The sequence below is a fragment of the Xenopus laevis genome, chromosome 4S (assembly GCF_017654675.1).
Source record: "Xenopus laevis strain J_2021 chromosome 4S, Xenopus_laevis_v10.1, whole genome shotgun sequence".
Classification (NCBI taxonomy): domain Eukaryota; kingdom Metazoa; phylum Chordata; class Amphibia; order Anura; family Pipidae; genus Xenopus; species Xenopus laevis.
The window spans coordinates 3,874,737-4,018,915 of NC_054378.1; the positions used below are offsets into that span (position 1 = coordinate 3,874,737).

General features: G+C 41.1%; 1 protein-coding gene across 1 annotated transcript; it reads left to right on the top strand.

Moving 5' to 3' along the window:
• The first annotated feature begins 2,225 nt into the window (after positions 1 to 2,225).
• LOC121393157 (tetraspanin-4-like) lies at positions 2,226 to 112,736 on the top strand. Its single transcript, XM_041560798.1, has 7 exons — positions 2,226 to 3,322; positions 81,371 to 81,562; positions 84,455 to 84,529; positions 108,948 to 109,049; positions 109,988 to 110,119; positions 111,069 to 111,152; positions 111,936 to 112,736. Exons 1-7 carry the CDS (start codon positions 2,984 to 2,986, stop codon positions 112,002 to 112,004), a joined length of 993 nt encoding a protein of 330 aa, XP_041416732.1. The 5' UTR covers positions 2,226 to 2,983; the 3' UTR covers positions 112,005 to 112,736.
• Positions 112,737 to 144,179: the final 31,443 nt, after the last annotated feature.

Consider the following 144,179-nt stretch of genomic DNA (forward strand, 5'->3'; position numbering starts at 1 on the left):
TTGGTCAATACATTGTTATCTATCCTCTTTTATACTAAAGGGCAGACGAGGTTTGTCTAAGGCAGTGATCCCCAACCAGTAGCTCGTGAGTAACATGTTGCTCTCCAACCCCTTGGATGTCTCTCCCAGTGGCCTCAAAGCATGTGCTGATTTTTTAATTCCTGACTTGGAGGCAAGTTTTGGTTGTATAAAAACCAGGTGTACTGCCAAACAGAGCCTCAATGTAGGTTGACAAACCACATAGGGGTGACCAAATGGCCAATCACAACAATTATTTGGCACCCCAAGAACATTTTTCATGCTAGTGTTGCTCCCCAACTCCTTTTACTTCTGAATGTTGCTCACGGGTTCAAAAGGTTGGGGATCCCTGGTCTAAGGTCATAAGAAGATGATGTGGGACCACCATGGTTTAATGAGCCCTCCATCTCCCTTAAGGTGCCCATACACTGAGAAATCTGCTCATTTGGGGCTCCACGATATGCCCACCTTGAGGTGGGCGATATCGGGCTGATCCGATGGTGGGTCCTAGGGCCCAACAATCGGATCATAATGAAGGGAAAAAGGGCGGTCGGATCACGGGACTGCATCAATGAACATGTGTGGCTGCGATCCGATGGGATTTTTAGTCCTGCCCGACTTTCGGCCAGATATCGATCGGGGAAGCCAGTCCGTCAGCAGCTTTTATCGGCCCATGTATGGCCAGCTTTACTGGCTTCTCACTATGGTTAATTATATATTTTATTGACTGATATTTTATATTATTTTGCTTTAATGGCTAATAACCGATGTTACCTAGCCCTGCATAATTCCACAGTGACATTAGACTGTTTTGTAAAGGTGCTCCACATTATAATCCAGAAAATCTTCAGTGCAATGAACTCACAATCACATGAAATTTATCATTATTAGGGATGCACCGAATCCAGGATTCAGTTCGGGATTCGGCCTTTTTCAGCAGGATTCTGATTAGGCCAAATCCTTCTGCCCGGCCAAACCAAATCCGAATCCTAATTTGCATATGCAAATTAGGGGTGAGGAGGGAAATCTTTGATCACAAAACAAGGAAGTAAATGTTTTCCCCCTTCCCACCCCTAATTTGCATATGCATATGCAAATTAGGGTTCGGATTCGATTTGGTATTCGGCCTAATCTTTCACAAAGGATTCGGGGGTTCGGCCGAATCCAAAATAGTGGATTCGGTGCATCCCTAATCATTATACTAAGTAGGGATACACCGAATCCACTATTTTGGATTCGGCCAAACCCCCGAATCCTTCATGAAAGATTAGGCCAAATACCGAACTGAATCCGAATTTGCATATGCAAATTAGGGATGGGAAGGGGAAAACATTTTTCACTTCCTTGTTTTGTGACAAAAAGTCACGTGATTTCCTTCCCCACCCCTAATTTGCATATGCAAATTAGGATTCAGTTCGGCCATGCAGAAGGATTCGGCCAAATCTGAATCCTGCTGAAAAAGGCGGATTCGGTGCATCCCTAATACTCCGTTACATAGTTACATAGTTAAATCGGGTCGAAAAAAGAAAAAGTCCATCGAGTTCAACCCCTCCAAATAAAAACCCAGCCCCATACATACTAGTGATGTGCGGGCCGGCCCGAAACCCGCGGGTCGTGCACAAAATCCAACGCCGGAATTTATAGACTTCCACCAGCCCCTTTTGTGACGTCACTGCGGGGCGCAGGTCTATAAATAGAGGGCAGCAGCGGGCCCGATTGGGTGCAGATTGGAAGGGGCCAGGGTTAGGGTCCGGTGTGGGTCGAGAAATTCTAGGCCCGCACATCACTAATACACACACCCTCCATACCTTCACATAAATGATATATACCCATATCTATACTAACTATAGAGTTTAGTATCACAATAGCCTTGGAGAGATACTCTTTGCGGTTATACAATGCAGCATTTCTATGATCAGGAATTGGTAATGTATTGGTTGCCTGTCAATACTCTGCAACGCTGCCGTTAATTAGACAAAGCTAATAGAGTTGTAGAGAGCTGTAGGCTCATTATTGGGATTTATTAGTGATTTCATTACCATAAAGTGCCCTGTATAATGGCCCGGGCATCGTTATCCTATGCGATACATTGGCAAATAGGTTGATGAACAGACGTAGAGGCTTATCATTGAGAACAGGTTACTGAAAGAGTTAATAATCAGCCAGGGAGGGGGTGGGGTTACTGATCGATTAACCACTTCAGTGATGGGATAAGGGGGCCACATTATTGTCTTGTCTTCGCTCACTGAGCTGGAAACTGTGATGATGGACCGAGATAGTTTTGTGATTGGTTAGGAGGAGGGAAGCTGCCTTAGCGAGTGCGAGAGTGCTGAGCATGCATAAATAAGCCACAAGGAGAAGTCTCTGTCTCCCCCTCTCACTCTCTGTTCAGATACAGGAGTTGACCACAGAGGAACTGCTTCCCTGCATGAAGAAAAGAGAGAGCCAGGGAGAGGGAGGGAAGGAGCTTTGGAAAGAGAGAGAGAGTGTGTATGTGAGTGTGTGTGTGCCGGTATATGGACTAGAGGAGAACAGTGTGAATGAAGCTCATTCCCGTGTGTGTGAGATTACAGAGAGCACGAGAGAGAAGTGAGTGAGAGAAGCTGCTGCAGCAGGAGAGACAGAGACATGCCCCCTGCACCTCTGAGACATGTAGGAGCCCATGTGTCCTGCACACAGACATGTCGAGGAGGCGAGAGGGGACCTTCCTAACTCAACGTCTTAGGGGTTTCCTCTGCTTGGGGCAGCTGATGGCACGGGCACTTGTAGGAGAGGGATCACTACTCTGAATTATAACTCTGACTAAGAAGTGCTTGCCTTCTGCATCACTTACATTCGGATAATGGGACTGTGATTTTTCTCCATGGATTAACATTACAAATTAAGTTTAGGGGGGAAACCCTATCAAGTTAACAGCTCCAGCTCCCCCTACCCTGCCCAACAGGACAGTGCACCCAGCTGAGCCATGAGACGGTCGAGCACTGATGAATCCACTTACCATCGCAGTCCATCCCTGGATAGCAAGGACTACTCTTTGCCCAAGGGAGGTGCCTTTCGCCGTTACAGCAGCCTCTACGGAGGCCAGTTTGGGGCATCAGCAGGTGGTTCCTTTTTTGGGTTCCACACCAATCCAGGTCCCAAAGCCACCAAATCCAAGTACACTTCCCCGAAGGGAAACAAATACGTGGTGTTTTACTTGGATCTCTCCTTCATTTTCCTCCTAGAGCTGAAGAGGTGCAGGATGGCTCAGAACTGCCTACACTGTATGAAATATCTCATGTTCGTCTTCAACCTCCTCTTTTGGGTAAGTTCCTGGGGAGAAGGAGGGAGATGGGACTTGTTAACGTCAGGAGGTTAGCTCCTCTCTTTCTAATGATATGCTTACAGTTTGTGCCATGTGTTATTACAGTACATATGCCAGTCAGTGGCTTACATGATCATTTACAGGGTCAGTTTAGAGCAGTGATCCCCAACCAGAAGCTTGTGAGTAACATGTTGCTCTCCAACCCCTTGGATGTTGCTCTCAGGGTCCTCAAAGCAGGTGTTTATTTTTGAATTCCTGGCTTTAAAGTAGGGATGCACAGAATCCACTATTTTGGATTCGCCCGAACCCCCGAATCCTTCACAAGATATTCGGCCGAATACCGAACCAAAGCCTAATTTACATATGCAAATTAGGGGTGGGAAGAGGAGACTTTTTTTACTTCCTTGTTTTGTAACAAAAAGTCATGCGATTTCCCTCCTGCCCCTAATTTGCATATGCAAATTAGGATCCGGTTCGGCCGGGCAGAAGGATTCGGCCGAATCCTGCTGAAAAAGGCAGAATCCCGAACTGAATCCTGGATTTGGTGCATCCCTACTTAAAAGCAAGAACTAAGTATATTGCCAAGTGGAGTTTCTTGTAGGCTGCCAGTCCACATAGGGGCTGCCAAATAGCCAATCACAGCCCTTATTTGGTACCCCAAGGGACTTTTTCATTCTTATGTTGCCCCCAACTCTGTTTACCCTTTTTTTTTTTATTTAGGATGGAACTGCTTTCTGGCAGGCTGTTGTTTCTCCTACTCAATGTAACTGAATGTGTCTCAGTGGGACCTGGATTTTACTATGTGTTGTTCTTAGATCTACCAGGCAGCTGTTATCTTGTGTTAGGGAGCTGCTATCTGGTTACCTTCCCATTGTTCTGTTATTAGGCTGCTGGGGGGGGAAGGGAGGGGAATGATATCACTCCAACTTGCAGTACAGCAGTAAAGAGTGATTGAAGTTTATCAGAGCACAAGTCACATGACATGGGGCAGCTGGGAAACTGACAATATGTCTAGCCCCATGTCAGATTTCAAAATTAAATATAGAACAATCCATTTGCTCTTTTGAGATACACATTTCAGTGCAGAATTCTGCTAGAGCAGCTCTATTAACTGACGCGTTTTGAAAAAAACATTTTTTTTCCATGACTGTATCCCTTTAATGACTTTGTGTCCCGGTATGATCTGATTTCTCAAGTTATTTCCCCTTTTTGTGTTAAACTACATGGGCTGAAGTGCTGACCATGCAGCCCTGGTTCTGTGATGTATATTATATACCTGCTATTTCTTTATAGTCTCTTCCCAGCCCAATCCAACCATCCAAATGATTATCTTCATTATTTTAAGGGATGCACCATATCCACTATTTCGGATTCGGCCGAATCCTTCATGAAAGATTCGGCCGAATACCGAACCGAATCCTAATTTGCTCCATGCGGGGTTGTTTTAATATGATGCAATACAATAATTTTTATCGAAAAGCATGCATATGGAATTTTTTTGAGTATCACATGACTGGGGGCAGCTGGGAAAATGTCAATATGTCTAGCCCCAGATTTCAAAATGAAATGTAAAAAAATCTGTTTGTTCTTTTGAGAAACGGATTTCAGTGCAGAATTCTGCTGGAGCAGCTCTATTAACTGATACGTTTTGGAAAACAGTCTCCCTTTAAGAAGCAGTGAAGAAAAGCCCTGATGAGACTGACTGGCTTAATCATTTAAGTAATAAGTCACAAGTAAAATGATATAGTATTTCCCATAACGAGTAATGCGCATGATTAACTGCTGAATCCATGTAGTAAAGGAGAGGAGTAAGATATGTCGAATGATTGAATAATGAAAATGCATTTTGTGTCAATGACTTTAAGAAATGCTCCAGGTCGGTCCCATGTTGGAGCTTTATAATGAAACGATTAATGAATTCTCAGACCACAACGCTTTTTCCATCTCGGTTCTTGCTCCCGCCGGGAGAGATTCTTTATTAAGCACTAATTCTGCCAATTAACAGTCGTCTGTCTCAAGGTAATATCCGCTGAAGTCCAGCCAGAAAGTGAGATTGAGAGATGCCTCCTCGCTCCTGCCGACAGCAATAGCCTCCAATCTCTGGCAAACAAAACGTGTATTTCCCTGGTTTCCGTAGAGCGGTTACGGTTCAAGGGGAAGAGGCTCCACCATATAAGGCTCAATGTGTTACTGAAAGATTATACAGAATAATGGTTTATTGTGGCTTGAGATAACCTTTTCCACTTATATACATTGTGCGTGATCTCAAGCAGGGGGTCAAGCACTTTGCTCCTACGAATTGAATCATATACTTTGTTGTATTGGCCGGGAACTGGTTTTCATAAAGCAAATCTATTTATAATATACAGGTATGGGACCTGTTATCCAGAATGGTCGAGACCTGGGGTTTCCAGATAACGGATCTTTCTGTAATTTGGATCTTCAAACCTAAAGTCGACTAGAAAATCATTTAGGCATGAAAGTGGTTGTTCACATTCCAAACACTTTTTTCAGTTCAGTTGTTTTCAGATTGTTCCCCAGAAATACAGACTTTTTTCAATTATTTTCCATTATTTATTTTTTACCGTTTTTCCAAAATCCAAGATTAAAGTTGAATGTTCGTGTCTCTGGTGTTTGAGTCTGGCAGCTCAGTAATTCAGGTGCAGACTAATCTCCCCGAACTGCCTTCCCCTGCCTACTGCCGGCTAGAATGTAAATCGCCAGTTGGATGGCACTCGATTTTCCGAAATCCTCCGAAGGTGCTTTCTCTTCGGAAAATGAATCGCTCCAAGTGCAATCCTGCCGGCGATTTACATTCTAGCCTACAGTAGGCAGGGGAAGGCAGTTCGGGGAGATTAGTTGCCCCAAAGAAGAGGAGATTTGTCACCGGGCGACTAATCTCCCCGTGTCTCTGCCCTAAACTGTTAAAATTTTGCAACATTTAGTTGATACATTTCTCTCATACTCAGAATAATAGCACTGAGAGTGGGCCTCGGGTCTACGGTTTTTTGGTGGGCTTCTGGTCTTCAGGCTTGTGGATGGACCCCTGGTGTCCACAGTTGCCTTTCAATATTTTGCAAAGATTGTGTTAGCAAGAGACAAAGGGAATAGAGTACAGAATGCTATAGAGAGCTCTATGCCCTGAACTCTTTAGAGTTCAGATTGGATTTGGTATTGTGGGTTTAGTGCACCCTTGATTAATACATTTAATGTCGTTAAAGGACATGTAAACCTCCCCAACAAAAATGTAATCAGTAAAATCTTTAGATACCTGCCACGGTTAATAGTAAGGCTGCAGCATCCCCTTAATCACTTAGGATTCCTTCTACTCCTCTAACCCACTCTGCCCCCCTCCCTCGGGAATTTACTTTGGCTGTTTGCTCATGAGCATGCTCAGTTCTTCTCAGATTACCAAACATACCCTCCATTCTAACAGCCAATGAAGAGATAGCATTGCTGGTTCCCATAGAAACTGTCTGATCCTATGTCTCCTGAGCTCAGCTTAACCATTACAGTGCTCAACCCCAGCAGAACTTGTTCTTATCAAAGGATGCTGTGCCTGTATAAAACTGCATTCTGCATTGCATGAACTTTACAGCCTACATGTCTCAATGTTACCGATGATGTATCAGATGGAAAATGGCCGCCGGCTGAAAGCTGCTATTTGTTTACGGAAAATGTTATGGCGCTGGCAAATGGAGGGGGTATATGCAGTACAAATGATGTGGTTTGGGTGGGGAAGATATGGCCAACTTATATACATGTAGGAAAATGTAGGCTTTACATGTCCTTTAAGGCAAATACATTCCAAATGTAAGGGGTTTAACTCTAATGAAGCAGAACCTGTAGGGTGTAGCATCATCTCAGTACAAAACTGGAATTGTGGGATATAACCATCTGTTCTTCATGAGTGGCCTGAGCATTGTCCTGCTGGTGGAGTAAAAACATGAAAATCTGGTGCGGCTGGCTAGTGGCCAGGTGGAGTCCTTTCATATCCACCATCAAAGATGACCAACTGTTGCCTAAACTCTAATCACAGCATTACCAGAGAGAGAATAACATGATGCTGCTGACCCAGTAAAAGATCACTACAAAGCATAAGGGTGATCTTCTCCTTCAGATCTTAATACGGGAATCTGTTGATACAGGAACGATTTATCTCCCATGCATTACACTCTCCAGTGAATGTTGTGGGATTAACCAAAAATAACTTCACAGGTATTTCTGCAGGTTTCGGAAATGAGAATAACAAATAATTAGCCCATCTGGCCTCCCACCAGGGGTTTGTAGAGAGCAGTTGGCTTTCCTGCGGACTCTTCTCCTTGTACTGCTTTACCTCAAGGTTCCTTTATTTGGGAGGAAATGGGCAAAACAAGCAGTGTGGGCACGTAAACCCATATAATGAACGCTCAGATGGATTCCTCAAGTGCTACCGGTTCTGTTGGAATTCATAAACACCTATAAATTATTCATATAGATGAGAAAGAATTGGAAATGAGACAATATTATTTTGAAGACCATTTCTAGCAATATTTTGTAATGAGCCTGTCGTCACAGGGAGCCATGCAGCTGCTGTCCACCTACCGAGTGCCATATGAGATTGGGTATGAAAAAAAGGAATGTTTGTTCTTCTTCTTAATGGATCTATTAACCATAGAGCATTGAGGAATATGGAGTGTTGACTAGTTGAGAACTGTCTCTTATTACATTGTTTTGGTGGAAGTAGCCGAAGTCCTGAAAAGCCAAAGTCCCGAATAGCTGAAGTTCTAAATAGCCAATGTCCCGAATTGCCGAGGTCCCGAATAGCCAAAGTCCAGAATAGCTGAAGTTCCAAATAGCCGAGGTCCCGAATAGCTGAAGACCCAAGGTCGCGAACAGAGCCAAAGCTGTGAAAAGACCCAAAGCCACAGAAGGAGCCGAAGTAAAAGACCTGAAGCCACAAAAAGACCCAATCCATGAAAGAAGCTGAAGTCCTAAAGCCATCAAAGGAGCCAAAGCTAAAGACCTGAAGCCACGAGTTCTACTGAACACCAATGTGTTTTTATTTTATTAAACCCCTGGCCACCAATATAATATTTTAATACTCTATAGGCCCCTGCCACCAATGTTTTTTTTTTAAATATTCTCTGGGGCCCCAATGTTTTTTTTTTAACTTGTAAAGGGGGACCATGGCCACCAATGGTTTTTTAAAAAAACTTTTATGGGGTGCCCTGGTCACCAGTTATTTTTTTTTGAATTTGTCGGGGGGCCCTGACCACCAATATTTTTTTGTGGGGTGGGCGGGATCTGGGGTGGGGCTTGGAGGCTGGTGTGGACTGGGTCCAGGGGACGAAGCAAATTTTGTTGATTTCTAATGGCGGCCCTGCCCAAACACATAGTTCTAGTTTAATTTCCATGCTCCCTGCAGTGATTAATATATATAATATAATATTAATATATTCTCAATGCAGTTGGAATAGGGATCTGCTTATTATGAGACGTCTCTATTTGGATCTGCTTTGCTGCTATTCAGTGGCATTTCCCTTGATCCCAATACAAACAGAGCAGCAGAGTTTTATATGAGATTTGTCTCTGTACAAACTGCTGCTCTCAGAGGATCTCCATGTCCGTGTATTGGTAAAATCACCGTATATCAAGTCGCATTAAATATAAATCTATACGGCAGGGCTTGCACTTTGGTCACGGCTTTTGCATGGATAGAGGAGAAAGTGGGGAAGGTGAATAAGGCTGAGAACATAACTGTGTGGATTTATGTCTGTTGGTGAATACGTAAATCAGTTTGACTGCTCGGCACTTATTATTATATAAAGGGGAAGTGGAATCTATTCATTGAACGCTTTCAGGTGAATCCCCGTGTAATGTCACATCTAATGTCACAGCATATCAGTCAGCCGTGTGTTCTTTCGCTAGAAACCTGTCTGCGGCCGTTACGAAGATTGCATTCGACTCCCCTGTTTCGGATATAATCGTGCGGTTTTATTAAACTGTATAGTAAAGGTGACATAGAGACAGAGAGCAGACAACTTCTTGTCGATATTCGACCCTTAATACATCTGCCCCTAAAAGTGAACAAATTCGAATGGGAGGTTATTTATGAAAAACGAATAACTATTCAATTGAATAGTCTCGACCCAAATATTCGAATCAAATTTGAATCGAGTTTTCCTCCAGAAAAAAACTCGAATGCCAGGGAGGCAATACACATATTCAAATGGGTCAACGGATCTCTGCAAAAAAAATCTAAACATTAAGGGGGTTATTTATCAACGGTGGAAATTGGAATTTGTGTGAACTCTTAACAAATTCAAATGTACTCAACCCTGGAGAGTTTTAAAGGGAGAAGATAAGGCAGTTTAATCACTGATAACTGCTCAAATCCTATTACAGGTTCTCCCTCCTCCATCATTCCTGCAGACCTGCATTGAATTAGGGGTCAAGACGTCGCATTTAATTCGCAAACTCATTTTCCTCGGAGCCCCAAAGAGATCACTTTTCTGAAAAACCTCTCTCTGTCACAGAGAGCCGGTGCCTGGTTGTCCTTAATGTTTGTATAATAAGGTGGAAGGATTGTCAGCAGGAGGCCCAGGAGACAGGTGGCCTGTAAAGAGTGTGATGTTGTTTTAAATCACCTTTCTCGCCCCAAAACAGCAATATTTCACGTATTCTTTCTCCGCTTTACGTTAGCCGTTACGCTCACATTACAGTCGATGCTTAGTACAGAGCAGGCAATGCGTTAGGCTCTACATATTTTACATTCTTGTGGTTTTCATGTTATCAAATATTATTTCCTATTATTGAGGGGCAGATTTACATATGGTCCCTCGATATTCGACTGCCGAATGTAAATCCTTCGAATATCAAAGTCAAAGGATTTACCGCAAATAGTACGATCGAACGAAAAACCGTTCGATTAAATCCTTCGAATCGTTCAATTTGAAGGATTTTAATCCATCGATCGAACGATTTTTCTTCGACCAAAAAATTGCTAGGAAGCCTATGGGGACCTTCCCTAAAAGCTAACATGGCACCTCGGTAGGTTTTAGGCGGCAAAGTAGGGGGTCGAAGTATTTTTTAAAGAGATTATCGAATGGTCAAATAGTCGAACGATTTTTAGTTTGAAACGTTTGATTCGAAGTCGTAGTCGAAGTAGCCAATTCGATGGTCGAAGCAGCCAAAAAAACATTAGAAATTCGAAAAAAAATTTATTCTATTGCTTCACTTGAACTAAGTAAATGGGCCCCTTAGTATTTTGCTAACGGCTTGGGAGGCTCAATGATGAATTCAAGAATAAAAGATGCCTCAAAAGCAAAGTAAGGTATAAAAAAAACATAATTTCAGTGAACGTATAGATTAAAAATCCGCCTCCGACCCCAGAAATAAGATAGCGGGCTTAATCTTACAGCAGAACAGGAAGGCAAATACCGAAGAGAAGAAGATGGCGCCCGTGAACTCCGATGACCTGAATCTGCACCGAGGGGTAAGTAAAGAGTTAGGGGCATTTACCCGGGGTAACAGCTAGGCTGGGGGGGAGCAGGGAGGGGGGTCTATGTAGGGCTAGTGTTGGACTGGCCCACCGGGATACCAGGAAAACTCCCGGTGGGCCAAAGTGTTAGTGGCTGCTAAACTTTTGGCCTATTTCATGGCCATTCCCTATTATATGAGAACAAAGAGGCTAAATAGATGGAATAATAGATTATAGTATATAAAGAAACAAACTAGGAGAATAGAGGTTGATTGAGGAGATTAATATTAGTACTGAGAGTGGGCCCCTGGTCTAAGGTTTTATGGTGGGCCCCTGGTGTCCCAGTCTGACACTGATGTAGGGTAGGGGGTAGGTTTTTTTTAATTAGAGGAGAAGGAAAGGATAACATTAAGTAAGCTTTATCAGAAAGGTCTATATAAATACACCAGTAAACCCTCAAAGTAATGCTGCTCTGAGTCCTCTGTCAAAAGAAACATCACATTTCTTTCCTTCTATTGTGTACTCATGGGCTTCTGTATCAGACTTCCTGTTTTCAGCTTAAACCTCCAGGGCTAGGGCTTGAGCATGCTCAGTTCGCTCCTCTCTCCCTCCTCCCCTCCCTGCTGTAATCTGAGCCCAGAGCTATAAGTGAGCAGGGAGAGATTCAGGCAGGAAGTGATGTCAAACCAAGCTAATATGGCAGCTGCTATCCTAAACAAACAGAGAGCTTCTACAGCTGTTTACTCAGGTATGGTAAAGCATTCTGCAGAATAAATATATTGTTATAGCTTGCACTATTGTGGTTAATCTATTGGCAATAAACTGGTTTAAGTCCTAGCCAAAGACCGTCAAGGGATACTCCGTGTTTCTGTGTATAATGGTTCAAGGTCTGTGGGCACCTTATATTCATGCCAAGCTGAGTAAGTGTTTATGTGTAAATGTGGCCTCTATCCAACCGGGACGTTTGTGTGTAAATAAACACATTTCTCTTTAACCCATTTCATAACATCACTCATCGCCAGCGCATGAGCGCGATATTTTGCTTAAAAACAGGAATTTCCTCCTTCTCTATTAGATAAAAGGAAGGAATATTCACTACAGGAAAAAAAAATCCCATATGTCCTTTCATTGGCAAGAGGGTAGAGCAAAGATCGCGGAGCCAATGATTTCGCATGTGGAACGTAGCATATTAATTACCATTTTCTGGAGTTTATTAGCAAAGTCCCCCTTCGTCAGGGTAATCACAGGAGGCATTTGTAAAAGGTAGAAATGTTCCGCTAGATTATTCCGTAACTACAGAAAGCTTTCAGAGCCCTTGAAGTCCACATCTTGTTTCTCTCTGTGGTCCTCTTCTTTAACCTTCCACCTCGTTGTGCCCGGAGGAGCATTATGATTATTACACAAATATAACAGTTACAGACCCAAGGATAATCATAATAGCACTGAAGGATTTCAGTCTAATGGGTGTATGCGCCGGTGCTCGGCTCACTCATTATCTCGGTAATGTGAAAACACCGCTAAAATATAAATTGCTTGTGTACGAGGGAACAGCGTTGGCCGTTTGATATTGCGTGCCGATGCATTTTCCCAAGCTATTTCAGAACTTCCTCTTCTCATTCACGGATAAAGGGATGAGACATTGTAAACTTAAAATATTTTCGATGTTAAAGGGATACTGTCATGGAAAACATGTTTTTTCCAAAACACATCAGCTAATAGAGCTGCTCCAGCAGAATTCTGCACTGAAATCCATTTCTCAAAAGAGCAAACTGATTTTTTTATATTCAATTTTGAAATCTGACATGGGGCTAGACATATTGTCAGTTTCCCAGCTGCGCCTGGTCATGTGACTTGTGCCTGCACTTTAGGAGAGAAATGCTTTCTGGCAGGCTGCTGTTTTTCCTTCTCAATGTAACTGAATGTGTCTCAGTGGGACATGGGTTTTTACTATTGAGTGTTGTTCTTAGACAGGGATCCCCAACCTTTTGAACCCGTGAGCAACATTCAGAAGTATAAGGAGTTGGGGAGCAACACAAGCATGAAAAATGTTCTTGGGGTGCCAAATAAGTGCTGTGATTGGCCATTTGGTAGCCCCTGTGTGGATTGTGAACCTACATTGAGGCTCTGTTTGGCACTACATCTGGTTTTTATGAAACCTAATATAGTCTCCAAGACAGGAATTCAAAAATAATCATCTGCTTTGAGGCCACTGAGAGCAACATCCAAGGGGTTGGAGAGCAACATGTAGCTCACGAGCTACTGGTTGGGGATCACTGTTCTTAGATCTACCAGGCAGCTGTTATCTTGTGTTAGGGAGCTGCTATCTGGTTACCTTCCCATTGTTCTGTTGTTAGGCTGCTGGGGGGAAAGGGAGGGGGTGATATCACTCCAACTTGCAGTACAACAGTAAAGAGTGTTTGAAGTTTATCAGAGCACAAGTCACATGACTTGGGGCAGCTGGGAAATTGACAATATGTCTAGCCCCATGTCAGATTTCAAAATTGAAGATAAAAAAAAATGTTTGCTCTTTTGAAAAATGGATTTCAGTGCAGAATTCTGCTGGAACAGCACTATTAACCGATTCATTTTGAAAAAATTTTTTTTTCCCCATGACAGTATCCCTTTAAGGTTCGTTTGACTGATATCTGTGTAAAATTAGCCAGATATCTGATCAGGCACGTTTGAAAATTGACAGGTTGATGGAGTTCTCGCAGATGCATTTGATTGTTGGCCCACAGGGCAGTGAGTTTTGTCAATCGGGCCCAGTCAGTGGGCCAATCAGAACATGTTTCCTGATCCACTATGGTGGCTTCTTGTGTAAGATGATCACACTCTAGGAGGGCTATGACATATGATGGGGAAGATAGGGTGGATTGGGTCGATTCTTCAAGTTGTATTTGGTAAAATTTTATTCAAAGAAACTATAAGATAAAAAAGAAGGTATAGTGGTTCCTTATGGATAATTGCTGTGATGGCACCTGCTTGTCCTGATGAGAGGAAAAGGGAGAGGAATTGTAATGCACAGCCATATGTGAGGACATTCATTGGTTTAGTGAAAGGCCCAGCAGAAGACACGTAGAAGTGATCTGTGCTGCCTGATTAGACAACTGATGCATCTTGCCAATAGTCTGAGCAATTTACTGCTAGAGATAAAAGCTTGATTTGTCTGCTGGATAGAACTTGCTCAAAGAGAACACCCTGGTTACAGAGCAGAAGAGCCAATTATACCATGCGAGGTATAGGGAACAACTTGACATGGCAGTAGGCTGTGTGTTTTGTTTTAATTACATTATCAAATCATCCTTTGTCATAAACGTATAGTTCTTAAAGATTACGACTGTCAGAATGGTGGCACAGTATATCCGACTGCTCCCTGTATGAGATTTATATCGATGGACCAAATGAGATCCAATCATCATATCATAAAATTAAGAAAAACATTCTCCCTTTGCAATTGGAATAGCTTCCCATACAGATATTTATTTCTTTGCACACGGCCCTTTGTTTTTTTCAGTATTTCATGGTATAAGTGCTTGCATGAACCTAACAAATGAACAAATGAATATAGTGTTCTGCGCATTGAGATGGAAAGGAACTGTTTCAGTTGTTTATATTCGGCCAGGTCTTTGGCACAGTTCAGGGTCACACAAGGAGATTGTAACTCGGTCTCTTTCATCAGATAGTTGCTTCCTTACTGCATTCTCCCATACACTTGAGAAGAGTAGAGACCTAAAAGAAGCTTGAGACAAGCAAACTCACTAGTATGAAAGGACATACCCTGGAGCTCTACTGTAGGAAACAGAAAAGGGTCAGAAGGAACTATAAACAGGTGCTGTTGTCACAAACGCCGCAGTTCCAGGAGCTCCGGGCGGTGCATCCGTTCCTTCCGGTGTCGCTCCCGAAATGGCGGGCCGCCACGTGGGTAGCGGCGCCGGCGCAAACACGCCAGCGCATCGAAGCCGGCGTCAGGACGCCAATGACGTCACTATGGCGCCAAATTCAAACTTAAAAGCGCAACCCAGACGCCAGAATGGCGCCCAAGTATAGGAAACATTTCCTGTGTGTATCCTGGGTTCCCTGTGAGCTGTTATTGTTGAATCTTGTTCCTGATTATTATCCTGACCTTTGCTTCGACTTTGGATCTTGCTTCTATCTGCCTGCCTTTGAACTCTCGCCTGAACTAGAGTATCCGTTGGATTAACCCCTTGGACACCGCGACTTTGATTCCTCCAGAGGGCTTCCTCCTCGATCCTGACTACCTCCCTGGTGGGAGCTCCCGGCTCCCTGACAGCTGTAAAGGGTGGTATCAGGGATTGTAAAATATATTGAAAGGATGGGATGCCAAATTGGGTTGGAGGTCTAAAGTAATTCACTGGCAGGTGTGGTTCAGATAATTTAAACTGTCATTCTGTTTTATAGATACCAGAAAGCAAGCACAGACACTGTTATCATAAGCGTTTCCATAATTCTGCTCACAAGAACCTCAAATGTGGCCCCATAAATGCACACATTGCTGTCAGTTAGCAAGTATCAGATTCTAGGGACCAATCACTATGCATAAAGGAAGAGTATTCTTGAGGAATAATGCTGTAAGAAGCAACATGACATGTCAGGATGCAGAGTAGTATTGATAGGAACTATAGTCCAAAGAGGAGAGATGTTTACAGTGGTTTCTATACTGTTCTATAATGAGAATAACCAAGTGTAAACACAGGGTGCTTAAAGGGAATAACAGGGAACTGCAGTATTTCTGGTCAGGCGATCTCTTCCTGTTACAGTTAGAGCTGCAGTATTTCTGGTCAGGTGATCTCTTCCTGTTACAGTTAGAGCTGCAGTATTTCTGGTCAGGTGATCTCTTCCTGTTACAGTTAGAGCTGCAGTATTTCTGGTCAGGTGATCTCTTCCTGTTACAGTTAGAGCTGCAGTATTTCTGGTCAGGTGATTTCTTCCTGTTACAGTTAGAGCTGCAGTATTTCTGGTCATGTGATCTCTTTCTGTTACAGTTAGAGCTGAAGTATTTCTGGTCAGGTGATCTCTTCCTGTTACAGTTAGAGCTGCAGTATTTCTGGTCCGGTGATCTCTTCCTGTTACAGTTAGAGCTGCAGTATTTCTGGTCAGGTGATCTCTTCCTGTTACAGTTAGAGCTGAAGTATTTCTGGTCAGGTGATCTCTTCCTGTTACAGTTAGAGCTGAAGTATTTCTGGTCAGGTGATCTCTGAGGCTGCACAGAGAATATGACAGATGTAAAAGGGTAACATTTACTTAAATATATATTCCAGTTTGGTGAGAATCTTTAATATGCCACTTAACATGATATAAACTACTATCTCAAAGGGGAACTATCGTGAAAATTAAAAATTAATATAAGCTTCCTCATATTGAAATAAGAAATTTTCCAAATGCAATCAAATAAAAATTCTTCATTGTTTCTGAAATAATCAAGTTTATATTCACTTTTCCTCTCTCAGCATCTGTTTCTCTTCATTTTCTCTTCATGGAGCAGTTGGGTGTCAAATGAATGATCCAATATATCTTATAGGGGGCTCCCTTTCCTAGCAGATGAATTAGAGCTCACTCAAACTCCAGTAGTAATGAAAGGCAGTTACAAAATAACTGCCTTTTGCACAAATTCTGCATGTAGAGAGACACGATGTCTGGTGAGTTTAATAGAGTGACCTCTAATACATCTTCAAGGCAAAAGGAGCCCCCCTATAAGATATATTGGATCTAACTGTCAATAAATATCTGACACCCAACTGCTGCATGAAGACTGAATGAAGATAAACAGATGCTGAAAGAGGAATAGTGAATATAAACTTGATTATTTCAGACTAGGCTGCAAGGTTTTGAGATGTGCACTTGATAAAGGGCCTATCCTGAAACATGTAGTGTGCTTCCTATCTACTGAATAGAAACATTGCAGTCTAGTCTACTGCATTGGTCTTTTCCTGCACTTTTGCTACAATATTAATGGATTCATTTTGGAGATCGGCACAGGATACTCTCCACAGTATTTTTACAGGTTGCTCAGTAAATGGTTGACACTGGGGAAATGTGCTAAGGCCAGCATCCCTTTAAGCCCCCAAAGTATTTGTCTTAGATGTAAAGCAAATATCATGTTGCACAGGTGCCCAGTACAGACAAACCCACTTGTGTATCAGGGCCTTAACTCTGCCGTTAGAAACACAACGGCTTTTTGATATCGTCTTGTTTCTGAGGTTTATCCATAAAACCACCCCCCATACCATTAAAATTCAGCCATCTACATTGGTGCACAGATCAGTGGATGGCCTCTAGGCATTTACAAGGAATTACTGCAGGTTTAGAATTTGGTTTTAGGTTGCGATTGGACCGTAATGGATATTGATCGCTCCCGATGACAGCGAGACACTCAGGGTAATGGAGCTTGAAGCTGCTGAAATGGGGGCATGATATAAAAATAAACAGAGTCAGAGAAGGGAGCGATGTCTATTTTTTATCTCCCTTTGTTTGGTATCTCATAGAAGACTATAAAGTAACTAAATTCCATGGATGCAGGGCATTCACTGGCTTTGTGACCCAACTGCCAGAACAGAGGGATTTATCCCAATCTAATTTGAAGCAAAGTTGAAGTTGCAGATTTTCTAAACAATTTCCAATTATTCCATTGAATTGTTTTTTTTTATCTATTACTCTGTGTAACCAGCTGAGGAGGATTCTGTATTACATGTACCTACATTCAGTCCTCCCATTGCAGACCGGTGCAGAGCCAACAGCCTGTCTCTCAATGTAGACAAAACAAAGGAGATGGTTGTTGATTTTAGGAAGACTAGGAGTGACCACCTGCCACTGTACATCGAAGGCTCTAATGTGGAGATCGTCAAAAGCACCAAATTCATTGGTGTCCACCTGGCAGAGAACCTCACCTGGTCCCACAACACCAGCTACTTAGCCAAGAAAGCCCAACAGCACCTCTACTTCTTGCGCAAGCTGAAGAAATCCCATCTCCCACCATCCATACTCAAAACCTTCTACAGAGGGACTATCGAGAGCATCCTGAGCAGCTGTATCACTGTCTGGGCTGGAACTGCACTGTCATGGAGCGCAAGACCCTACAGAGGATAGTGAAGACAGCAGAGAAGATCATAGGTGTCTCTCTTCCTTCCATCACGGACATTTACACCATTCGCTGCATCCCTAAAGCCACCAACATTGTGACTGATCCAACACACCCCTCACACTCACTGTTCACACTCCTGCCATCTGGAAAAAGGTACCGAAGCATTAGGGCCCTCGCTACCAGACTGTGTAACAGTTTCTTCCCCCAAGCCATAAGGCTCCTGAATACTCAGAGACCGGACAGATCTCTCTCACACAAACACTCCATCTGACCTTACTATATACCACAACGTTACACAGCCACTGTACGCCATTGTATAAATAAATAGCTATTGGATACAATTGTTCCCTATGAGCACATCTGCACTTTGTCATGTTCTTTATCATGTTCTTACTACTGTCATGTCACAATGATACACCATCATGTCTGACGTTTAGCATTATTTACTTAACATATTACATCTGCTGGGTCTTGTCCTGTCCCTGCACTATGCTGGCCTGTCTTGCACGAGTTGCCTATTTTTGCACTTTTTGTCTGTTGTCCGGTACATCTATGTTGTGTTGTGTAGCACCATGGTCCTAGAGGAACGTTGTTTCGTTTCACTGTGTACTCTACAAACGTATATGGATGAAATGACAATAAACTCACTCTTGACTCTTGACTTGACTCCATTACTGTTAAATCGCTCACTAATCTTCAAGCATGCCCTGCACTTTACACCCACCAATGACCATGTGTAGGGCTTCCAGATTTACTTTTTTAATGGGATCGTCCACTTTATAATACCACCAAAGAGTCTGCGAATTATCTTGCTTTTGCTTCATTCAGTAATGTGTCCAATTCCTACAACTACAGTATCACTAGTAATTTGTTTTAGTCTTAAAAACAAAGTGTGTATTGTTCCCAAAAAAATGCTTTGACACCAATTAACCAACTGTCAGTTAAGAAAACCTGGAAATTCTAACCAGGTCCAGGGTTCACTTTATGCACTGAGTACTCTTTGTTTGCTCCTGTGTAACTGTATGGAATTAAATATCTGTAGAAATAAGTCAAATCAACTGGACTTGATGTGTTTTTTTTTACTTGAAGACGTTTTACCTGGAAGGTTTAATAACACCTCAAAGCTCCAGTCTTGCTAAAACAATCAACTTCATGACATTCTTGCGGATTATGATAAACACATTATGCTGATTGGAGCAACATTCCAGAGGATATATCCCTGAAGAAAGATTCAAGTTATTCTAGCCAGTTGGATGACTGGTGAAACGCCTTCAAGGATCAAACATGGCAAGTCCAGTTGATTTGACTTATTTCTACAGATATACCATGACCTGGATGAATGAGAATCTTCACAAATGTATGGAATTAAAGACAATGGTGAAAATACCCATCGCAGCACTTCGCCAGACGAAAATTCGCTGGGACAATGCTAATTTACTAAAATGCGAAATTACGTCCTTGCCGACGGGCGGTGGCGAATTTTCGCTAGCGTTACTTCGCCAATGCGAGCAAATTAAAGCGAAGAAGCGGTAGAGTTCAATTATGCCTAGCCTTGCACTCAGGCTAATTTGCATACGAAAAGTCGTTTGGCATTAGAGTGTGAATCACCGCTACCGTCTATCTGATACTAAGCTCTATAGTTAGTGTAGATATGGGTATATAGAATTTAATTAAAACTAGGGAGGGGTGTGTGTATGGGGCTGGGTTTTCATTTGAAGGGGTTGAACTTGATGGACTTTGTCTTTTTTCAACCCAATTTAACTATGTAACTATGTAACTATCTCCTTCGCTAGCGAAGTGATGCCTGTGCCTGTTAGTAAATCGATGAAGTCTCTGAAAAGTGGTAACGCTGGTGGATCGTCGCCAGCAATAGTCACTTCGCCCTTGATTAAATCCGCCCCAATGTGAGGGACTGCCCATACCCTGCCTGTAACCCCTGTACTGAAGCAGATACAGATTGCATGTCGTTTACATATATACACTAATAGCTACTAATATGTACAAAATGGTGCACAAATTAAATTTTGGGAGGGCTTTTTACTGTGACATTGGGCTGTAATTGCGGAATTAAATGCTGCACTCTGGTATAAATGCACAGTGAACTTTTTATTACCTTCCCATTGTGCACGAGGCAACTCACTTTTTCTAGACTTAAAATCTGAAACCTAATTTTACATTTGCTTCAGTGTGCTTTTTTTAAAAGATTGGTTTTATCATCGGTCTCCTATAATCTGTCCCTGCATGTCCCAGGTGAGGGCTGACCCCAAAACAGCGCATCCCTGTCTCTCTCTGGGGACGGTTATGGCCGTGTATTTTCTGCACATCAGCACTGTCAGCTTTCCCCTTGAATTGCTCCTTATCTAGAGGTGATAAGGGCAGCCACGCTCCAAAGGCACAATAATCCTCTTCACTTGCCAATCTACTGAGCAAATAGATTCTTAATACCTAAGGGGTGGAAGAGTCAGGCTGTGTCACTGAATGAGAGGCTGCTCTATTCACTATTTAACTGCCATGCAATGGAATCCTACATTATGCATCAGTGCAAGACAGGCAAAACGAATTAGTGGAAAAAAACAGAAGTGAATGGAGATGGATTTTATTGGGAAAATGGTAATTGTCCTTGTACATCTAGGTGTTTCCATTCAGTATACCGTATATACTCGAGAATAAGCCGTCCCAAGTATAAGCCGAGGTACCTAATTTTACCTCCAAAAACTGGGAAAGCTTATTGACTCGAGTATAAGCCTAGGGTGAGAAATGCAGCAGCTTCTGGTAAGTTTCAATCAAAAAATTGACGGTTTCTGCTCCCATTGGAGGTGCCGGCGTCTCGTTTTTGGATGCTGGCGACCATTCTTGGATGCCGGCGACCATTCTTGGAGACTATTCTTGGACGCCGGCGACTATTCTTGGACGCCAGCGACTATACTTAGGCGCCGGTGATTATTCTTAGACGCCGGCGAACGTTTTTGCGCTTGAGCTGAGTATAAGCATATTTTGGGGGCTGAAAAACTCGGCTTATACTCGAGTATATACGGCAAGCCTCATACACAGTGGAGGCATTTATAAAGCTTTGGGGAAGCCAATGGCCACAATGCAGTGATTTCACCACATCTGTTTATCTTGAAACCTAAAACAGTATAAATTGTTGTCTGGTCCTTTTTTTTTAGTGACCAGAGAAATAACTGTTTATATTAACTAACTACAAAACAGAATTCCATAGAGCGTTATCTATTGTGGGTTCAGTAGGAGGTGGAGTTAGATGAGAAAAACCAGTGAATGGACAGAATGGAGCAGAAGTTCATATTAGCCCTCTAACCAACTGTGACTGTAATGGAGATTGGTAAGTGAAGTCCTTAATTTAATGTCATTTTCTAATGGTTATTTAATAAAGAGTCTTAAGGTGGCAATACACCTTTAGACTGATTCGCCAGCTTATCTGCCTGTGTATGGGGCGTTCCGATGGCCTCCTCGATCGATCTCTGACCAAAAATCAGACGGTTATCGATTTGGCAGGTTTGATTTTCTCGTGTGATCGAGGGCTGCATCGGTTAGTTGATGTGGTCCTTGTCGCGGCGGCGCCATTGGCCCAAGGACAGAAAAGATCAGATTAGCCCGATATCACCCTACCTTGGGGGGGGGTGAACTTTGGCAGGAAAGATCTGCTTGTTTGGTGGCCTCACCAAAACAGCGGATCTCATAGTGTATGGCCTCCTTTAAGTTTGCCCATATCTAGTAAACTATAGTATCTAATTAGATGTTTGTTTTCAAGCAGCTGGACAGTTAGTTAATGCTACCTACTGTGGGTTACTAGTATTTATTACCTTACTTTCTAGCCCAGTCATCTCCAATCAGTGGCTCATGAGCAACATGTTAATCACCAACCCCTTGGCTGTTGCTCCCAGTGGCTTCAAAACAGGTGATTATTTTTTTTTTGAATTCCTGGCTTTGAGGCAAGTTTTGGTTGCATAAAGACCAGGTGTACTGCCAAACAGAGCCTCCTGTAGACTGATAGTCCACATATGTGTTACCAAATGGATGCACAAGTTAAGAAACAGGGGCAGGATGGGGGATGCCCGTGTGCCTTCCCTGTCCCTCGTGAATACAGTGCTGCAGAACACAGGCAGTGTTGTATTCATGTGGGATTCCCTGCTTGGAAGGCTGGCTGCAAAGTACAAAAACAGTGGAGACTTGAGGCATTTTATACACTTTGCGCCCTGCCTTTTAAGTCGTAATTTACTCCTATAACTTTTTTCCGTGACCTACATATGTGGAAGCACTAGATCCCACCCCACTAATGTTAATTTGTATCCCAAACTGGTAATTGTCATGTACTTCCTCCGGGAGATGGTCCCTCATTGAATTAAACTATTTAACATTCATCTTGCACAAATGAGCCTGGATACAAGACAGTGGCCCGTTCCTGTTCTGTTTTTATTAACTCATAAAGCAAACGTGCGCGGGCCTTTTGTCTGCTCTGATGTTACAGCCCTCAGATCCACTCTCAGCTCATTATCTATTTACAATTAGGCATCGGGCCTTGCTGAGACTTCTTATCGAGCGCATAATAAAAGCGTTTGGCCTGCAGTGCAACAGTCTCCGCATGCCGAGGGAAATCCAGGATAAAAACATGTCGATGTTGTACCTTTTGTCGCAATACAAAAGACCGCTTTCGAATTTCTTTCGTGCCAACAACTGCCGAGTGGATGGAAGAATTTGCCTGTAATTTGATACAATAAAGGGCTATACGCCTACATGTGCGTGGCAGATTAAATACATTATGTTGGTTTATATTGACACATTTTCATACGCAAAAGGGACTCCGGGCCCTTGGATTGCCAAGGGTTAATTGCTATTTAAAGAGACAGTAACCCAATTAGGGTTACCGTTATTTTAAGAAAAAGACTGGGAAGCAAAATGACACCTTTTGATTTATCTAAGCGCTTGGCCTTACTGGCAATGTACTTTTTTTCCTTATTGTGCATCAAGCATAAATAAGGGTGAGGTGGGGATTTAGTTTCCCGATGAAACAAGAAGGTAAGTCCTTAACTAACATGTCCATTACGAAAACAAATTTGTAAAAAAAGGCACCTGTGCGCATAAATTGGGAGTATTGATATGCTAATGTCACTTTTATTCTTCTGGCCCTAGAGCTTTTATGCCAATCAGACTACAATTAGTACAGGAAAGATTCTGACTCGGTACAGTGACATAATTCCCACTGTCTCTCATTACTGTGACATACGGATTTGGCTTCTGCAGTTTAATGTATGGGAATACTCACCATAGCCTGTATATACCATTCTCTTTTCATTCCGCATGGAGTTTAAAGGGATACTGTCATGGGGAAAAATTTTTTTTTTCAAAATGAATCAGTTAATAGTACTGCTTCAGCAGAATTCTGCACTGAAATCCATTTCTCAAAAGAGCAAACACATTTTTTTATATTCAATTTTGAAATCGGACATGGGGCTAGACATATTATCAATTTCCCACCTGCCCCCAGTGATGTGACTTGTGCCTGCACTTTAGGAGAGAAATGCTTTCTGGCAGCAGGGCCGGATTTACATAGTGGGCGCCCCTAGGCCAGCTGCCGTTCATCTCCCCTGTCCCCTCCCCTTTATTTGCGCTATTTTTCATCATCGGGATCGGAACAATGGGGATTTATGCACTGGAAATTTAAAAAACTATTGTATCTTTTGTGCATCCCAAGTGTTTCTGAACCAATGTGGGTGTGGTTGGGCAGCATGCCGCCCCCTAAAACAATGCTGCCCTAGGCCCGGGCCTTGGTGGCCTTTCCACAAATCCGGGCCTGTCTGGCATGCTGCTGTTTCTCCTTCTCAATGTAACTGAATGTGTCTCAGTGGGACCTGGATTTTACTATTGAGTGCTGTTCTTAGATCTACCAGGCAGCTGTTATCTTGTGTTAGGGAGCTGTTATCTGGTTACCTTCCCATTGTTCTTTTGTTTGGCTGCTGGGGGGAAAAGGGAGGGGGGCGATATCACTCCAACTTGCAGTACAGCAGTAAAGAGTGATTGAAGTTTATCAGAGCACAAGTCACATGACCAGGGGCAGCTGGGAAACTGACAATATGTCTAGCCCCATGTCAGATTTCAAAATTGAATATAAAAAAATCTGTTTGCTCTTTTGAGAAATGGATTTCAGTGCAGAATTCTGCTGGAGCAGCGCTATTAACTGATTCATTTTGAAAAAAAATTTTTTTCCCATGACAATATTCCTTTAAGTTTAGCCCATCTAATGAACAGAGTCCTTTCATACTACCAAACATAAACATTGTGGGAAATTTGTAGAGTACTAAAAATTTGAGATTTACATCCCCTGACATTCCTAGATTGGCTCCTGGGGTTTAGCAGATTCCCCCAACGGGGTGATTTCCTTCTGTTATTGGTTATAACGCCAGCATTCTACATTGCTCAGCAAGACACAAACTGCCCGTCATTAGATGACTATCATTAGACGTTTCCGGCTTGAGATCCTGTCCTTACTCAATATCAATCAATAGAGCACACAGTTCTGTTCCTTGGAAGCTTTGTTATTATACAGAATTGCAGACTCTGTGACATGAATAGAAATGACCAGGTCTTGCAGAAGAATCTTTTCCTGCCACCATCAATCAGTGAAACATTGGTCTGGGTGTATCTTATCTTTTTTTAACCATCTGTTATTTATATTCTGCACATATGTCCTGCTGGCATAACTACAAGTTGCCAATGTCTCAAAGCTTTGCTGCTAATGGTCATAGAGCTACTGTTAGGTCTACAGCCAATAATATGTCGTCAATGGTGCCCCAACATAAGGTTCAATTTGTTCCCTGCAGTTGATAAGACTGGCCCTGCCCAATAATCTTTAGGGCTCAGTGTGTTGGTGAACAGTGGTGTAATTAAATGTTATTCAGCCGCACAAAAAATCATTTTAAACCCCCTTAATTGTTAAAGGGATACTGTCATGGGAAAAAAAAATTCAAAATGAATCAGTTAATAGTGCTTCTCCAGCAGAATTCTGCACTGAAATCCATTTCTCAAAAGAGCAAACAGATTTTTTTATATTCAATTTTGAAATCTGACATGGGGCTAGACATATTGTCAATTTCCCAGCTGCCTCCAGTCATGTGACTTGTGCTCTGATAAACTTCAGTCACTCTTTACTGCTGTACTGCAGGTTGAAGTGATATCACCCCCCTCCCTTTCCCCCCCAGCAGCCAAACAACAGAACAATGGGAAGGTAACCAGATAACAGCTCTTCGCAACACTTCGCCAGTCGTAAATTCGCCTGGACAACTCTAATTCACGAAGATCCGAAGTTGCGCACAGGGTACCGAACGCTGGCGAAATTACTAGGGATGCACCGAATCCACTATTTTGGGTTCGGCCGAACCCCCGAATCCTTTGCAAGGGTTCAGCTGAATACCGAACCGAATCCGAATTAGCATATGCAAATTAGGGGTGGAAAGGGGAAGACATTTATAACTGTCTTGTTTTGTGACAAAAAGTCACACGATTTCCGTCCGCAACCCTAATTTGCACATGCTGAAAAAGGCCGAATCCCGAACCGAATCCGGGATTCGGTGCATCCCTAGAAATTACGCCAGCGAAATTACGCTCAGCAGTTTCAAAGTTACGATAACGTTGGTTAATTTGCATACGGCGTGCAGTTAAAGTACAATGGCTGTATATGCTGCAGTAAATACATTACACTACACAAGGCCAGGGAACCTTAATATAATTGTTATATTGCCCTACACATGTGCCCACATTATAGTTTAGGTGCCATATGTTAGCAAATGTAGGGGGGAAGGAGGGTACCCCCAAAAAAATGTACAATCTTTTTCAGTCTATCACCCTTTAAATAGGAAAAAACGCCAGCGTTTTTTGGGACTTAGAAACATTTTCAGCTTTTTTTTGAGGAACTCCTATCTACTCTATTGCACTTTGCCTGGTCTGAAGTGGCAAAGGCAAGTCTGGAGATGGAGGTAACGTTCAGTAAAATCAAAAACGTCGTGAATTTGCGTAGTAACGCTCTTTCGCCAGACTGAAAATTAGAGTGCGAAGTTGCTCCAGAGTCTATCTCCTTGGAGAAATTACACCAGCGAATTTACGCCAGCTACCGTTAGTAAATCGCTGGACAGGTAGCCACTTCGCCCTTAAGTAAATTTCCCCCTTGGGCTTTGGTGGGAATGGACCAATGACAAATTGAGGCAGCAAAATATAAGGTCGATAGTCGGCCAGTTTTATGCGTGAAACAAACCTATTTCATTGGTAGTATCTTTAAGTAGAATTATTAACAGCTGGAACCAAAGTCTGGTACGTGTAGGGTACTCCTTGGGTTTTACAATAAGTTCTTCTGAGCAATAGATGGAGTCATTTGAGAGGTATATATCACCCACCATAGAGGTAAATTGAGGAAAATTCCTTTTAAAGAGCAAACTTTTGTTTGACATCAGAAAAAAACGTAGAATAATATTCTATTTAATAGAAGTGATATGATGGGCAAAGAGCATTATCTCAGCCAAATAGGCAGTAGGCAATTGACAGCTGCTATCATTATATATATATATATATTGCTTTATACTTGACTACATGTTAGATGTATAGACTATTGATGCACATACCCTGCTGGCTCTGCATTCACAGGAGAGTCCTGCTGGGTAACTGTCTCAGCGGGGGCAACAGCATTTGCAGTACCTGATGGAAAACGATAGTATGTTTCAATGGAAACTGTAATCTATGGGCAATTTATAGTGTAATGATACACACTGCTCACGAGTGACAGAGGATTTCATAACATTTATAAATATGTAGCTTTTCTTTGCAGAATGTACAATTTTCTTTACCGTAGCACAGGCATGGGATCCGCTATCCGGAAACCTGTTATCCAGGAAGCTACGAATTACAGGAAGGCCATCGGCCATTTTAATGAAAGAATGACACATTTTTAAAACGATTTCCTTTTTCTCTGTACAGGTATTGGACCTATTATCCGGAATCAGTGGGACCTGGGGCTTTCCGGATAACGGGTCTTTTTCCGTAATTTGGATCTCCATACCTTTAGACTACTAGAAAATCATATAAACATTAAATAAACACAATGGGCTGGTTCTTCCAATGAGGATTAATTATATCTTAGTTGGGATCAAGTACAAGCGACCGTTTTCTTACTACAGAGAAAAAGGAAATCATTTTTAAAATTTTGGATTACTGATTATAATGGAGTCTATGGCAGACAGCCTTTCCGTAATTCTGAACTTTCTGGATAACGGATCCCATACCTGTAATAATAAACGAGTGCATTGCACTTGATCCAAACTAAGATGTAATTAATCGTTTGGAGGCAAAAACAGTGCTATTAATTAATGTCTAGCAGACTTAGGGTAAGGTCACACTGGCAGATTCGGGGAGATTTAGTTCAGTGTCGGACTGGGATGCCAGGGGCCCACCAGAAAACCTTAGACCATGGCCCACTTTCCGAACTTTTATTCCTCCTCTCCTCACTCAAATTGTTTATTCATGTAACTAGTCTTTTATATCTACTTACTATATTCTTCCATTATTACACATTTTTCCCCATATAGAAATAGGGAATGACCATGAAATAGGCCAAATTGTTAGAAGCAAAAGGCCCACTGACACCTGGGCCCACCGGGAGTTTTCCTGGGATCCCAGTGGGCCAGTCTGACACTGATTTAGTTGCCCAGTTTTTGTGCAAAATCCTTAGACTTCGATATTCGACGTTGTAGGATTTTAATTCCCAGTCGAATATCGAGGGTTAATTAACCCTCAATATTCGACTCATGGTGAATCGGCCCCTAGGTGTCATAAATATTCTACCAGCACAGTGTTCTTACTCCCATTCTTAGCTCAGGACCTAAGACTTTCCAGATAAGGTTCCATCTCCATACCTTAAGGGTAAAGTCACGCTGGAAGATTTGGAGAGATTTAGTCGCCCGACAACTAATCGCCTTTTCTTTGAGGCGACTAATCTCCCTGAACTGCTTCCCCGTGTCTTCGGCAGCTAGAATGAAAAGTCGCTTACGGCATGGCACTCGCGGCATTTCATTTTCCAAAGTTGCCCGAAGATGCCTCATGAGGAAAACTTCGGGCGACTTTGGAAAAGGAAGTGCCGCGAGTGCCATTCCGCAGGCGATTTTTAATTCTAGCAGGCTGAAGACAGGGGGAAGCAGTTCGGGGAGATTAGTCGCCCCAAAGAAGAGGCGATTAGTCGCCGGGCGACTAAATCTCTCCGAATCTTCCAGCGTGACCTTGCCCTTAAGGTATGGAGATGGAACTCTTATCTGGAAAGTCTTAGGTCCTGAGCTAAGAATGGGAGTAAGAACACTGTGCTGGTAGAATATTTATGACACCTACGGGCCGATACACCAAGGGTCGAATATCGAGGGTTAATTAACCCTCGATATTCGACTGGGAATTAAAATCCTGGATTTTGCACAAAAACTGCGATCGAACGATCGAAGGAATAATCCATCGATCGAACGATTAAATCCTTAGAATCGAACGATTCGAAGGATTTAAATCCAACGATCAAAGGAATATCCTTCGATCAAAAAACCTTAGGAAAGCCTATGGGGACCTTCCACAGCAAAGAAATCAGGTCTTGGCCAGAAAGCAAGATCTTCATTTGCTTTTTATCTAGTAGTACAGTGTGACGGCTGGCAAGATCCTGCAAGTCCTTCCATTCTACCCACTCCCCATTGAGAAAATAACATGCTTTGGTAATCCTTGATCTTGATCCTGTGCTGAGGAGATCTTACCATCCAGCTCAAGTATTCTTGAGTTTCTTCTGTCTAAAGCCCTATAAGATGCACTGAGCCTCCCTGTTGAGACTGCTCTGCTCAATGTCATTGCAGGGTGCTGAGTATACTTATGGACCTTTCAGACATGTAAGCAAGATAATGGCTTTACAACAGCATTGACATGAACATCTAATTGTGTTGCTTCCTCTAACAAGATCTTCAAGATACTTTCCCTGCTGGATATGAATGTATTTTCTCTATCTTATATAATATATATAAACTGTATATTCTTGGAGAAGGCCATAAGCTGAAGGTAATTCACGGTTTTGCTATTAGAGTAGTTGCCATGGGTTTTTCATTATTCCTCTGCCTTTATTTGCAGGATGTAGTCATTGTTTATATGTCCCAATGCCGACCCCCTCCTGCTCCGCTCTTCTAACTTGCAGCGTCGGAATAGGTGTAGGAGGGGCCGCATCGCTAGTGCAGTGAGCGCTATTGAGCTCGCTGTTCTAGAAGAGCAGAATTTCAGTTTTAAAAAACGACTCGACACTAACTTCGAGTGAAGGATTCGAAGTAAAAAAACTTTGAATTTCGAAGTTTTTTTTGGGCTATTTCGACCATCGAATGGGCTACTACGACCTTCGACTACGACTTTGAATCGAACTATTCGAACTAAAAATCGTTCGACTATTCGACCATTCGATCGTCTAAGTACTGTCTCTTTAAGAAAAAACTTCGACCCCCTAGTTCGCCATCTAAAAGCTACCGAACTCAATGTTAGCCTATGGGGAAGGTCCCCATAGGCTTTCCTAAGTTTTTTTGATCGAAGGATATTTCATTCGATCGTTGGATTAAAATCCTTCGAATCGTTCGATTCGAAGGATTTTATCGTTCGATCGCACTATTTGCGCTAATTTAATTCCCAGTCGAATATCGATATTCGACCCTTTGTGAATCGGCCCCTTAATGTTACCAGAGGCGGCTTTTTGCCGCCCTTGGTAACTGGCCGCCCACGTGCCGCAAGATTCTCACCTTGGCTCATGGCCGGAGCGGCCCTGATGTTTATGAACAGGCAAACTTTTTTTTGCATTTTGAGCTCAAGTTCGTTGCACCAATTGATGCAACAGATTAGGCTCTAGCTCACCCTAACAAAATGAATGGTAAAAATACCTGGTGCTCAAAAGGTAGAGGTTCGGCCGCCTCACAAGAACAGTTCCATGGAAGAAAAATCACACGGGTGTGCTCTCCGCATTAAAACATGCAAGGCAGTCTTGCTTGCATCAATCCTGTGTGTCATTGGATTTTTTTCTATGGAACCAATTAATGCAATCCACTGTGGGTCATCTTTGTGTGATGGCAACTTCAGTATCACTTCATAATATTATGGGGCCAATTTACCAAGCTCGAGTGAAGGATTGAAGTAAAAAAACTTCGAATTTCGAAGTGTTTTTTGGGCTACCTCGACCATCGAATGGGCTACTTCGACCTTCGACTTCGAATCGAAGGATTCGAACTAAAAATCATTCGACTATTCGACCATTCGATAGTCGAAGTACTGTCTCTTTAAGAAAAAACTTCGACTCCCTAGTTCGCCATCTAAAACCTACCGAACCCAATGTTAGCCTATGGGGAAGGTCCCCATAGGCTTGCCTAAGTTTTTTTTGGTCGAAGGATTATTCCTTCGATCGTTCGATCAAACTATTTGCGCTAAAATCCTTCGACTTCCCCATAGGCTTGCCTAAGTTTTTTTGGTCGAAGGATATTCCTTCGATCGTTGGATTAAAATCCTTCGAATTGTTAGATTCGAAGGATTTAATCGTTTGATCAAACTATTTGCGCTAAAATCCTTTGACTTCGATATTTGAAGTCGAAGGATTTTAATTCCCAGTCGAATATCGAGGGTTAATTAACCCTCGATATTCGACCCTTGGTGAATCATCCCCTATGTTTTAGTGTTCATGTTTACTAATGATGGACGAATTCGTCCTGTTTCGATTCGCCATGAAATTGGAAAATTTCCTGCGAAATTCGTGAAACGGGAGAAACGAGAATTTTAACGCCGGCCACAATTCGCACATTAAAGTCAGTGGGCGTCTGTTTAATTGTCGCCACGTCTAAACTGACGCCAGTGTCGGAATTGTCGCCAGCGTCAAAAAACCTTTGATGCCGGTGACTTTTCGCTGCAATTTCGTGAATTTGTTCGCTGGCGACGAAACACGGATATTCACAGTGAATTCGCACCTGGCGAATACATTCGCCCATCACTAATGTCTACTCCTTGTAGAGACATGGGTCAGTAGGTTAAACTCATGAAAGAAGATATTTTTGGCCCACTGCCGCGTATCAGAATGTGAAGAGACGGCTCCGTATCAAAATGACTGGCTGCCCTTTGCTCGAGTTTCGCTTCCAGTTCCTTTAATCCTCTCTCGTTTTACATATCTGCTTCCAGCCATGCCTTTAGAAACTCCGACATTGCATCTGACACTTCTCAGACTGAGCAACTAGTCCATGCTCACTGAATTGCTCTACTACCCCAACTAATTGGATAAGACAACTCCATCAACGTCAAGCTGAAGGCAGCTGCTTTATCAGGGTAAGATCTAACACGTCCCTGAAGTCTGTCTCGCACGTTAAAATACAAGAGCGTATTTCACATGGAGCTGCAGTATTCCTACGCACTAATACTGTGAAAAAAGTCCAGGCTGAACAGATTTACTACTGACATTAAAGACTGTTAAAGACTATTAAACATTATCCGGGTGAATGGTTCACAGGTTATTATACGGCTCGGATGCTGGAGACGCCGGTCCATATTTCACAGTCTCTGTGTATCGGCGTTCAGCGCTGGCCCAATCACCCCTCAGGAGTCGATACACAAATCTTTAAAAAAGCGGCTTTTATTCAGCTCAATAAGTGATTACATTGGCAGTGGGAAAGTGGTACAAACTAACGCGTTTCGTGCCAATGCGTTGCGGCCGACGCGCTACACTACAGGAAGGGTGAGCTCCGCTTGTTTTTCACTACCTGTTTTTCACTCTGGGATCCATGTTTCACAGTCTAAATTATTGAACAAGTCTTTTTAGTGTCCTCGAATACACAGTAATCCGGTGTTCCACTAAATGGGAGTCCAAGATTATTATGGGAAGTGAACAGTCTGTTAGTGAGTTCACTAGAACATAGTGCTGCCACCTTATCTGGAAAAAAAAATACTGACTTCTTATATTTTTATGGTTTTTACCTATAAATAACATTGGCATCAAGCAACATTTTTACCAGCCAGGTGGCAACCCTACTAGAACAATAGCATCTTGTCACCACTAGAGGTGCTGTTTGCTGACATCTGAGGACAAGGAAAGCAAAATAGAAGCTTTGCTCACCAAAGAGGGAATGGTTTGGAAAACCGGGCAGGAAGTTTTGACCCGGACGGCCCTTCAAAATACCGGGCTGTCCGGGTCAAAACCGGACAGGTGGCAATCCTAGTGTATAGTCAGTAGGGAACCCGTGTGGCACAAAATCGCACTCAATTTATGGTGCAGAAGGATTGCCATGTTTATTTTACAAAATTTGGAAGATTATGAAAGTATGAACACATTTCTGTGGTTTTTACGTGTTATTAATGTTTCGCTAATGACAGAGCATTGCCCTTTAAGTCACAGTTTCCCCAAGAGACCGGCTTATCTTAAATTGTTACAATTGCTTCTTTGCTTATCTGAAATTGTTGCAAAAGTATCTAAGTGCACCTGCCACGTATTCTGGGCTCTCCGCCAAAAGCCAATTAGGTTTTAGAAACTTTGTATCTTTTTCTGGCTGTTCAGTGCAGGAGATCAAAGAGAAAGTCGGGACATTTCAGTAACAATACGGGACTGTGGGTTGGGACTGTCCCGCAATAAACAGGACAGTTGGGAGGTATGTAATATTTGTGTGGAGGAGCCATCTCAGTACATTATGCCTGATTCAGAGCTTTGAGAAGGAGCCAGCACTTCAGGCTGGAACTGCTTTGAGACAGCTATTGTTTCTCCCCTTCCCAATGTATTTACCACGACCTAGGTTGTGCTAAATACAATGGGGTTTTCCTGCTTTGTTGCTATTCTAATGTCTACCACTAAGTGGTACGGAGCACCTTTAGCAATGCAAACAGGGAGCTGCACTTTGGTTAGCTGCCCATTGTTCTGTTGTAGTAGGGATGCATCCAATCCATGATTTGGACAGGATTTGGCACTTTTCAGCAGGATTCGGATTTGAATTCGGCTTAATCCTTCTGCCAGGCCAAACCGAATCCTACTTTGCATATTCAGCTGAATCTTTCGCTAAGGATTTGGGGGTTTGGTCGAATCCAAAATAGTGGATTCAGTGCATCCCTACTTGATAGGCTGCTGATGGGCTGCTAGGGAGGGGGGTGATATCACTCCAACTTGCAATGTAGCATGGAAGTCACATAAACTGAGGGCACCTGGGAAACTGACAATATGTCTAGCCTCATGTCAGATTTCAAAATTAAATATTACTCTTTTAAGCACTATTAACTAATGCGTTTTGAAAAAGAAACCTGTTTTCCCGTGACAGTATCCCTTTAAATACCAAGATACAGAGGACTTTTACGTTACACAGTATAATGAGCTTTTATCAGGTGAGGTTTTTCTGTACACAAACTGGGAACATACACTAACACAGGAGATTATGGTTACCATGGCAGCCTAGTAACTATGAAAGCGAGCAGATGAAGGCATTGTGACCTTACATGTTTCTGGGAAAGTATAGAAATGGAGAAGCTGAATAAAACGATGGCATTGCTAAGACATAAAGGAAAGGCGTAAAACACATCCTGCAGTTGGATGGAAAATAGGTCAAATATGTCAGAGTGCAGATGTTCCGCTGTTTGATTTTGTATGTATATATATATATGTGGGTGGGGGGATGGCAGTGCAAACGAGTGCCAGATGATCACATAATGTAGGGACGGGTCTGGTTGTTGGTTTATGGTCAGGAAGCATTTGTTTGTCAGGAATTTTTATTCCACGTTCTACTTTAAGTTTAAAGGGATCCTGTCATCGGAAAACATGTTTCTGGCAGGCTACTGTTTTTCCTTCTCAATGTAACTGAAGGAGTCTCAGTGGGACCTGGATTTTACTATTGAGTGTTGTTCTTAGATCTACCAGGCAGCGGTTATCTTGTGTTAGGGAGCTGCTATCTGGTTACCTTCCCATTGTTCATTTGTTTGGCTGCTGGGGGGGGGAAGGGAGGGGGTGATATCACTCCAACTTGCAGTAAAGAGTGATTGAAGATTATCAGAGCACAAGTCACATGACCAGGGGCAGCTGGGAAATTGACAATATGTCTAGCCCCATGTCAGATTTCAAAATTTAATATAAAAAAATCAGTTTGCTCTTTTGAGAAATGGATTTCAGTGCAGAATTCTGCTGGAGCAGCACTATTAACTGATGTGTTCAGTTAATAGTATCCCTTGACAGTATCCCTTTAAAGATTATGATTATGCCCGAAACGCGTCCAGCAACCATGCTACGTTTCTTTTAAATATGGATGAATAAAGATTTACGATTCCCAGTGTGCGGAACTCCACCTTTTGTTCTCCTACTTTAAGTTTATTGGTTATTTGCAAATGGCCACTTGAACTACAGTTTATGGGTCACTCCAACCCCCAAGTGAGGCCCAGTTGCCTGACCCATTCATTTATTGAACTGTTTTGTTATCCATAATGGCTTCCAAAAACAACTTCCTTTGCAGAGGGTTAGGCGAGAATATAGAATAGAATGGGTCAGACATATATAGAATATATCATTGGCTACATACTGTCCGGCTCCATATTCAGTTTGCTCACCCCTATTCTTTTGCATCTTTGCATCACTGGTGACTTTCAGGTATGACTACGAGGGCTTTTGTACTGGGACTTATTTTTCCTTCATTCCCTATTGGTGTTTTTATTCATGCATTGTAAGGGTTAACTCAGCCCATTGTTTTCTATAGTGTTGGTACATACTGCACAGCCTGGAACCAGAGGAATGCAATAAAATGCATAAGGATTATGGGGCAAATTTACTAACCTCCAAAAATGTGCCAGCGACGACTTCGCTCACATCGCAACACTTCGCCAGGAGTAGATTCGCCAGCACAACACTAATTCACTAAAATCCGAAGTTGCGTCCAGGGCGCGGAGCGCTGGCGAAGTTTCACTAATGTTACTGCGGCAAACAAATCAACGCTACGCTAGCGTTGGCTAATTTGCATATGGCGGGAAGTTAAAGTACAATGGACGTATATGTTGCAGCAAATACATTACATTACACAAGCCCGGGAAACCTTAATAGAATAAAGTTGTTATATTGCCCTACACATGAGCCCAGTGTATAGTTTATGTGCCATATGTTAGGAAATGTAGGGGGGAAGCCGATTACCCCCAAAAACATTTTACGATCTTTTGCAGCCTGTCACCCTGAAAAAAGGAAAAGTCACCAGCGTTTTTTGGGACTTAGAAAAATTTTCAACTATCTACTCTATTGCTCTCCGCCTGGTCTGAGGTGGTGAAGGCAAGTCTGTCGCAAGAGGTAACGTTCAGTAAAATCCGCATCTTAATGAATTTGCGTAGTTACGTCCATTCGCCAGAGCGAAAATTTGTCTGGCGTTAGGGAGCGCAGTATCGCTAGTCTATCTCCTTTGCTATTAAATTATTTAATTAATAAAATATTAAATTACGCCACTTAGTCACTTCGCCCATTAGTAAATTTGCCCCTATGTGGCTAGTGAACTGGACCATCACTAGCGGTCATTCGCATTCTATCACCAGGGGACTTTTTGCTCTGGCGAACGGACGTTACTCCGCGAATTCACTAAAATGTGGATTTTACTGAACGTTAGCTCTTTCGCCAGAGTTGACTTTGCCACCTCAGACCAGGCGAAGTGCAATAAATCAGATAAATCTTCCTCAATCTTCTGGCACTTACATCATATCCTGTCTGCCGAAAATGCATTGAAGTTCCAGAAACGCTGGCCATTTTTGCTTTCTTGAAAAAGACATGTGTAATAAAAAGTAGTAACTTCAAGCATTTGCACCAACATTTATAATAAAGACTCACATACAACTTTTAATTACTCGCCGTTTGCAAATTGACCTAAGCGTAAGTTCAATAGCGAATTTTCACTAGGCACAAATGAACGCTAGCGCATCTTCACTATGAAATCCTCGCACTGCCGAAGTAATGCTAGCAAAAAGTCGCCAGCGTTCGGCGCACAGTGCGCAACATCACATATTAGTGAATTAACGTAGTGGTAGCAAATTTGCGCCTGGCGAAGTGATGTGTGCGAAGCGGTCGCTGGCGATAATTCGCCTTTTAGTGAATCTGCCCCTATGTTTTTTCCTGCTGCAACATGCAGTATTTGCCATTTTACAATTTGATTCACACTTTTTTTCTGTTGAAGATCTAATTATTTTTATTCATGGACCCCTGTGTGCCTTCCCGACCCCTGTAGCTAGGCCCTTACAGTCGCTGTGAAAATCTTATTGCTGGATCTTATCCAAGAAACTCTCATTGTTTCCTAGGTCTAAATTGTCAAAATGAATGCAGAGGTAGAACAGCCGCTAATAAAATCAGTATTCAGCCCACAGAGCCAAGTGCTAGTTTGGAAGGAGGGACTGAGAGATCAGAAAAGCCTTGGCTGAAAAGTAGAATTTGGAGGAGATTAGGGAAGTATTATGTAAGAAGGGCAGGAGTGCTGAGCTGTGTCTCTAAGTGCCTTCATTTCAAATGTAATTATAGTTCTGATAGAGTGAGAGGATTATTAGTAGAACAACAGATGAATATCAACGAGTGAGGCAAATGTGTGTGCAGCAGTGTTGCCTTGGACTTCTATCCGAAACATGTTTTAAGGGATACTGTCATCGGAAAGCATGTTGTTTTCAAAACGCATCAGTTAATAGTGCTGCTGCAGCAGAATTCTGCACTGAAATCCATTTCTCAAAAGAGAAAACAGATTTTTTTATATTCAATTTTGAAATCTGACATGGGGCTAGACATTTTGTCATTTTCCCAGCTGCTCCCAGTCATGTGACTTGTGCCTGCACTTTAAGAGAGAAATGCTTTCTGGCAGGCTGCTGTTTTTCCTTCTCAATATAATAACTGAATGCGTCTCAGTGGGACATGGATTTTACTATTGAGTGTTGTTCTTAGATCTACCAGGCAGCTGTTATCTTGTGTTAGGGAGCTGCTATCTGGTTACCTTCCCATTGTTATTTTGTTTGGCTGCTGGGGAGGAAAATGGGAGGGGTGATATCACTCTAACTTGCAGTACAGCAGTAAAGAGTGATCAAAGTGATCGAAGATCAGAGCACAAGCCTAAGGGGCAGATTTACTAAAGGGCGAAGTGATCTTTAGCGAAAATTCGCCAGCATGACATCATTTCATTACTTCGCAGATTTACTAAATGGCGAAGTGACTTACATTAGCGAAAATTCTCCAACATGACATTTTGTTACTTCGGCGATTTACTAACGGACGCAGACATAACATCGCTAGCGAAGGAAATAGACTCTAGCAGTAGTTTGCTCCCTTACGCCTGGTGACGTTGCGCTCTGGCAAAGAGACGTAACTACGCAAATTCACTAAGATGTGGATTTTACTGAACGTTACCTCTTGCGCCTGACTTGCCTTCGCCACCTCAGACCAGGGGAAGTGCAATAGAGTAGATAGGGCTTCCTCAAAAAATAGTTGAACATTTTTCCCAAAAAACGCTGGCGTCTTTTCATTTTTCAGGGTGATAGGCTGCAAAAGAGCGTACATTTTTTTCTGGGGTACCCGGCTTCCCCAATACATGGCACATAAACTATACACTGGGCTCATGTGTAGGGCAATATAACTATTTTATTTTATTAAGGTTTCCCGGGCTTGTGTAATGTATTTCCTGCAACATGTACGTCCATTCAACTTCCCACCATATGCAAATTAGCCAACGTTAGCGCAACTTCGCTTTGCTTGCCGCAGTAATGCTAGCTCTACTTCGCCAGTGTTCAGCGCCCTGGACGCAACTTCAGATTTTAGTGAATTAGTGTTGTCTTGGTGAATTTACGCCTGCCGATGTTTTGCGCTGTGAGTGAAGCCGTCGCTGGTGAATTTTCGGAGGTTAGTGAGTTTGCCTCTAAGATTCTTACTGGAGTGATGAGTGAATCTGTCCCATTCGCGAAACTGCATAAAAATTTGTATTGAACTCAATGGCCGTCAAAAAAATCTTCTTGCTCCGAAAGCATTTTTTTCTTATGGCGACTTTTTTGTTGAAATGCATTTAAATCAATGGGTGTTTTTTCTCATGGACTTTTTCTCTGTGACTTTTCATCATGGCCAATTTTTCTGCTGCTAAATTTTGCCATGGTTTCGTGTAAAAAAAATTGCAGATGGTGAAATGTGGAATTTCGCCGCAGTATAATTTTATTCTGTACAGTGGTCACAGATCCTATATGAAAACCATTATTTGTATCATCTCCCACTGTCAACTCAGTAATGTCACATTACAATGACTTTTATTATTTATGTGCAGCTTAAGTTGCTTTCTCTTGATCAGTAACATCTGTATCCAGCCCTTAAAGTGGTCATACACGCACCCATACAATCTGTCAGCTTGGCTGCTCCAGACTGAGTGGGCAGGTTATTGGCCAATGTGTAGGGCTCTCCGAACAGCATGCCCCAACAATATCTGCTCAAACATTGGCTAGATAACTAACGGGGAGGTTCTTTTTGGGTGAAGACCACACGTCGATATAGTCCTCTCGCAACAGGTCTTTTAGTTGGCCTAGCGCATTGGTGGCCAAATCAAATATATATTCCCTTGTTTCTCACCAATCCAATGTATGCCAAGCTTTAGTAGCATGTTAAAACGAGCAACAGACCACAAACCATCATGGCCGGCTTACATCCAAATTGGGACATTGCGACTGCAGCCGATTTGCAGACCCTGCATTAAGGAAACTTTGCATAAATTATTACGGAGCTTCAGGATGATGTTGTGTGTATGTTTCTACATTGCACAGCCTCGGTAATAAAACTCTCTGTGTTGGCTGTAAAATAAATGGTGTGTTATTTTATTTATTCAATAATCTTTCAGAAGCAGTGCGGGTTATTTAAGAATTAAGTTGCTGCGTGTTTCATGCATTTCATGACGCTAATGCATTTTGTTCATTTTATGGTTGTTTTGCAGAGAAAGACGGGAGAGCTTTCTTCTTACATTTATAGGACTTCGGTAGTTTTTATTTATTTAAAAAAAAAAAAAAAAAAGCCTTCAGCTAGTTTGAAAGCAGAATTGAGCTGATATAGGTACTTGCACCAAAACTTTGCAGCTTGCAGGGAACACCTGTGCACCCCTATGTACAAATTCACACAAGAGAACCCTGGAATTACTAACAGCCTGAACCTTATTGGATAGTGGATGATTTGTGCCAAGTGAATCGGACATAAATATAACCGCAGAAGTGACACCATTCCAACACAAATACAGGGGGGAAATTACCCGAAATGTACCAAAACCGGACAATAATAGCCAGGCCCAGACTGGCAATCTGTGGGTTCTGGAAAATGTCAGAGGGACTGCTTTAAGTTGCCATAGACACTATATGGACTGGCGGGAGGCTGTTTGGGCTGCTGTGTGGCCTGTTTGGGCCTCTGTGTACCTGAAATGCCAGGGCCTGTTTTAAATCTCAGTCCAGGCCTGATAATAGCCTAATTGTTTGCTTCTAAAAGGCATTGCAAATGGTCAAAATCAGTAATGTAACTATCTATAAAGCAGACCTGTCTGCTGTACTGTAGTCCCACCTCCCCAGCCTCTCTCCTACCTTAAATATAGAGGAAGGGGTCCGGCTTTTCCCAACCCGGACTTCCGGGTCTCTTTTATAGACCCGCCGATGATGTCACAAAAGGGGTGGGGCCCGCGTCTATAAAAACTCAACCCGGAAGTCGGCATTTGGAAGGTCGCTGGCAGGGAGAGCAGTAAGTAGAGCTCAACCCGCTAGCACCCGCGACCCGGAAAGGAGCGTGCGAGGTTGGCCCGAATCCACCCAATCCGCGGGTCCCGCAAATCACTAGCGCCCTATGTGTTCTAGGAGGTGCAACGTGAGTTACATGTTACAAAGTTATGCCACTGGTTAAAATCAGGGCAAAGTAACAGTTTGATTCATAAACACGGCCTGTTACATCACATAATTATCCCAGCAACAAAATGCAAAGCCTGAATATTTTATTCTCTGTTTAATTTGCTTTTCTGAGCAGGCATTACGCTCACGCATGTTCCCTGGCTTGTGAGGATTACAATCCCAGATGCTTGGTGGTGTAATATAATTATTTACAGGATCCTGCATCTCCTATACATGGCTGCCTTCAGATCTCTAAGCCGGCCTGTAATGAAAGCAGCGTGGGGTGCACACGTCGTGGGGTTTTTGCCTTTGTGCTGTTTGCAGGCTGAATGTTTGGAGGAACATTAAAGCAATGATAAAAGAGAACATTAAACAGGTTGTCCCGTGGCTAATAACTTAACCTCACTCCTTTTTCTTATAAATAAATTCTTGTTACTTTTTTCTCTCCCAAATTTCTCTCTCTCTCTCCATCTTCCTTTACCGGCATCAGTCACATCACACACTCAGGATTTTTTCTGTTCTTTGTTTGTAGTTTATATGAATTGCCTGCTGATATCAAATGTATGCATGCTATTAACTTCCTTCCAGCTTCTTTCTTCTCCCCGACTGTAGCTGCAAATTAATTCCCCTCGTTCCCCCACGATCGTTCCTCAAACGAACCTGCACCTGCAGTCTTTTCCATTTCAGATTCTTAGAATTGCTTTGGGTTGTTATTAAGGTCAGAGAATTCAGCGAGTTTGTTGTTGTTCCCCTCTCTTTCATGCATGTTAGATATGCCACAGTACTGTCCTGCATTGCTTGCAATCTTAAAATAGCTGTACGCATTTGGCTAGTTTGGCAAGGGAGCCTAACCTGAACAATTTTCAGCTTGATTTCAGGCAGACAGGCTGTCGTTCATTAAGCTGCTGACTTGTTTTGGAGGAGCTGAATTAGCAGCTTTTATTGGCCACCTTTACTGTCCACTGCTTTTTTGCAAAACCTCCCATGACTGAGGGTACTGGGAAACTTAAAGGGATACTGTCATGGGAAAAAAAATTTTTTCAAAATGAATCAGTTAATAGTGCTGCTCCAGCAGAATTCTGCACTGAAATCCATTTCTCAAAAGAGCAAACAGATTTTTTTTTATTCAATTTTGAACTCTGACATGGGGCTAGACATATTGTTAATTTCCCAGGTGCCCCAAGTCATGTGACTTGTGCTCTGATAAACTTCAATCACTCTTTACTGCTGTACTGCAAGTTGGAGTGATATCACCCCCCTCCCTTCCCCCCCCAGCAGCCAAACAAAAGAACAATGGGAAGGTAACCAGATAACAGCTCCCTAACACAAGATAACAGCTGCCTGGTAGATCTAAGAACAGCACTCAATAGTAAAATCCAGGTCCCACTGAGACACATTCAGTTACATTGAGAAGGAAAAACAGCAGCCTGCCAGAAAGCATTTCTCTCCTAAAGTGCAGGCACAAGTCACATGACCAGGGGCAGCTGGGAAATTGACAAAATGTCTAGCCCCATGTCAGATTTCAAAATTGAATATAAAAAAATCTGTTTGCTCTTTTGAAAAATGGATTTCAGTGCAGAATTCTGCTGGAGTAGCGCTATTAACTGATGTGTTTTGAAAAAAACATGTTTTCCGATGACAGGATCCCTTTAACAACATGAAGTGAATTTAGATTCAGGTGTCAGTGTACAGGGTCAGACTGGAACCCATCGGGTTCCAAACCTCGGGGGCCCCGTGCGTATGCAAAAAAAACATTGCGGTGTGCACATGCGCAAGAAACGGTGAGCAGCGCGCACATCACACTGCACCACACATTTTGTTTTGTTTCGCCCGATTGGGGAGCAGGTCTGGGCCGGCAGCCCAGTCTGAAAGTGTCAGTGAATCACCTTGAAGTCCTTGCCCTGCCCGAAAAATGTAGAGGCCCAGTTGTCACAGGTCGAATTTCGAATTCATGTGAATTTTTTTAAATTCGAATATACTTTATATATATATATAAAATATACAATTTGACTGGGAGGTTATTTAAGAAAAAAATTGAATGGTTAATGTTTCGATTGAATGGTTCCGACCGAAAATTCTAATCATATTTGATTCGTACAAATCAAATTTTTCTCCCGAAAAAAAACCCTTGAATGTCAGAAAGGCTATTAACATCTCCAAATGGCTCAACGGACCTCTGCCATTGACTTGTACACGAACTCAGCAGGTTTTAGGGGGCGAATATTCAAATTAGGACGGTGTCCGCGGTCGACCGGGGCTTCAGACTCAGGGCCCCCCGCCACTGTAGCCTGCTGCCCTTCTGCCCGTGCGAAAGTATGTGCACGCACTGTGTTCTTCGGGCCTTTTGGTGGCGTGAACGTGTCTGGCTGCTGCAGAAGTGTAGCGAGTTACAACATTGCTCCCTAAGGAGCTCCCTAAGTAACCCTTTCGACACCCCTTTGTCTGTGTTACACTCCACGTGTGGCGCTTACCTGATGACACGGGAAAAACCTGAGCCACTCGGCAGTGGTATTGGGAGAGACTGGGTACCTGGTACTTACTAGCGCAGTGCCTCCGCCTAGTGGGATCCAGGAATCATACCTCCCAACTGTCCTTTTTTCGGAGGGACAGTCCCTCTTTTGACAGCTCAACCTGCAGTCCCTCATTTGTACTGGAAAGTCCCTCTTTTCTCTGCACTGAACAGCCAGAAAAAGCAACAAAGTTTCTCACTTAATTGGCTTTTAGCAGAGAGCCCAGAACAGCTAACAGGTGCAAATAAGATACTTTGTAACAATTTTGAGACACAAAAACACAGTTTAGATAAGGAGAAATATTTTCAAACTTTCATAACCTGCCAAATTTTGTAAAACAAACATGGTAATTAGGGGGTGTGGCCACAGAAAGGGGTGTGGTCAAAAAATTGCTGCGCTACGTGCGGAAAAAAATTTTTGGCCCTCTTTTTACTTCCAAAATGTTGGGAGGTATGAGTAATAACACACACACACACACTATTGGTTAAACTAAATAACAGTTTATATAAAAATAAATGGGCACCTAATACACGCAGCACTCCTAACCCGTGGCAATAGGGCGCCACTGACTAACTTGCTAGCGCAATCTGTCTAGCTAACTAAGAAAAAAGGTAAAGTCCTTTAATACACAGCCTGTTTATCTTCAGCGCTCTTTAGGGTACTGTCCCTTTAAACAGGATACTCACAAATCCTCTTTGGATACTTCAGAGCTCTCTTTAGGTGAGTCCAGCACAGTCAGACATACAGTGCGATTACCAGCCCCTTTGGATGCTCAGATAGGAATCTCCTGCTGGTTGTTCCTCCAGTCTGGATTCCTCTCACACTCTCTGTCTCTCCAGGCACAGTATGTGGCTTCCCTGTGCAGCCTGATCCAAATGAATGTGGTGCAGCCTCTCAGCTCTCTGGGCCCACCAGCTTCCTTCTCTGTCCACCATGCGGCTCTCTATGCCAGGCTTTCTTCTTTTGCCAGTCTCTGTGACTTCCTCTTCCTGCCTGCCACTCCTTAGCTGCTGTGTCACTTCCTGTTGCACTGAATAGCTGGTTGCTAGGTAACACCTTACAGCACACAGACACACAGGCTCTCTGCCCTTACAGGGATAAGTGCAATGATTTTGCACAGATTCCCTACATTTCATTGCCATAAATAAATCTTGGTGTCTGACAAATGATTGATAACCTCATTTCCAGAAATCCTCCCAAGCAGCCGCAGCTTTTCTTTTGTAGGCTTTGCATACCTCCCAACAGTGGCGTAACTAGATGTTGCTGGGCCGCACAGCAAATTAATTTTAGGGCCCCCAACATATCCAGTGTTTGTCCTGTTTTACCAATATATGTTCAAATTGCTCATCAATGAGAGCCTCATGGGGTCCCCTGTACCTCCTGGGCCCCCCTGCAGCCGCAGGGTCTGCTTCCTCTGTAGTTACGCCCCTGCCTCCCAACTGTCCCTTTTTTGAAGGGACAGTCCCTCTTTTGACAGCTCAACCCGCAGTCCCTCATTTGTACTGAAATGTCCCTATTTTCTCTGCACTGAACAACCAGAAAAAGAAACAAAGTTTCTCACTTAATTGTCTTTTAGCAGAGAGCCCAGAACAGCTCACAAGTGCAAATAAGATACTTTGTAACAATTTTGAGACACAAAAAAACAGTTTAGATAAGGAGAAATATTTTCAAACTTCCATAACCTGCCAAATTTTGTAAAATGAACATGGTAATTAGGGGGTGTGGTGACAGAAAGGGGCGTGGTCAAACCATTTAGTTGTGATACGTGTGAAAAAAAACATTTTGTCCCTCTTTTTACTTCCAAAATGTTGGGAGGTATGGCTTTGTGGTCGGTGCTTGTAAGACTTTTGGCTTCTCCAGTTGTGAGGCGCCATTGTGCATACAGTGCAACGGGTTTATTGGAAATAAAATAAGAGTGTTTTAGGCCTAACTCTCATTGGAAAGTGCATTTATCAATCAGCTTTGGGATTTGTAGATCGTAGGTTCAGAACCTTGGCCAGAAGCCCCATGCTGCCATACATATACAGTCAGATGAAAAAGTTTGGGAACCCCTCTTAATGCTTTGCAGTTTTGTTTATCATTGGCTGAGCTTTCAAAATAGCACCTTCCTTTTAATATATAACTTGCCTTATGGAAACAGTAGTATTTCAGCAGTGAAATTAACAGAAAATATACAATATGCATCATAACAAAGTTAGACAGGTGCATAAATTTGGGCACCCCAACAGAGATATTACATCAATACTTAGTTACAAATGTAACAGCCTCTAGACGCCTCCTATAGCCTTTCATGAGTGTCTGGATTCTGACAGTATTTTGGCGGTATTTTTGACCATTCGTCCATACAAAATGTGTAACATACTGCGTAATTTCAACTTTGTGACTGATGCTTGAACATTATCCTGAAGAATTTGTTGATATTGGGTTGAATTTATCCGACCTTTGACTTTAACAAGGGCCCCAGTAGTCCCTGAACTAGCCCCACAGCCCCACAGCATGATGGGACCTCCACCAAACAGTCGGTAGCAGGTGTTTTTCTTGGAATGTGTTGTTCTTCTTCCACCATGCAAAGCGCTTTTTGTTATGACCAAAAAATTACAAAATGACTGTGGCTTGTCTAAATAAGCTTTTGCATAAAACAAGCGACTCTGTTTGTGTGAGTTTGTGTGTTTTTAAAAACAGTTGAATTCTCCTTTAAAGCCAGTTGAGCTGGTTATACATTTAAAGATCCTTAAAGGGTCAGACTGGGCCGGCAGAAGCTTGTGACTGTTGAGGGTGGCACCAACCAAAGGTTAAAGGGGTGGTTCACCTGTAAAGGGGAAGTAAGGTCTAAAATAGAATATTTTCCGGTCTCTTGATCAAATCAATGCATTGTCGCTAGGGTAACGAACCGTAGCAACCAAACCACACCTATAAACCATTCAGACAATAAATAAGGGGGGGCCTGTGTGGAGAATGTGAATGTAAGAATGAGTTGTAATTATTTAAGGCTCTAATAATGAACCATAAAAATAACTTCTGACTTGTTCTGCACCCAGCGATAAACTGAAAGCTCATGCTTAGAAAACATAAAGATTTTTAAATTACTATTTGCTTAGTTCGTGAATAATTATGGGGAGGGGGGGAGCATCGCCTTTCCGCTGTCTTAATTTACTCTCACTGCAGCCACTTGCAGAGAATTCATTTCATCCAAATCCAGAAGGGAATGAAATCTCAGCATTAGATGCAGACGGGAACACCATCCGCTCTCGCTGATATGCGAGGAATTAATGAGAGACGCTTGCAGGGATACAGTGACAATCTTCTACTCCCATCACACATCACCCTAATAATAACTTTTTAAACTATGCAAATAGTTATGGGAGGGAAAAATAACAGCGGCTGAGATTTAATTCCCATTATGATTTAATTTGTTTATACGAGGGATTAAATGAGCAATGCGATGCCCTTTATTGTGTATTATATTGTGTATTATATTGTGTATTATTGCATCGCCTGACTGGTTCCAGCATTAATGCATGTTTGTACAGTTTTGTTCCAAATAATAGCAGTCTGACAGTCAAACCTAATGGGTTTGTGGTCCCACCTATGGGGCAAATTTACTAAGCGGCGAAAATTCACCAGCGACGGCTTTCGCAGGCAGCGCAACACTTCGCCAGGCAAAAATTTCGCTCAGACAATGCCAATTCATTAACATGCGAAGTTGCGTCCAGGCAGTGCCATAACTAAAGGGGGCGGGCCCTGGTGCGTGACGCGCATCCGGGCCCCCCCCCTCCGTACACGCCGGATTTCAGTGGCGAGCACCCCCTGCTCCCCCGGTAGTTCCGCCACTGCGTCCAGGGCACCGAATGCTGGCGAAGTTGCGCAAGCATTAATTCGGCAAGCAGAGCGAAGTTGCGCTACCATTGGCTAATTTGCATACGGCGGGAAGTTAAAGTTGAATGGACGTATATGTTGCAGCAAATACATTACAATACACAAGTCCAGGGAAACCTTAATAAAATTAAATAAAGTTGTTATATTGCCCTACACATGAGCCCAGTGTATAGTTTATGTGCCATATGTTAGAAAATGTAGGGGAAGCCGGGTACCCCAAAAAAAATTGACGCTCTTTTGCAGCCTGAAAAAAAGGAAAAGACACCAGCGGTTTTTAGGAAAAAATTTCAACTCGATTTTTAGGAACTCCCATCTACTCTATTGCATTTTGCCTGGTTTGAGGTGACGAAGGCAAGTCTGGCGCAAGGGGTTACGTTTAGTAAAATCTCAATCTTAGTAAATTTGAGTAGTTACGTCCATTCGCCAGAGCGCAACTTCGCCTGCCGATTGAGTGCGACAGTCTCTCGAGCGAAGTTACACCTGTACTCATTAGTAAATCGGCGAAGTACCGAAATTACGTCACCCTGGCGAATTATTAGGCTCTTCACCCTTAGTAAATTTGCCCCTATATATTATGCATAATCCATTTCCCTGAATTTACATTTTCCTGGATTTTACACCATTTTTTTCTGGTCCCCTGTAAAATGGGGGTCCTACTGTATATATTAGTGATGCACCGAATCGACTATTTGGCATTCGGCCGAATCCATTAATCATTTGTGAAAGATTCGGCCAAATACCGAACCGAATCCTAATTTGCATGTTCTAATTAGGGGCGGGGAAGGAAAAAGTGTGAACATTTTTTTCAGTTCCTTGTTTTGTGATGAAAAGTCATGTGATTATCCTTCCCACCCCCAATTTACATATGCAGATTAGGATTTGGTTTCAGTTTCCAACGGTCAAGGATTCGGCCGATCCCCAAACAGAATCCTGGATTCGGTGTATTTCTAGTCTATATTTGTACATGGCATGCATGCTGCTGATTCAGTGTCATTGCATGGCTGCAATCTCTCTTCGGCACACCCCATCCATTTCCATAGCCAAACCTCTTCTCAGTTCTGCCCAAAAACAAATAGGATTTGGTACAATTAACCCAGTTGGGGTAGATTTACCATTAGCCTTTGAAACAGCCCCGATCAGATGCATCCTTGTAACCCTTTCCTTATGGCGCCATGTATGTAAATACAACTTACTTTTAAAAAAATGCAATTAAATTAAAAAATAAAACTTTTAAAATAAGATACACGCATGATCTGGGTTATTAACATGATATTATATAGATACAAAATAAAGGAAATGAAGATGATTATTATAATATATGAGCATCATATTAGAATAATAAGATCCTTATCCCAAGGTCATAAATAGTTTAAAAAAAAAACAAAACACACAAACACAATCTGCGTTATTTAAATTTTTATTCATTAAATGTATTATAATTATTTACATAATATAAAGCTGTTCAAATAGAGTTTTTGGTTTCCGGGTCTTTTCCTCATACTTCTTCTTCATACTTCCTCACTACTTCTAAATCTAGTTGATCTAATGTTTATCTATAGTATCTGAAGACCTGCCTCAGATCGAATATGGATGAAGTAAGGAATTCCCGCCTGATGGTGCGGTGAAGGACCTTAGCCAGGATCTTCCATAGTGGAGACTCATCAATTGTGCGGCACCATGTTTTCTGCATAGAGTTAATCTGGGATTTCTGAGCGGCCAATTCTTGCCTAATGTTGTGCATCTCCCTATCAATGTTGTTCACAATGGCTTTGAGTTCATTATAATTCTGCTGCTGTTCTGTTACTATGTCCACAAGGCTCTTAATCAACTCTGCAGTTGGTCTGAGTTTTACATCTTCTTGGATTTGACTATTTTGTGTCGGGGCCTCCTCTAACTCTTTGGCCTTGTTCATTACAGTATTCTCTTTCTGGTGACTCTCAGGTATCAGTGTGGTGGATCTTTCATCAGATCTTTCATTCTCATTGTTTCCTTTAACAAACAAAATGTTTGGGGCAAGAGGTCCATGGCTGTTGATAACTCCCCAGAGCAATATTGGCAGGAAACAAAGTGACGCAACAATCAGCATTGTTGTTATGGGGTGCATTCTTCTGATTACTAGGTTATTTGTGTTTTTCTGATTAAAATTTTTTTTTCTTATTTTCAAATGTGATATGCTATTTAATAATTGTGGTCTGTTTAAAGTAATAGAAAAAAGTGTTAATCTGGTGGTTTAGGTGCGATAAACAGAGCAATGATCTGCTGCTGCTTACCGTGACTAAACACTCTCACAGAATGAAGATACTGTTGGCAGTGCTCTACAAGTAACCTCTGTTGAGTGACATCACAATGAAGTTGTCATGACAACTAAAGTAAACAAGAACTAAGATGTGGCATAACATTGAGGTTGCCATGACAACACTTATGTAAATAACAACTAAGGAGTGACATCACTATGTGGTTGCTATGACAACATCAAAATCAGTAAACAAACAAAATACTTTAAAGGAACAGTAACTCACACAAATGAAAGTGTTTTAAAGTAAAGGAGAGAAAAGGCACATGATAACACAGCAGATAATGGATAAGCTATGTGAATGGCTGCCCCCATGGCTACACAGCAGCTTGTTTATATAAACTATAGTAGTAATTATCTGTTATCTACTGTGTATCCTGTGCTTGAATGGCTGTCCCCCTTATTGGGGGCCCTGGCATCAATGTTTTTTTTTAACTTATCGGTGGCCTTGACCACCAATTTTTTTAAAAACATTGTTTTTTTTTGGTGTGGGCGGGATCTGGGGTGGATAGGGCCCAGGGGGCCCCGTGATTTCTAATGGCGGCCCTGGCTATACATATCTGGCTGGCGCATGTTTGAAAGACATAGGGCTGGTTTTGCTCATAAAATATGATTCTGATACATATCCCTATATAATAAAATATAGCAGGAAATGCCCCTAAATTTAGTGCCATCTGGCACCGAATGATATTATATAGATACAAAATAAAGGAAATGAAGATGATTATTATAATATATTAGCATAATATTAGAATAATAACATCCTTATCCCAAGGTCATAAATAGTTTAAAAAAAACACACAAACATGATCTTCGTTATTTACGTTTTTATTCATTAAATGTATTATAATTATTTACATATTATAAAGCTGTTCAAATAGAGTTTTTGGTTTCCGGGTCTTTTCCTCATACTTCTCATACATACTTCCTCACTACTTCTACTTCTAAATCTAGTTGATCTAAGGTTTATCAATAGTATCTGAAGACCTGCCTCAGATTGAATATGGATGAAGTAAGGAATTCCCGCCTGATGGTGCGGTGAAGGACCTTAGCCAGGATCTTCCATAGTGGAGACTCATCAATTGTGCGGCACCATGTTTTCTGCATAGAGTTAATCTGGGATTTCTGAGCGGCCAATTCTTGCCTAATGTTGTGCATCTCCCTATCAATGTTATTCACAGTGGCTTTGAGTTCATTATAATTCTGCTGCTGTTCTGTTACTATGTCCACAAGGCTCTTAATCAACTCTGCAGTTGGTCTGAGTTTTACATCTTCTTGGATTTGACTATTTTGTGTCGGGGCCTCTAACTCTTTGGCCTTGTTCATTACAGTATTCTCTTTCTGGTGACTCTCAGGTATCAGTGTGGTGGATCTTTCATCAGATCTCTCATTCTCATTGTTTCCTTTAACCAACAAAATGTTTGGGGCAAGAGGTCCATGGCTGTTGATAACTCCCCAGAGCAATATTGGCAGGAAACAAAGTGACGCAACAATCAGCATTGTTGTTATGGGGTGCATTCTTCTGATTACTAGGTTATTCGTGTTCTTCTGATTAAAATGTTTCTTTCTTATTTTCAAATGGGATATGGTATTATTTAATAATTGTGGTCTGTTTAAAGTAATAGAAAAAAGTGTTAATCTGGTGGTTTAGGTGCGATAAACAGAGCAATGATCTGCTGCTGCTTACCGTGACTAAACTCTCACAGAATGAAGATACTGTTGGCAGTGCTCTACAAGTAACCTCTGTTGAGTGACATCACAATGAAGTTGTCATGACAACTAAAGTAAACAAGAACTAAGATGTGGCATAACATTGAGGTTGCCATGACAACACTCATGTAAATAAGAACTAAGGAGTGACATCACTATGTGGTTGCTATGACAACATCAAAATCAGTAAACAAACAAAATACTTTAAAGGAACAGTAACTCACACAAATGAAAGTGTTTTAAAGTAAAGGAGAGAAAAGGCACATGATAACACAGCAGATAACGGATACCCTATGTGAATGGCTGCCCCCAGTCTACACAGCAGCTTGTTTATATAAACTATAGTAGTACTTATCTGTTATCTGCTGTGTATCCTGTGCTTGAATGGCTGTCCCCCTTATTGGGGGCCCTGGCATCAATGTTTTTTTTTAACTTATCGGGGGCCTTGGTCACCAATTATTTTTTTTAACAAGTAGGGGGCCTTGACCACCAATTTTTTTAAAAAACATTTTTATGTTTTTTTTTTGGTGTGGGGGCGGGATCTGGGGTGGGTAGGGCCCAAGGGGGCCCCGTGATTTCTAATGGCGGCCCTGGCTATACATATCTGGCTGGCGCATGTTTGAAAGGCATAGGGCTGGTTTTGCTCATAAAATATGATTCTGATACATATCCCTATATAATAAAATATAGCAGGAAATACCCCTAAATTTAGTGCCATCTGGCAGCGAATGATATTATATAGATACAAAATAAAGGAAATGAAGATGATTATTATAATATATTAGCATAATATGAGAATAATAACATCCTTATCCCAAGGTCATAAATAGTTAAAAAAAACACAATCTGCTTTGTTTAAATTTTTATTCATTAAATGTATTATAATTATTTACATATTATAAAGCTGTTCAAATAGAGTTTTTTGGTTTCTGGGTCTTTTCCTCATACTTCTCCTACATACTTCCTCACTACTTCTACTTCTAAATCTAATTGATCTAATGTTTATCAATAGTATCTGAAGACCTGCCTCAGATTGAATATGGATGAAGTAAGGAATTCCCGCCTGATGGTGCGGTGAAGGACCTTAGCCAGGATCTTCCATAGTGGAGACTCATCAATTGTGCGGCACCATGTTTTCTGCATAGAGTTAATCTGGGATTTCTGAGCGGCCAATTCTTGCCTAATGTTGTGCATCTCCCTATCAATGTTATTCACAATGGCTTTGAGTTCATTATAATTCTGCTGCTGTTCTGTTACTATGTCCACAAGGCTCTTAATCAACTCTGCAGTTGGTCTGAGTTTTACATCTTCTTGGATTTGACTATTTTGTGTCGGGGCCTCTAACTCTTTGGCCTTGTTCATTACAGTATTCTCTTTCTGGTGACTCTCAGGTATCAGTGTGGTGGATCTTTCATCAGATCTCTCATTCTCATTGTTTCCTTTAACCAACAAAATGTTTGGGGCAAGAGGTCCATGGCTGTTGATAACTCCCCAGAGCAATATTGGCAGGAAACAAAGTGACGCAACAATCAGCATTGTTGTTATGGGGTGCATTCTTCTGATTACTAGGTTATTTGTGTTCTTCTGATTAAAATGTTTTTTTCTTATTTTCAAATGGGATATGGTATTATTTAATAATTGTGGTCTGTTTAAAGTAATAGAAAAAAGTGTTAATCTGGTGGTTTAGGTGCGATAAACAGAGCAATGATCTGCTGCTGCTTACCGTGACTAAACTCTCACAGAATGAAGATACTGTTGGCAGTGCTCTACAAGTAACCTCTGTTGAGTGACATCACAATGAAGTTGTCATTAAAGTAACTAAGATGTGGCATAACATTGAGGTTGTGTGTAAATCTAAGGAGTGGTGGTTGCTATGGTTCAGTGAGCAATGATCTAAACATGGCTCAGGTAGTACTTATCTGTTATCTACTGTGTACTTGAATGTTCAAATAGAGTTCTTGGTTTCCGGGTCTTTTCCTCATACTTCTCCTACATACTTCCTCACTACTTCTACTTCTAATTGATCGAAGGTTTATCAATAGTATCTGAAGACCTGCCTCAGATTGAATATGGATGAAGTAAGGAATTCCCGCCTGATGGTGCGGTGAAGGACCTTAGCCAGGATCTTCCATAGTGGAGACTCATCAATTGTGCGGCACCATGTTTTCTGCATAGAGTTAATCTGGGATTTCTGAGCGGCCAATTCTTGCCTAATGTTGTGCATCTCCCTATCAATGTTGTTCACAATGGCTTTGAGTTCATTATAATTCTGCTGCTGTTCTGTTACTATGTCCACAAGGCTCTTAATCAACTCTGCAGTTGGTCTGAGTTTTACATCTTCTTGGATTTGACTATTTTGTGTCGGGGCCTCTAACTCTTTGGCCTTGTTCATTACAGTATTCTCTTTCTGGTGACTCTCAGGTATCAGTGTGGTGGATCTTTCATCAGATCTCTCATTCTCATTGTTTCCTTTAACAAACAAAATGTTTGGGGCAAGAGGTCCATGGCTGTTGATAACTCCCCAGAGCAATATTGGCAGGAAACAAAGTGACGCAACAATCAGCATTGTTGTTATGGGGTGCATTCTTCTGATTTCTAGGTTATTTGTGTTTTTCTGATTAAAATGTTTTTTTCTTATTTTCAAATGGGATATGGTATTATTTAATAATTGTGGTCTGTTTAAAGTAATAGAAAAAAGTGTTAATCTGGTGGTTTAGGTGCGATAAACAGAGCAATGATCTGCTGCTGCTTACCGTGACTAAACTCTCACAGAATGAAGATACTGTTGGCAGTGCTCTACAAGTAACCTCTGTTGAGTGACATCACAATGAAGTTGTCATGACAACTAAAGTAAACAAGAACTAAGATGTGGCATAACATTGAGGTTGCCATGACAACACTTATGTAAATAACAACTAAGGAGTGACATCACTATGTGGTTGCTATGACAACAACAAAATCAGTAAACAAACAAAATACTTTAAAGGAACAGTAACTCACACAAATGAAAGTGTTTTAAAGTAAAGGAGAGAAAAGGCACATGATAACACAGCAGATAACGGATAAGCTATGTGAATGGCTGCCCCCAGTCTACACAGCAGCTTGTTTATATAAACTATAGTAGTAATTATCTGTTATCTACTGTGTATCCTGTGCTTGAATGGCTGTCCCCCTTATTGGGGGCCCTGGCATCAATGTTTTTTTTTAACTTATCGGGGGCCCTGGTCACCAATTATTTTTTTTAACAAGTAGGGGGCCTTAACCACCGATTATTTTAAAAACATTTTTGTTTTTTTTGGTGTGGGCGGGATCTGGGGTGGGTAGGGCCCAAGGGGCCCCGTGATTTCTAATGGCGGCCCTGGCTATACATATCTGGCTGGCGCATGTTTGAAAGACATAGGGCTGGTTTTGCTCATAAAATATGATTCTGATACATATCCCTATATAATAAAATATAGCAGGAAATGCCCCTAAATTTAGTGCCATCTGGCACCGAATGATATTATATAGATACAAAATAAAGGAAATGAAGATGATTATTATAATATATTAGCATAATATTAGAATAATAACATCCTTATCCCAAGGTCATAAATAGTTTAAAAAAAACACACAAACATGATCTTCGTTATTTACGTTTTTATTCATTAAATGTATTATAATTATTTACATATTATAAAGCTGTTCAAATAGAGTTTTTGGTTTCCGGGTCTTTTCCTCATACTTCTCCTACATACTTCCTCACTACTTCTACTTCTAAATCTAGTTGATCTAAGGTTTATCAATAGTATCTGAAGACCTGCCTCAGATTGAATATGGATGAAGTAAGGAATTCCCGCCTGATGGTGCGGTGAAGGACCTTAGCCAGGATCTTCCATAGTGGAGACTCATCAATTGTGCGGCACCATGTTTTCTGCATAGAGTTAATCTGGGATTTCTGAGCGGCCAATTCTTGCCTAATGTTGTGCATCTCCCTATCAATGTTGTTCACAATGGCTTTGAGTTCATTATAATTCTGCTGCTGTTCTGTTACTATGTCCACAAGGCTCTTAATCAACTCTGCAGTTGGTCTGAGTTTTACATCTTCTTGGATTTGACTATTTTGTGTCGGGGCCTCTAACTCTTTGGCCTTGTTCATTACAGTATTCTCTTTCTGGTGACTCTCAGGTATCAGTGTGGTGGATCTTTCATCAGATCTCTCATTCTCATTGTTTCCTTTAACAAACAAAATGTTTGGGGCAAGAGGTCCATGGCTGTTGATAACTCCCCAGAGCAATATTGGCAGGAAACAAAGTGACGCAACAATCAGCATTGTTGTTATGGGGTGCATTCTTCTGCTTACTAGGTTATTTGTGTTTTTCTGATTAAAATTTTTTTTTCTTATTTTCAAATGTGATATGGTATTTAATAATTGTGGTCTGTTTAAAGTAATAGAAAAAAGTGTTTATCTGGTGGTTTAGGTGCGATAAACAGAGCAATGATCTGCTGCTGCTTACCGTGACTAAACTCTCACAGAATGAAGATACTGTTGGCAGTGCTCTACAAGTAACCTCTGTTGAGTGACATCACAATGAAGTTGTCATGACAACTAAAGTAAACAAGAACTAAGATGTGGCATAACATTGAGGTTGCCATGACAACACTTATGTAAATAAGAACTAAGGAGTGACATCACTATGTGGTTGCTATGACAACATCAAAATCAGTAAACAAACAAAATACTTTAAAGGAACAGTAACTCACACAAATGAAAGTGTTTTAAAGTAAAGGAGAGAAAAGGCACATGATAACACAGCAGATAACGGATACCCTATGTGAATGGCTGCCCCCAGTCTACACAGCAGCTTGTTTATATAAACTATAGTAGTAATTATATGTTATCTACTATGTATCCTGTGCTTGAATGGCTGTCCCCCTTATTGGGGGCCCTGGCATCAATGTTTTTTTTTAACTTATCGGGGGCCTTGGTCACCAATTATTTTTTTTAACAAGTAGGGGGCCTTGACCACCAATTTTTTTAAAAACATATGTTTTTTTTTTGGTGTGGGCGGGATCTGGGGTGGGTAGGGCCCAAGGGGGCCCCGTGATTTCTAATGGCGGCCCTGGCTATACATATCTGGCTGGCGCATGTTTGAAAGACATAGGGCTGGTTTTGCTCATAAAATATGATTCTGATACATATCCCTATATAATAAAATATAGCAGGAAATACCCCTAAATTTAGTGCCATCTGGCAGCGAATGATATTATATAGATACAAAATAAAGGAAATGAAGATGATTATTATAATATATTAGCATAATATGAGAATAATAACATCCTTATCCCAAGGTCATAAATAGTTTAAAAAAAAACACAAACATGATCTTCGTTGTTTACGTTTTTATTCATTAAATGTATTATAATTATTTACATATTATAAAGCTGTTCAAATAGAGTTTTTGGTTTCCGGGTCTTTTCCTCATACTTCTCCTACATACTTCCTCACTACTTCTACTTCTAAATCTAGTTGATCTAAGGTTTATCAATAGTATCTGAAGACCTGCCTCAGATTGAATATGGATGAAGTAAGGAATTCCCGCCTGATGGTGCGGTGAAGGACCTTAGCCAGGATCTTCCATAGTGGAGACTCATCAATTGTGCGGCACCATGTTTTCTGCATAGAGTTAATCTGGGATTTCTGAGCGGCCAATTCTTGCCTAATGTTGTGCATCTCCCTATCAATGTTGTTCACAATGGCTTTGAGTTCATTATAATTCTGCTGCTGTTCTGTTACTATGTCCACAAGGCTCTTAATCAACTCTGCAGTTGGTCTGAGTTTTACATCTTCTTGGATTTGACTATTTTGTGTCGGGGCCTCTAACTCTTTGGCCTTGTTCATTACAGTATTCTCTTTCTGGTGACTCTCAGGTATCAGTGTGGTGGATCTTTCATCAGATCTCTCATTCTCATTGTTTCCTTTAACAAACAAAATGTTTGGGGCAAGAGGTCCATGGCTGTTGATAACTCCCCAGAGCAATATTGGCAGGAAACAAAGTGACGCAACAATCAGCATTGTTGTTATGGGGTGCATTCTTCTGATTACTAGGTTATTTGTGTTCTTCTGATTAAAATGTTTTTTTCTTATTTTCAAATGGGATATGGTATTATTTAATAATTGTGGTCTGTTTAAAGTAATAGAAAAAAGTGTTAATCTGGTGGTTTAGGTGCGATAAACAGAGCAATGATCTGCTGCTGCTTACCGTGACTAAACTCTCACAGAATGAAGATACTGTTGGCAGTGCTCTACAAGTAACCTCTGTTGAGTGACATCACAATGAAGTTGTCATGACAACTAAAGTAAACAAGAACTAAGATGTGGCATAACATTGAGGTTGCCATGACAACACTTATGTAAATAACAACTAAGGAGTGACATCACTACGTGGTTGCTATGACAACATCAAAATCAGTAAACAAACAAAATACTTTAAAGGAACAGTAACACACAAATGTTTTAAAGTAAAGGAAAGAAAAGGCACATGATAACACAGCAGATAACGGATAAGCTATGTGAATGGCTGCTGCCATGGCTACACAGCAGCTTGTTTATATAAACTATAGTAGTACTTATCTGTTATCTACTGTGTATCCTGTGCTTGAATGGCTGCCCCCGTGTTCAAATAGAGTTCTTGGTTTCCGGGTCTTTTCCTCATACTTCTCCTACATACTTCCTCACTACTTCTACTTCTAATTGATCGAAGGTTTATCTATAGTATCTGAAGACCTGCCTCAGATTGAATATGGATGAAGTAAGGAATTCCCGCCTGATGGTGCGGTGAAGGACCTTAGCCAGGATCTTCCATAGTGGAGACTCATCAATTGTGCGGCACCATGTTTTCTGCATAGAGTTAATCTGGGATTTCTGAGCGGCCAATTCTTGCCTAATGTTGTGCATCTCCCTATCAATGTTGTTCACAATGGCTTTGAGTTCATTATAATTCTGCTGCTGTTCTGTTACTATGTCCACAAGGCTCTTAATCAACTCTGCAGTTGGTCTGAGTTTTACATCTTCTTGGATTTGACTATTTTGTGTCGGGGCCTCCTCTAACTCTTTGGCCTTGTTCATTACAGTATTCTCTTTCTGGTGACTCTCAGGTATCAGTGTGGTGGATCTTTCATCAGATCTCTCATTCTCATTGTTTCCTTTAACAAACAAAATGTTTGGGGCAAGAGGTCCATGGCTGTTGATAACTCCCCAGAGCAATATTGGCAGGAAACAAAGTGACGCAACAATCAGCATTGTTGTTATGGGGTGCATTCTTCTGATTTCTAGGTTATTTGTGTTTTTCTGATTAAAATGTTTTTTTCTTATTTTCAAATGGGATATGGTATTATTTAATAATTCTGGTCTGTTTAAAGTAATAGAAAAAAGTGTTAATCTGGTGGTTTAGGTGCGATAAACAGAGCAATGATCTGCTGCTGCTTACCGTGACTAAACTCTCACAGAATGAAGATACTGTTGGCAGTGCTCTACAAGTAACCTCTGTTGAGTGACATCACAATGAAGTTGTCATGACAACTAAAGTAAACAAGAACTAAGATGTGGCATAACATTGAGGTTGCCATAACAACACTTATGTAAATAACAACTAAGGAGTGACATCACTATGTGGTTGCTATGACAACAACAAAATCAGTAAACAAACAAAATACTTTAAAGGAACAGTAACTCACACAAATGAAAGTGTTTTAAAGTAAAGGAGAGAAAAGGCACATGATAACACAGCAGATAACGGATACCCTATGTGAATGGCTGCCCCCAGTCTACACAGCAGCTTGTTTATATAAACTATAGTAGTACTTATCTGTTATCTACTGTGTATCCTGTGCTTGAATGGCTGTCCCCCTTATTGGGGGCCCTGGCATCAATGTTTTTTTTTTTTAACTTATTGGGGGCCCTGGTCACCAATTATTTTTTTTAACAAGTAGGGGGCCTTGACCACCAATTTTTTTTAAAAACATTTTAATGTTTTTTTTTGGTGTGGGTGGGATCTGGGGTGGGTAGGGCCCAAGGGGCCCCGTGATTTCTAATGGCGGCCCTGGCTATACATATCTGGCTGACGCATGTCTGCAAGACATAGGGCTGGTTTTGCTCATAAAATATGATTCTGATACATATCCCTATATAATAAAATATAGCAGGAAATACCCCTAAATTTAGTGCCATCTGGCACCGAATGATATTATATAGATACAAAATAAAGGAAATGAAGATGATTATTATAATATATTAGCATAATATTAGAATAATAACATCCTTATCCCAAGGTCATAAATAGTTTAAAAAAAACACACAAACATGATCTTCGTTATTTACGTTTTTATTCATTAAATGTATTATAATTATTTACATATTATAAAGCTGTTCAAATAGAGTTTTTGGTTTCTGGGTCTTTTCCTCATACTTCTCCTACATACTTCCTCACTACTTCTACTTCTAAATCTAGTTGATCTAAGGTTTATCAATAGTATCTGAAGACCTGCCTCAGATTGAATATGGATGAAGTAAGGAATTCCCGCCTGATGGTGCGGTGAAGGACCTTAGCCAGGATCTTCCATAGTGGAGACTCATCAATTGTGCGGCACCATGTTTTCTGCATAGAGTTAATCTGGGATTTCTGAGCGGCCAATTCTTGCCTAATGTTGTGCATCTCCCTATCAATGTTGTTCACAATGGCTTTGAGTTCATTATAATTCTGCTGCTGTTCTGTTACTATGTCCACAAGGCTCTTAATCAACTCTGCAGTTGGTCTGAGTTTTACATCTTCTTGGATTTGACTATTTTGTGTCGGGGCCTCTAACTCTTTGGCCTTGTTCATTGCAGTATTCTCTTTCTGGTGACTCTCAGGTATCAGTGTGGTGGATCTTTCATCAGATCTCTCATTCTCATTGTTTCCTTTAACAAACAAAATGTTTGGGGCAAGAGGTCCATGGCTGTTGATAACTCCCCAGAGCAATATTGGCAGGAAACAAAGTGACGCAACAATCAGCATTGTTGTTATGGGGTGCATTCTTCTGCTTACTAGGTTATTTGTGTTTTTCTGATTAAAATTTTTTTTTCTTATTTTCAAATGTGATATGGTATTTAATAATTGTGGTCTGTTTAAAGTAATAGAAAAAAGTGTTTATCTGGTGGTTTAGGTGCGATAAACAGAGCAATGATCTGCTGCTGCTTACCGTGACTAAACTCTCACAGAATGAAGATACTGTTGGCAGTGCTCTACAAGTAACCTCTGTTGAGTGACATCACAATGAAGTTGTCATGACAACACTTAAGTAAACAAGAACTAAGATGTGGCATAACATTGAGGTTGCCGTGACAACACTTATGTAAATAAGAACTAAGGAGTGACATCACTATGTGGTTGCTATGACAACATCAAAATCAGTAAACAAACAAAATACTTTAAAGGAACAGTAACTCACACAAATGAAAGTGTTTTAAAGTAAAGGAGAGAAAAGGCACATGATAACACAGCAGATAACGGATACCCTATGTGAATGGCTGCCCCCAGTCTACACAGCAGCTTGTTTATATAAACTATAGTAGTAATTATATGTTATCTACTATGTATCCTGTGCTTGAATGGCTGTCCCCCTTATTGGGGGCCCTGGCATCAATGTTTTTTTTTTAACTTATCGGGGGCCTTGACCACCAATTTTTTTAAAAACATTGTTTTTTTTTGGTGTGGGCGGGATCTGGGGTGGGTAGGGCCCAGGGGCCCCGTGATTTCTAATGGCGGCCCTGGCTATACATATCTGGCTGGCGCATGTTTGAAAGACATAGGGCTGGTTTTGCTCATAAAATATGATTCTGATACATATCCCTATATAATAAAATATAGCAGGAAATGCCCCTAAATTTAGTGCCATCTGGCAGCGAATGATATTATATAGATACAAAATAAAGGAAATGAAGATGATTATTATAATATATTAGCATAATATGAGAATAATAACATCCTTATCCCAAGGTCATAAATAGTTTAAAAAAAACACACAAACATGATCTTCGTTATTTACGTTTTTATTCATTAAATGTATTATAATTATTTACATATTATAAAGCTGTTCAAATAGAGTTTTTGGTTTCCGGGTCTTTTCCTCATACTTCTCCTACATACTTCCTCACTACTTCTACTTCTAAATCTAGTTGATCTAAGGTTTATCAATAGTATCTGAAGACCTGCCTCAGATTGAATATGGATGAAGTAAGGAATTCCCGCCTGATGGTGCGGTGAAGGACCTTAGCCAGGATCTTCCATAGTGGAGACTCATCAATTGTGCGGCACCATGTTTTCTGCATAGAGTTAATCTGGGATTTCTGAGCGGCCAATTCTTGCCTAATGTTGTGCATCTCCCTATCAATGTTGTTCACAATGGCTTTGAGTTCATTATAATTCTGCTGCTGTTCTGTTACTATGTCCACAAGGCTCTTAATCAACTCTGCAGTTGGTCTGAGTTTTACATCTTCTTGGATTTGACTATTTTGTGTCGGGGCCTCTAACTCTTTGGCCTTGTTCATTACAGTATTCTCTTTCTGGTGACTCTCAGGTATCAGTGTGGTGGATCTTTCATCAGATCTCTCATTCTCATTGTTTCCTTTAACCAACAAAATGTTTGGGGCAAGAGGTCCATGGCTGTTGATAACTCCCCAGAGCAATATTGGCAGGAAACAAAGTGACGCAACAATCAGCATTGTTGTTATGGGGTGCATTCTTCTGATTACTAGGTTATTTGTGTTCTTCTGATTAAAATGTTTTTTTCTTATTTTCAAATGGGATATGGTATTATTTAATAATTGTGGTCTGTTTAAAGTAATAGAAAAAAGTGTTAATCTGGTGGTTTAGGTGCGATAAACAGAGCAATGATCTGCTGCTGCTTACCGTGACTAAACTCTCACAGAATGAAGATACTGTTGGCAGTGCTCTACAAGTAACCTCTGTTGAGTGACATCACAATGAAGTTGTCATGACAACTAAAGTAAACAAGAACTTAGATGTGGCATAACATTGAGGTTGCCATGACAACACTTATGTAAATAACAACTAAGGAGTGACATCACTACGTGGTTGCTATGACAACATCAAAATCAGTAAACAAACAAAATACTTTAAAGGAACAGTAACACACAAATGTTTTAAAGTAAAGGAAAGAAAAGGCACATGATAACACAGCAGATAACGGATATGCTATGTGAATGGCTGCTGCCATGGCTACACAGCAGCTTGTTTATATAAACTATAGTAGTACTTATCTGTTATCTACTGTGTATCCTGTGCTTGAATGGCTGCCCCCGTGTTCAAATAGAGTTCTTGGTTTCCGGGTCTTTTCCTCATACTTCTCCTACATACTTCCTCACTACTTCTACTTCTAATTGATCGAAGGTTTATCTATAGTATCTGAAGACCTGCCTCAGATTGAATATGGATGAAGTAAGGAATTCCCGCCTGATGGTGCGGTGAAGGACCTTAGCCAGGATCTTCCATAGTGGAGACTCATCAATTGTGCGGCACCATGTTTTCTGCATAGAGTTAATCTGGGATTTCTGAGCGGCCAATTCTTGCCTAATGTTGTGCATCTCCCTATCAATGTTGTTCACAATGGCTTTGAGTTCATTATAATTCTGCTGCTGTTCTGTTACTATGTCCACAAGGCTCTTAATCAACTCTGCAGTTGGTCTGAGTTTTACATCTTCTTGGATTTGACTATTTTGTGTCGGGGCCTCCTCTAACTCTTTGGCCTTGTTCATTACAGTATTCTCTTTCTGGTGACTCTCAGGTATCAGTGTGGTGGATCTTTCATCAGATCTCTCATTCTCATTGTTTCCTTTAACAAACAAAATGTTTGGGGCAAGAGGTCCATGGCTGTTGATAACTCCCCAGAGCAATATTGGCAGGAAACAAAGTGACGCAACAATCAGCATTGTTGTTATGGGGTGCATTCTTCTGATTTCTAGGTTATTTGTGTTTTTCTAATTAAAATGTTTTTTTCTTATTTTCAAATGGGATATGGTATTATTTAATAATTCTGGTCTGTTTAAAGTAATAGAAAAAAGTGTTAATCTGGTGGTTTAGGTGCGATAAACAGAGCAATGATCTGCTGCTGCTTACCGTGACTAAACTCTCACAGAATGAAGATACTGTTGGCAGTGCTCTACAAGTAACCTCTGTTGAGTGACATCACAATGAAGTTGTCATGACAACTAAAGTAAACAAGAACTAAGATGTGGCATAACATTGAGGTTGCCATAACAACACTTATGTAAATAACAACTAAGGAGTGACATCACTATGTGGTTGCTATGACAACAACAAAATCAGTAAACAAACAAAATACTTTAAAGGAACAGTAACTCACACAAATGAAAGTGTTTTAAAGTAAAGGAGAGAAAAGGCACATGATAACACAGCAGATAACGGATACCCTATGTGAATGGCTGCCCCCAGTCTACACAGCAGCTTGTTTATATAAACTATAGTAGTACTTATCTGTTATCTACTGTGTATCCTGTGCTTGAATGGCTGTCCCCCTTATTGGGGGCCCTGGCATCAATGTTTTTTTTTTTTAACTTATTGGGGGCCCTGGTCACCAATTATTTTTTTTAACAAGTAGGGGGCCTTGACCACCAATTTTTTTAAAAACATTTTAATGTTTTTTTTTGGTGTGGGTGGGATCTGGGGTGGGTAGGGCCCAAGGGGCCCCGTGATTTCTAATGGCGGCCCTGGCTATACATATCTGGCTGACGCATGTCTGCAAGACATAGGGCTGGTTTTGCTCATAAAATATGATTCTGATACATATCCCTATATAATAAAATATAGCAGGAAATACCCCTAAATTTAGTCCCATCTGGCACCGAATGATATTATATAGATACAAAATAAAGGAAATGAAGATGATTATTATAATATATTAGCATAATATTAGAATAATAACATCCTTATCCCAAGGTCATAAATAGTTTAAAAAAAACACACAAACATGATCTTCGTTATTTACGTTTTTATTCATTAAATGTATTATAATTATTTACATATTATAAAGCTGTTCAAATAGAGTTTTTGGTTTCTGGGTCTTTTCCTCATACTTCTCCTACATACTTCCTCACTACTTCTACTTCTAAATCTAGTTGATCTAAGGTTTATCAATAGTATCTGAAGACCTGCCTCAGATTGAATATGGATGAAGTAAGGAATTCCCGCCTGATGGTGCGGTGAAGGACCTTAGCCAGGATCTTCCATAGTGGAGACTCATCAATTGTGCGGCACCATGTTTTCTGCATAGAGTTAATCTGGGATTTCTGAGCGGCCAATTCTTGCCTAATGTTGTGCATCTCCCTATCAATGTTGTTCACAATGGCTTTGAGTTCATTATAATTCTGCTGCTGTTCTGTTACTATGTCCACAAGGCTCTTAATCAACTCTGCAGTTGGTCGGAGTTTTACATCTTCTTGGATTTGACTATTTTGTGTCGGGGCCTCTAACTCTTTGGCCTTGTTCATTACAGTATTCTCTTTCTGGTGACTCTCAGGTATCAGTGTGGTGGATCTTTCATCAGATCTCTCATTCTCATTGTTTCCTTTAACAAACAAAATGTTTGGGGCAAGAGGTCCATGGCTGTTGATAACTCCCCAGAGCAATATTGGCAGGAAACAAAGTGACGCAACAATCAGCATTGTTGTTATGGGGTGCATTCTTCTGCTTACTAGGTTATTTGTGTTTTTCTGATTAAAATTTTTTTTTCTTATTTTCAAATGTGATATGGTATTTAATAATTGTGGTCTGTTTAAAGTAATAGAAAAAAGTGTTTATCTGGTGGTTTAGGTGCGATAAACAGAGCAATGATCTGCTGCTGCTTACCGTGACTAAACTCTCACAGAATGAAGATACTGTTGGCAGTACTCTACAAGTAACCTCTGTTGAGTGACATCACAATGAAGTTGTCATGACAACACTTAAGTAAACAAGAACTAAGATGTGGCATAACATTGAGGTTGCCGTGACAACACTTATGTAAATAAGAACTAAGGAGTGACATCACTATGTGGTTGCTATGACAACATCAAAATCAGTAAACAAACAAAATACTTTAAAGGAACAGTAACTCACACAAATGAAAGTGTTTTAAAGTAAAGGAGAGAAAAGGCACATGATAACACAGCAGATAACGGATACCCTATGTGAATGGCTGCCCCCAGTCTACACAGCAGCTTGTTTATATAAACTATAGTAGTAATTATATGTTATCTACTATGTATCCTGTGCTTGAATGGCTGTCCCCCTTATTGGGGGCCCTGGCATCAATGTTTTTTTTTAACTTATCGGTGGCCTTGACCACCAATTTTTTTAAAAACATTGTTTTTTTTTGGTGTGGGCGGGATCTGGGGTGGGTAGGGCCCAGGGGGCCCCGTGATTTCTAATGGCGGCCCTGGCTATACATATCTGGCTGGCGCATGTTTGAAAGACATAGGGCTGGTTTTGCTCATAAAATATGATTCTGATACATATCCCTATATAATAAAATATAGCAGGAAATGCCCCTAAATTTAGTGCCATCTGGCACCGAATGATATTATATAGATACAAAATAAAGGAAATGAAGATGATTATTATAATATATTAGCATAATATTAGAATAATAACATCCTTATCCCAAGGTCATAAATAGTTTAAAAAAAACACACAAACATGATCTTCGTTATTTACGTTTTTATTCATTAAATGTATTATAATTATTTACATATTATAAAGCTGTTCAAATAGAGTTTTTGGTTTCCGGGTCTTTTCCTCATACTTCTCCTACATACTTCCTCACTACTTCTACTTCTAAATCTAGTTGATCTAAGGTTTATCAATAGTATCTGAAGACCTGCCTCAGATTGAATATGGATGAAGTAAGGAATTCCCGCCTGATGGTGCGGTGAAGGACCTTAGCCAGGATCTTCCATAGTGGAGACTCATCAATTGTGCGGCACCATGTTTTCTGCATAGAGTTAATCTGGGATTTCTGAGCGGCCAATTCTTGCCTAATGTTGTGCATCTCCCTATCAATGTTGTTCACAATGGCTTTGAGTTCATTATAATTCTGCTGCTGTTCTGTTACTATGTCCACAAGGCTCTTAATCAACTCTGCAGTTGGTCTGAGTTTTACATCTTCTTGGATTTGACTATTTTGTGTCGGGGCCTCTAACTCTTTGGCCTTGTTCATTACAGTATTCTCTTTCTGGTGACTCTCAGGTATCAGTGTGGTGGATCTTTCATCAGATCTCTCATTCTCATTGTTTCCTTTAACCAACAAAATGTTTGGGGCAAGAGGTCCATGGCTGTTGATAACTCCCCAGAGCAATATTGGCAGGAAACAAAGTGACGCAACAATCAGCATTGTTGTTATGGGGTGCATTCTTCTGATTACTAGGTTATTCGTGTTCTTCTGATTAAAATGTTTCTTTCTTATTTTCAAATGGGATATGGTATTATTTAATAATTGTGGTCTGTTTAAAGTAATAGAAAAAAGTGTTAATCTGGTGGTTTAGGTGCGATAAACAGAGCAATGATCTGCTGCTGCTTACCGTGACTAAACTCTCACAGAATGAAGATACTGTTGGCAGTGCTCTACAAGTAACCTCTGTTGAGTGACATCACAATGAAGTTGTCATGACAACTAAAGTAAACAAGAACTAAGATGTGGCATAACATTGAGGTTGCCATGACAACACTCATGTAAATAAGAACTAAGGAGTGACATCACTATGTGGTTGCTATGACAACATCAAAATCAGTAAACAAACAAAATACTTTAAAGGAACAGTAACTCACACAAATGAAAGTGTTTTAAAGTAAAGGAGAGAAAAGGCACATGATAACACAGCAGATAACGGATACCCTATGTGAATGGCTGCCCCCAGTCTACACAGCAGCTTGTTTATATAAACTATAGTAGTACTTATCTGTTATCTGCTGTGTATCCTGTGCTTGAATGGCTGTCCCCCTTATTGGGGGCCCTGGCATCAATGTTTTTTTTTAACTTATCGGGGGCCTTGGTCACCAATTAATTTTTTTTTAACAAGTAGGGGGCCTTGACCACCAATTTTTTTTAAAAACATTTTTATGTTTTTTTTTGGTGTGGGTGGGATCTGGGGTGGGTAGGGCCCAGGGGGCCCCGTGATTTCTAATGGCGGCCCTGGCTATACATATCTGGCTGGCGCATGTTTGAAAGGCATAGGGCTGGTTTTGCTCATAAAATATGATTCTGATACATATCCCTATATAATAAAATATAGCAGGAAATGCCCCTAAATTTAGTGAGCACTTAATGTTCCAAAACCATCTGGCACCGAATGATATTATATAGATACAAAATAAAGGAAATGAAGATGATTATTATAATATATGAGCATAATATGAGAATAATAACATCCTTATCCCAAGGTCATAAATAGTTAAAAAAAAAAAACACAATCTGCTTTGTTTAAATTTTTATTCATTAAATGTATTATAATTATTTACATATTATAAAGCTGTTCAAATAGAGTTTTTGGTTTCCGGGTCTTTTCCTCATACTTCTCCTCCATTCTTCCTCACTACTTCTACTTCTAAATCTAATTGATCTAATGTTTATCAATAGTATCTGAAGACCTGCCTCAGATTGAATATGGATGAAGTAAGGAATTCCCGCCTGATGGTGCGGTGAAGGACCTTAGCCAGGATCTTCCATAGTGGAGACTCATCAATTGTGCGGCACCATGTTTTCTGCATAGAGTTAATCTGGGATTTCTGAGCGGCCAATTCTTGCCTAATGTTGTGCATCTCCCTATCAATGTTGTTCACAATGGCTTTGAGTTCATTATAATTCTGCTGCTGTTCTGTTACTATGTCCACAAGGCTCTTAATCAACTCTGCAGTTGGTCTGAGTTTTACATCTTCTTGGATTTGACTATTTTGTGTCGGGGCCTCTAACTCTTTGGCCTTGTTCATTACAGTATTCTCTTTCTGGTGACTCTCAGGTATCAGTGTGGTGGATCTTTCATCAGATCTCTCATTCTCATTGTTTCCTTTAACAAACAAAATGTTTGGGGCAAGAGGTCCATGGCTGTTGATAACTCTCCAGAGCAATATTGGCAGGAAACAAAGTGACGCAACAATCAGCATTGTTGTTATGGGGTGCATTCTTCTGCTTACTAGGTTATTTGTGTTTTTCTGATTAAAATGTTTTTTTCTTATTTTCAAATGTGATATGGTATTTAATAATTGTGGTCTGTTTAAAGTAATAGAAAAAAGTGTTCATCTGGTGGTTTAGGTGCGATAAACAGAGCAATGATCTGCTGCTGCTTACCGTGACTAAACACTCACAGAATGAAGATACTGTTGGCAGTGCTCTACAAGTAACCTCTGTTGAGTGACATCACAATGAAGTTGTCATGACAACTAAAGTAAACAAGAACTAAGATGTGGCATAACATTGAGGTTGCCATGACAACACTTATGTAAATAACAACTAAGGAGTGACATCACTATGTGGTTGCTATGACAACATCAAAATCAGTAAACAAACAAAATACTTTAAAGGAACAGTAACTCACACAAATGAAAGTGTTTTTAAGTAAAGGAGAGAAAAGGCACATGATAACACAGCAGATAACGGATAAGCTATGTGAATGGCTGCCCCCATGGCTACACAGCAGCTTGTTTATATAAACTATAGTAGTAATTATCTGTTATCTACTGTGTATCCTGTGCTTGAATGGCTGTCCCCCTTATTGGGGGCCCTGGCATCAATGTTTTTTTTTAACTTATCGGGGGCCTTGGTCACCAATTATTTTTTTTAACAAGTAGGGGGCCTTAACCACCGATTATTTTAAAAACATTGTTTTTTTTTGGTGTGGGCGGGATCTGGGGTGGGTAGGGCCCAGGGGGCCCCGTGATTTCTAATGGCGGCCCTGGCTATACATATCTGGCTGGCGCATGTTTGAAAGACATAGGGCTGGTTTTGCTCATAAAATATGATTCTGATACATATCCCTATATAATAAAATATAGCAGGAAATGCCCCTAAATTTAGTGCCATCTGGCACCGAATGATATTATATAGATACAAAATAAAGGAAATGAAGATGATTATTATAATATATTAGCATAATATTAGAATAATAACATCCTTATCCCAAGGTCATAAATAGTTTAAAAAAAACACACAAACATGATCTTCGTTATTTACGTTTTTATTCATTAAATGTATTATAATTATTTACATATTATAAAGCTGTTCAAATAGAGTTTTTGGTTTCCGGGTCTTTTCCTCATACTTCTCCTACAGACTTCCTCACTACTTCTACTTCTAAATCTAGTTGATCTAAGGTTTATCAATAGTATCTGAAGACCTGCCTCAGATTGAATATGGATGAAGTAAGGAATTCCCGCCTGATGGTGCGGTGAAGGACCTTAGCCAGGATCTTCCATAGTGGAGACTCATCAATTGTGCGGCACCATGTTTTCTGCATAGAGTTAATCTGGGATTTCTGAGCGGCCAATTCTTGCCTAATGTTGTGCATCTCCCTATCAATGTTGTTCACAATGGCTTTGAGTTCATTATAATTCTGCTGCTGTTCTGTTACTATGTCCACAAGGCTCTTAATCAACTCTGCAGTTGGTCTGAGTTTTACATCTTCTTGGATTTGACTATTTTGTGTCGGGGCCTCTAACTCTTTGGCCTTGTTCATTACAGTATTCTCTTTCTGGTGACTCTCAGGTATCAGTGTGGTGGATCTTTCATCAGATCTCTCATTCTCATTGTTTCCTTTAACCAACAAAATGTTTGGGGCAAGAGGTCCATGGCTGTTGATAACTCCCCAGAGCAATATTGGCAGGAAACAAAGTGACGCAACAATCAGCATTGTTGTTATGGGGTGCATTCTTCTGATTACTAGGTTATTCGTGTTCTTCTGATTAAAATGTTTTTTTCTTATTTTCAAATGGGATATGGTATTATTTAATAATTGTGGTCTGTTTAAAGTAATAGAAAAAAGTGTTAATCTGGTGGTTTAGGTGCGATAAACAGAGCAATGATCTGCTGCTGCTTACCGTGACTAAACTCTCACAGAATGAAGATACTGTTGGCAGTGCTCTACAAGTAACCTCTGTTGAGTGACATCACAATGAAGTTGTCATGACAACTAAAGTAAACAAGAACTTAGATGTGGCATAACATTGAGGTTGCCATGACAACACTCATGTAAATAAGAACTAAGGAGTGACATCACTATGTGGTTGCTATGACAACATCAAAATCAGTAAACAAACAAAATACTTTAAAGGAACAGTAACTCACACAAATGAAAGTGTTTTAAAGTAAAGGAGAGAAAAGGCACATGATAACACAGCAGATAACGGATACCCTATGTGAATGGCTGCCCCCAGTCTACACAGCAGCTTGTTTATATAAACTATAGTAGTAATTATATGTTATCTACTATGTATCCTGTGCTTGAATGGCTGTCCCCCTTATTGGGGGCCCTGGCATCAATGTTTTTTTTTAACTTATCGGGGGCCTTGGTCACCAATTATTTTTTTTAACAAGTAGGGGGCCTTGACCACCAATTTTTTTTAAAAACATTTTTATGTTTTTTTTTTGGTGTGGGGGCGGGATCTGGGGTGGGTAGGGCCCAAGGGGGCCCCGTGATTTCTAATGGCGGCCCTGGCTATACATATCTGGCTGGCGCATGTCTGCAAGACATAGGGCTGGTTTTGCTCATAAAATATGATTCTGATACATATCCCTATATAATAAAATATAGCAGGAAATACCCCTAAATTTAGTGCCATCTGGCAGCGAATGATATTATATAGATACAAAATAAAGGAAATGAAGATGATTATTATAATATATTAGCATAATATGAGAATAATAACATCCTTATCCCAAGGTCATAAATAGTTAAAAAAAAACACAATCTGCTTTGTTTAAATTTTTATTCATTAAATGTATTATAATTATTTACATATTATAAAGCTGTTCAAATAGAATTTTTGGTTTCCGGGTCTTTTCCTCATACTTCTCCTACATACTTCCTCACTACTTCTACTTCTAAATCTAGTTGATCTAAGGTTTATCAATAGTATCTGAAGACCTGCCTCAGATTGAATATGGATGAAGTAAGGAATTCCCGCCTGATGGTGCGGTGAAGGACCTTAGCCAGGATCTTCCATAGTGGAGACTCATCAATTGTGCGGCACCATGTTTTCTGCATAGAGTTAATCTGGGATTTCTGAGCGGCCAATTCTTGCCTAATGTTGTGCATCTCCCTATCAATGTTATTCACAGTGGCTTTGAGTTCATTATAATTCTGCTGCTGTTCTGTTACTATGTCCACAAGGCTCTTAATCAACTCTGCAGTTGGTCTGAGTTTTACATCTTCTTGGATTTGACTATTTTGTGTCGGGGCCTCTAACTCTTTGGCCTTGTTCATTACAGTATTCTCTTTCTGGTGACTCTCAGGTATCAGTGTGGTGGATCTTTCATCAGATCTCTCATTCTCATTGTTTCCTTTAACAAACAAAATGTTTGGGGCAAGAGGTCCATGGCTGTTGATAACTCCCCAGAGCAATATTGGCAGGAAACAAAGTGACGCAACAATCAGCATTGTTGTTATGGGTTGCATTCTTCTGATTACTAGGTTATTTGTGTTCTTCTGATTAAAATGTTTTTTTCTTATTTTCAAATGGGATATGGTATTATTTAATAATTGTGGTCTGTTTAAAGTAATAGAAAAAAGTGTTAATCTGGTGGTTTAGGTGCGATAAACAGAGCAATGATCTGCTGCTGCTTACCGTGACTAAACACTCACAGAATGAAGATCCTGTTGGCAGTGCTCTACAAGTAACCTCTGTTGAGTGACATCACAATGAAGTTGTCATGACAACTAAAGTAAACAAGAACTAAGATGTGGCATAACATTGAGGTTGCCATGACAACACTTATGTAAATAACAACTAAGGAGTGACATCACTACGTGGTTGCTATGACAACATCAAAATCAGTAAACAAACAAAATACTTTAAAGGAACAGTAACACACAAATGTTTTAAAGTAAAGGAAAGAAAAGGCACATGATAACACAGCAGATAACGGATAAGCTATGTGAATGGCTGCTGCCATGGCTACACAGCAGCTTGTTTATATAAACTATAGTAGTACTTATCTGTTATCTACTGTGTATCCTGTGCTTGAATGGCTGCCCCCGTGTTCAAATAGAGTTCTTGGTTTCCGGGTCTTTTCCTCATACTTCTCCTACATACTTCCTCACTACTTCTACTTCTAATTGATCGAAGGTTTATCTATAGTATCTGAAGACCTGCCTCAGATTGAATATGGATGAAGTAAGGAATTCCCGCCTGATGGTGCGGTGAAGGACCTTAGCCAGGATCTTCCATAGTGGAGACTCATCAATTGTGCGGCACCATGTTTTCTGCATAGAGTTAATCTGGGATTTCTGAGCGGCCAATTCTTGCCTAATGTTGTGCATCTCCCTATCAATGTTGTTCACAATGGCTTTGAGTTCATTATAATTCTGCTGCTGTTCTGTTACTATGTCCACAAGGCTCTTAATCAACTCTGCAGTTGGTCTGAGTTTTACATCTTCTTGGATTTGACTATTTTGTGTCGGGGCCTCCTCTAACTCTTTGGCCTTGTTCATTACAGTATTCTCTTTCTGGTGACTCTCAGGTATCAGTGTGGTGGATCTTTCATCAGATCTCTCATTCTCATTGTTTCCTTTAACCAACAAAATGTTTGGGGCAAGAGGTCCATGGCTGTTGATAACTCCCCAGAGCAATATTGGCAGGAAACAAAGTGACGCAACAATCAGCATTGTTGTTATGGGGTGCATTCTTCTGATTACTAGGTTATTTGTGTTTTTCTGATTAAAATGTTTTTTTCTTATTTTCAAATGGGATATGGTATTATTTAATAATTCTGGTCTGTTTAAAGTAATAGAAAAAAGTGTTAATCTGGTGGTTTAGGTGCGATAAACAGAGCAATGATCTGCTGCTGCTTACCGTGACTAAACTCTCACAGAATGAAGATACTGTTGGCAGTGCTCTACAAGTAACCTCTGTTGAGTGACATCACAATGAAGTAGTCATTACAACTAAAGTAAACAAGAACTAAGATGTGGCATAACATTGAGGTTGCCATAACAACACTTATGTAAATAACAACTAAGGAGTGACATCACTATTCTGTTGCTATGACAACAAAATCAGTAAACAAACAAAATACTTTAAAGGAACAGTAACTCACACAAATGAAAGTGTTTTAAAGTAAAGGAGAGAAAAGGCACATGATAACACAGCAGATAACGGATACCCTATGTGAATGGCTGCCCCCAGTCTACACAGCAGCTTGTTTATATAAACTATAGTAGTAATTATATGTTATCTACTGTGTATCCTGTGCTTGAATGGCTGTCCCCCTTATTGGGGGCCCTGGCATCAATGTTTTTTTTTTTAACTTATTGGGGGCCCTGGTCACCAATTATTTTTTTTAACAAGTAGGGGGCCTTGACCACCAATTTTTTTAAAAACATTTTAATGTTTTTTTTTGGTGTGGGCGGGATCTGGGGTGGGTAGGGCCCAAGGGGCCCCGTGATTTCTAATGGCGGCCCTGGCTATACATATCTGGCTGACGCATGTCTGCAAGACATAGGGCTGGTTTTGCTCATAAAATATGATTCTGATACATATCCCTATATAATAAAATATAGCAGGAAATACCCCTAAATTTAGTGCCATCTGGCACCGAATGATATTATATAGATACAAAATAAAGGAAATGAAGATGATTATTATAATATATTAGCATAATATTAGAATAATAACATCCTTATCCCAAGGTCATAAATAGTTTAAAAAAAAACACACAAACATGATCTTCGTTATTTACGTTTTTATTCATTAAATGTATTATAATTATTTACATATTATAAAGCTGTTCAAATAGAGTTTTTGGTTTCTGGGTCTTTTCCTCATACTTCTCCTACATACTTCCTCACTACTTCTACTTCTAAATCTAGTTGATCTAAGGTTTATCAATAGTATCTGAAGACCTGCCTCAGATTGAATATGGATGAAGTAAGGAATTCCCGCCTGATGGTGCGGTGAAGGACCTTAGCCAGGATCTTCCATAGTGGAGACTCATCAATTGTGCGGCACCATGTTTTCTGCATAGAGTTAATCTGGGATTTCTGAGCGGCCAATTCTTGCCTAATGTTGTGCATCTCCCTATCAATGTTGTTCACAATGGCTTTGAGTTCATTATAATTCTGCTGCTGTTCTGTTACTATGTCCACAAGGCTCTTAATCAACTCTGCAGTTGGTCGGAGTTTTACATCTTCTTGGATTTGACTATTTTGTGTCGGGGCCTCTAACTCTTTGGCCTTGTTCATTACAGTATTCTCTTTCTGGTGACTCTCAGGTATCAGTGTGGTGGATCTTTCATCAGATCTCTCATTCTCATTGTTTCCTTTAACAAACAAAATGTTTGGGGCAAGAGGTCCATGGCTGTTGATAACTCCCCAGAGCAATATTGGCAGGAAACAAAGTGACGCAACAATCAGCATTGTTGTTATGGGGTGCATTCTTCTGCTTACTAGGTTATTCGTGTTTTTCTGATTAAATTTTTTTTTTCTTATTTTCAAATGTGATATTGTATTTAATAATTGTGGTCTGTTTAAAGTAATAGAAAAAAGTGTTTATCTGGTGGTTTAGGTGCGATAAACAGAGCAATGATCTGCTGCTGCTTACCGTGACTAAACTCTCACAGAATGAAGATACTGTTGGCAGTGCTCTACAAGTAACCTCTGTTGAGTGACATCACAATGAAGTTGTCATGACAACACTTAAGTAAACAAGAACTAAGATGTGGCATAACATTGAGGTTGCCGTGACAACACTTATGTAAATAAGAACTAAGGAGTGACATCACTATGTGGTTGCTATGACAACATCAAAATCAGTAAACAAACAAAATACTTTAAAGGAACAGTAACTCACACAAATGAAAGTGTTTTAAAGTAAAGGAGAGAAAAGGCACATGATAACACAGCAGATAACGGATACCCTATGTGAATGGCTGCCCCCAGTCTACACAGCAGCTTGTTTATATAAACTATAGTAGTAATTATATGTTATCTACTATGTATCCTGTGCTTGAATGGCTGTCCCCCTTATTGGGGGCCCTGGCATCAATGTTTTTTTTTTTAACTTATCGGGGGCCCTGGTCACCAATTATTTTTTTTTAACAAGTAGGGGGCCTTGACCACCAATTTTTTTAAAAACATTGTTTTTTTTTGGTGTGGGCGGGATCTGGGGTGGGTAGGGCCCAGGGGGCCCCGTGATTTCTAATGGCGGCCCTGGCTATACATATCTGTCTGGCGCATGTTTGAAAGACATAGGGCTGGTTTTGCTCATAAAATATGATTCTGATACATATCCCTATATAATAAAATATAGCAGGAAATGCCCCTAAATTTAGTGCCATCTGGCAGCGAATGATATTATATAGATACAAAATAAAGGAAATGAAGATGATTATTATAATATATTAGCATAATATGAGAATAATAACATCCTTATCCCAAGGTCATAAATAGTTAAAAAAAAAAAACACAATCTGCTTTGTTTAAATTTTTATTCATTAAATGTATTATAATTATTTACATATTATAAAGCTGTTCAAATAAGAGTTTTTTGGTTTCCGGGTCTTTTCTTCATACTTCTCCTACATACTTCCTCACTACTTCTACTTCTAAATCTAATTGATCTAATGTTTATCAATAGTATCTGAAGACCTGCCTCAGATTGAATATGGATGAAGTAAGGAATTCCCGCCTGATGGTGCGGTGAAGGACCTTAGCCAGGATCTTCCATAGTGGAGACTCATCAATTGTGCGGCACCATGTTTTCTGCATAGAGTTAATCTGGGATTTCTGAGCGGCCAATTCTTGCCTAATGTTATGCATCTCCCTATCAATGTTGTTCACAATGGCTTTGAGTTCATTATAATTCTGCTGCTGTTCTGTTACTATGTCCACAAGGCTCTTAATCAACTCTGCAGTTGGTCGGAGTTTTACATCTTCTTGGATTTGACTATTTTGTGTCGGGGCCTCTAACTCTTTGGCCTTGTTCATTACAGTATTCTCTTTCTGGTGACTCTCAGGTATCAGTGTGGTGGATCTTTCATCAGATCTCTCATTCTCATTGTTTCCTTTAACCAACAAAATGTTTGGGGCAAGAGGTCCATGGCTGTTGATAACTCCCCAGAGCAATATTGGCAGGAAACAAAGTGACGCAACAATCAGCATTGTTGTTATGGGGTGCATTCTTCTGATTACTAGGTTATTCGTGTTCTTCTGTTTAAAATGTTGTTTTCTTATTTTCAAATGGGATATGGTATTATTTATTAATTCTGGTCTGTTTAAAATAATAGAAAAAAGTGTTAATCCGGTGGTTTAGGTGCGATAAACAGAGCAATGATCTGCTGCTGCTTACCGTGACTAAACACTCACAGAATGAAGATACTGTTGGCAGTGCTCTACAAGTAACCTCTGTTGAGTGACATCACAATGAAGTTGTCATGACAACTTAAGTAAACAAGAACTAAGATGTGGCATAACATTGAGGTTGCCATGACAACACTCATGTAAATAAGAACTAAGGAGTGACATCACTATGTGGTTGCTATGACAACATCAAATCAGTAAACAAGCAAAATACTTTAAAGGAACAGTAACTCACACAAATGTTTTTAAGTAAAGGAGAGAAAAGGCACATGATACACAGCAGATAACGGATAAGCTATGTGAATGGCTGCCGCCATGGCTACACAGCAGCTTGTTTATATAAACTATAGTAGTACTTATCTTTTATCTACTGTGTATCCTGTGCTTGAATGGCTGCCCCCATGGCTACACAGCAGCTTGTTTATATAAACTATAGTAGTACTTATCTGTTATCTACTGTGTATCCTGTGCTTGAATGGCTGCCCCCATGGCTACACAGCAGCTTGTTTATATAAACTATAGTAGTACTTATCTGTTATCTACTGTGTATCCTGTGCTTGAATGGCTGCCCCCGTGGCTACACAGCAGCTTGTTTATATAAACTATAGTAGTACTTATCTTTTATCTACTGTGTATCCTGTGCACAGGTATAAAGATCCAAATTACGGAAAGATCCATTATCCGGAATATCCCAGGTCCCAAGCATTCTGGATAACAGGTCCCATATCTATATCTAGCAGTAGATATTTAGTAGTAGCAGTGGCGTAACTAGAGTGTGCTATTCCCCCATGCAAAGAAATCTTCAGAGGGGCCCAGCGCACTCTGATTCCCATCCTCCCGCCTACTTACTGCCTCCGCCCTCTTACTGCCTGGACTCCACCCACTCTTTGCCCTGTGCCACGCCTCTCTGCTTCTCCTACCCAGGGTCGGACCAGACCCACTCCCTGCACTTGCTGCTGTGATCTCTGGCTCGGGTCGTGGCAGGAGTGGACATGCTGAAGGTGGCTGCGGCCGGAGGGGGATTTGTGGCAGGGTCTGGGCTCGGGGGGGCCCTGGACCGACCCAGCCACACAGGTCCGGACTGAGAATTAAAATAGGCCCTGGCATTTCAGGTACACAGAGGCCCAATCAGCCCACATAGAGGCCCAAACAGCCCCACCAGCCCAATAAATACTGACTTTCTATTGGATCTTTTAGCAGTCCCTCTGGCATTTGCCAGAACCCACAGATTGCCAGTCCGGGCCTGCAGCCACATGTAAGAGAGCATCCAGGGAAGGTTCTGATTGTCTAGGATGCTTCCTATATAGTTACACAAAGATCAAGAGATGGATTACACACACTCAATATGAAATTCAGCCAGATCGGCCACGCCCATAGGGTTACCCCACACACTGGCCGACTCGGCAGCTTTTATCGTCCCGTGTATGGGGGCGCCTTAACAGAACAATGGGCACAAGCGTTGAATGTAAAAGACCTGGATATAGCAAACCTGTTAACAAGGACTTATCCGCAAGCTGAATAACCGGGGAAAACCCTGTGTTTGGTGTGGTCCAGATTGCCACGAGGGTGGTCACATGACTGGTCACATGACTGAGGTCTCCCTGTGGGAACGCCAGTCCAACACTGCCTATAAAACAAAAGGGAAACACTCAGATATACTGCAAGGCCACCAGCCCACCTACTGTAGAAGATCAAATACATTAAAAAAACAATTAACAACAAAGTCTCTTCCCAGTGTGATGTGAAAATGCTAATCAGATACCAGAGACTGTGGGTGTTACTTGCACAGCAGCCATCTTGGAATGTACCACGTGCCCTGCAGGGGTTGACTGTATCGTTGAGTTATCCGACAGTTCCAACTGTAGTACGTATTACAGCAGGGCACACGCGACTTACTGCAGAGGAACCTGCAGAACAGACTATGCCACTTTCTCATGATCAGAATAGTGACAGACCCCCTTTCTCTTTCATGGTCCGGTCCCACTGGGGAGGGAGCAGACCATGTGGCTGCATGAACAAGGGGGTTTGGGAAAGCCCATTACACAGATACAGTAAAAGTTCCCCACTGATTTAGTCATACAGGTATGGGACCTGTTATCCAGAATGCTCGGGACCTGGCGTTTTAACGGATCTTTCCTTAATTTGGGTCTTTATGCCTTAAGTCTACTAGAAATTCATTTAAATAGTAAATAAACCCAATAGGCTGGTTTTGCTTCCAATAAGGATTAATTATATCTTAGTTGGGATCAAGTATAAGCTACTGTTTTATTATTACAGAGAAAAGGGAAATTATTTTTAAAAATTTACTGTGTATCCTGTGCTTGAATGGCTGCCCCATGGCTACACAGCAGCTTGTTTATATAAACTATAGTAGTACTTATCTGTTATCTACTGTGTATCCTGTGCTTGAATGGCTGCCGCCATGGCTACACAGCAGCTTGTTTATATAAACTATAGTAGTACTTATCTGTTATCTACTGTGTATCCTGTGCTTGAATGGCTGCCCCCATGGCTATACAGCAGCTTGTTTATATAAACTATAGTAGTACGTATCTGTTATCTACTGTGTATCCTGTGCTTGAATGGCTGCCCCCATGGCTACACAGCAGCTTGTTTATATAAACTATAGTAGTACTTATCTGTTATCTACTGTGTATCCTGTGCTTGAATGGCTGCCCCCATGGCTACACAGCAGCTTGTTTATATAAACTATAGTAGTACTTATCTGTTATCTACTGTGTATCCTGTGCTTGAATGGCTGCCCCATGGCTACACAGCAGTTTGTTTATATAAACTATAGTAGTACTTATTTGTTATCTACGGTGTGTCCTGTGCTTGAATGGCTGCCCCCATGGCTACACAGCAGCTTGTTTATATAAACTATAGTAGTACTTATCTGTTATCTACTGTGTATCCTGTGCTTGAATGGCTGCCCCCATGGCTACACAGCAGCTTGTTTATATAAACTATAGTAGTACTTATCTGTTATCTACTGTGTATCCTGTGCTTGAATGGCTGCCCCCATGGCTACACAGCAGCTTGTTTATATAAACTATAGTAGTACTTATCTGTTATCTACTGTGTATCCTGTGCTTGAATGGCTGCCCCATGGCTACACAGCAGTTTGTTTATATAAACTATAGTAGTACTTATTTGTTATCTACGGTGTGTCCTGTGCTTGAATGGCTGCCCCCATGGCTACACAGCAGCTTGTTTATATAAACTATAGTAGTACTTATCTGTTAACTACTGTGTATCCTGTTCTTAAATGGCTGCCCCCCTTATAGGGGGCCCTGGCATCAATGTCTTTTTTAACTTATCGGGGGCCTTGACCATCAATTTTTAAAAAAAACGTTTATGTTTATTTTTTGGGGGGCCCCGTGATTTCTAATGGCGGCCCTGGCTATACATATCTGGCTGGCGCATGTCTGCAAGACATAGGGCTGGTTTTGCTCATAAAATATGATTCTGATGTAACACCTATTTGGGCCAATACAGGGTTAATTCAGTAGCTAGTGCACTAGAGCATGGGTTACACGTGACTCTAACAGTTTAGGTTAGGGCCTTCGCTATATGGAAGATGCCGTATAGTGTAACTACAACTCCCACAGGCTACTGAGCAATAACAAAAGACTAATAAAACAGTAACAAGGTTTATTACTATGCACGAGGCAGGTTTGTACTCACACAGGAGTCTGCCCTCCTTTCACGGGGTTACCTGCTCCCCGACTTGGTCACATGACTTCTTCTGGGCCTATTGCACTCAGTCCCCCTGAGCACATCCAGCTGGATCAGCATCCAGAGGAGAAAGAGGAAGTGGCCACTCCTTACACTCACTATAGTGCAGTGTAGCAGGAAGTTGTCACACCTCTCCTGGCAGATCACTCGAAGAAAAAGGTGGGGGCCTTAAAGCTACAGGGCACATTAACCCGTAGGGACCCCTACACCATACCTCACAACATTTTGGAAACTAAAAGAGGGCCAAAAATGTATAGACCACGCCCATTTTGTGACCACACCCCCTAATTACCATGTTCATTTTACAAATTGTAAATAAGCTGTATCACTTTAAATGGGCAGGGAGAGCTGTATGGCAGTCCCTACTAAGGTGATGTATAAAGTTGTAGTGCAACTGGCTTCCCTCCACTGGTTATTGAACTACAACTCCCAGAACCAACACCCAGAGAGCAAAAAAGCATTGAACAGGCAAAAGATCATTGCAATCAAATAAGATGAAATAAATGTTTGTTTATCTATTTATTGAAGCAGGAGAAAGAATAGATACTGAGGGCACAGGCCGCCATATAATAGCAGCTTCAGATTCAGTTACGTCACCTTTACTCGTCGCTCCCACATGGAAGCTAATTATACGTCGATGGGATGAGGCGTAGTCGTGACGCTATTCTCGCGTGATGAGACTTGCTGCGTCGGGAGTTTTTGAAAGACAGGGGGAGGAATATTGCTGTGAATAACTTTGTGGAAAGTGTAAGTAGCGATTTGCAACTGTGGATAGTGTTAGGAAAAGTAGAACTGGTGGGCACTTTGTATTTAAATCGTGTGGATTAGAGGGTGATGTTTGAAATCCTCCGCAGGCCCCCGACGCAGGAAGAGCGAGAGAGACATGGATGCGGGACATTGAGTCCACTATCCGGGACAGCCAAAAAATGGGACTGTCCCGCGGAAAACGGGACGCTTGGGGGGTATGCCCTACACTGATACATATCCCTATATAATAAAATATATCAGGAAATGCCCCTAAATTTAAAGAGCTCTTACTGTTCAAAAACCATCTGGCACCAAGTGGAAATGAAATATCCCGTCGGCCCAGTCTGACTCCGACCCTGCTTCCTTGTTACCGGCATCAGGCATCAGTATGACGGATCTTGTATCAGGTCTCTCATTCTCGTTTAGGCGGGGGGGGGGCATGACGTCAGTTGGCGTGTCTGTGCCGTCAGTGGGCGGGGCTATGGCATCAGTGGGCGGACCATGACATCAGTGGGCGGGGCAATGACGCGGAGATCAGCGTTTGGCCCGGTTTTCCTTATTTGGAAAACCGGGCAGGAAGTATAGACCCGGGCAGCCCCTCAAAATACCGTGCTGTCAGGGTCAAAACCGGACAGGTGGCAACCCTATTCTCGTTTCCTTTAACAAAGAAAGTGTTCGGGGCAAATGGGGCAACAGGACTATGGCTGTCGGTAACTCCCCAGAGCCCCACCATTGCCCCAGAAAACTTATGAGAAACTTTTGTGTGAATTCTCAAAAAGATTATTTGCGGGCAAAACTGCAAAACTATTATCATTTGACAAATATGAAATTAGCCTTTCCTTGTTATTAGAATTTTTTTCAATAGAGACAATATTTTTGGGTCACAAATTCCCGATTTAACTGCAGCCTGAGCCAATTTTGAGAATTGTTTTAAAGAGCTCAGATCCTTGCGACCCTTGATGTATTGGATTGTAAGCTTTATGGGGCGGAGCATCCCAATGAGTGCATTTACAGTATGTTTGGTATATATGCTAATAGTTTTATGCCTTTTGTTTGTTCTTTCTTCTTCACTGTTGAGTTGCTCGTCCCTTTCCAACAATTTTTCCTTCTCTCATTGTTTTGCAGCTGGGCGGATGTGGGATCCTGGGAGTGGGGATCTGGCTGGCTGTCACGCAGGGTCACTTTGCTACACTCTCCTCCTCGTTCCCCTCACTGTCAGCTGCAAATATCCTCATTGCCACCGGGACTATAGTGATGATTGTGGGCTTTCTGGGTTGCATTGGAGCCATCAAGGAGAACAAATACCTTCTACTAAGTGTAAGTAACCAAACAATACAGTGATCTCACGGCAGAATCTGTTGGCTTTGCAATGTGATTGTTTTGTATTAACTCCTGCATTTCACTATGACTTGTGATGATGTTACTGAAAGTCAGTAATTTGGGTCTTAAGGGCATCACTCAATCAGCTGTTTAATTGCAACACAAACCATGTTCCTCTATTAGTTTTCAATAAAATTAAGCTCTTTGCTCACATAGGACAGGCTAGTATTCCAGACATATTTTAAGCAGGTTTGGACTGGGCCGGAAAAACCCTGTGGACTCCACTGACCCAGACCCACTCCCCACATGAAACCTCGGGGCGGAGCGGAAGTGGTTCCTTGTAATAAATCCTTGTAACAAACGCTGGAGCAATGATTCCCAAGTGGCAGGTTTGGCCTCCCTAGTGGGACTTGAAACAATGGCTAATTAGGGCTAGATTTGGGGGAAAAGTCTATTAAATACACCTAAACCCAAGTAAAGTACGATTTGGGATGAAAAACTGTTGGAGGATGCAGTCTGAGGACAGCTGGGTGTTGATACAAAGTAACAGTAGTCAGTCAGCTCAGTAAAGTAGTCAGACAGATCAGCAGGAGAGCAGGGGGAAACTAGTCCAAAACCATTAAAAATCATGAAAAGTCTGCATATATTTTAATTGCTGTTGCTTGAAATTTTTGTTTCCTTTTCAAAAAGCTCAAGTTATGTTTGTGTGGAGTTCCCCTTTAAAACAGCCACGGCTCTAGAGCAATCTGTGTATTTTTTCAACTGATGGGGGATCAAATATAAACAAGGGTACTACATTACACATCCAGTTGCCAGTGGCAGCCAATCAAACCTTTGCTTTCTTTTTCCAACTTGTTGAAGGCTGTTCAAAACTGACGGCGGATTGGTTGATAATGGGGTTGCCGCCTGTCCGGTTTTCTGAGATTGGCATAGTCATAGCTCCACCCCTGATGTCACATCCCGCCCCCTACTATGTCATGCCCCGCCCCTGCTATGTCACAGCCCGCCTCCCATAGTTATGGGCCCCGCCTCCTCCCTGAGTTAGTCCAGGTGAAAGGTGTGAACCCTAGTTGATAATGGCCGGTGCACTTTAGCACCTGTGTTTGCTCATTCTTGATATTATTCTTTGCATATGTCTGATCCAAGCAGTGCGCTAACAAAGGAATCCAGCCGCCTGTTACTGAGCTTCCCCAGCATAAACTCCGGAATCAAAGCAACTGTAGTGTGAAATATTACAGAGGAACAGCCACGAGGAAAGAGAAGAAATAGAAACACTGAATATTGCTTGGCCAGGAGGGGGAAAGGGCCTTAATATATTCATCCCTCTGTCTGTGTTTACCACCGCAGTCCCCGGCTACACAAATTCAATAAAAGAGATACAGATCTTAGGGCTTTATTTTATTAATTCCCTGGTTAATAGATTTCAGTGTTTATAGCTAATATTTATTATATTCCCAGAGTTCCACAGCTGATATTTATAAAGATCTGCCCGCGTTACATAAAATACCGAATTGCTGATTCAATGTTGTGGGGCAGAAGGGATGGACCAAGTAGGATAAGGGGATAATGTAACAACCGGTGCAGAGTTTGCTCCAATTCTATGGGGCTAATTCACTAACCTCCGAAAATTCGCCAGCGACGCTTCGCCAGGCGTAGATTTGCCAGGACAATGCTAATTCACTAAAATCCGAAGTTGTGTCCAGGGAGCGGAACACTGATGATGTTGCGCTAGCGTTACTGCGCCAAGCGAAGCGAAGTTGCACTAGCGTTGCCTAATTTGCATACAGCGGGAAGTTAAAGTTCAATGGACGTATATGTTGCAGCAAATACATTACACTTTAATAAAACCTTAATAAAATAAAATAAAGTTGTTATATTGCCCAACACATGAGCCCACTGTATAGTTTATGTGCCATATGTTAGGAAATGTAGGGGGGAAGCCGGTTACCCCAAAAAAAAAATTACGCTCTTTTTCAGCCTATCACCCTGAAAAAAGGAAAAGTCGCCAGCGTTTTTTGGGACTTAGGAAATGTTCAACTATGTTTTGAGGAACTTGTATCTACTCTATTGCACTTCGCCTGGTCTGAGGTGGTGAAGGCAAGTCTGGCGCAAGAGGTAACGGTCAGTAAAATCCGCATCTTAGTGAATTTGCGCAGTTACGTCGATTCGACCAGAGAGCACATTCGCCTGGGGTTAGGGAGCGAAGTAGTGCTATCTCCTTTGCTAGCAACCGTTAGTAAATCGGCGAAGTTCCGAAATGACGTCACGCTGGCGAATTTTCGCCCACGTTAGTCACTTCGCCCTTTAGTAAATTTGCCCCTATAGACCTATAACAGTCAGTCAGCAGATGCTTTTTACTGTGCCAACACTTGAAAGAATACATCTGATTGGCTGAACGATATAGAAAGAAAAAAACAAAACAAACCCTCATTTACAGCGATTTTGTAGAGGGCAATCAGGCGTCCTCTTCATAAAGCTGATTATGAAATAAATAGAAAAATTAGTGTAATAGCCATGGGATGGATATTGTCATTAAAATTGCTGGTCCCAGTATTAAAGGGGAAGTAAAATATGAACACAGAAGCTGGCAGGGCAGTGTTGGTAGCTAAACGTGGGTCGTGTAATTAAAAGGATTCTGTTATGACTTTAATTATGAAATGATTTTTTATTATCGTTTAAACTGCAAATAATTCACTCTACAATATAAAATGTCATTCCTGAACCAGCGAGTGCCTGCTGATTGGTTGTCATAGATTTCTAGAAGGAGATCAAACATTGTAACTTGTATAACATTAAACCTATAATTTCAGTCTCTCTCCCATTGGAGGAGTAAGAGCGAGCTACAGTCCCATTTCTCTTTTACTGACCTTGCACTTCTTTTCTTTTTAGTTTTTCATCTTGTTGCTGATCATATTCCTCCTGGAGCTCATCGTGGTCACCCTATTCTTCATCTATACAGACAAGGTAAAGCATTTCTCCTCTTTATAACACTATATATACTTTATATCCCTAAGCATTAATATCAGCAGGAGACGGTTGCTATGCGTGGGCATCAAGCATCCTAGCAACCACAATAATATTCAGACTGATGAAGTCACAATCCCCCTTTGCGGGTGGGTTAAACCAAAGCCAAAATCTGCAGCAGATGAGTAGAGTCTCCCTGTCTTTTTATATTTATATAGTCAAAAGCATTTCCAGGCCATTATGCCCGCAGTATTTTCCCAGCCCTGTTGTGTAATACATTATATAAATCATTCAGGGGAAACTCGTTCCACCGGATCAGTAATGGGGAATTGAGCTGTCATGTGACTTGTGCGCTGATAAACTTCAATCACTCTTTACTGCTGTACTGCAAGTTGGACTGATATCACCCCCTCCCTTTCCCCCCTCCAGCAGCCAAACAACAGAACAATGGGAAGGTAACCAGATAGCAGCTCCCTAACACAAGATAACAGCTGCCTGGTAGATCTAAGAACAGCACTCAATAGTAAAATCCAGGTCCCACTGAGACACATTCAGTTACATTGAGAAGAAAAAACAGCAGCCTGCCAGAAAGCATTTCTCTCCTAAAGTGCAGGCACAAGTCACATGACATGGGGCAGCTGGGAAATTGACAATATGTCTAGCCCCATGTCAGATTTCAAAATTGAATATAAAAAAATCTGTTTGCTCTTTTGAGAAATGGATTTCAGTGCAGAATTCTGCTGGAGCAGCACTATTAGCTGATTCGTTTTGAAAAAAAAAACTTTTTTCCCATGACATTATCCCTTTAAGTCTACTAGAAAATCGTGTAAACGTGAAATAAACCCAATAGGCTGGGTTTGCTTCCAATAAGGATTAATTATATCTTCGTTTTTATCACCTACAAGGGAAAAATGAAATAATTTTCAAAATTTGAGATTATTTGGAGAAAATGCAATCTGTGGGAGATGGCCTATCTGTAATTCGGAACTTGCTAGATAACGGGTTTCCTGATAATAGATCCCATACCTGCAGTGTATAACAGAGTGGCAGTTATTGTCAATGGATAAAGGAGCCCCCCTCCAAGTGCACAGTCAGAAAGTGCTTTGTGATTAATGCAGAAGAGTACAAATGTCAGCTTGTTGGCAGTTGCATTTATCTGTCACATATCATAACCACAGATGAGAATGCAAAATGCCTACACTGCATATACTGGCAGTTTGCGACAACATCAATAAATGCACTGGATGTTTTTAAGGCTTCATCTCCATCTTCTTTTATGATTGCCTGCACTCAGCCCTACAGGTAAATGGACGAATTGTTTGCTCTCTATTTCTATATTGCTGTTTGTTTGCAAAGTAATTATAAAGTCACTATTAGTCAGAGTAACATAAGGGGCTCATATACCGTATATACTCGGAGTATAAGCCGAGTTTTTCAGCCCCCAAAATATGCTGAAAAACTCTACCTCGGCTTATATTCGGGTCAAGCGCAAAAATAGAATAGAATAAGAATAGTCGCCGGCGCCTAAGAATAGTCTCCAAGAATATTCGTCGGTGTCCAAGAATGGTCGCCGGCACCTCCAATGGGAGCAGAAACCCTCAATTTTTTGATTGAAACTTACCAGAAGCTGCTGCATTTCTCACCCTAGGCTTATACTCGAGTCAATGAGCTTTCCCAGTTTTTGTAGGTAAAATTAGGTACCTCGGCTTATACTCGGGACGGCTTATACTCGAGTATATACGGTACATAAATTCGGCGGTGGCTGGAGGGAAATGCAAAGAACTCCTGTGTTCACTGGGCACAAATACAGCAAAGTGACAGATGGAAGCCGATTGAATGTCACTGCGGAAAGGATTTATACCTCTCTGCTCGGTACCTTTCCAAGGTTTGGGAAAATGTGCTCATTAAGTCTGAGTGGACAAGAAAGCACGCCGCTTCATTTGTGATTCACATCAAGTAGACGTACAGTCGGAAGCGACTACTGAACGGCCGTCATAATAACGGATGCCAGTGACTGCCATGGAAGGCATTAACATTGGTGTAATAGGGAAAGTAGATGAAGCTGCCTGGATGCCGGAACAAGCGACCGTAAATCTAATAGAGTAGCCGGCAATATTTCACTTAAGGAATAAACAACACCCGCTTGTACCATAATTACCAACATAGGAAAATAATTTCCCAGGACACTTTGATGCTGAGCTGCACACGACGGGAGCAAAGTTTGTTCCGGCCTTGTAATTCCACAGCAGCAGGTAGAATGTACGATATGTTCAGTGAAAGCAAATGCCTTGTTGGTTGTTATGTTTTACAGACTCTAAAGCAAATGACTGTACTTTTTATTAAATCAGCCTAAAAGGGCTCATCGAGTGCCATTCCAACATCATTATATGTTGCTAATTGCAAGTGAACGATGAGAGATTGGGAATGACATAGGAAATATGTTGGGTCCCTGGTGAGGCCTCATCTGGAGTATGGGGGGCAGTTTTGGACTTAAGGATGCAGTGTACACTGACATTCGTGACAGTGCTGTGCAGCCTACTTTGTGGCAACAGTTTGGGGAATGTATGTCTAAAGTGAAGTCCGGTTGCAGAATAGGTTGCTGAGATGGCATGGGTAGAACTTGACTGGTCTGACATCAGCCAAACAGAACACCCATGGGATGAATTGGAACACCAACTGTAAACCAGGCCTAATCCCCAGCATCATTGCCCACACTCTTACATATGAATGGAAGCAAATCCCACCAGTAGGGTTGCCACCTTTTCTGGAAAAAAATACCGGCCTTCCTATATATTTATCTTTATTCCCTATTAATAACATTGGGATCACTGACCTTCCTATATATTTATCTTTATTCCCTATTAATAACATTGGGATCACTGACCTTCCTATATATTTATCTTTATTCCCTATTAATCCTATTAATAACATTGGGATCACTGACCTTCCTATATATTTATCTTTTTTCCCTATTAATAACATTGGGATCACTGACCTTCCTATATATTTATCTTTATTCCCTATTAATAACATTGGGATCACTGACCTTCCTATATATGTATCTTTATTCCCTATTAATAACATTGGGATCACTGACCTTCCTATATATTTATCTTTATTCCCTATTAATAACATTGGGATCACTGACCTTCCTATATATTTATCTTTATTCCCTATTAATCCTATTAATAACATTGGGATCACTGACCTTCCTATATATTTATCTTTATTCCCTATTAATAACATTGGGATCACTTACCTTCCTATATATTTATCTTCCCTATTAATAACATTGGGATCACTGACCTTCCTATATATTTATCTTCCCTATTAATAACATTGGGATCACTGACCTTCCTATATATTTATCTTTATTCCCTATTAATAACATTGGGATCACTGACCTTCCTATATATTTATCTTTATTCCCTATTAATAACATTGGGATCACTTACCTTCCTATATATTTATCTTTATTCCCTATTAATAACATTGGGATCAACCATCATTTCTACCGGCCGGGCCAGTAAAATACGGGCCAGGTGGCAACCCTACCCACCAGCAATTTTCCAACTTCTAGTGGAAAGCCTTCCCAAAAACCACTGGTCCTCATCTGTGAATAAGATGTTGGTATGTGTCCTCTTTTTTGGTTATACAGTGTGTATTGCCAAACCCTGTATTAATTTCTCAGCAGTGCTTTATGGCCCAGATGCACAATTCAGTGCTCTATGTCTCCAGTGGAGCCTCCATGCAACATGCCAAGTAACATAGTAACATAGTAAGTAAGGTTGAAAAAAGACACATGTCCATCGAGTTCAACCTTTTTTTTAGGTAGTTTTTTTTAAACTACCTATCTGCCAGTTGATCCAGAGGAAGGCAAAAAACCCCATCTGAAGCCTCTCCAATTTGCCTTAGAGGGGGAAAAATTCCTTCCTGACTCCAAAATCGGACTAGTCCCTGGATCAACTTGTACTATGAGCTATTTCCCATAACCCTGTATTCCCTCACTTGCTAAAAAGCTATCCAACCCCTTCTTGTACCTATCTAATGTATCAGCCTGTACCACTGATTCAGGGAGACAATTCCACATCTTCACAGCTCTCACTGTAACAAACCCCTTCCCAATATTTAGCTGGAACCTCTTTTCTTCTAATCGGAATGGGTGACCTTGTGTCAGCTGGAAAGACCTACTAGTAAATAAAGCATTAGAGAGATTATTATATGATCCCCTTATATATTTATACATAGTTATCATATCTCCCCTTAAGCGCCTCTTCTCCAGAGTGAACATCCCCAATTTGGCCAGTCTTTCCTCATAGCTAAGATTTTCCCTTTACCAGCTTAGTTGCCCTTCTCTGTCCCCTCTCTAATACAATAATGTCCTGTTTGAGTGATGGAGACCAAAACTGTACGGCATATTCTAGATGGGGCCTTACCAGTGCTCTATACAGTGGGACCCCCTCCTCCCTTGACTCTCTGCCCCATTTAATACAACTCAAGACCTTATTTGCCCTTGATGCTGCTGACTGGCATTACTTGCTACAGACAAGTTTATTATCTACAAGGACTCCAAGCTCCGTCTCCATTATGGATTTGCCTAGTGCAGTCCCATTAAGGGTATAAGTGGATATTGTTACATCCCAGGTGCAGGACTTTACATTTATCAACATTGAATCTCATTTGCCACTTAGCTGCCCAGATTGCCAGTTAGTCAAGATCCTGTTGCAAGTGCCACATCCTGGATGGAATTAATTGGGCTGATAGTTTAGTCTCATATGCAAACACTGATACATTACTTACAATACCCTCCCCTAAGTCATTAATGAACAAGTTAAATAAAAGTGGCCCCAATACTGAGCCCTGGGGGACCCCACTAAGAACCTTACTCCAAGTAGAGAATGTCCCATTAACAACCACCCTCTGTACCTGATCCTGTAGCCAGTTTCCTATCCATGTGCAAACGACTTCATTAAGCCCAACAGACCTTAGTTTAGAAAGCCGTCGTTTGTGGGGCACAGTATCAAACGCTTTGGCAAAATCCAAATAGATCACATCTACTGCCCCCCCACTGTCCAAGTTGGAATTTCTAGCAGGCAATGGAGACCCCCATGTTCAGAAGTAATATTTAGATACCTTTTTAGATGTCCCAGTATTTATTAGAAATTATCAAGAATTCCAGTTTCAGTTTTCAGCAAACAGCTGGACTCTTAGTTTGAATACAGGGTACATCATGCAGGGTCGACTGGGCCTGCGGGACACTGGGAAAAAACTCAGTTTGCAAAAAGCTATGAAGCCTTAATGTTTGTAAGTATTGTGGTTTAAGTGAACTACTTTATGTTGCTCAATCATTACAGCACCCCAGCCAATATCTATACCCTATAATTAATTCAGAAAATTAAGTGAAAGTTGCTCTCTCTCGTCCCTGCCTCTGCTGCAACATGTCTTCATCTGAAAATAAAGATTCTGACAGCAAAATAAATTATTTAGCTCAGTTTTTATGGAAGTCATTATCACTAATATATTATGCATGCATAAGGTCACAAAACCCAAATCAACTTAAGGCCTGATGAGTTGCAGCACACTTATCTGCCTTCCTCGAGACCACAACAATAACGTTATATGCACACAAGTTCAGAAGGGAATGGTTGCAATGACCCCACATTTTTCCTGCTGGAGTCGTCTTTTTTTGTTATTGGTGGTCATTAGACATGAGAGTGAGATATTTTATTTGGGTACCACAATATGATCACCGTTGTGTTCATACTAACATACGTGCTATTTACAATAAGCATTGAATGGGTGGTACGGTTGGGCATAATGAAATGATGGATCTGAGAGTCAACATATGAAACTTACCCCATGCTCAGTCCGTTTCAATATCATCTCTGGGGAGACGTAGAGCATCAGTTTTCTTCACCTTGTCCTTGGGGTTTACCTATTTGAAAAATGACTCTACTTTATAGCTACCAGGGTCAGGCAACATCACAGCATTTCTACAGTATATTGTAGAACATAAAACTTGAGTTAGGAGCAATTTGGGTGCTAATTTTAGTCAGATCAGTAGCACTTCCAAAGGATGCTGGGATTTATAGTTCATTAAGAGCTAGAAGACTACAGGATGTAGGTCTGGCAAGGGATGCTGGGATTTGTACTATAGGCTAAAGGTCTGACAAGGGATTCTGGGATTAGTACTATTGGCTAAAGGTCTGACAAGGGATGCTGGGATTTGTACTATAGGTTACAGGTCTGACAAGGGATGCTGGGATTTGTAGTTTATTAAGTGCAATAAGACTACAGGCTGCAGGTCTGATAAGGGATGCTGGGATTTGTAGTTCAGTAACAGTTAGAAGACCACAAGCTGCTGGTCTGACAAGGGATGCTGGGATTTGTACTATAGGCTACAGGTCTTACAAGGGATGCTGGGATTTGTACTTTAGGCTACAGGTCTGACAAGGGATTCTGGGATTTGTACTATAGGCTACAGGTCTGACAAGGGATGCTGGGAGTTTTACTAAAGGCTACAGGTCTGACAAGGGATTCTGGGATTTGTACTATAGGCTAAAGTTCTGAAAAGGGATGCTGGGATTTTTACAATAGGTTACAGGTCTGACAAGGGATGCTGGGATTAGTACTATAGGCTACAAAAAAAAAAGTTAATTTCATTTGCATCTATGAAAGGAACACTCAATTGGTTCGATGCAGTTTGGAGACCAATGTATAAAATATATAAAGAGAAATCTTCTACTATCTATGTAATTTACCCACACGCTGATTAGATATATCAAAACCAAACCATGGAGACCTATAGAAGCCATCGGATCAATAACTACTTGACCTGTCCTGCTGTATTGGTGCATTCTTGCAATCCCGTTGTACAACGTGTTTGTAAATGAGTTTCATGAACCTTGGACATTGCTATGATTTTTATACAAGCATTTCTGAATGTATTTATAGTGAACATAAATTCAGATGAGAAGCATTGTTAACATTCCACCTTGGAATGAATTCTAGAAGACACCCAGTGAAACAGTCGTATTGAACGGTCATCAGCCTGCAGACAAGATACCAACCCAACCACAGTGGTTACTAACCCAACCATACAGAGAGGACACTAACAAAACAATAGATATCGAATACTAACCCAACTATAGACACCAACTCAACCAGAGAGAATACTAACCCAACCATAAAGGATTTCACCCCAACCATGACCAACAAAAATACATTGTTTTTCAGGCATTTCTGTTTATGTTATTATTTTTTCTATTAAGTAGATCTTCTCAAGGAAGATCTTCTCAAGGAAAGGTCCTTCTTATTTTTCTATGCAAATGATGCCATTATGTATATATATATATATATATATATTACCTAAATGTCACAAAAACAAACCCACAGATGTGACTGAGGATGAAGGCATGCTGGAACCTGTATTCCCACAGTATCACGGCTGTAGCCTTAAACTAAATCCATTTTGTGCTCTCCATGATCAGTTCCATTTAATACAAGACAATTCTCCAATCACAATCCTGCCTGCTCTGCAGCTGAATATCTGTTGCTAATGCAAATAGGTGTTGGATGCATTAAACTAAAGAGCACAGTCAGCCATTCTATTGCTAGTTACTGTACATTATAATACTGGCAAGCCAAAATTGCACAATGATCTCCCAGTGTTAGAGAACAGCAAGGTTCCTGAGTGTGCTGCTTGGCTGGAATGTAATAGACAATCCTCTTCCAGATGCAATTAATTGTACTCCCCACAAATGCAAAGTTTAGAGTTGTTGGGTAGAGTTTATTGACCAGGAACATGTTCTGTAAAAACTAGGACAAAATCGAGTTGCACTCAAGAGATGACAACCTGGATTTAAAGGGATCCGGGACCATCTTGGCAACACCTGCCCAGCCCCTCTCCTGTTCCCCCTGCTGTGCTCTCCACTGCTTCAAATGGATATTGGAGGATTTTGCGTGACAATTCTATACATTTCAGTGAATTGGCTAAGATAGGCTTTGGGTGTAACCGACAGCCAGTAATGAATTTGTTGTGCAGGTGACCTGGTAAAGGGGGCCGTAAAAAAGTCAAGAGAGTTGCTGGGTGTGTCCTCTGCAAATGCTCCAGAATGGAGATCGTCATCCTGAAGTCATAAACTGGATCTGATGTGGCTGAAGATGGCAGGCACTTTCCTTGCTGACCATTAATAAACACATAAACAATGGTGTGTAGTTCTGTTCTTTGTGCAAAAAATCATAAATCAAAACTGAAAAAGAAAAAAAAATTATACGGCAGTTTCTTCCCGGGAGAACTCCCAGTCCAAAGGTTGTCAGTTGTTTTGAAGTATACCAAAAATTCAAGGTGGGAAGAGACCCACTGGAAGTAAAGCAGTAGCCCAAGTATTAATAAAGTAAAAAAAAAAGACTTTATTAGGACATGCATAATGCTTATTTACTATATCTCCAAATAAAGTATTTTTTTTATTAATACTTGGGCTACTGCTTCACTTCCAGTGGGTCTCTTCCCACCTTTTTGGAATGTTTTCCCTGCTGTGCAGGTTCATTATAATCCTGAACTTGGGATTCAAATTCCCTCCAGACATTTCTAATGGATGTTTTTTTATGGATTTTGGCGCTGAGGACTGAGGGGTTGCTTGGGGTAGGGTGACCGCTTCTGTTTCTTATAGAGTAACCAATAACCTTTGATGCCAGCCATGGAAACCTAGTGACACGGAGCTGATGGGCATCTGAATGAGATGAACCAAAGGCCAGAACTGAAGTCAGGCAGTAAAACTGTGCAGCATTTATCATTTGGGAGACGTGACGGGGCGTTTGTAGCAATGTTATAGACGGAGACTGTACGGATGAATTTGTCACTGAGAAATTGATGCTGTCGGCTGTGTCAGTTCATAACTCACTCCCTGAATCCTGTGTGTGTTTTATAGCGGCAAATAAAGCTGATGGATGTTGCAGCGAAGAGATCGAGGCCTTTATGGACAGGAAAGGACTTGGTTTCCCCAGTTTACTTGCCAACAAAAATATGGTTATTGCCGCAGACTGGCTGCCCCGGGAGTATTTATCTCACGCATGTCATTGGAACATGGACGGCTGCCTGTGTGCTAGCGAAACCCATTAACTCTGTAATTGCCACAGAACACAATGAGAGGTGTCATCAGACACAAACGGAATACGGGCTGATTGTTGTATGTCTCCTATAGTTAGGGTTGTCACCTGGCCGGTAAAAATGATGGTTGATCCCAATTTTATTAATAGGGAAAAAACACAAATATATAGGAAGGCCGGTATTTTTTTCCAGAAAAGTTGGCAACCCTACCTATAGTAAATCTCTCAGTGCCTCGGTTTGTGCCGGCGCATGCGGCCGCTTGTTTAAGTGCAGGGATCTGGAGTGTGACCGGCAAAGTCTTATATTCATATACCCCTTTTCAAGTTGCATTTATCAAAAACAATTGCTTTATTTTCCTACAAATGAGTTTTTAAAACAAGGCCCTGCAAGTTATAAATGGCAAGAAAACAAAGACGAATCAAACAAACAAAAAAAGGCTATGGTGAAAAACCACAACTGAGACACAATCATTTATGTATTAAAGGGATACTGTCATGGGAAAAAAGAAATTTTTCAAAATGAATCAGTTAATAGTGCTGCTCCAGCAGAATTCTGCACTGAAATCCATTTCTCAAAAGAGCAAACAGATTTTTTTATATTCAATTTTGAAATCTGACATGGGGCTAGACATATTGTCAATTTCCCAGCTGCCCCAAGTCATGTGACTTGTGCTCTGATAAACTTCAATCACTCTTTACTGCTGTACTGCAAGTTGGAGTGATATCACCCCCCTAAATTTTCCCCCCAGCAGCCAAACAAAATAACAATGGGAAGGTAACCAGATAACAGCTCCTTAACACAAGATAACAGCTGCCTGGTAGATCTAAGAACAGCACTCAATAGTAAAATCCAGGTCCCACTGAGACACATTCAGTTACATTGAGAAGGAAAAACAGCAGCCTGCCAGAAAGCATTTCTCTCCTAAAGTGCAGGCACAAGTCACATGACTGGGGGCAGCTGGGAAATTGACAAAATGTCTAGCCCCATCTCAGATTTCAAAATTGAGCATATAAAAATCTGTTTGCTCTTTTGAGAAATGGATTTCAGTGCAGAATTCTGCTGGAGTAGCGCTATTAACTGATGTGTTTTGAAAAAAACATGTTTTCCGATGACAGGATCCCTTTAAGTTACATTATTACTACACTGTACAGTGCGTCAGGGCTGATTTAATAGCGCAGACCCAATTGTATTCACGTGAAAATGGATGCAAATGAGTGAACATATTGATGCTATGCATATGTAAAGGCTGTGGACACAATAAACTCTTTTCACTTTGAACTAATTGCCTAGTGGAAGTTTGCCCTCATTGAGTGCCTGCTCCAAAGACTTTTCGGATTTTCCGCTCCCCGTGCTGAGGGCTCAGGGCGGTGCACCTGGGCCTCTTCCCTCTTGTGGGAAGTAATCGCTTTCTACTTGGAGACCCTAACTTCACACTTATGATTGCTATTCATATGTACTCACGCACTTCTTGCACTTACTATAGATGCGCTAAGAGCCAACTTTATGTGAGCGAATCCAGGTTAGGTTCAGCGCATGCCAGTGATGTCACAGGATCTACATGCATCTGGGCGCACGCATGCACCTTACCTGCCTTCTTATCCCAGCAGGTATGTCCGACTGGACCCAGCAGCACAAATAAATATTAAGAAAAATAATTAGAAATTATTATTGAAAAAAAAGCTAGATGGACCCCTGATCACACTGGACCCCTGATCACACTGGACCCCTGAGCATTAATGCACCCCACTGGGGGAGTGGTGATACGATCCCACCATCACACTGCTAGAATTGGGGTGGCCCTTTTTTCAAGTTCTACTGTCGCCCTAAATGTGGCAGTAATTCCAGTGCAGTTCCGCAGCATTTTGTGGCATGACTTGTGCCAAAAGTATCACCGGCTGCTGTTGTCTTAACTCCGCATGCCAGAAGTGATGAATGTGAGCTGCACCCAATTTTCAGACATAAGCATGCAAAATAGCCTTCAGTGTTGGACTGGCCCACCGGGATACCAGGAAAACTCCCTGTGGGCCCAGGTGTCAGTGGACCTCTTGCTTCTAACCATTTGGCCTATTTCATGGTCATTCCCTATTTCTTCATGGGAATAAAGAGGCTTAATAATGGAAGAATAGTGTATAGTATGTAGAGAAAAGAGACTAGGAGAATAAAGAGGTTGAGAGAGAAGAGGCGGAATCAGGGGCGATCCTGGCCCCTCTGCTGCCTGAGGCTGCAGCAGGTGCTGCTGCCCCCCCTCACCCGGAAATTCGCTCTTAAAGTACCAGGAGCAGCATTTTTGCTGCCCCTGGTACCTAGTGGGGCGCTGCTGCCTGAGGCGACAGCCTCAACTCGCCTCATTGGTGAAGCACCCCTGGGCGGAATAATAGTTTGGAAAGTGGGCCCTTGGTCTAAGGTTTTCTGGTGGGCCCCTGGCATCCCAGTCCGACACTGATGGCATTCATCAGATGCAACTCTGCATTTATCTGCAACGACTGTGCTTGTTCTGGAACCAGGTGCATCTCTAGTTGGAATTGGAGTTAAAAGGCTAAAGAGAGAACTGAAATTCCTTGTCAGACAATGCGGCTGCATCTGGACACAGGTGACAAGACCAGGGCCTGACAAGTTGTCTTCTAGTAAATGCGTTTGCAAGTGAAGAGCCAGAAATATTGATTTGTTTTTTCAGAGGATGTGTTGGTGCTGGGAGACAATGATATAGTTGGTGCTTATAGTAGAGAGATGAATATGGTGCAGTGCATTGAAAACATTGAGATAAAATAATATAAATGAAACCCCCTCACTCCCGTCCATTATTTATGTGCAGTATGTCCAAAATCAGCCTTAGGACTTGGCATGAGATGGCAGTACAACTGCAAGGCACTCAATCTCCTATTTTAACATGATGCCTCTGTATCAGGAATAAGACATCAATTACGGACGGATTATACAATATTTGCTGGTCTGCCATGCAGCAGAATCAACGTGTTATTCCCCTTCATCCCTCCCCAGTGGAGCAGCTGAGTAGCAACAGCATCTGGACGGATGGAGCTTCGTGTCTAAAAATAAGAGGCTTTTAATTGTGTCGGAGCTGCAGGAGGAAAGGCTGAGTAATGGGTTGTCAGTATAATCCTGGAACACGGAGGGGCCGCTGTTTGGGCAGAGCCGTACTTTATTGGATTAAATCAGATCCCATTAACACAGATGCTGATTAGGTAGATATTACATTTTATAGGATTAAGGAGGGGAACCTTTAACAGTGAAACAGACATCATGGAAAGTTTCACTTAAAGGGATCATCAGTTAATAGTGCTGCTCCAGCAGAATTCTGCACTGAAATCCATTTCTCAAAAGAGCAAACTGTTTATTTTATATTTCATTTTGAATTCTGACACGGGGCTGGACATATTGTCAGTTTCCCAGCTGCCCCCAGTCATGTGACTTGTTCTCTGATAAACTTCAGTCACTCTTTACTGCTGTACTGCAAGTTGGAGTGATATCACCCCCTCCCTTTCCCCCCCAGCAGCCAAACAAAAGAATAATGGGAAGGTAACCAGATAGCAGCTCCCTAACACAAGATAACCCCTGTCTGGGAGATCTAAGAACTCATTCAGTTACATTGAGTAGGAGAAACAACAGGCTGCCAGAAAGCAGTTCCATCCTAAAGTGCTGGCTCTTTCTGAAATCACATGACCAGGCAAAATGAGCTGAGATGCACCTACACACCAATATTACAACTAAATACACTTGCTGCTTCAGGAATGACATTTTATATTTTAGAGTGAATTGTTTGCAGTGTAAACAGTGTTATTTAGAAAAAAATACTACATCATAAAAATCATGACATACTGTAGGTTATTCCAGTCTGTTTGGTCCTTTTGCTCTTCATTGGACTCAGGGGTCTACTATAGAGAGGCTACCCTCTCTGCCCTGTCCTCTTCTATTCTACCCAACAGACTTGACACTCAAGTGTCTATATTCCGACCCATGCTGCTCATCTTCCAGCCTTTCCCTATAGGTTTCATAGGCTAGGTATCTAGTATCTTTAGGGAACTACCAGAAACCAACATGGCATGCCTCTCAATTATCAGTGATCCAATCAAAGAGGGACTGTTTATAACAAAGGGGGTTAGTGAGGGGCACCCTATACTGATACTACGGCATACGGTCCTCTCCTACAGTCTTGAGAGCTAGGAAACTTCTGAAATGCATGATAATACATAATTTTGTCAGGATAGAAGTTCTCCTAGTCATCAGGTTGCTTGTAAGAAAAATAAATAGTGATGTGGTTCCCAGGAGCTATAGATTGCATGTCTGCCCCAGGGATCTTAACCACAAGTTAAGGACCAAAGCAAAGTCAAGCTGTAATAGAGCAGCAAACCCAGTGCCAAGGCCAAAGCATTACAGTTACAGTGGATACAAACAGAAACCCAAAGGAATAGAAGAGAATTTGTCTAGAAGGCAGAGGACAAGAAGATATGGTATATTAGTCTCCCCCACACACAAACACCCACTCCTGTCTCAGTCAACGCTCACCGCAGTGTGATCAAGCTCAGCGCCAGAGAAGAACATTTCAAGGTCGCCCCTTCTATAGGGACAAGAGCATCGATTTGTTTCTATTCTGAGGTTTGTAGAGGAGGTAACGTGTGGTGGGGTGCTCACGAGGAAAGGTGTTGGAGATAATGACCTGGGGTTTTATAAAACTGATTTAGTGCTGGCAGCTCACGTCCGCTCCATACAAATTGGAAAGTGTGCCCTCCTTTTATGGCTGACTTGCAGCTAAAGCCTGTGATCTACACAAGAGATACATACATCTATCAGATAAGCTACATACACAAGTTATATTATTCTGTAGGATCAGTCCCATTTAAAACGAAACTGATAGACGGATCTAGAGGTGTGTAACCCTTTCCCTCTCAACAGAGACATCTCGGTAGGGCAATTTTAGGGACCAAGACTTACTGTATAAGGGTCTGGCAATAAATAAACGTGGGAGCCAGGTCCGGACTGAGAATTAAAGTAGGCCCTGCAATTTCAGGTACACAGAGGCCCAATCAGTCCTCATAGAGGCCCAATCAGCCCCACCAGCCCACTAAATACTGACTTTCAATGGGACTCTATAGCAGCCCCTCTGGCATTTGCCAGAACCCACAGATTGCCAGTCCAGGCCTGGTGGGAGCTCTTACAGAGTTCAGCTCCAGCGTGCTACACAAAGACTGAGATCCCACACAGCCAAGTTCCATATAAAACACGATAAAAATGGAGCACCAAAGGAGCCGATTATTCCTCCATTAAAAAATAGAAATCTATTGAAGAATCATTAAAAATAGTGAAGGCATGCCCAGAACATATTGTAGGCTGCCTGCTTTATTCGTTTCGTGGCTACCGGCCACTTCCTCAGAAGCTCTGCTTCTTCTGAGGAAGTGCCCGGTAGCCACGAAAAGCATAAAGCGGGTAGCCTACAATATGTTCTGGGCATGCCTTCACCATTTTTAATGATTCTTCTGAGGAAGTACCCGGAAGCCACGAAACGCATAAAGCGGGTAGCCTACAATATGTTCTGGGCATGCCTTCACCATTTTTAATGATTCTTCTGAGGAAGCACCCGGTAGCCACGAAACGCATAAAGCGGGTAGCCTACAATATGTTCTGGGCATGCCTTCACCATTTTTAATGATTCTTCTGAGGAAGTACCCGGAAGCCACGAAACGCATAAAGCGGGTAGCCTACAATATGTTCTGGGCATGCCTTCACCATTTTTAATGATTCTTCTGAGGAAGTGCCCGGTAGCCACGAAACGCATAAAGCGGGTAGCCTACAATATGTTCTGGGCATGCCTTCGCCATTTTTAATGATTCTTCTGAGGAAGTGCCCTGTAGCCACGAAACACATAAAACAGGTACCCTACAATATGTTCTGGGCATGCCTTCACCATTTTTAATGATTCTTCTGAGGAAGTGCCCGTAGCCACGAAACGCAATGCCTACAAGATTCACTGCATCAAAGTCATCGACTGGACAGAGAGTCTCAGGTCATGGCAGGCAGAATACCAGCAGGGTAAAAGCTATAGGTCATTAGCAGTATTCTGGCAAAGCATGTTGCAACTGTCATGGACCCTGTCTATATCTGGTCATACGTCACCAGACTTTGGCCTAAAGGCGACCATAGCCGCTCAGATAATGTTGTACAAAACAAATATTGGATGACTCTATTTCGGGAGATGATCCAACAGAAGACTTGGATATCGGTCAGCTCGTTGATCGGGCAGGTCTGAAAATTTGATAGGCGTCCGAGCATCGGTCACTTTTACTGCTGAATCATTACATTGAGGTTGGATTCTATGGTTTCTACTGTATTTCTGATGATTCAGCTCTAACATGTCTGCATTGAAAATAAACAATCTTTCCTGCAATCAATGGCCACCTTAACAGGGAATAGGTGGGTATAGCCTTGGCAATGTGTTCCCTCTGAGCAGCCAACTTAAACCTTTTTCTGTTTATAAAAGTTAAGTTTTAAAAGGTATCAACTTCTAAATATGAAATTATTGTTTGTCGCCTGTTTAGGTGCCTTAAGCATTTTTTTTTATTGAAAACATAGACCAAGCTGCACAGCTCCACAAAAAATATCAGTATGTCTATCTGGTATTTACTATTTCACTTTTAAGAAGCTGTCCCTTTAACCATTCCCTCGGCAAGTCAGTGGGCAGAGTGCGTGGGATTCCATGATATCCAGTGTCATTATTCTGCTCTCTGGATCTGAGATTAGATTTAGATCAATGCGTTATTAAGCAGTGGTAGAGTAGGTTTTTCAGCTCAAGCACCGCTCTCCTGTGATGCTTTGTCCCGACCTGGGCACCATAATTAAAACCCTTAACAAAAAGCCCTAAGCTCCTTAGTGTCAGGCGTCAGAGCAGGGAAAGCTATTTATTAAGGGGTTTAGCAGAGCTTGGCTATTGTGAGTCCTCCTGAAACCAACACAACGTCCAATTAACCTCTCAAGATGAAAGGAAGAGGATCTGTGCATTCTACTGTAATTATTGTCATCCCGTCCTGCTGACAGCAAACATGGGCAACATCTGAAGCGTTATTTATAAAAATATCATCTTACTGGCTTCTTCTTCTTCTATCCATTATTTGATGTCAGTTTTAGATCTTCCTCCTGCTGGCTTTGCCCTGATGTACAGTAGAGAAAGTAAGGTAGACCTATTCTTTACATGTGGTTGGTGGCTTTGCTATAGATATTTCCACAGCATGAAAGGCTTGTACAATAAATATGGTGGAGTTTCTCACCAAAATCCAGTGCCAAACTGGGAGGATGCCAGGGGCCCACTAGAAAACCTTAGACCCACTTTTCAAACTATTATTCCTCCTCTCCTCACTCAAAGTCTTCATTCTCCTAGTCTTCTATATCTACTTACTATATTCTTCCATTATTTTGCATTCCCCCCCCCATAAATAAATAGGGAATGGCCATAAAATAGGCCATTGGTTAGAAGCAAGAGGCCCACTGACACCTGGGTAGGGATGCACCAAATCCAGGATTCGGTTTGGGATTCGGCCAGGATTCGTATTTGGCCGAATCCTTCTACTGAACCGAAACCGAATCCTAATTTGCATATGCAAATTATGGCGGGGAGGGAAATTGCGTGACTAAAATGTTTTCCCCTTCCCACCCCTAATTTGCATGTGCAAATTATGGTTCAGATTCGGCTCGGTATTCAACCGAATCTTTTGTGAAGGATTCCAGGGTCCGGCCGAATCCAAAACAGTGGGTTCAGTGCATCCCTACACCTGGGCCCCCTCGGGAGTTTTCCTGGTATCCTGGTGGGCCAGTCTGACACTGCTAACATCAAGTAATAGGATAAGGCGAAGAAAAATAATGAGGGATGTAACTCCTGGGCTCTTTTTATCAGAGAGGCAATGAGGTTGTAGAGCTGGAATTGTGATGACCAAGTAGAGTGATCACTCTCCACCATAAAGGAGACTACTGCCCGTTCTTGTCATGAACTCCTGCCCAGAGGCGACTCCATGTGCACTGTGTTAAAACCATGGACAATACTCCTTTTAACTGCCTTTAATTTTGGAACCTGGTGGGAAATATAGGCCGTGGAAGGGGTCTCAGTAGATGTACAGGTATGGGATCCGTTATCCAGAAAACCCATTATCCAGGCCATCTCCCTTTGGGGTAAATTTATCAAAGAGTGAAGTTCTGCCACTAGAGTGAAATTCCGCAGCTCTCAATTCATTTCTATGGGATTTTGAAAGGCGTATTAATCAATGGGTGAAAGTGAAAGTTCACCCTTTGATAAATACGCCTATAAAAATCCCATAGAAATGAATGGAGAGTGGCGGAATTTCACTATTAACTTCACTCTTTGATAAATATACCCAATTAACTCCATTTTATCTAAATAATCAAAATTTTTAAAAATGATTTCCCTTTTCTCTGTAATAATAATACAGTAGCTTGTACTTGATCCCAACTAAGATAGAATTAATCCATATTGGAGGCAAAACCAACTTATAGGTTTTATTTAATGTTTATTTGATTTTCTAGTAGACTTAAGGTTTGATGAGCCAAATTACAGAAAGATACGTTATCTGGAAAACCCCAGGTCCCGAGCATTCTGGATAACAGGTCCCATTCCTGTATTTGAATTAAACGATGTGCTACTATTATTTTTTTGTTGCCCCCTGCAAAGGCGCAGATAAATGGCTACCATTTGCTGCAAATAGTGTTTCCCTTTGGGTAGTGCAGTGGAGAGCACAATTTTACAATTTTTTTCCTTTTTTAAGCAATATCATTTCTTCCAAAAAAATGCACTGAAATTGAACAAAATAAAGTCAACAGAATTCATGGGCCCAGGTGAAGAGAAAACACAGGGCTCTATCCAGACTTTGCAATATATATAGCTCTCTGTTCATTCCTAGTAAATAATAAATGCCTTACTGGTTAGTTATTGGCGCCCACTAAACAAGATAGGCCGCAGCCCTGTGTGTTCTAAAAAGCAAGTTCTGGGCAATAGAGAAAGAAGGAGATGGGGCTGAAGCTGCCTTAGATATGACCTCCATGAATAATTGACTGCACTTCAGCCCAGATCTCCATCAGCGCACACAGAAAGTGGTTTCCTCACCAAACTCGCTTTAGAAAGCAGATTTGAGTTAAGATTCTGTATGCAGAATAAACAACATGATGGCTGTTTTATAATTTAATAGGCTTCATACAATACTTTTGGCACGTAAATGTGGAGTCATCAAACCTGACATCCATAAACCTCATAAACTGGCATCCAGCACACAACTGTCCCCATAGAAAGTCACCACTGAATGATGACAATATATCAGCCATAACTTTATTGCAAGTAAATACCTTGGGGCAAATTCACTAAGCGCCGAACGCTAGCGTTAATTCGCTAGCGTTTGGCATTTTTGTTACTGCGCAAATTCACTAACGAACGCTGACGTAGTTTCGCTAGTGTTACTTCGCACCCTTACGCCTGGCGAATTTTCGCTAGCGACGTAACTACGCAAATTCACTAACTTGCGCAGTGTACTGAACGCTACCTTTTACGCTAGACTTCCTTCGCCACCTCAGACCTGGCGAAGTGCAATAGAGTAGATAGGGATTGTTTCAAAAATTTCAACATTTTTTCTAAGTCCCAAAAAACGCTGGCGTGTTTTCTACATTATGGGTGATAGGCTGAAAAAGATCGAAAAATTTTTTGGGGCTCCCCTCCTTCCCCCGTACATTTCCTGACTTATGGCAACTTACCTAGACAGTGGGCACATGTGTAGGGCTAAATAAATTTTTTATTTGATGTTTTGAAGGTTTTCTTGGCATTTGTAGTGCTGATACGTATTCCTCCATTGAAATTTGAATTTGGCGCCGTATGCAAATTAGCCTTCGCTAGCGTAACTTCGCTTTACTTAGCGAATCAACGCTAGCGCAAATTCGCAACCTTACGCTACCCCTGAGCGCAACTTCGGATTTTAGTGAATTTGCGGAACGCTGGTGAAACTACGCCTGGCGAAGTGCGGCGAAGTTGCGCCTGGCGAAACTACGATTGTTAGTGAATTTGCCCCCTTGTGTTTTCGGAAGGCTTACGCAAACACTGCATGTCTTTCACGTCAAGGACTTTTTGGCCCGTCTCACCATAACCAGATTAGGTTCTCTGCTCCATAACTTTATTAAATATTTCACTGTTCATCTCCCTCATAGTCATTTATGTCCTTGTTAATGTCATACAATAACCTGAAGGTTAAACTAACTTACAACGCCATCTCAAAGGCATGGGTGTAGGTAGAAGCCTATGGATTCTTGTCCTATGTAATAGTAGACCCTACCGTTGTCTTTGGATTCAAATAAGTTCAGCTATGTGGCCTTCACAAGTTCTTGCCCATTATTGTCTATATGTTATTAATTTGTTAATTTGGTGTGCTTCCACTCTTTCATATGTTTACCCCTGTTATCTAGGTGAGATAAAGCTAGATTAGATCTGGAAATGGGGCACTTTATTGGCACCATGATAGATAGATAGATAGATAGATAGATAGATAGATAGATAGATAGATAGATAGATAGAAGGTAGGAACTGCTTCTTTGGTGGCCTCAGAATTATCAATTCCAAATATCCCTATTTTTAAAAATTCTTAACAGCAAATTGGACGAGGTTTTTTTTTGTCTTTTTTTTTTCCAAAATGTATTCTGAATAAAAATTAATTTTATCCACTTTTAAACAGAAAGTTCTCCCTAAAGAAAATGCCGACCGTTGTAGGCCGATGCGTTGATCCCAGCTGTTGAGAAGCTAAGCTTAGGGCTCGTCACTAATTATCCAGCAGAAAATCAGCCTTATATTGTGACATTTCTATTCTATGTGTACTGTATATTGTGAGTGGCTCCCTAAGCTCAGTAAGTGACAGCAGCACAGAGCATGTGAATCAGAGAATCAGCAGAAAAGAAGATGGGGAGCTACTGGGGCATCTTTGGAGACACAGATCTTTACTGCTAAAGGGCTGGGGTTGCCTTGGGCTGGTGCAAAAGCCCAAAACATCATGTACAACATATTTCGCGACTTCTTTAGTTAGGCTTTAGTTTTCCTTTGGGAACATTCTATCCTACACTACATTTGAGAGAATTCCTTGTGTTAGATTCCAACTTTACTTCACTTGAGATTCTGGCTATCTAGATATTAGCTGGACTTAGCTAGCCTAATACATATCATTGAGTGGGTGGGCAAGTGTTCTAGCAGCCTAGGGGGTGCACCTTTTAGAAATCCAGCCCTGGTCAGATGTAGTTCTAGCCTGGAGGTTTGGAGGCTTTAGGGTGGGGACACCCTGGGAAATTAGTCACCAAGCGATAAATCTTCACTACTATGGCCGACTACTTTCCTCAAAATGGCTTCCTACTGGCAAAAATGTGAATTACCGATTACCCATCGGTAATTGAAATTTTTGCCTGTAGGAAGCCACTTTTGGGAGATTAGTCGCCAGCAGTATCGAACATTTATCGCTTGGCTACTAAAGGTGGCCATAGACGCAAAGATCCGCTCGTTTGGCAACATCACCTAACGAGCGGTTCTTTCCCGATATGCCAGGCATGGCTATAGCGGGGGTAATCCCGATCAGATTACGATGTGCCATGGGCTCCGGCGGGATCGGTCGGGTCAAAATCAAACCTGACCGATCGACCAAACGACCGATCTCCGCCGGACGAAAGATGTCGGCACACGCCACACATGATCCGAAAATCGTACGAATCCTCGATTCGTACGATAGGATCTGTGTGTATATGGCCACCTTTATCTCCCCGTATGCCTTTTATACAGTGACATTGAGTAGGAGAAACAACAGGCTGCCAGAATGCCTGGTAGATCTAAGAACAGCACTCAATAGTAAAATCCAGGTCCCACTGAGACACATTCAGTTACATTGAGTAGGAGAAACAACAGCCTGCCAGAAAGCAGTTCCATCCTAAAGTGCTGGCTCTTTCTGAAATCACATGACCAGGCAAAATGAGCTGAGATGCACCTACACACCAATATTACAACTAAATACACTTGCTGCTTCAGGAATGACATTTTATATTGTACAGTCAATTATTTGCAGTGTAAATTTAGAAATAAAAACGATATCATAAAAATCATGACAGAATCCCTTAAAGGAGTTTGATGCCTAATGATGACAGAATGGCTTCTAGTGGTTCAGTGATCTCAGAAAGGACCTGAAATAATCCCGTTGGGAAGGGATTGTGCTCTGAGCCGGCTCATCCCTCGAATCCTTTTTCATAGTATGTTTGATTTGTTTTGCTGCCAGTCTTGACGTTTGTGCCGGGGCTTTATCAATAAAAGATAAAAATAAGCGCGTTTGTTTTGAGAACAATTGGATGGAATTCGTTTTAATTAAAGGAAATGTTCTTAAAAACATTTTTATTTCTAGGTGAAACATTTCTTGATGGAGAAGAAGTAGACCTGGGAACTGTCTCAGTAATGTCCGTGTGTCCATAGGGGCCATGAGCTGATTCTTCTCCTGCTAATCATGAAGATTAGCAAAAAAAAACAACTGGTGTCCCCTAAACACACCTATTTTTTTTAAAAAAAAATATCCAAAATACAAATTGATTGGCTGCATTCTTGTATCAAACCCCTGTTGGCAGAAAAGGCTCAGTAGTAGTGATGTGAGGCCGGGCCGATACGCACTCAAGCGGTTGGGGTCAACCTCGCACCCCCCTTTCTGGGTTGAACCTTCCAAATGTCGGCTTCCGACTTCCGGGTTGAACTTTTATAGACGCGCACCTTTCTCCCTGCCCCCTTTGTGACGTCATCTGCAGGGCGACGCGGGTCTATAAAAGGAACCCGGAAGTCAGGCTCGGACGGGTTTAAAAATCCCGTTGGAAACGAGGACTGCATTGGTTCGTTGATTCGATCCTCACACCTACCTCCTGCATTGTGACTCAAGGTGGGAATATCAGTGCAAGATCCACTTTATTGGTGACCTCTCCAAACAAGCAGATCTGCCCATGTATGGCCACCTCAAGGGTCACTATCCTTGTCTGAAGGTGCCATCCCTAAAATCCTACCACCCAAGGCCCGTGGCCTTTCAACAATTCTGGGCATGGATGGGTGGATGGATAACTAGATACATAGGGGCAGATTTACTAAAGGGCAAATTGTCGCCAGCGACCACTTAGCCCGGCGCAAATTCGTTTCCACTACATTAATTCTCTAAAATGCAAAGTTGCGCCTGGGCGTCGAACGCTGGCGACTTTTCGCTACGGATACTTCTTCAGTGCGAGCATTTCATATAGAAGATTCGCTAGCGTTGGTTTATGCCTAGCAAAAAGTCGATAATGATCTTACGCTTAGGTCAATTTGAATAGGGCGTGGACATTAAAGTTGTATGAGGGTTTTTATTAGAGATGTTGGTGCAAATGCTTTGGGGCCGATTCACTAAGGGTCAAATATTGAGGGTTAATTAACCCTCGAAATTCGACTAGGAATTAAAATCCTTCGACTTCGAATCTCGCATTTAGCGCAGATAGTTCGATCGAACGATCGAAGGATAATTCCTTCGATCGAACGATTAAATCCTTCGAATTGAACGATTCGTAGGATTTTAATCCAACAATCGAAGGAATAGCCTTTGATCAAAAAAAGTTAGGCAAGCCTATGGGGACCTTCCCCATAGGCTAACATTGACTTCGGTAGCTTTTAGATGGGGAACTAGGGGGTCAAAGTTTTTTTTAAAGAGACAGTACTTTGACTATCGAATGATCGAATAGTCGAACGATTTCTTTCGATTCATAGTCGAAGTAGCCCAAAAAAAAGTTGAAATTCGAAGTTTTTTAACTTCGAATCCTTCACTCGAAGTTCGTGAATCGGCCCCTTTAAGTTGCTACTTTTTATTACAAATGTCCAAGGAACCTTCATAAAGACAAAAGAGATCCTCTAATGCCCTAGACATGAGCCCACTGTGAAATGAATGTTCCATGGCCTTCAAATGTTGGGGGAAAAATGTTAACCCAAAAAAGTTCAAGTTAGGACTTTTGCAGACAATCCTGCTTAAAAAAAAAAACAAGTTGTCAACGTTTTTTCAACTTTAATGCATTTTCGGCAGACAGGACATGATGTAAGTGTTAGAAGATTGGGGAAGATTTATTGCACTTCGCGGTGGCAAAGTCAACGGAAAGAGGCGAAAGAGGTAACGTTCAGTAAAATCCGCACTTTAGTGAAGTTGTGGAGCAATGACCATGTCTGAGCGAAAAGTCGCCTGGCGACAGAGTGTGAACCAACGCCAGCGACAGTCTCTTTTGCCAGTGAATTGTCGTCGGCTCTTGTGAATTGGCGATGTCCCTGCGGTGTGATTTCTGGCAAAAAGTCGCTAGCGTTAGACACTTTAGAAAATCTACCCTATAGATGGATGACAGGCTCCTACAACAGCCAGGAGGCTCCTAAATATTTGGCTCCTACATTACACTTGGCTGAACTTTCAGATTCTCTCATGGGATGAGCCAGTTCTTAGGCTGAACTTTGATTGGTTACAAGAGACAATTTGGCAAATCAAGGATGAGGGTGTTAACGTGGCGACAGTTTATATTTCATGTCATCTGTACAGTGTCAAACAATATGTTTATATACATTTTTAATATAAAACAATATGCAAAACCCAGTTCAGCAGAAGCCCTGTTTATTAAGGACAAAAAAAAAAAAAACATTAAAGATTTAGAGGGCAATAAAAAAATTTGTTTTATCCATTGTTAAATCATTCATCGCGTCTCTGCAGGATGAATATTTGATTCTTCTGTTTTGCATAAAATGGAAATCCAACCCGCTCTTAAATCCCATGATTTGTGCAACCGATCTGCTCACATCTAGGGATTCACATCGTGATGCTTCTTCTCCTCTTATGAAATTTGATTGGGTGCCGAGAGACCCTCGCTGAGAAGGGAGCCTTCCTAGAATAACGTGATAAATGTTTAAAGGATAAGTAAACCTTTAAAATAAGTGAATGTAAAATTGATGAGGGGACTATTCTAAGCAATATACATTCATTATTTATTTTATTTTGATTCCAAGATATTAAACTGAGTGTGTATAATGAATGCTGCAGTATATAAAGAGATGTTATAATCATATTCCCCCATTGTCCACATTCACTGAAACCAACGGGACAATTTCTGCTGCTCAAACGGTGGAGAATCTATAGGAAAACCGTCGTTATCATCTGCTCTTGTTTTCCATAACAATGATATTCTGACTTTATTTTCCACTAACCTCCTCCTTTTAATTGATCTGTACGATCCCTAATAATCTCTACTGTTCTTTTCCAGATCGATAGATACGCACAGCAAGACCTGAAGAAGGGTCTTCATCTCTATGGCACAGATGGGAACATCGGCCTCACCAACGCATGGAGCATCATTCAGACTGATGTATGTAGCGCTTTGTACGCAGTTGCAATACAAGATCTTTTCTAACAGATTGCACTAAACTTCATCATTGGATATCAGATTCTGTAGGAGCGAGCGTAAGCTTCTCCGGCATACATTACTCAATATTGAGGCTTAGTGGTGCTTTTTTCTCTTTTCTCTGTTTTTTTTTTTAATTTTGTTATTCATTTCCTCTGCAACTTAAAGGGATCCTGTCATTGGAAAACATGTTTTTTTTCAAAACACATCAGTTAATAGTGCTGCTCCAGCAGAATTCTGCTCTGAAATCCATTTCTCAAAAGAGCAAACAGATTTTTTTATATTCAATTTTGAAATCTGACATGGGGCTAGACATTTTGTCAATTTCCCAGCTGCCCCTGGTCATGTGACTTGTGCCTGCACTTTAGGAGAGAAATGCTTTCTGGCAGGCTGCTGTTTTTCCTTTTCAATTTAACTGAATGTGTCTCAGTGGGACCTGGATTTTACTATTGAGTGTTGTTCTTAGATCTACCAGGCAGCTGTTATCTTGTGTTAGGGAGCTGCTATCTGGTTACCTTCCCATTGTTCTTTTGTTTGGCTGCTGGGGGGAAAGGGAGGGGGTGATATCACTCCAACATGCAGTACAGCAGTAAAGAGTGATTGAAGTTTATCAGAGCACAAGTCACATGACTGGGGGCAGCTGGGAAATTGACAATATGTCCAGCCCCATGTCAGATTTCAAAATTGAATATAAAAAAACCTGTTTGCTCTTTTGAGAAACGGATTTCAGTGCAGAATTCTGCTGGAGCAGCTCTATTAACTGATGTGTTTTGGGAAAAAAAACATTTTTATCCCATGACAGTATCCCTTTAAGGCGCTGTTGCCTTCGCATTTACAAACATGTCTCATAAAAATACATGAAATATCTGATCTGATTTTGTGCTTATTTGTTTTTGCTTCAGTTCCGATGCTGCGGAGTGGCTAATTATACGGACTGGTTTGAGGTGTATAACGCTACCCGTGTTCCCGACTCCTGCTGCCTGGAATTTAGTGAGAACTGTGGCCTCCATTCCCCGGGCACCTGGTGGAAATCGGTAAGTGGAGCATTGATTTGTAACCTACCCCTGTGGTCAGCCCTACTCCATGAGATCTCCTCCATTCACTCACAGTCTGCCTTCCAACTAGGGCTGCCACCTGGCCGGAAAAATTATGATAGGGAATAAAGATAAATATATAGGAAGGCCAGTGATCCCAATGTTATTAATAGGGAATAAAGATAAATATATAGGAAGGTCAGTGATCCCAATGTTATTAATAGGGAATAAAGATAAATATATAGGAAGGTCAGTGATCCCAATGTTATTAATAGGGAATAAAGATAAATATATAGGAAGGTCAGTGATCCCAATGTTATTAATAGGGAATAAAGATAAATATATAGGAAGGTCAGTGATCCCAATGTTATTAATAGGGAATAAAGATAAATATATAGGAAGGTCAGTGATCCCAATGTTATTAATAGGGAATAAAGATAAATATATAGGAAGGTCAGTGATCCCAATGTTATTAATAGGGAATAAAGAGAAATATATAGGAAGGTCAGTGATCCCAATGTTATTAATAGGGAATAAAGAGAAATATATAGGAAGGTCAGTGGAGGTAGGAATGTAGAGATCTGTCATGTGATGAGGAATAACGGGAGGCAGCAGGAAGGCTAATGCTCTATACAGAGGCTTTTGTAGAACTATTGAGATACCTGTGAACTGACATTATGACTCACACCTGCGGGATGAAGTTATTGTGTAAGATTTGCTAATACAGCTATGGGACCTGTTATCCAGAATGCTTGGGACCTGAAAACATGTTTGTAAATGGGAGGATTCTAGTTTCACGATGTTAAAACCCAGACACAATATTCAAAATTGGACAAACCCCCCCACTCGTAGACCCCTTGTTCCTGTCCTGTCCCTGGATTTCTGGGTCCATAATAATTTGGTCAATGATATACAATGATATATATATATATATTCTTGCTCTTTTCAGCCATGTTATGAGACAGTGAAGATTTGGCTCCATGAGAATCTCTTGGCAGTTGGCATTTTTGGGCTGTGCACGGTGCTAGTTCAGGTCGGTATGATGGGATTTCGTTGCTATGGTTACTCAAGGTGAAGTCCTTCAAAAACATTGCCTTCAAATTAATTAAACTCTTGAAAAAACATAGATTTAGTTTATATAAACAAGCTGCTGTGTAGCCATGGGGGCAGCCATTCAAGCACAGGACACACAGTAGATAACAGATAAGTACTACTATAGTTTATATAAACAAGCTGCTGTGTAGCCATGGGGGCAGCCATTCAAGCACAGGATACACAGTAGATAACAGATAAGTACTACTATAGTTTATATAAACAAGCTGCTGTGTAGCCATGGGGGCAGCCATTCAAGCACAGGATACACAGTAGATAACAGATAAGTACTACTATAGTTTATATAAACAAGCTGCTGTGTAGCCATGGGGGCAGCCATTCAAGCACAGGATACACAGTAGATAACAGATAAGTACTACTATAGTTTATATAAACAAGCTGCTGTGTAGCCATGGGGGCAGCCATTCAAGCACAGGATACACAGTAGATAACAGATAAGTACTACTATAGTTTATATAAACAAGCTGCTGTGTAGCCATGGGGGCAGCCATTCAAGCACAGGATACACAGTAGATAACAGATAAGTACTACTATAGTTTATATAAACAAGCTGCTGTGTAGCCATGGGGGCAGCCATTCAAGCACAGGATACACAGTAGATAACAGATAAGTACTACTATAGTTTATATAAACAAGCTTGACTACACAGTAAATGCCTTAAACTGCGTGTGATTGGCTGGTGACCCTGTGTGTTCCCTTACAGATCCTGGGACTGACCTTTGCTATGACCATGTACTGTCAGATGGCAAAAACTGACACTTACTATGCCTGAGCTTCTCCCGACATTCCCGTGAGCTCCATCTCGGATTAGCACAAAGCAGGAACCAAACCAAGCACCCGATTTTCCTTTCTTCTGTTATTCCTCCAGTTCTGACCTGCCCAGCCCCCCTTGTGTATTGGACCACTGACAATTCACACGTTTCTCCAAGGATGGTGCAGAGATTGGGGGTCTATGGGTGACAGTTGGGAAGTAACAGGCACTGAAGATGGAGTCATACGGGTGGTGGACATGTGCCCCGTGTTTTATAGAACAAGACAATGGGATTTTTACAGCAGATGTTGGTCCAAAAGGATGAGACGACCATATTCCTCCTTCTGTTTTATACGTCTCCTGTTCTACTGCCGGTGCCATCTTTACCCATCAGACAGCGCTCGCTTTATTTGGCAGATGAAACGCAAAAAACTGAAATTGGAAGCGTTGCTCCATGCAGTAATGAAAGGCCTAACACCTGGAGGGGAAATACGAAGCCATCAGACGCCACTAAGTACCACCATTATGTGCCCAGGAGCATCACTGTTACGTTATGATGTGCGTTTTATGCCTCCCAGTTACGTTAAAACTTGTGCCAACTCCTACAGTGTTAACAGTGTGGCTAATGGCTGGAGCAGCCGTGCAACCGTAGCCTGGATGGGAGATTGCTTGCCATGTGTCTTAAAGGGATACTGTCATGGGAAAAACATGTTTTTTTTTTCAAAACACATCAGTTAATAGAGCTGCTCCAGCAGAATTCTGCACTGAAATCCATTTCTCAAAAGAGCAAACAGATTTTTTTATATTCAATTTTGAAATCTGACATGGGGCTAGACATATTGTCACTTTCCCAGCTGCCCCCAGTCATGTGACTTGTGCTCTGATAAACTTCAGTCACTCTTTACTGCTGTACTGCAAGTTGGACTGATATCACCCCCTCCCTTTCCCCCCCAGCAGCCAAACAACAGAACAATGGGAAGGTAACCAGATAGCAGCTCCCTAACACAAGATAACAGCTGCCTGGTAGATCTAAGAACAACACTCAATAGTAAAATCCAGGTCCCACTGAGACACATTCAGTTACATTGAGTAGGAGAAACAACAAGCTGCCAGAAAGCAGTTCCATCCTAAAGTGCTGGCTCTTTCTGAAATCACATGACCAGGCAAAATGACCTGCGATGCACCTACACACCAATATTACAACTAAATACACTTGCTGCTTCAGGAATGACATTTTATATTGTACAGTCAATTATTTGCAGTGTAATTTAGAAATAAAAATGACACCATAAGTCATGACAGAATCCCTTTAAAGTAACCTCTCCTTAAAGGTTAACGATAATGATCCTTAAAGTAATAAAAAAGGAATTGTAGGTCAAAGTGCTCCATTGTATAACCTTGATATCATCCAACAGCCACCCAATAATTTGCCAAATTCTATGAAATATTTCCAGCCGCTACATCGACGGCTCTGATTAACTACACTGAATAATTCTGCCATTCCCAACCACTCCATTCCTGAGCCCTTTTTTAATTCAATTGCCGGCAGCAACGTATAGATCTGGGCACACTGGAGTGTAACTGTCTGCAGGCGATAGATAAAGTGTCTCTGCTGGTGGAATGGGATCATGTTGGTGATGTGACAAGATGCTGAGTCAGCTCCAGAGCTCATGTTGTCCCAATACTTCTCTACAAAGATTCATATTGTCACGTCACGTGGTTTCTAAACAAGGATTTTGTATCTTGCCCCGGGCATGTTGTACTGCGCTCGCCTTCCTCTTATGAATAACCCAGGAGACCTGCATGTTTATGACAGCTACAAACTACTGCCGTTTCCAAATGATTGTTCTGGAGAGAAGCTCAAAGATGGAGGGGGCGCTCGGTCTGCTTAGAGGGGCCACTTACTGGTGCAGCTGATTAAAATGCAGTGTCTACCAATTCTGCAAAAAGATTTCTTTGTACCGTAAACATCCCTCATTCTATCAGCAGAGTATGGCCATACTAAAGGGGAACCATCGCAAAAATTTTTATTTAATAGAAGCTTCGTCATACTGAAATAAGAAACTTTCAAGTAAATAGTCTGCATCGTTTCTGAAATATTCAAGTTTATCTTCACTATTCCTCTCTCAGCATCTGTTTCTCTTCATTCTCTCTTCATGCAGCAGTTGGGTGTCAGATATTCACTGACAATTAGATCCAATATATCTTATAGGGGGGCTCCTTTTGCCTAGAAGATGTATTAGAGGTCACTCTATTAAACTCACCAGACATCATGTCTCTCTACATGCAGAATTTGTCAGATATTGATTGACAGTTAGATCCAATATATCTTATAGGGGGGCTCCTTTTGCCTAGAAGATGTATTAGAGCTCACTCTATTAAACTCACCAGATATCATGTCTCTCTACATGCAGAATTTGTCAGATATTGATTGACAGTTAGATCCAATATATCTTATAGGGGGGCTCCTTTTGCCTAGAAGATGTATTAGAACTCACTCTATTAAACTCACCAGATATCATGTCTCTCTACATGCAGAATTTGTCAGATATTGATTGACAGTTAGATCCAATATATCTTATAGGGGGGCTCCTTTTGCCTAGAAGATGTATTAGAGCTCACCTATTAAACTCACCAGACATCATGTCTCTCTACATGCAGAATTTGTGTAAAAGGCAGTTATTTTGTTCGATTTTCTTTGTACTGGAATTAGTTATTTGACTGAGCTCTAATACATCTGCTATCAGATATATTGGATCTAACTGTCAGTGAATATCTGACACCCAACTGCTGTATGAAGACAGAATGAAGAGAAACAGATGCTGAGAGAGGAATAGTGAAGATAAACTTGATTATTTCAGAAACAATGCAGAATATTTAATTGATTGTATTTAGAAAGTTTCTTATTTCAGTATGAGGAAGCTTATATTAACTTTTTATTTTCGCGATAGTTTACCTTAATGATAGAAGGAGGAGGTTATGTAGAAGATCAATCGCCTGCTGATAGGCCAACATCTCAAGAGTTAGAATGGCCTATTCGAATGCAACTTTGCAACTGGTTTTCATTATTTTGTATAGTTTTTTTTTTCCGCCTTCCACGCCTGACTCTGTGGGAGAAGGGGGGTCACTGACCCCCAGCTGCTAAAAATGATTGCTCTATGTGGCTGGCTACAATTTTTATTGCTGTTGTCACTTTTTATTACTTATCTTTCTATGCAGGTCCTCTCCTCTCCATATTCCAGTCTGCCTGGTTATTAGGTTAAATAAGACCCTAGCAACCAGATAGCTGCCGAAATACCAAACTATTGAACGAAAGGCTAGATAACTGAAAAAAAGATTATTAAAATGAAGACCAATTGCAAATTATCTTTGAATATCAATTTCTGCATCATACTAAGAGTTATTTTAAAGATGAATGACCCCTTTAAAGGGGCTGTTCACCCTTGAGTTAACTTTTAGTATGGGATATTCAGAGACAGTTTGCCATTGCTTTTTATTTGTTGTTTTTCAGTTATTTAGCTTTTTATTCAGCAGCTCTCCAGTTTGCCATTTCAGCCATCTGGTTGCTAGAGTCCAAATTCCCCTAGCAACCATGCACTGATTTGAATAAGAGACTGGAATATGAATAGGAGAGGCCTGAATAGAAAGATGAGCAATAAAAAGTAGCAATAACAATACATTTTGTAGCCTTACAGAGCATTTGTTTTTTAGATGGGTCAGTGACCCCCTTTTGAAACCTGGAAAGAGTCAGAAGAAAAAGGCAAATCATTAATAAACTATAAAATAATAAATAATGAAGACCAATTAAAAAGTTGCTTAGAATTGACCATTCTGTAACTTAAAGGTGAGCCACCCCTTTATTAGTGCAGTTTAGCATAGCCGCAGTATTACATGGGATTCTTCATAATGGCTGCACCGCATTATAATCTTTTTATACTTCTGGCAAGTCCTAACATGAATTTACCAGCCCAGTAATCATTTAAGAGATCCATTTATAGCTTATACTGCAATGGGATCACCAGCATTACCAGTAACACCCCTAATCCACTCATACCACTTATAGAGCCTTAATCAACCAATCACAAATCAGTGTAACCCCCAGAAACCTCAAGTACAAGATAGGGCTGCCCAGCAATGAGCTGCAGGAATCCTGGGATGCAGTGACCGGGATTGCGGTGGGGCAGATCTTCAGCACACATCTACTACATGATGGTTAAAGGAGAACTAAGCTTAACTAAAGAAGTAGCTAGACATGTTGTACATGATGTTTTGTGCTTCTGTACCAGCCCAAGACAACCACAGCCCTTTAGCAGTAAAGATCTGTGTCTCCAAAGATGCCCCAGTAGCTCCCCATCTTCTTTTCTGCTGATTCACTGATTCACATGCTCTGTGCTGCTGTCACTTACTGAGCTTAGGGAGCCACTCACAATATACAGTACACATAGAATAGAAATGTCACAATATAAGGCTGATTAGTAATTAATACACATAATTACTACATGGCAGCACAGAAACCAGTGCAATTAGCATCAGAATTGAATAATCAGCAAACCTGTAGCATCAGCTTATATTACAGCCAGGGAAGCTCATTTTCTGCTGGATAATTAGTGACGAGCCCTAAGCTTAGCTTCTCAACAGCCAATCAGAGCCCACTGGGCATGTGAGTGTCACAGACACTTTCCAAGATGGTGACCCCCTGTGACAAGTTTGAAGTCCTGGATCATTGCTGCTATTGACAAGCTCAAACTTTAGCCTCCTGCAATAAGTTCACTATAGAAAATAGGACATTTTTAGCCGCATTCAGTTTTAGGGTTTAGTTCTCCTTTAAATTGTCCCACGGTGGGATACGGAAGCTCCTTTTTGTCACTGTCCAGATGAAGCAAGGACAGCAGTTTTTTGTATCCGTGGCTGTACTGTATGTGGATCAGTGTTTCCGTGTGTATTTGCTTCACTACACAGTTGTGCTTGACTAAATCAGGAGTTATAATCCAACAACATTTTGGCCACGGCTGATATAAAGTGTCATCTAGTCAAAGTGTCATTGGGAATATATCACTTGAAAAAGGGATATACTGTATTCCCGAAACATGTTCCAGTCTGTTTCAACTTCTTACATTTGTGAAAGTGTCATCTAGCCCAACTGTCAGCTTCTTGGCCATCATTATATCCCAGACCTCTTATCCCCCCCTTACTCTTCCTACCTACATCTGTTGTTGCTTTGTGGGACCCCCTAGAGGACCCCTTACAGACAACTCTGAAAAGAACCTGGGTGTCAGCTTTAACACAGGAGTTAAAGTGTATACGGCACATTGTCCTTGTAGTAAGTGAGGCACAAGCTAAGCTACGAGTAACTCTTTTCTATTAAACTCTGTGTAGACCAAGGTCTGTGTTTCTTTGTCGCCGCAGGAACTTGCAGTGAAATCCTCGCTGGGTTCTCGGCACACGTTTATTTTCTTTTTGTCTCTTATTTTTGAAGTCTGTGACAGATTTTGCTGACGAGGGTTTATTTCCCACTGTTACACCCGTCTCTCTATTTACAGTGTACATAGTATATACATAATTTATGCAAGAGGTATAGAGAAGGATTTGTTCTAATAAAAAGAAGTTTATCATAATTAGTCGTCTTTTCTCTTCCATTTCCAGCACATATGTATATTGTTATTTCTTGCAATTCCGGGGGGCTCTTATACAAAGGGGGTGCAGAGTTCATTAGTGTTTCTTGATTTTCAGCACCTACTGCACCAAACAGGGTGAATTACAGGCACATTTATCCTCATATATAACTAATAGTAACCTCATTAGTCTCATATATAACTAATAGTAACCTCATTAGTCTCATATATAACTAATAGTAACCTCATTATTCTCATATATAACTAATAGTAACCTCATTATTCTCATATATAACTAATAGTAACCTCATTATTCTCATATATAACTAATAACCTCATTATCCTCATATATAACTAATAGTAACCTCATTAGTCTCATATATAACTAATAGTAACCTCATTATTCTCATATATAACTAATAGTAACCTCATTAGTCTCATATATAACTAATAACCTCATTTATTCTCATAATAACTAAAACCTCATTATTCTCATATAACTAACTATAGTAACCTCATTATTCTCATATACAACTAATAGTAACCTCATTATTCTCATATATAACTAATAACCTCATTATTCTCATATATAACTAATAACCTCATTATTCTCATATATAACTAATAACCTCATTATCCTCATATATAACTAATAGTAACCTCATTAGTCTCATATATAACTAATAGTAACCTCATTATTCTCATATATAACTAATAGTAACCTCATTATTTCTCATATTATAACTTAAATAGTAACCTCATTATTCTCATATATAACTAATAACCTCATTATTCTCATATATAACTAATAGTAACCTCATTATCCTCATATATAACTAATAGTAACCTCATTATTCTCATATATAACTAATAACCTCATTATTCTCATATATAACTAATAGTAATCTCATTATTCTCATATATAACTAATAACCTCATTATTTTCATATATAACTAATAGTAACCTCATTATTCTTTATATATAAATAATAACCTCATTAGTCTCATATATAACTAATATAACCTCATTAATCCATATATAAACTAATAACTTCATTTTTCTCATATATAACTAATAGTAACCTCATTATTCTCATATATAACTAATAGTAACCTCATTATTCTCATATATAACTAATAGTAACCTCATTATTCTCATATATAACTAATAGTAACCTCATTATTCTCATATATAACTAATAGTAACCTCATTATTCTCATATATAACTAATAGTAACCTCATTATCCTCATATATAACTAATAGTAACCTCATTATTCTCATATATAACTAATAACCTCATTATTTTCATATATAACTAATAGTAACCTCATTATTCTCATATATAACAAATAGTAACCTCATTATTCTCATATATAACAAATAGTAACCTCATTATTCTCATATATAACTAATAGTAATCTCATTATTCTCATATATAACTAATAGTAACCTCATTATTCTCATATATAACTAATAACCTCATTATTCTCATATATAACTAATAACCTCATTATTCTCATATATAACTAATAGTAACCTCATTAGTCTCATATATAACTAATAACCTCATTATTCTCATATATAACAAATAGTAACCTCATTATTCTCATATATAACTAATAGTAACCTCATTATTCTCATATATAACTAATAGTAACCTCATTATTCTCATATATAACTAATAGTAACCTCATTATTCTCATATATAACTAATAGTAACCTCATTATTCTCCTATATAAGTAAATTCCTTTAACCCTGCGTCAAACCCTGCGGATGAACAGATTAAGAAACAATTGAAATAAAAGGCTGGGTGTGAGGAGCTAGAGATCTGCAGCCGTCGCCCTCTTGGGCAGCAGTGAGTGAAATAGAGCCGGACTGGCACATTATAAACACGTGGATCTGCCCATAAATCTGCCGGCACAGAAAGCTCGGCCTGATCCGTACAATTCTGACTGTCCGATCCATAACAATTAGTCCTGAAAGAGGCAACAGTTAAACATGACATTGTGAGAGCTGCCGTTTAAGACTCTAACAGGCTGTTAAATCACGAAAGGAAAGCGGAATAAAGAATAAAGAGACCTTCGCCAGACCAAACGCCGGTAAGTAAAAGAATAATTTCACTTGGCGCTTTTACTGTGCGTCAGGCCGGCGGAATCGCTCGGGGAAAGGCACCGGTCAGACTGATTTATTGATCTCCAAATAATCATTCAGCTTCAACTGAAGGGAAACAAGTGAAATTCAAGACATGAAACTAAAGGTTTTTATTAACTCTATGTGATTTGTTACAGGTAACCAGCTTGGATAACATGAAAGTGTCTCTCTCGTAAAAAACGCAATGGAATAAACGCCTTTGGGTCGCAAGGAACAAATAGCTTTAAATCCTACACGTATAGCAAGTACAAGTCACTGGTTGGACTATTAAAGGGGGTTACTCATCTTTGAGTTAACTTTTAAGGGCAGATTTATTTAGGGGCCGATTCACCAAGGGTCGAATATCGAGGGTTAATTAACCCTCGATATTCGACTGGGAATTAAAATCCTTCGACCTCGAATATCGAAGTCGAAGGATTTTAGCGCAAATAGTTAGATCGTTTGATCGAAGGAATAATCCTTCGATCGAGCGATTAAATCCTTCGAATGATTTTAATCCAACGATCTAAGGATTATCCTTCGACCAAAAAAACTAAGGCAAGCCTATGGGGACCTTCCCCATAGGCTAACATTGGGTTCGGTAGCTTTTAGGTGGCGAACTAGGGGGTCGAAGTTTTTTCTTAAAGAGACAGTACTTCGACTATCAAATGGTCGAATAGTCGAACGATTTTTAGTTCAAATCCTTCAATCCGAATTCGTAGTCGAAGTAGCCCAAAAAACACTTTGAAATTCGAAGTTTTTTTACTTCGAATCCTTCACTCGGAAGTTAGTGAATCGGCCCCTAAGAGTTGAATTGAAAATTAGAATTTTTGAAATATTTTTTTTACGGTCAAAACTCTCAAATTCGACTAGGGAATTATCCAAACTCAATTGGAGTTTTTTTTTAAATTTTTTTGAGATTTATCATACTCTGGCATTTTACAAATTCGACTATTCGCCACCTAAAACCTGCCGAATTGCTGTATAAGTCAATGGGAGAGGTGCAGTGACCAATTTGGAGTTGTTTGTAGCCTTCCTGACATTCAAGTTTTTTTTTTGGAGAAAAAACTCGAATCCAGTTTTTATCCATTAGATTCGAGTTTTCGAGTCGGTAAAATAAGTCCGCGTTTTCCACATGAATTTAAAATTCCACCCTTGATAAATGTGTCTCTCTGACATAGAGAATGATATATTATTTGTGATTTTTGACTTATTTAGCTTTTTTATTCAGCAGCTCTCCAGTTTGCAAGTTCGACCGTCTGGAGTCCAAATTCCCCTAGCAGAATAGGAGAGGCCTGAACAGAAAGATGAGGAATAAAAAGTAGCAATGACAATACATTTGTAGCCTTACAGAAATCCAAAGCCCTGTGGTAACCTTGCAGCAGAACAGGGAGAGTGGCGGCCGCTGATAACTCACTCCTGACGCAGAGACGCACGCGTTTTGTACAAGTGTCTCACTCACTTTCTTCTTCAAGGAGATCATTTCCCAAGGCCCAATTGAAGCCGCACACCAAGTTTCCCCTTCATTTACATGAACCCCGCTGAGCAGGAGAGAATTGCATATGCTCATAGAGATTAGTACTGTGAAAACTGCTTTGCTGAGAAACTTTCTGACTCAAGTGATGACACAATGGAGCCTGCTGGCGGCTGGATTCTCTTTGGCACAAACAATACTCTCTGCTTTGGTGCCATTTAGGCTTCTGGAAGAAAACGAGAGACGTTCCGCCATCTGAGCAAAATATTTGTTGAACACCAACAAAGCCGAGATTTTCACCTGCTGCGTTGGGATTATTAACCCATTGCTGCCAAAGCCATTGTACTTCATATAAGCAGAGATGATTGTCAGGAGCAGGTTGTTGAGGGTAGAAAGAGGTTATGTATGTGGCGCTGTAGATATGAGTGAAATGAATGAAACGTGTTTATCCGGTGGGATGACAGGCCTATTAGATGCTGTAAGGTGTGTTGGAGATGCAAACTCCCCGCACTGCACTCTGATCAATGCTTTCAAGCCTCATTATTTGTGCTAACCTTCAGCTTGTACACAGAGCAAAGCCTCCCCCTCCAGCTCTCCGCAGACACACGGAATAATAACGCGCTCGCCTGCCTGGGGGCTGGAGGGATAAGCTGCCCCCCACCTCAGTCTGGAGTGACACGGCGTGACAGATGGCGGATGGATGAGGATTCGGAATGTCATTACCGCTATGTAAATACAATTAATAAAAGGGGATAGGTATTGCATGCTACTGAAAGGCAAGAAGGTATTTAGGTAGATAATAGATTCTAAACTAATTATAGGGAGTCAAAATACCCGGGGAAACATAATCCCACCCGATCCTTCAGATTCAGCAATGCTGGGTCCCTAAGCACTAGCAATATACTCTGGCAATGGAGTGTGATGAGTTTCCAGACAGCAAGACCAGTGCCGGGGCAACATTGTGACGTCAACGTGCTATTGTGACATTGCTCATGTAAGTGCACATACCCACGATTGATGCCATTGTAAGTCCAATGCTGAAGTTAGGTTCTGCTGTTACTATGTCAAAAAGCTTGTGCCATCTCAAGGGAATGGGGGTGGAACCATACATACATAAATACACATATACTTATATACTATGCACTGTGACATGACAAATTAGCCCCTTTCTGTTGGCATCTCAGTTCACCACCCCTTTCTGTAGTTCTGCTTATATTCCCCTGAGGCTGACCATTCAAGCCAATTGGAGGAGGCTGGGGTTGTCACTTTTTCTGGGGGCTAAACCCGAACAAAGGGGTTGGAACTGATGGCATCAGGGGTGGGGCAGAAGACCTAGTGCTGGCAGCCTGGTAGGTGGGGTGGGCACATTTTAGATATATATATCTATCGTTTCCCCCAACCAGAGTTCAGGGTGGTTGGGTGACAGGTTCCATTTAAAGGAGAACTAAACCCTTCATTTAAAAAAAACCCTACCCTACATAGACCCCCCTCCCTGCTCCCCCCAGCCTAGCTGTTGCCTCTGGTAAATGCCCCTAACTCTTTACTTACCCCTCGGTGCAGATTCAGGGCATCAGAGTTCACGGTCACCATCTTCTTCTCTCCGGTAATCTTCGGGTCTTCCTCCGGTGCTTCGGCAATTTCTGGTAATTTCGTTGCATGAACGGTTGTCAAAAACCAAGGCTGCTCCAACTGCTCATGCGGCTAAATTGCCGGAAATTGCCGAAGCCCCGGAAGAAAACCTGAAGATTAACGAACAGAAGAAGATGGTGCCCGGGAACTCCGATGCCCTGAATCTGCACCGAGGGGTAAGTAAAGTGTTAGGGGGTAACAGGTAGGCTGGGGGTGGAGCAGGGAGGGGGGTCTATGTAGGGTAAGGGGGTAGGGTTTTTTAATTAAGGTTTTAGTTCTCCTTTAAGGGGAGATAGTAGAAGTGAAATAAGAACCAGCGGGCTTGGAATACAGACAATGGAAAGTCAAATAAACAGTATAATATAATGCATGGTGAGTGGACGATGTCTCCAGTAGATTGTTTTGAACGTGTGTTGCAGTTTCTGGGGCAGTGTCAGAGCTTTGTATTGGAAGAGATCCAATTGTTTGATGGTACCGGCTGATACACACAGAATGGGTTTCTCAGCGCCTGGCAGGGAAGACGTTAAACACATTTGGCACCAGAGAAAGAGAAAACGATTGCTCAGCAGCAGAAGAATAAAAAACCCTCTCCGCTGTTGCAAGGACATTGGCTGTGAGAATTACAATCCGAGTGGACTATCAATCCTAGCGCTGCTCCTCTGTATAAATTACACAACGTGCGCTGAATGCTTGAGGGAAATTGGCTGAAGGTTGTGATGCCTTGTAGTGGTTTATTCATGGATACGGCAAGCGTTTAAATGCCATGAAACCCAGAACTTCACCAAAGAATCCACATACACCTCCAGTCTCAATAGTAATCAGAAACATTGAGCTCCAACTCCTGGCAAGTCTTTTAGAGTTCCCACCGAGTGCACATTATTACTTCAAAACTGTCATATTCTGTGACTTTATTGGGCCACACCAGGGATGTCCAATCAGCAGGCCTCCTGGTATTGATCAAGTGCTGGGTTGGTTAAAGGAGAACTAAACCCTAGAAATGAATGTTTTATATAGTGAACTTATTGCACTAGGCTAAAGTTTGAGCTTGTCAATAGCAGCAATGATCCAGGACTTCAAACTTGTCACAGGGGGTCACCATCTTGGAAAGTGTCTGTGACACTCACATGCTCAGTGGGCTCTGATTGGCTGTTGAGAAGCTAAGCTTAGGGCTCGTCACTAATTATCCAGCAGCAGAAAATGAGCTTCCCTGGCTGTAATATAAGCTGATGCTACAGGTTTGCTGATTATTCAATTCTGATGCTAATTGCACTGGTTTCTGTGCTGCCATGTAGTAATTATGTGTATTAATTACTAATCAGCCTTATATTGTGACATTTCTATTCTATGTGTACTGTATATTGTGAGTGGCTCCCTAAGCTCAGTAAGTGACAGCAGCACAGAGCATGTGAATCAGTGAATCAGCAGAAAAGAAGATGGGGAGCTACTGGGGCATCTTTGGAGACACAGATCTTTACTGCTAAAGGGCTGTGGTTGCCTTGGGCTGGTACAGAAGCACAAAACATCATGTACAGCAATTCTAGCTACTTCTTTAGTTAAGTTTTAGTTCTCCTTTAAGTGGAGGAGGAAAAGCGACATGGCACTGGCTGGCTTACCTGGCGTGGAGACACAGAAGCGTGTTCAGGGTTGATGGAATGGGGAAGGCAGTTGGCTCAGCTCACTCAGTTTTGGGGACCTGCAGGGGGTGCAAGGAATCTTTCACTCTGGCTGGAGGTCATCAACAGATGAATGTCTGCAGGTTGGACATCCTTCATTTACTGTAAAGATCTAACAACGGTAGCACAATATATGTTCTTGTATTACCTACAGTACCTTCTCCTCCCCAATATGGCCCCGGTCATTCTGGTTTCCAAAGGAAATGCCCTCAATTCTCTTACAAACTGTCTCCTTTCCACGTGGCAAAAAAAAAAAAACCAGATATGTTTTGAGAAATGGCTTAATATTCCCCATAAAAACCCAAAGAACAGCATAATATAACCCACTTTGAGAACAGAAGGCTCACCTCTGCATTATAAGTGAATAAATAGTCATAGAGCGCTTAACGTCTCCATCCTGAATAATTCGGTAACATATCTGCGCTATAATATTAGGCACGGGCTAATGCAGAAGTAATATTGCTTTTGGAATGTTAATGTATATCAGGCAAAATAAATATTTATATATGCTAAGTTCCCCCGATGCCTGGCTCATATCGCCTCTGTAGAGTGACATTTGTCTTGTTCCTGTGTAACTAATATACAGAGTAAGACACATTGTCACATTCCATGTCTGACCGAGGGGAACATACTCCATTTTCGGAGAATATTCCATTTGGCAGACGTTGTCTCGGCACAGTACTAAGGAGTGTGGAATCTGAAATAGGCGGCACAAAATAATGGCTTCTCTTGCACAACTATCAGTCTATCTCTACACATCTCAGTCAAAAAGTCTTCCCCATTAATAACAACAAGGCTATTACTTTCTTTCTTACAGTATCAGATTGCCGCTTGGGCTGGAAGCTTGGGGGCAAATTCACTAAGATGCGAAGTTGCGCCAGGCGCAACTTCGCCGCACTTCGCCAGGCGTAGTTTCGCCAGCGCTCCGCAAAATCACTAAAATCCGAAGTTGCGCTCAGGGGTAGCGTATGGTTGCGAAGTTGCGCTAGCGTTGATTCGCTATGTAAAGCGCAGTTACGCTAGCGAAGGCTAATTTGCATACGCCGCCAAATTCAAATTTCAATGGAGGAACACGTATCTGCATTACAAATGCCTAGAAAACCTTCAAATCATCAAATAAAATGTTTATTTTGCCCTACACATGTGCCCACTGTCTAGGTAAGTTGCCATGAGCCAGGAAATGTAGGGGGGAAGGAGGGGAGCCCCAAAAATTTTTTAGATCTTTTTCAGCCTATCAGCCATCATGTCGAAAACACGCCAGCGTTTTTTGGGACTTAGAAAAAATGTTGACTTTGTTTGAAACAATCCCTATCTACTCTATTGCGCTTCGCCAGGTCTGAGGTGGCGAAGGAAGTCTAGCGTAAAAGGTAGCGTTCAGTACACTGCGCAAGTTAGTGAATTTGCGTAGTTATGTCGCTAGCGAAAATTCGCCAGGCGTAAGGGTGCGAAGTAACACTAGCGAAACTACGCCAGCGTTCGTTAGTGAATTTGCGCAGTAACGAAAATGCCAAACGCTAGCGAATTAACGCTAGCGTTCGGCGCTTCGGGGCTTAGTGAATTTGCCCCTTGGAGTTCACATCGGCACCCTTTAAAGCATTGCAGGGCAAAGAGTTTAGATACGTCAGTTTAGATCATAGACATCAAATATTGAGAAACGTGTTTCATTTTAATGAAGCTTCAGAAAAGACCAGTGAATTTCAGATTAGAATGGAACTTATTCATATTCTCCAAGAGCTGAGTTTAGAGTCAAGTTGAAGTTCTAAGGCATTTGGTAGGGACAGGAGGGTCAGAAAATTCCCAACATGGATCTTGAGTTATTACTGGCTGGCCAGACATAGGAAATATAATAAACCAGGTTTATACAAAATAAAAGTCCACCCAATTTGCTGTGGAACTGTCAGGAGTACCCGATGGCGCTGTTTACATTCTCGGCGGTCAGTGAAGATCCAAGATGGCGGCGCCCATGCTGAACACATGGCGGCAGCGTCGCTGCATGATGATGCCATCACTGGTGCCGGGATCTCGTCATAAAAGGGCGCCCAAAACACTGTGACGGTGCCCAAGAATAGGATTTGCTGCCATTGATCCTGTTTGTGTTTCCTGATTCCTGCTCCCAATCTGTTTCCAGCTCCCAGCCTGTTCCTGCTCCTGCCTTAGTTCTGACCCCCTGCCTGAACTCTTGATATTTGATTCTGATCTGCCTGCCCTCGTTAACTCCTGCCTGTGACCACTACTACTGATTCTGCTTAACCCTTTGGACACCGCGACCTTGCTCCCACAAGAGGGCTTCCTCCTTGATCCTGACTACCTCCCTGGAGGGAGCTCCCGGCTCCCTGACAGGAACACATCCAAAATCATCTGAAATCATGGTTACTTCTTCAGACTCTAACAAATTATACCCATCAATCAAGTTCCAGCCACTAGTTCACTTGCCCATACTAACTCCTTGAATGCTAGAGAAGGCAGCAACTCATATTAGTGTTACTCTGGAGGAGACGTTGGCATTGTTTGCCCCAAAGAATTCAAGGTCCTGTCTTTCACAATTTCCAGACAAACCTTGAACATAAATGCCCTGGTAGATACAGCTCATTATGGAATCATAGGAGGTCGTAGAAATAGTCTAAGCCTTGGCCCAGTTCTCAGATGGATAGTCCAGTGCCCAGTTCTTCAGCAAGATCAAGGCGTACTTGTATAGACTTTTTGGAAAAGAGAATTGTACAAGAAAGAAGATGAATGCATTTGAATCCGTTATGCTAACACTGATTCCCCAACCTATACAAAATCACATATTCAAGGGCAGGGACCTGGATCTAATAATTCTCTAGATGTTTCAGGATTACATCCTACTATAAAAGAGCCTGAAGATGAGCCTAGGGAACAATGGTCTATGCTGGTCACTTGCTGGTCACTTTCTGGTCAATAGTGACATACAACTACTATATAGTATCCCCATGGCAGCATTAGCTTCTAGGTATATTAATGGGTCACTTGTACACCACATATTCAAGGTCTGGTGTAACGTCAACACAATGCTACATGTTTCATTGTCTACAGGGGCTACAAATGAATGTGATGCTACTGCTATGAAAGTAATACCATACCGAGTCCCACCTCATACACTTTCTGTGTGGCTTTAACACGTCACTTCTTTCATCCTTAGCAAGGCTGTTGGGAGTCATAATTAGTAGGTAATGGGGTTGGCTAACTGCCATATTGAATACGTTCAGGGTTCTGGTAAAGGGCAGATGCAAAGCTTATAATCACATTCTAAGCAACTAAGTTGGTAAAAGGTATGGGAAACCTTAGCTATGAGGAAAGACTGGCCAAATTGGGGATGTTCACGCTGGAGAAGAGGCGCTTAAGGGGTGATATGATAACTATGTATAAATATATAAGGGGATCATATAATAATCTCTCTAATGATTTATTTACCAGTAGGTCTTTCCAGCTGACACAAGGTCACCCATTCGTTTAGAAGAAAAGAGGTTCCAGCTAAATATTGGGAAGGGGTTTGTTACAGTGGAATGATCTCCTTGAATCAGGGGTACAGGCTGATACATTAGATAGGTATAAGAAGGGGTTGGATGGTGTTTAGCAAGTGAGGGAATACAGGGATATGGGAGATAGCTCATAGTACAAGTTGATCCAGGGACTGGTCCCATTGCCATTTTGGAGTCAGGAAGGAATTGTTTCCCCTCTGAGGCAAATTGGAGAGGCTTCAGATGGGGTTTTGCCTTCCTCTGGATCAACTGGCAGTTAGGCAGGTTATATATAGACTGAAAAGATTGAACTTGATAGACGTGTGTCTTTTTTCAACCTCACTATGTTACTATGTATACTGTTAATACAATAATTTATTCTGCATTAAATCACAGTCAACTAAAGAGTTATAGGTGCTGTTCAACTTAAAATGAACTAAGTATGATGCAGGCAGTTATCTTCTCAGACAACCTGCCATTGGTCTTCATTTTTATTGTATTCTTCCTCTCTCCAGCCTTATTCCACTGGTACTTGGTTTTTGGATTTATATATTACTTATATTCCATTCAGACCCCAATCCTATTCATTCTTCAGCCTGCAAAGTCAACCAGTGATTGGTTGCTACTGTTAAGTGGGACTCTGGACTGGAGATCTGAAGAAAAAAATGTCAATAACTAAATAGGCAACAAAAAAACCCCCCCAAAGGGCAGTTGGAAACTGTTTTAAAGTATCATAGCTGACATCATCCTGAAGGTTCATTTGAAGGCAACCTGTCCCCAGTACTGTGACACTATCATAATATCATCTGACCTTTAGGGGCCAATTCACCAAGCTCAAGTGAAGGATTCTAAGTAAAAAAACTTCGAATTTCGAAGTGTTTTTGGGCTACTTCGACCATCGAATGGGCTACTTCGACCTTCGACTACGACTTCGAATTGAAGGATTCGAACTAAAAATCGTTCGACTATTCGACCTTTCGATAGTCGAAGTACTGTCTCTTTAAGAAAAAACTTTGACCCCCTAGTTCGCCACCTAAAAGCAATGTTAGCCTATGGGGAAGGTCCCCATAGGCTTGGCTAAATTTTTTTGGTCAAAGGATAATCCTTCGATCGATGGATTATTCCTTCGATCGTTCGATCAAACTTTTTGCGCAAAATCCTTCGACTTCGATGTCGAAGGATTTTCATTTCCCAGTCGAATATCGAGGGTTAATTAACCCTCGATATTCGACCCTTGATGCATCGGCCCCTAAGTGTTGGGTAAAAGACGACATGTTTTCCACCTTTGTTCCTGAAAAATAATGAAAAAAAATCTCAGAAGAAGACATTAGATACCGACACCAGAATTTTTATTTATCTATGATAACATTGTCTTTGAATGTTATTTATAATTTTGCCATTAAAGTATTTTCCCGATGCTTTTACATGACCTTTCTTACCCCCATGTTCCTCTATGAGGAGGCGGCCATATTTGTGCAGCAGGAGTCCGCTGGCATTAGAAATTAGGTTGGGATGGGACAAAAAAGTCAGGTTTAGGAACAATTATTTACAAAAGGAGAACTATCAATGAAAAACGATCAACGTGACCTATAGGTAACTTTTCATGGAGATTAATATTTTGGATGGAACATTTTTAGTGTCAGTATCATTTTAAGAGCCTAGACATAATGCTTTTACCTTTATGTTCAGGTTGGTTAAGCCGAGTCCATGTAACTCAAGAGAAAAGTCCCTAATTAAAAAGATTAGAACTATCTGACCTGCTGTGTGCTCTCATTTTCACAACATGGAATACAGGCTGTAAATACAGAAAATAGCGGCACCAGTTCAATTCAGCCAAGGTGGACACATTTCTTTTCCTTTTATACCTGTGGAGTCTGTAAGTCCGATACAGATAACTCCCAAAATAAAGGAAACACTGTGTAAATAAGCAGCTAGGGTCATAAAGATCTGAAAAAACAAATAAGAAGGCGCACACCCTTAAAATAAGATATAAGGTGCTAATCCATAGGAGGCTCCCAATGAGGGTCTCCAAACGTATATACAAAAAGACAAGGATGGATTGCACACTCTATTGTCAAAAAAGTAAGTAATATTTATTACTAAAAAAATGGGGGTTACAAAAATTACAAAAAAAATAGGTGGGCACATCAGCTAGGTTCTGTAGATGAAATGCATTACAAATATCAAATAAGAAACGAGGAGAGGGTTCCCAATGTCACTAAAAACTTCCCACATCTACCATGTTGGTCTTTCTGGCAGATATTAAATTATTTCCGTGTTTTATTAAGCTTGCTGCCAAGCCTTGACCCTAATGGAGAGTATCAAATAAAATCATTATAAAACCCTAATGGAGACAGCACGCTGAGTGTGTCGGGCTTTTCCGCCCTTAATCATAGTTGAACTCTATTTGATGCAACGTGAGCAGGGCCGCCATCAGGGGGGGACAGGGGGGACAAGTGTCCCGGGCCCAGGCCTGAAGGGGGGCCGGCAGTTCTGCATTTTTTGAAGAGCCGGACCCCCCTTGACAGCTCCGAAGCGGTGCCGCTCGATCTAAGTCCCGAACAGCCGAATGCGGAAGTGCCGAAACAGACGAATTCCTGAAGCCACGGAAAGACCCGAAGTCATGAAAGGAGTCAACACTGAAGTTATGAATCAGCGAAAAGAAACAAAGTCACGAAAGGAGCTGACGCTGAAGTAGCGAAAAGACCCAATGTCATAAAAACAGCTGTAATTGAAGTCCTGAAGCCACAAGTTCAATTCTACTAATACCAATGTGGGTTTTTTGTAATCCCCTGGCCACCAATGTTTTATTTTAATTCTCTATAGGCCCCTGCCAATTTTTTTTAAAAAAAATATTTTATGAGGCCCCAATTGTTTTTTAACTTGTAATGGGGCCCTTGTGCCAAAGTTTTTAAAAAAAATATTTTCTGCAGCCCCAATTTTTTTTAACATGTAAGGGGGCCCTGGCGCAAGGTTTTTTAAAAAAATATTCTTGGGGCCCCAATTTTTTTTACTGGTAAAGTGGGCCCTGGCACCAATGTTTTTTTAACTTGTAGGGGGGCCCTGACCACCAACCTTGTGCCAAAGTTTTTTAAAAAAAATATTTTCTGCAGCCCCAATTTTTTTTAACATGTAAGGGGGCCCTGGCGCAAGGTTTTTTTAAAAAATATTCTTGGGGCCCCAATTTTTTTTACTGGTAAAGTGGGCCCTGGCACCAATGTTTTTTTAACTTGTAGGGGGGCCCTGACCATCAATAGCTTTTTATAACTTGTGTGTGTGGGGGGGGTATCTTTTTTAGTGCTGATGTCTGTGTGGTCTTTTAACGGTGGTGTGGAGTGGGCGGGATCTGGGGTGCGGCCTGAGTGGGAGGGGCCCAAAAAATGTTATTGTATGGGGCCCCATGATTTCTAATGGCGGCCCTGAACGTGAGACTCCAAGCGATTCTAGCACTCGATATCTGTGACCACGGGCCGTGCCATTTGAACTTCACAACTGAGCGGTGATTATTTATGTTCGCTTGCGAGATTCTAAATAGGCCCAGGAATTCCAAATACACAGAGGCCCAACCAGCTCCCCACAGACCCAACACATAGGGGGTTATTTATTTATATCATTTTTCAGGATTTATTATACCCCAAGGATGGAAAAAGTCTGAATCCGAAAATCCGTATCTCAGACCTGCCGAGGTTGTACAGGGCTGTTCAATATGACTTCTCAATGGGAGAAGTCTCGAAGATATCCTGGCCTGTGATGGGTTTCGTGCAATAATCCATGTTTTCTGGAGGAAAATCCCAAAAATTTGTATAATTTTTTGGGAAAATGTATTGATAAATAAGGGGAAATAACCCGTGCGGATTTGGTTGGAGTAGATTTCAGAACATAATGAGATATTTTCAGATCTTGATGAATAACCCCCTTAGACTCTGGCAGTAAATCTGTTTTTTATACAACCAAAACTTGCCTCCAAAAAAATAATCACCTGCTTTGAGGCCACTGGGAGCAACATCCAAGGGGTTGGGGAGCAACATGTTACTCACGAGCTACTGGTTGGGGATCACTGATCTAGAGGAAAGATATGAAGTCAAGACCCTTATGAATAAGAAGAATGAAGAACTTAAAACCCTGTTTACTATCGCATTGTGATTTTTCGCAAGATACTTTTCTTTCTTGCTTCAACACGCTCTATAATTTAACGGTAATCTCTATTTTGGCACTCGTCAAACCTGAAAAAATATTCATACAGCTCTGTTCAATATGACTTGTGCTATAATATTACGCCGCTGTATCATTAAAAGTGTCCGCGACTGCTACGGAGCGTCAGGGCCGCGTGCCCAAGCCCCAATCTCTTCGCCCAGAAACATATTATTTGTTCCACTTTTTATAAAAGGCAGAATTGAAATGGAATTGAAACCTTTCTCCCCTCCCTTCCTCGGATCCTGCAAAGTCAATTTCACTTTCATTTGGAGCTTATATGTGCTTCTCAATTTGATATAGGAGGAAAATCTTTCTCCGGCAAAATGAGGCTTGTTTTATTCTGCCGGCAAAATCCCCATTTATTGAAAGGTTTAAACTTCTCTCCCTGTAACTATTAATATTATTTTATTGCCCGCGATCTCATCAGCATTTCAAAAGGCCCCACAGAAATGAGTTTTTTTCCGCAAGAATATTGATGTGTGTGATGAAAAGAATCATTTGGCTTCAGCTTTGTGGGGTCCCATGCAGCGCTTGTTTTACAGAATACGGAACGCAATTATATTAGAAGTGGCCCCTTTTACTCGCAAAACGCTGAAAAGGTCAAAGTCATAAACCTCAAGCAATTTGTATCCAAACGCCATGGTATTTGTCTCATTTACCAGTTGCACGGTGATTGATTATGTTCACATTTTGAACTTCCCAGTGCGAATAACCAGTCCCAGTGCAGGAGACTGAGAGTTCACTGGCTGCGGAGCCATGCGGAAAAATATAGTCGCATTTATCGCCCTTTAGTAAACGGACGCCTTTTTGCTCAGCTCTAGAAAACAGTACCTCCACCTTATGGACGCAACACTAAGGGGGTTATTTACTAAACTCTGAATGCAAACATCATGAAAAATTTGTGATTTTTTTTTTTTGTTGATAAAATTGGACTTTAAAAAAAATCACAAATTTTTCGGAATTTATTAGAACCCGAGGATGGAAAAGCCAGAATCAGAAAATCCGGCATCTCAGACCTGTCGAGGTTGCATATAAGTCAATGGGAGAAGTCCCAATGATTTTTTGAGGTGCTCCGGGTTTTGTGCAATACCCCAAAGTTTTCGGGCCAAAATCTGAGTTTTCGGGTGAAAAATCCGAAAAAAGCGTGAAAACCAGATGAAAAGTCCAAAAAAATCATGAAAATAGAATTTTTTCCCCGCAAAGTAAATTTTCGGGAAAATGTAATAATAAAAACCAGAGCGGATTTGATCAGAGTTTGTAGCAGAAAATATTGAGATAAATTCAGACTTTGATAAATAACCCCCTAAATGTAGGTTGACAATCCACATGGGGCTACTAAATAGCCAATCACAGCCCTTATTTGGCACCCCAAGAAGATTTTTCATGCTTGTGTTGCTCCCCAACTCCTTTTACTTCTGAATGTTGCTCACGGGTTCTAAAGGTTGGGGATCCCTGCTCTAGATGAATTAGAAAGAGAAGCAATTCATTCCCCCAGTGATTATTACTTGTGCTGTCTGATATTCACCAATAAGCAATGGGATGTGCATGTCATTGATGAACAGATGTGTCTGAACTAGTGATGGGCAAACCTGACCCATTTTGCTTCGGCAAAAATTTGAGTAACGGCAAAAAAGTCACCAAATGCATTGAAGTCAATGGGCATTTTTTTCATGCAACAATTTTTCAATTTCTGGGGCAGAAGAAGAAATCTCATCCTCAATTGCCAATTTACTAACAGGCGCTAACGACCATTCACTAGCAAAAGAGACCATCGCTAGTGCAGTTTTGTGCCCTATCCCCAGGGCATTTTCGCTCAGGTGAATGATCGTTACTCTGCACTAAAGTGTGAACTTTACAGAACGTTACCTCTTTCGCCAGAGTTTCCTTTGCCACCTTAGACCTGGTGAACTGATAAGATGAAGCTACATCCTCCTCAATCTTATGTCAGTGACATCATATCCTGTATGCCGGAAACTCATAAAAGTTCTAAAAAAATCAGGTGTTTTTTCCTATTCTAAAGCAGGATAGCCCCTCAAAAGTTCTGACTATTAAAGATTTTTGTGTTAACATTTTTTTCCCAACCATTTGAGGGGCATGTCACATTTGTTTTAGGGTGGGCTCATGTCTAGGACATTAGAGGATCTTTTGTCTTTATTTTGCTTTATTTTGTAATAAAAAGTGGCCACTTCAAGCATTTGCACCAACATCTCATACATCTCAGACATAGATACAGTATGACCTATAAGTACCCGCCATATTCCAATTGACCTAAGCGTATGAGAACTAATAAAGTTTTTCTAGGCAGAAATGAACACTAGTGAAAGTTCGCTATGAAATGCTCGTGGTGACAAATTAACGCTAGCGAAACTTCAACAGTTTTCGGCTACAGAGACGCAACTTCGCATTTTAGTGAATTAGCGTAGTGGTAACGAATTTACACCTGACAAAACTGATGAAAATTCGCCCTTTTGTGAATTTGCCCCATAGCCTATGGGGTAAATTTATCAAAGAGTGAAGTTCCGCCACTAGAGTGAAATTCCGCAGCTCTCAATTCATTTCTATGGGATTTTGAAAGACGTATTTATCAATGGGTGAAAGTGAAAGTTCACCCTTTGATAAATACGCCTATAAAAATCCCATAGAAATGAATGGAGAGTGGCGGAATTTCACTCTAGTGGCGAAACTTCACTCTTTGATAGATTTACCCCAAAGGGCGTTTTTTTTTCTCTGCGAAATGTTGCTTTTCCATGTTCTAAACCAGGGGTCCCCAACCTTTTTCCACCCCTGAGCAACATTCAGATGTAAAAAGATTTGGGGAGCAACACAAGCATGAAAAATGTTCCTGTGTGGCGCCAAGTAAGGGCTGTGATTGACTATTGGTAGCTCCTATATGGACTGGCAGCCTACTTGAGACTCTGTTTGGCAGTACAGCTGTTTTTTATGCAACTAAAACTTGCCTCCAAGCCTGGGATTCAAAAATAAGCTCCTGCTCTGAGGCCACTGAGAGCAACATCCAAGGGGTTGGGGAGCAACATGTTGCGCAAGAGCTACTGGTTGGGGATCACTGGTCTAAACCAATAAATAGACAAACCTGTACCAGGAAATATGTCTCAACAGTAATGTCCATCTACATGTTCTTCTCATCAAGCCAATGTACATAATATACCAGGTGTCTGCAATCTCCTGATTATTGGGTACAACTCAAAGACACAGCAAAAACTCTCACCTTCCATCTTTTTCTTCTGCTGAAAGTGAGCTCCAAGCATCTACCAAATGCGAAGAGGAGCTTCCTCACATTGCGTATGTGCTTCTCACCCCAGAGGACCCCACAGGGGACTCTGCTGGGACCCCAAACTGTCAAAGGTAAAATTCAGATGAAGCAGAGATAATTCGTACTTTATTTCATATTGAGTTACAGTTTAACATTATTCTCTACAATTAACAAAGGGGAGTGTAGAATCTTTGCTGGTGCTCCAAAGGGATGTCGTGGTACAAAAGAGAAGCAATGCTGGTCCTTGTAGAGAAGCTGGATATGATGATCAGTCATGTTTGGGGAGAGAAGCTAGGATAATCTTTATCAATACTGAAGACCCATCTCAAAATTGTTGAGACATTACAAGATTTCTAGGGGAGAAAATCTGGCTGCTAAGTGAGAGGGATTGTGATCATTCTCTGCAGAAAAACACAGCAGATCAGACATTATTGTTAAAGAGTAGTAATGGGCGAATCGGTCTGATTTGAAAAATTTGTGCAACTGCGAAAAATTAGCAAAACGCATAATTATTTTAACGCGCTACAATTTTTATAAGCACAGCTATTTTGCCCAAATGCATTAAAGTCAACGGGTGTCCAAATAATTTTGACATGCAAAATTTTTATATGCGTGGCAATTTTGACACGCGACTAATTTTTTTTTTGACGCAACAAAATTTCTTCATTTTGCCAATGGTGAATGTTTTTGGGAACGTGAATCCTCTTCACTGTTAAAGAGATGATTTCAATATCAATTAAGAATAAAGGTCATTTATACGTGGCAACCTGACACCATTGTGGTTGGAGTAAAATGATATCCGCTGGAATTCTAACCACCTGATGCTTTCTGTCAGTATATATACACGCAACTGTCATTTTAGTTCCGCTAGAAGATAAAGAGATATGATGTGAATTCTCTGGAAAATCTGCAGATGGAGAGGGATTAACTACGACATGAGGATTTGATCTAGCATTTAACTTGACACGCGGCTGCTGGTATTCAAGAGGTTTACATTTCCCGGAGGCCATTGGGTGGTATTATCTGGCAGTTGCATGTTTTAGCGGCAGTAACCTCATATGGATGTGCTGCTTTGTACTCGGAGAAGTCGGAGGAAGGCTTCACACAAATGCTAATCTTTTGCTTTAAGTATCATTTCTACCTTCCCATCTGAGCAAACAGCCAGCGCAGGCACAAAAAAAAGTCAGTTCTGACATCATTAAGGGTTTAAAAGGGTTGTACTTTTAGTACGATGTAGAGAGCGATATTCTGAAACAATTTGCAATTTTTTTTGTTTTAATTTTTTTTTGTCGTTTTTGAGTTATTTCATTTTTTATTCAGCAGCTCTCCAGGTTGCTTTATCAGAAATCGCTCCAAATGACCATAGGAACCTTGCACTGATATGAATAAGAAACTGGAATATGAATAGGAATGGGCCTAAATAGAAAGAGGAGTAATAAATTGTAGCAGCAAGAATAGATTTGTAGATCTGCAGAGCATTTTTCTTTAGATGGGGTCAGTGACCCCCATTTGAAAGCTGGAAAGAAGAAAAAATAATGAAGACCAATTGAAACATTGCTTGGAACCATTCTATAACATACTGAAAGTTAACTGAAAGGTGAACCACCCCTTTAATCTAACACAGTTGGAGTCAAGAATCATGGGCAAAAAGTGAGTATCATGTGCACTAAAATTGGTTCTCTGTTGCTTTTGTAGGGAAACCCCATTCCCATCACCCACAAACGACTGATATTGGTGTCTCCAATTCACTAGAAGATCCTTAACCATAAACCGTTTTCAGAAACAAGAGATGTGTGTCAATGTCTTGACCGTGACATTCCATTACCAGTTCTTGATTTCTAATTAAAATCATAATGACTTTGTAATGAAACAGAACCTGTTCCGTGACCATAACATTACTGTGCTTGACTGGCCACAACCATGTCTAATATCCAATGAAGAGCCACAAGTTGAGGTTCTCTGATAGCTTGCATATTAGCTTGTTGTTTCACTGCTTTGCTTCATCAGTATCATCTCAAGAAATGTTTTTTTTTCTTTGAGCCTAAAAGTCCAACCTGGTTTGTTATTGGCCAGTCTCCTTCAGCAGCACAGGCTTATCTTTGAGCAAGGAGAAGGCTGATCCAACATTAGAACATTGTGGGTTTAGATGCACTGATTGTGGTTTTCCTTCACCTAGTCTATAGGGTTCATTCAGTAAGGGCAGGGCAGGGTGGAAAAGTAGAAAAAATTGGTGCTACCCCATGTTTTTCACACCTTGCACACTTCTCGGCACATCTCCAAATTTCCACAGGTCTCTGGGCTTGCCCCATATGAATATGTTGGGTTCATAAACAAGTTTTTTATTTGATTCAGTTCTACCTTTTATTTTTGTAGACCCAATTCCTTTTTCCATAGGTTGCAACCTCACTGGCTTTGAGCTGTTGTGAGCTATACATCTTAGTCATTAGAAGTTTTCATTCACGGCATCTGGAGGCCACGCGTCTACTACTCTTGGTATGTTAGACTGTGGGTTTAACTCAACTAACACGTCGAAAGCTCTGAATGCATTTAAGTCTACCACTAAACCTGGAAAGGATCATTTCTAAAAGAAGGACTATTGCTTTCATTTCTTTTCTTGGAGCCACTTCCATACGTATATCATGAAGTGGGGGCACAGCTCAAGCCAGTAAAAGTAAAGTAATGGGAGCATTGCCAAAAGTTACCCAGGTCCCTTGGGTACTGAAAGAGTCCTGCAATCATCTTCGCGTCTTCCAATAATCATTGATTTTAATCTGAGATGAGATTTATTACTGTGGTCTGAAATGTTTGAAGAGATGACTTAATGAAGTGGAGATCAATGCTTTCGGCTCTCGCAAATTGAATTAGCTCCGGCACAGAGCTTTTACATTGTTGGAAGAGAACATGGCTGATTCTCTATGGATATTAAGTATAATTATCCCATGATTGGGTATTAGCATGAAATAGGCCACTTGATGTGGAAACGCAAGCATGGAAACAAACGCTGACTGCAAAGGACTGGCAGTAAGGTTTATTCTTTTAATTAAAGAGCAGCTATTCTTTTGTTTATGTTCATTATGTCCCATTTGTATTTCTCTAATGGAAAGGTTTAGGGATAAATATATGGATCTTTCTGTGTTTGCCTTAAAGGGATACTGTCATGGTAAAAAAATGAATCAGTTAATAGTGCTGCTCCAGCAGAATTCTGCACTGAAATCCATTTCTCAAAAGAGCAAACTGATTTTTTTATATTCAATTTTGAAATCTGACATGGGGCTAGACATATTGTCAATTTCCTAGCTGCCCCTGGTCATGTGACTTGTGCCTTCACTTTAGGAGAGAAATGCTTTCTGGCAGGCTGCTGTTTTTCCTTCTCAATGAAACTGAATGTGTCTCAGTGGGACCTGGATTTTACTATTGAGTTTTGTTCTTAGATCTACCAGGCAGCTGTTATCTTGTGTTAGGGAGCTGCTATCTGGTTACCTTCCCATTGTTCTTTTGTTTGGCTGCTGGGGGGGAAAAGGGAGGGGGTGATATCACTCCAACTTGCAGTACAGCAGTAAAGAGAGATTGAAGTTTATCAGAGCACAAGTCACATGACTTGGGGCAGCTGGGAAATTGACAATATGTCTAGCCCCATGTCAGATTTCAAAATTGAATATAAAAAAATCAGTTTGCTCTTTTGAGAAATGGATTTCAGTGCAGAATTCTGCTGGAGCACCTCTTTTAACTGATTCATTTTGAAAAAATTTTTTTTTCCCATGACAGTATCACTTTAACTTCTTCTTCTTCTTCCATGGTTTTAATAACTTGGCTGCCATAGTTATTCTATTATGTTATAATCCCCTCACAATAAAGTCAACAAGAGGCATGGGGTCAGATTCACTTAAGAGCGGAGTGGCCAACGCTAACGACAATTCGACAGAAATCCCATCCGCAGAGACATCGCCAATTCACTAACAGGCGTAGAGGACAATTTACTAGTGAACAAGACAGTCGCTAGCGATTGTTTGCACCTTATCGTCTGGCGAACGTTACATTACCTCTTTCATCAGACCAGGAGAACCAATATGATGACGCTACATCCTCCTCAATCTTATGTCAGTGACATCATACCCTGTATGCCGGAAATTCTGTAAAGTTGCAAAAAACACTGGCGACTTTTACGGGATTGCTTTCAAAAGTTCAAACTATTTTTGTTTTAACATTTTTTTCCCATACATTTGAGGGGCAGGCCACATTTGTTTTAGGGTGGGCTCATGTCTAGGACATTAGAGGATCTCTTTATTTTGCTTGGACATGTGGAAGTGGCCGCTTCAAGCATTTTGCACCAATATCTCAAATAAAGACGTATATATGACTTATATGTACCCACCGTATTCAAAATGACCTAAGTGTAAGAGTCTCAATTTGAACTTGAAGTTCGCAGTGAAATTTCCACACTGGCAAGTAACGCTAGCAAACATTCGCCAGCGTTCGGCTGCTAAGATGCAACTTTGCATTTAAGTGAATTAGCGTAGTGGTAACGACAGCGCCGTTCCTGTGTATATTGCCGCCTGAGGCGGCTCCAGTAATGCCACCCTCCCCAGCCGAATCCATTTCCAGGGGGAGGCAGCAACGCTAGTGCGGACAGCGCAACTGCACTCTCTCACCCTAGTAAAGCCGAATTTCCAGTTTAAAAATGAAAATTCAGCTCTTAAAGGCACCAAGAGCGGCTTTTTGCCGCTTCTGGAAACCTAGTGGGCGATGCCGCCTGAGGCGAGCGCCTCAGCTTGCCTCATTGGCGGATCACCCCTGGGTAACGAATGTGCGCCTGGCGAAGTTCCGTTAAGTGTAGCAAATCTGACGCTGGACGAAAATGTGCCCTTTAGTGAATTTGCCCCATGGTTTGCTGTACTTGAGGGTCACAAATGTTTATTTACAGCCATAGTTATTGTAAGAATTGCACTCTCTGTTTCTTCATAACCTTTGAAAAAAATGCCATAAAACAACAGTATAGTCACCTCTAATTAGAGAGGATACTGTCATGTGAAAAATTTTTTTTTCAAAATGAATCAGTTAATAGTGCTGCTCCAGCAGAATTCTGCACTGAAATCCATTGCTCATGGGGCTAGACATATTGTCAATTTCTCAGCTGCCCCAAGTCATGTGACTTGTGCTCTGATAAACTTCAATCACTCTTTACTGCTGTACTGCAAGTTGGAGTCATATCACCCCCCTCCCTTTTCCCCCCCAGCAGCCAAACAACAGAACAATGGGAAGGTAACCAGATAGCAGCTCCCTAACACAAGATAACAGCTGCCTGGTAGATCTAAGAACAACACTCAATAGTAAAATCCAGGTCCCACTGAGACACATTCAGTTACATTGAGAAGGAAAATCAGCAGCCTGCCAGAAAGCATTGCTCTCCTAAAGTGCAGGCACAAGTCACATGACCAGGGGCAGCTGGGAAATTGACAATATGTCTAGCCCCATGTCAGATTTCAAAATTGAATATAAAAAAATCTGTTTGCTCTTTTGAGAAATGGATTTCAGTGCAGAATTCTGCTGGAGCAGCACTATTAACTGATTCATTTTGAAAAAAATGTTGTTTCCCATGACCGTATCCCGTAAGCCTTTCACTTCAGTTCAATTTGTGAGTGCCGGTTGGTAACTTCCTTTGATACCAAGCAGGTCAGCAACAGATTTGGGTCCTATGGCGAGAAAAATAACAACCGTGTTGCACGCAGCGTTCTTTCCACTGCTCACATCGAGTCAGCCCCCTCAAGCAATCAGGCTCCGCTCATCACCACATAAATCAGCCCTTAAAGGTTCATTAGCTGCTGTAATAACTTGAGATCCATAAGTCATGGACTGTATTAGTTCCTGTTACATTTGCTCATTGCATAATTACAGCAAAATATATTTCATATGGCGACTCAACTCCAGCAGCCAATTAACTGGCTTCAGGGGCTGTTGCCGAGGAATAGTTGTGTGACTGTTGGCTCCTAATTGGACTTGTCATTTGAGATTATTATGGATCCTTTTGTTTTTTGCCTTCCTACTGTAGGATGTTTAGGCTTGTAATATCATATTTACAGGACAAAAGACCATATCATATCAATTGTATACTTGCCAAGTGGTCCTTCTGGTTGCTTTGATCTTTCTTCAGCCCAGTGGTAAGTCCCTGTACCTTCCTTTCTTCCTCGTCTTTAAAGAATGTTTCATGGGGAAAATGTTTGGTGATAAATGCAATGTTTGGAGCCAATGCAAGGAGGCTTAAGTGAAATCCTATTTAGAATAGTTGCCTGGAGTACTGATAGCTATTAGTCACATTATACATTTTTTTAAACTTTTCCAAAATTTGATCACAAAAAATAATTGTAATTAAATCTGCAGTGTTTGCATTATGTTTTTTTTCTTTATTACTAACATATTTATGAAAAATCACCCTATGATGAACAAATTAAAGGAAAACTATATCCCCAAAATGAATACTTGAGCAACAGATGGTTTATTTCAAATTAAGTGGCATATTAAAGAATCTTACCAAACTGGAATATATATTTAAGTAAATATTGTCCTTTTACATATCTTGCCTTAAACCACCATTTGGTGATGGTCTGTGTGCTGCCTCAGAGATCACCTGACCATAAATACTGCAGCTCTAACTGTAACAGGAAGAGATCACCTGACCAGAAATACTGCAGCTCTAACCGTAACAGGAAGAGATCACCTGACCATAAATACTGCAGCTCTAACTGCAACAGGAAGAGATCACCTGACCAGAAATACTGCAGCTCTAACTGTAACAGGAAGAGATCACCTGACCATAAATACTGCAGCTCTAACTGTAACAGGAAGAGATCACCTGACCAAAAATACCGCAGCTCTAACTGTAACAGGAAGAGATCACCTGACCAGAAATACTGCAGCTCTAACTGTAACAGGAAGAGATCACCTGACCAGAAATACTGCAGCTCTAACTGTAACAGGAAGAGATCACCTGACCAGAAATACTGCAGCTCTAACTGTAACAGGAAGAGATCACCTGACCAGAAATACTGCAGCTCTAACTGTAACAGGAAGAGATCACCGGACCAGAAATACTGCAGCTCTAACTGTAACAGGAAGAGATCACCTGACCAGAAATACTGCAGCTCTAACTGTAACAGGAAGAGATCACCTGACCAGAAATACTGCAGCTCTAACTGTAACAGGAATAGATCACCTGACCAGAAATACTGCAGCTCTAACTGTAACAGGAAGACACAACTCTGTCTGTTAATTGGCTCATGTGACCTAAAATGTTTGGTTTGTTTGTGTGCAAAGTGAATCCTACGATCCCAGGGGGCTGCCCTTATTTTTTAAAATGGCAGTTTTCTATTTAGGATTACCCAATGGCACATACTACTAAAAAAGTATATTATTATGAAAATGGTTTATTTACACGAAGCAGGGTTTTACATATATATATTTTACACATTTTTAATTTCTTCCCATGCAGCACCCGTTGGTGTCAAAAACTGAAAGCAGAAAAAATCCCTCTACCCCACAAGTTATGAACTCAGACCGTTAAGAAATAATAATTCTAAGCAACCCAATTTTTCAATACTTTAATTTGTAGAGGTAATTGCCGTTGAAGGCAGTATCTGTCCTTTGCTACTTTGTGCACTGCTGCTTCTGACTCCCTGTACCAGTGAAACAGTGTAGTTGTAGTTAACTACCTTCAGCCAAGACTCTATTTCCCACTGTTACAGGCAGTCAGAACAAACAGTGCAGGTAAAAGCAAAGATCAGACAGATAATGCTTTCAATAGTAATATAGAAATGTGCAATGACTGTATATTAGGATAAATATTTTTGGGTTTTCATCCCTTATATTCAGTTTATGGGCATATGGGAAATGCAGTCTTTGTGCAGATGTCCCTAGAGGGCCCACGTCTGAAGCTCCTTTAGAAAATCAATGCAATTAAATATGAAAGCCGCTGTAATATAATTGGGTATATATTAGAACTGGACAAATAGAACATATTAATAATCAGCCAGGGAGAGTGACCGAGAAATGCCCACATTATTCCTGGATTTCTTCCAGATTAAACAGATTTCTGCCCCCAGAGTCTCTCTACCCTCGGTCATTCCATCGGTGACACATGTTTATATTAGAGAGACAAAAACCCTCTCCTATCCCTCGGCCCCCCAAATGAAAACCAATTAGTCATGATTTGGCATTTGCTTCTCCAGAATTATTGCTCAATGAATCAGCTTTTATCTTTCTGCAGCTTTTAATTACCTTCATCTTGACTCGCTCTGTGACCCCCTCATTGCTCTGCACACCAGAGACTCATATGGTGGTACAATAAAAGGCATGAGATCATCATGAACATGTCAGGTTTAATGGGGCTCCCCCCACCCCCCTAGTCTGGAACTTGTATTCTGCATCAAGAGTTCTCCGATAAATAGGGTTAAAGGCACAGTGCAGAGTCTACTCATCAGCGCTCATGGTCCATATAACTCTTATTCTGATGCAGATAATGATATAGTGATACAATCCACCATTGCTCTTTTTCTGCTCTTTTTCTGTATTTCTAGTAGTATTCAAACATTTTATGTTTCTATTCTGCTTTTTTTTAGACAAGTTTTACCTTGAGATTAGATTTTTTTTCATCATATAAATTCCATCCAGGATGTGGCACTTGCAACAGGATCTTGACTAACTGGCAATCTGGGCAGCTAAGTGGCAAATGAGATTCAAT

Bases quoted from the DNA above. Each gene is read 5' to 3' on its own strand.
- LOC121393157 (XM_041560798.1), top strand. From the start codon at position 2,984: ATGAGACGGTCGAGCACTGATGAATCCACTTACCATCGCAGTCCATCC. The intron at 109,050-109,987 runs GTATGTAGCGCT...TTTTTGCTTCAG, and splicing joins GGAGCATCATTCAGACTGAT to TTCCGATGCTGCGGAGTGGC. The intron at 110,120-111,068 runs GTAAGTGGAGCA...TGCTCTTTTCAG, and splicing joins CGGGCACCTGGTGGAAATCG to CCATGTTATGAGACAGTGAA.